General features: G+C 42.0%; 1 protein-coding gene across 9 annotated transcripts; it reads left to right on the top strand.

The window, feature by feature from the left end:
- Positions 1-17,731: 17,731 nt before the first annotated feature.
- On the top strand, positions 17,732-96,022 carry LOC133365993 (transmembrane protease serine 11A-like). 9 transcript variants are annotated; one of them, XM_061588577.1, is made up of 12 exons: positions 17,732-17,817; positions 37,048-37,280; positions 55,877-55,915; positions 65,002-65,123; positions 66,670-66,788; positions 67,861-67,928; positions 73,139-73,302; positions 76,575-76,613; positions 89,049-89,217; positions 89,618-89,883; positions 90,623-90,765; positions 93,693-96,022. In XM_061588577.1, the coding sequence occupies exons 4-12, from the start codon at positions 65,003-65,005 to the stop codon at positions 93,852-93,854; spliced, it is 1,251 nt and encodes a 416-aa protein (XP_061444561.1). In that variant the 5' UTR covers positions 17,732-17,817; positions 37,048-37,280; positions 55,877-55,915; position 65,002; the 3' UTR covers positions 93,855-96,022. The 9 variants fall into 9 exon arrangements, with proteins under 9 accessions (XP_061444561.1, XP_061444560.1, XP_061444563.1 ...); XM_061588576.1 differs by lacking the exon at positions 55,877-55,915; XM_061588579.1 differs by lacking the exons at positions 17,732-17,817; positions 55,877-55,915 and adding an exon at positions 29,886-29,951.
- Positions 96,023-118,454: the final 22,432 nt, after the last annotated feature.

Here is a 118,454-nt window from a genome sequence, read left to right on the forward strand (position 1 = left end):
TGGAGAAAAAAGTGATTCAGTTCACATTTAAAGTTGAATCTATGAAATTCCCACTTTCTGAAACAACGTGAGCACAGGGATGGGTGAGAAATTCAATTCAGTTCACATTTAAAGCTGAATTTTTCTAATTTGCACTTTCCACAAAAATATGAGAAATGAAACACAGCCATCTTTTGTAATTCGCACATTCAAATTTTGCAATGCAGGTCGCTGACCAAACAATGTTTACAAAAATGCATCTATTACGGGCAAGTGTATATAAAAATGAATATATGAGTGAAAATAATGTACAAAAATGCATTATATGACAAGAAATTGCTTGGAGAAATATGTACATTAGCAAAAACACCTACAAAATGTGTTTTATTAAGAAAAAATTGTACTAAAATGCTGGAGAATTTTCATGAGGATTTTTTTACAATAAAAATCTGCAAAATGCTGCAGAAATGTGGAAAAGTGAATTTGAGATTGGATAAATGAGAAACAGAGAGAACCAAAATTATTAGAACTTACCATCCCTACATGAGACCCAAAACACAGCCGTTCTTCAAAGATCACAAGTATCTGAATTTTGCAATGCAGTTCTCCCAATAAAGAATGTTTACAAAAATGCATATATCAAAGGGACGTATGCTTAAAACGAATATATTGGTGAAAATAACATACAAAAATGCATTATATCAGGGGAAACTGCTTGTTAAAACTACATTAAAAAGGTGTATGTTAAGAGAAGAAATTTGCACTAAAATGCTGAAGAATTTTCTTGAGGATTTTGTTTTTTAAAAAATCACAAAGCTGCAGAAATGTGGAGAACTGAATTTAAAATTGGAAAAATGAGAAACGGAGAGGATCAAAATGGACAGATCCTTCCATCTTTAGGCACATATACCTCTGATTTGTTTCAGTTGATGCTGGTGACAACTAACGTCTTCAAAGATGAGGTAGATTTTGAGCTTGAGTTTAAAGAACAAGAGAAAGAGGTGGTCCATGCCGGTGTTCTGGGGAGAATTCCTGCAAGTAGAACAAGTGAAATTTTTAAAAGAACAAGAAGTCTGTGGGCATTGAGTCCAAACACAAGCTGAATGTACACCAGGGTGGGCAACCTTTCAGTGGCAGTGGACAGGCAGTTGGGGACCACATGCCAGTGGTTACAGCCAGCCATGATGGTGGAAAGGGCCAGTGCCAGCAAGAATCCCCCTTGCCATACTCTCTCACGCTCACTCATTCACCCACTCACACACACACACTCACTCACACTCTCTCATTCTGCAAAAGTGAAGATGCCTTTGCTGGGCTGGATCCTTGCCTTGCCTTCTCTCCAGCTGGCCAGAAATTCTACACATTAAACAGAATGGAGCAGACATGCAGTGTTAGAGAACCTAACTCTTAAGATGGCAGAATGGACTGTACCACTTCAGAGCAGAAGAGAGGACCACAATTTTGGATGTTTCCCCCACATAAAAAACAAAAACAAGCAAAACTCCCTGCAAGTAAAACTGGGTTACAACTTTGCTCTTTAAAGTGCTACTTTTCTTCCTGCAATAACTTTTCAGATGGAGGAGTCTGAAATGGCACAGTCTGAAATGGTACAGTCTTCTGTGGCTGCTTTTACACTGCACTTTATTCCATTATTCTGACCATTTCTTACCTGGTAATCTGCACATTGTATTCAATCTTTCACATGACGTACAAACTATTTCTGGAATTCTAGTGGAATATAGTGCAAGTTTAGTGCTAATTTTTGTGACAAATGATTTATTTATTTATTATTTTATTTATATCCTGCCCTTCGCTTAGGGTTGCCAGGTCCATGGCCTGAGACTGATCCTGTATCTTTAGGAGAAGAGAAGGTCAGGCAAGTGCAGCTGTTCTTGCAACTCTGTAATGAGAAAAACCACAAGGTGGAATTCTCCCTCCCCCCCTGCACAACTTTTAAAGATACACAAGACCTCTTTGTTCCCAGGCCCGGCCTCCAAGAGGTCTTCTGTATCTTTAAAAGTTGGGGAGGGAGGAGGGAGAATTCCACCTCATGGTGTTTCCCATTGCAGAGTTGCAAGAACACCTGCACTTGGCTGACTTTCTCTTCTCCTAAAGATACAGGATCAGTCTCAGGCCATGGACCTGGCAACCCTACCTTCGTTCCAGTAGGAGCCCAGGGAGGCAAACAAAAGCACTAAAACACTTTAAAACATCATAAAAACAGATTTTAAAATATATTAAAACAAAACATCTTTAAAACATTTTTTTAAAGCTTTAAAGACATCTTTTTTTAAAAAAGAAAAAGTTTTAGAACCTATTAAAAAGCAATTCCAACACAGATGCAGACTGGGATAAGGTCTCAGCTTAAAATACTTGTTGAAAGAGGAAGGGCTTCAGTAGGTGCCGAAAGTTGGCGCCTGTCTAATATTTAAGGGGAGAGAATTCCAAAGGGTAGGTGCCATTATACTAAAGGTCCATTTCCTATGTTGTGCAGAGCAGAGCTGCTGATAAGATGGTATCTGCAGGAGGCCCTCACCTGCAGAGTGCAGTGATCGACTGGGTATATATAGGATAAGACGGTCTTTCAGGTATCCTGGTCCCAAGCTGTATAGGGCTTTGTACACCAAAACTAGAACCTCAAACTTATTCTTTCAGCAGTGGGGTGACTTGCGATACTTGGCCCAGTAAGCAGTCTTGCCACCGCAATTTGCATCAGCTACAAAATTTTGCACCAGCTGATACCAGAAATAATCAGTTTGCAAGCTTTGGAACCCAGAAAATTATGGGAGTTTTTGCTAGCTGCAGCCACTGACATGACAGGCATCCCAGCATTCAGTGCATTCCTGCCCTATAGGCATGCAGAGTTTTTTGCATGATGAAAACTGTACTGGTATTCTGGCACAGACGCAACACAGTGTGCATGTGTGTAATGGGTAAAGGCCAAAAACAGTACATTAATTGCAGCCATGTAAAACAGCTGCACAAAATGCTGGTGTATCGGCTGAAAAAGCTATTGTTTCTTAATGCAACTGGTACTGCAGAGTGAAGGGAATTTTAGAAATTGGGGCAGAAGTGCTACCATTTTAATCCATAAAATTAATGCAATAAGCCCCATGTCTGAAAGAAGCCTTTGTCACTTCAGAATTCTCCCATCTCATTTCACTGCATGTGTTGAGTGGGCTGCATTTAGGGATGAGGAGAAATTTTATTCAGATCACATTGAAAGGCAAACCTACCGAATTTGCACTTTCTGAAACAAATATACAAATGAAACCACAGCCATCCTTTGAAGTTTGCTTTTATCCGAATCTTGCAGTGCTCCAGCCTAGAAATGTGTACAAAAATGCACATACTAGATTAAAGTATACATAAAAATGCACATATTAGTAAAAATTACAAAATGGATTATATTAGGGGAAATTGTATATTAGGCAAAATTTGCATTAAAATACTGATGAATTTTCATGAGGACTTATTCTTTTTTTAAAAATCACCAACTGATGTGGAAATGTGGAGAACGGAATTTAAGATTAGTAAAGTGAGACCACATTCACACCAGACACTTATTCCACTTTTATTCCACTTTAAACAGTCATGGGTTCCCCCCAAAGAATCTTGGGAAGTATAGTTTATTAAAAGTGTTGAATGTTCTTAGGAAACCCTTATTCCCCTCCAGAGTTACAATTTCCAGTAGGGTTGCCAGGTTTCTAGTTTTTGTCCAGAGACTGGTTTTTTGGGGTCTTCTCTGGGTCTCTGGGTGAATTACCCCAATCTCTGGACTCTTAGCTTTCATTTAAGAAAAGGTCTCTAGGTGGTCTAGTTCAAGAGATATACTCCAAAATGTCAGTCCCCCTCACAACTTCTGTTAGTACTGGCTGCTCTAATCTCTGCCCTTTCAGGTTTTTAGCCAATAAGTGAAGTTAGGGTTGTGATTGACAAGGGATTTGTTGACATACAGGCAATAACTAAAATCCATTGCAAATGCTCTGGTAACTTCTAGATTGGACTACTGTAATGCGCTCTACGTAGGGCTGCCCTTGAAGACTGTTCGGAAACTCCAGCTAGTGCAAAATGCGGCAGCCAGGTTGTTGACGAGGACCTATCAGTCTGCGCATATAACACCTGTCCTGGCCCGCTTGCACTGGCTACCCATCTGTTTCCGAGCTAGATTCAAGGTGCTGGTTTTGACCTATAAAGCCTTATACGGTGTGGGACCACAATACCTTGTGGAACGCCTCTCCTGCTATGAACCTACCCGTTCACTTCGTTCAGTATCTAAGGCCCTCCTCCGGGTACCAACTCATCAGGAAGCCCGGAGGACTGTTGTTAGATCGAGGGCCTTTTCTGTGGTGGCCCCCGAACTCTGGAACAGCTTACCTGAGGAGATACGCCTGGCGCCTACGGTACTTTCTTTTAGGTGCCAGGTTAAGACCTGGCTATACTCCCAGGCATTTTAATGTTTTTACGTTTAATTTTGTTAGTTAACTTGCTGCTATGTGTTATTGATTTTATTATATTATTGTATTTTAATCCAGTTTTGTACACCGCCCAGAGAGCTACTAGCTATGGGCAGTCTAGAAATGAAACGAAATAAATAAATAATAAAATAAAACAGTTTCCTTTTCCTGCTTGTCTGCGCATCAGGAATTCAGTAAATGTATAGCTTTTAGCAACATCAAGAGTACTTTCTCTGTGCTGGAGATCTGAATACAGTGAGACTTGCTTCGGAGTAAACATGCATAGGATTGCACTAGAACAGATCACAGCAGAATCTTGGTAGGCATACACAGTAAACAATTTCAGTTATGATTATAATAAAAGTGTACATGCAGGTTTTTTTAATTATTGCAAAAATAGCATGTTATACATTTTATCTTTGAAATAATTTTTGAACAGAAATTTTAAAAAGTGTACACGCTGCAGCTTATAATGCAATTACAATGTGTTCTTTTCTAATTATAAGGAATCAAACAAGTTTAAATTTTTCTGGGCTATTGAACAGGACAGTTTATTTGTCTTACTCATAGCTTGTTTTGAAAACCTTGCCAATATGAAGCTTTAATCTTATACTCACTTTTCTGGGAGTAAAGCTGCAATGCTAATCCCGCATATCTGGGAATAAACTCCACTGAATTCAGTAGGATTTATTTTTCAGTAGACATGGTTAGGATTGTGCTGCAAATCTATGGGATTTTTGGGTGAACATAGCAAAGGATTGTGTTGTAAATCTTTATTTCCCCCTCCAATCCTTTTTTTAAAAGCAATTAGGCAGAGCTTACTTAGGTATCACTGCTTTTATTTGGTAGGAAACTAAGCCTCAGAAGGGGAGAGTGTTCTTGCACTTGGGTCCTGCTTGCGGGCTTCTCCCAGGCACCTGGTTGGCCACTGTGAGAACAGGATGCTGGACTAGATGGGCCACTGGCCTGATCCAGCAGGCTCTTCTTATGTTCTTACTGATTTTTTTAAAAAAATGTTCTGCAATGGCCAACTCGTTTTGAGAATAAACTATTATAAGGGGTGTATGTATTTTTATATCTCCTGTGTGTGTATATATGGAATCTTTCCAACAACCCTGTGAGGTAGGGTTGGAAACCAAAGGAGCTCACAAGAAATAAATCCATTTAAAATCCAATAACCATAACCATAAAACAAGTATAAACTGTTGCAAAACAGCTTAAAGTGACATGATTCTGAATTTTGGGTTGGTGAGTGAAGTTTCTTTTCACTTGAGGTTGCAGTCCTGTGCATGCTTCCCTGTTTGTGTGAGCCCCACTGAATACTGTAGGACCTGCTTCTAAATAAACATGCATAGGATTGCACTATAAATATCTTTATTATTTACACAACCTTTGACATTCATGCTTATATAAATATTTCTTCATACTAAGTCTCAATATGTATCTGATTTAACACTATGGTTGTACATAATTATTTCCTCTACATTTTAAATGTATCCTTTTCCCTTGGGGTGGTCATGGTTCTCCTCTGTTGTTTTCACCCAGAGGGGCAGATTAGACTGAGAGATGGTGAGTAGCCCATAGTTACCAAGTAAACTTTGTAGCTAATTTCCATTAAAAAATCAATTAAAATGATTTATATGCAGGCAACATTTATGAAGTAATGCAGATCCACATAATACATTTAAAGCACATCCAACTCACATTTAAAGTGCATGACTTCCCCCAATAAATTCTGGGAAGTATAGTTTCCCCCCTCACAGTTATAGTTGCCACCCTTAACAAACTACAGTTCCCAGGATTCTGTGGTGCTTGAAATGTATGTTGACTGTGATTTAAATGTATGGTTTGAATTTGTCCTAGGTATGCTGTGCATTCATTAGTGAATTGAAAAGAACAATGTTAAAACATACTTTTTTAAACAGGAGAAGGGCTGTCACTCAGTGCTTTGAATGCAAAGGTCCAAACTGCAATATCTGGAACAGACTATTGCCTGGAATCCTGGAGAGCCAATGCTAGTCCATACAATCAGTACTGAGTTAGATACAGTAGGGCCCCGCCTTACGGCACTTTGCTTTACAGCGATTTGCTAATACAGCGGTCTCAATTAGATGCAATTAGACTAAAGCCCCACTCATACAGTGCTTGTTCCACTTTTACGGTGGTTTTCGGGCATCGTGCACCATTCTATTCAATGGGTTCCGCTTTACAGTGGTTTTTGCTTTACAGCGGGGGTCCGGAGCATAACCTGCCATATGAGTAGGGCCCTACTGTAGTATCAAATGGCCTGAGTCAGTACAGAGCAGATTCCTTTGTTCCTAAAAGAGGAAAGAGGCCGAAGGGCTACAGTGACTCTGAAATTTATTTATATATTTTACTTACTACATTTATATACTGCTTTATTGTAAAAAACCTCATCGTGGTTTACAGAAGGAATTGAAACAATAACATTATTGGCAAAAACAGGAAAAGACAGGTATTGAATAACATTCAAAATAATAAAACCAACAATGAGTTTAAAAAAGATGAAAAACATGAAAGCTTCTACATGCCTGGGTAGGCTTGCCTAAACAAAAAAAATGTTTTTAGGAGGTGCCAAAAAGAGTACAATGAAGGCACCTACCTAATGTCAATAGGCACGGAGTTCAAAAGCGTAGGTGCTGCCACACTAAAGGACTGATTTCTTACAAGAGCAGAACAAGTACTATGTGGTACCCGTAACATGGAAAGCACACCTTGAACTTGTCCTGGTAGCAAATCAGCAACCAGTGCAGATTTCAGAGCAGAGGTATTATGTGCTGATAGGATCTCACTCATGTCAGCAATCGTGCCACAACATTCTGCGTTAACTGCGGTCCCCAGGTCAGGTTGTAGGCATGGAGATTTGTGTGACCTTGGCTGACTGGCTGTCAGGATTTTTTTAGGTTTGGTTTATGGTTAGGACCCTGACTGGTTGTTGGATGCTGAGTTTTCTGCCTTACTCACAGAAATCTTGTTGAGGTACTGTATGTATGGTACTGCATTTAGCAAATCATCACTGTCTTCTGTTTTTCTTTCTTTGCATTTGCATTTCATTTACCTCTGAACTTACTCCCTTACATCCACAGATGCAACAACAGTGGCTCCATGTGCTCAGCTCGCCCTGCTTAAACCCACTGATGATGCACCTTGTTGTTTGCATGATAGTTTGTTTCTTGCCCAACAATGGTAAAAGAGAATTCACAGGGAGGTGTGGTTTCAATTGCTGTTGTTCCTAAGCTGCTGTCTGTGAAGGTAGACCAAACCATGTGTGTTTTCTCTCTGTCAGTTATTACTCACTGGAATTGGGTTGACTGTCAAAGTGAGTTTAAAGCATCCCACATGGTAGGCAGGAAAGGGTAGAGAATATTTTTAACTGTTACTCATTTCTCAAACATCTCCCTATGGTGAAGGGTCAAATCTGTAAAGAAGTTTGGAGCAGCCATGTTAAGGTAGGGGCAGTGCTTTTCAGGCAGGGGGTTGCCAACCCTACTTTGATATGGATGGCTTTGCAGAGGATCCCTAGTCAAGCCTTACCCACAGCGCAATCCTAACATCTACTCAGAAGTAAGTCCTGTTGAGTTCTATGGGGCTTAGTCCCTTAGTAAGTGTGTTTAGAATCTCAGTCTTCAGGGGCATCCACCTTTACTCCTGAGTGCTCCCATCTAACATCTCCACAACACTAGGCTCCCTTCTTCCTACAGTGGCCTTCTGGTGACTAGTCTCACCTGAGGGCACTTAAATCTAGGCACTTAGACTAGATTATATGTTCCCTACCCAAGCTCTCTAAGCAGGTGCGAAAGAATGATTTTATCACTTCAACTGGAACTGGGAATGCCCTGATTTAGATTTCTATCTTAATTTCCAGTCAGAGACATTTTTATGTTTGAGTAGTATGCTCCAAGCAACTGCGGTTGATGCTTAACGTATAATGCTTAATGACATCACTAGGGCTCATCCAAGACATCACTAGAGCCTGTCCCTGAAATCTCAGGGTTTGGGATGTTTCTGACCTGGCAATCCTAATTTCCAGAGTTCTCTGGGTAGAGGAATTAAAGCACTCTGACAGAGAATAGGAGTCTCCTCTGACCCTTCATAAACTACACCTTCTAGGATCCTTTTGGGGAAGCCTTGACTGTTCAGAGTGGAATTACAGCGGAATAAATATCTGCTGTGAATGTGGTCTCAGAGAAGTTGAAACGGACAGATTCACTCATCCCTTGCTACATTTAGGCAACAATCTGCTTTGCATATATAGTTCATTCCACTCATTCTCCTGTAACTGAATTCAGTGGCAGCTCTCTGATTGATCTCACTACTGCTTTGTCCTCCAAGTAGGAGGAAAGAAAACCACTGGCCAAAACGTACTTCCATCATGAGCTCTATTACCTTTTTAAAAAACTTATGTTACCAGCATAGCAGGCATGAACTGAAATTACCTCAGTGTAACAAGTATCTACTTGTTTGACATCAGCCTATTTGCTCTGCTCCTTTCTGCCAACTTCAACAAAATCAGATAAAAAAATATAAGAAAGCTGATAAGTGATGCCAGCAAGACATAATAGCAGAGGGACCGTGTGGAAATAAAAGGCAGATGTGAGCATCCATTTTTTGGATACAGTTACAGTGCCTTTCAACAATTGTGAGACTGATAGAAATTAAATAAAGGAAACTTTCCCTACTACCTGATGAATTTCTGCTTGTTGTGCAGCTATTAAAAGCATCAAGGCTCTATCAAAAAATATGCAGTAACTCTAATTTCAGTGCCAAGTTCTTTCACTATTTGCACTGGAGCAATCTGAACTGAGCAGTAAAACTGGTCAGAATGTAAGTCCTTAATATACTTTGCACTCATTTAAATGATTTTGTAAAATTTAGAGACCAGGAACTTGAAATCTTGGTGTGGTCCATCAGTTAACACTTTATAAATATAAAGTACAGCAAAACAAATAATTTCCGCACTCATAGTGGCTGAAGAAGATGTAGCAAAAATAAAGTTGTATTGCAATCACTAACAGTGATTATCACATAATGATGTCACTAATAGTGTCTTTGAATTAGGGATAGGATCCATCAGCCAGTTCCAGTTCCAAAGCATTCTGTCCATCTAACAGGCCAGCACTGATTTGAGTTTGTTTTTTGTTCGCTAGCCACTCCTCCTACCAATCCAGTTTTGTTTCCCTCACAAAAAATATTGATATGGATATTAGTATTTTTAAACTAAATAGTGATAAATGAATGTAAATATTGCTACAAGTATCATTCTTCATATTTAGAGGGGATATTTTTCTTTTAAAAATCCATTTTAGAAATTGTGTGTGTTATGTGACTTCAAGTCGATTACGACATATGGTGACCCTATGAATGAACAAACTCCAATAGCATTTGTTATAAATCACCCTGTTCAGATCTTGTAAGCTCAGGTCTGTGGTTTCCTTTATGGAATCAATCCATCTCGTTTGGTCTTCCTTTTTCTACTCCATTCTGTTTTTTCCAGCATTATTGTCTTTTCTAGTGAATCATGTCTTCTCATTTTAGCTTCTAGTGATAGTTCTGGTTTAGTTTGTTCTAACACCCAATTATTTGTCTTTTTCACAGTCCATGGTATCCCCAGAGCTTGGAAGATTACTTTTAAAAAGTAATAAATTACAGTTACAGATGCATGGCCCCCCAAAAGTAGCAATTACTGTTACAATTACAATTGCTCTGAAAGTAACTGATTACTTTACTTTTTCTCAAAAGTAATCACTACAATTACATTTCAGTTACTTAAAAAAAATCCCTACAAGGTGCTGGCCTTGGCTGCTGCACATCTAAGTAGCCTAAAACAACATTAAAATTAAGCACACACACACAGAGGGTAGTAGAATAATGTGAAGTTTGCCCCCATCTCTTCCCTATCTTGCAAGATCCCCCAGTCAGAGTGGAAGTAAGCAGGTCGATAGCACAATTAAAAAAGATCCTATTTGCATAATTTTTGCTCACTGAATAATCCTGCCTTGGCCAGTCTAACGGACTAGCTCATAGAGTTGTTGTGAGAATAAAAGGAAGGGGGGGGCAAGTCATGTACAATGAATTGAGGTAGGATTTGAAGATGATCATGAATAATAGAATAGTAGAGTTGGAAGGGGCCTATAAGGCCATCAAGTCCAACCCCCTGCTCACTGCAGGAATCCAAATCAAAGCATTCCCGACAGATGGCTGTCCAGCTGCCTCTTGAATGCCTCCAGTGTTGGAGAGCCCACTACCTCTCTAGGTCATTGGTTCCATTGTCATATGGCTTTAACAGTCATGACGTTGATGATGATAATAAATATGCAGCATTTCAAATTCTGTATGAGAAGCATTCCATGCCAAGCTTGGAACCAAGGAGGAGGTATAAAATGTAGGCAAAAAAACTTTGGACAAAATGCCATCTATCTATCTATCATCTATCTATCTATCTATCTATCTGTCTGTCTGTCTGTCTGTCTGTCTGTCTGTCTGTCTGTCTGTCATTAGTAATAAAGCTGAATGATGTATGTAAAGTATTTTTTCTCTTTCCCTTTTTTATTAGTATTTTAGTACTACTGCTAAAGTTCTGATGAAAGAATAAAGCGTTCATTAGCCAAATTCAAATGATTAGAACACATCACATAAACTCCACTGAAGTTGGAGTTTTTGCCATAGAAAAGGCAAAAACACATACTCTATGATAGCCCAATAGACAATCAGAACTAATATAAAATCCTGTCACCTCATTTTCTTAACCATTTTTTAAAAATAAGGACTAAACAGTATGATAAACTGAGGTTATCATACTTTGGACACATAATGAGAAGGCATGGTTCACTAGAAAAGACAATAATGCTGGGAAAAACAGAAGGAAGTAGAAAAAGAGGAAGGCCAAACAAGAGATGGATTAATTCCATAAAGGAAGCCAAAGATCTGAACAGGGTGGTTCATGACAGATCCTATTGGAAGTCTTTGATTCATAGGGTCACCCTAAGTCGTAATCGACTTGAAGGCACATAACAACAACAACAAACCTATAGTGTAATAATTTACACAAGGACTTCTATGTGAATCTAACCTTACCAATGTATAACTGTATAGGACCATGACCACAGTACCAGAGATAGATCATTTGCATGTGTTAGCATAACTAAATATTTGAGCATATACAAATATTGAAATTTTTAAGAATATTTTGAGTTTAAAAAAAATACATTTCACATATGTATGATTTCACATGACAGCCAGTGTGATATAATGGTTAGAGTATTAGGCTAGGATTTGGGAGATCAGAGTTTAAATCCCTACTTAAGGCATGAGGCTTACTGGGTGATCTTGGGCTAGTCACCAACTCTCAGCTTAACCTAGCTCATAGGGCTGTTGTGATGATAAAATGGGGAGGGGAGAACCATGTGCACCACCTTGAAATCCTTTGAGGAAAGGTGGGATATAAATGTAATAACTAAATAACAGAGCTTGGAAAAGTTACTTTTTTGAACTACAACTCCCATCAGCCCAATCCAGTGGTCATGCTGGCTGGGGCTGATGCGAGTTGTAGTTCAAAAAAGTAACTTTTCCAAGCTGTGCTCAATAAATGTCAGGTGTAGTTAACCAACGTGAGTGGTTAAGTTTCCAGTAGGCGTATTGGATTGTTCAGTAGAGTACTGAATACCAAAGTTTTCTGAAGATTCTGTCTTTTATATGCCACTTTAAGAGCAAAACTCTCTCAAGGCGGCTTCCACAGAAACACTAAAAAACAATACAATGCAATTTAAAACAAAAAATATAAATAAGCCACCAAAAAATAAAACATCTAGCCCAGAATTAAAACATACAGTAAGTATGATCAACACCAATAACAGCAAGAAAGCTCAGCAATTAAAAATCACTTTCAAGACAAAGCCAATACAAACAGGTGGGTTTTGAGATCTTTCTTAAAAACCTCAAGTATTGTAGTGTGGCAGAGCCCCCTAGGCAAACAATTCCAGAGCTTTGTCAAATGCATGAAGTGGACACCCAAAGAGGTAGGTAGGTAGGTAGGTAGGTAAGTAGGTAGCTGAGCAAGCAGGCAGGGGGTGAGTGAATGGGAGTGGGGCAGTAGGGTGAGTGGGGGCAGGCAGGGGGAGAGAGGGGGGTGGCAGAGTGAGTGAGCAGGTGGGTGGGGGGGGCAGGCAGGGGCAGAGAGGGTATGGGGGGTGGCAGGATGAGTGAGCGAGTGGGGGCAAGTGGGGAAAGAGAGTGGGTGGGCAGCAGGGTGAGTGGGGGATGGGCAAGAGGTGGGGGTGGCAGGGCAAATGGGGGTGGGTGAGCAGGCAGGGGGTGGCAGGGCAAGCGGGGGGCATGCAGGCAGGGGGTGACAGGGCAAGCGGTGGGACAGCAGGGGGCAAAAGAGCAGGAGCAGTGGTGGGGGCAGTAGGGCAAGTGAGGGAGTGAGAGAGTGAGCAAGCAGGCAGGCAGGCAGGTGGGAGGCGAGCAGAGATCCACCATCTGGAGTGAGTCCAGAGTTCACCCCTGCAAGCAGAAAAGGGTAAGACACACACACACACACACCATTGTCACTCACCTCCACAGCTCCATCTCCATTCTGCTGCTGTCTTCTCCTCCTTCATCCTTGCCCTCTGGCTTTCTCCCTCCATTGTCCATTTTTGTAACAATTTTCTCTCTTTCTCTCCGCTTCCTCCCTTGTGCCTCCTAACACAGAGGACGAGGGAAGAGCGATGCTGTGCAGAAGCCCAGTTTGAGGCAAATGTCTTTCGTCCACCAATCAGAAGAGCAGAAGACTTCCCCTGCTCCCCCCCCAAGTAACACCCCCAAGTAACACTGGAAACGTTACCATTGCTGCTGAAAAGTAGGAAATTACTAGTTGTTCTATTACTAGCAAAATGTAATGAAGTTACCCACTCATTACTTAAAAAGTAATAAATTACAAGTAACTCATTATTTGCAACAAATGAATTCCAAGCTCTGGGTATTCCCAAAGCTCTCCTCCACATTTCAAATGAGTTGATTTTTCTCTTATCCAACCACGGAAAATCACTGCATAAAAATCTGATCAGAGAATAAGCAAATTAATGGAAAAATTTGGTACCAGATCTGATCTGGGCAGAATTCTAGTGCATCCCAACTTTCAATGTGAATGTTATTAATACAGGATGGAAAGTGGAAGAAAGTATTTTTAATTTAAAAAGCTAAATTCAAAATGTAGGTTTTATATTATGAGAAGCAGTAGTGCTTTGCACAGCTACCATTTATTTCAGCCAGAGAGCTTCCCAGTAGATTGTTCCCTAGGTAGATAACTTCTTGGCTCTCCACTTTGAGTTCCACATTTCCTGAACGACCTGCAAGATGACTGTTCTGTTGTACAAGAAGTGCATCATCACTACTCCATTTTTTTCAGAAGGATCTCAAAGCACTCTCCCTAGAGCTTGTAGGGAAAGAACATATTCTGAGCGTTGAAACTACATTTTGGCAATAATTGCTTGTTACATGTTGTATTTCTAAATTATGGGTGCCACTTCTTGGCTACAAGAAATTTGCAGGGGAGAAGCAGAAGGCAGTATGAAGGGTACTTTGTGCTTTTCCCATCTCTGCTTTTCCCCCCTTTCAAGGTCTTCTCCAGTCACCTCTCAAATCAGGGGGCACTTCCAGACAACCTGTTTATTCAGCATTCATCCAGATTTGTTTGCAGGGAGATATGACAATGTTGCCTATTTAATGAGCATTCATCCTGATTTGTTTGCAGAGAGGCTAGATGATGTTGTGTTAAAGCAAGTGTTATACCTTCCAGTGCATTTCCCCATCACTTTCCTTATTGCACGAAGTCTGATCTTTGGGGAAAGTGGGTTTGCTGGGCAAGACCTCCCAATCAATTATCATTGTGCAATCTGAGTTTGCCAGTATGTGATTGAATCCCACCCCAAAATAGTGACAGTCTGGAAATGCCCAGGGTTCCCAATCCCTATTGGTGACATGGCCTTTCCATATTTGCTCACTGCTTCTCTTCTACTGCTTTGCAGCAGGGAGGGAGGCCTGGTTTAGTAGTAAAAGTGTGTGTGCATTTCTTGCAGAAGGTCCCAGGTTCAGTTCCTGGCATCTCCAGTTATAGGACATAGGCTGCAGGTCCTGGGAAAGATCCCTTTCTGGAGATGATCTTGGGCTCATCAAATCTTGGGCTAGATGGACCAATGGTCTCCCTGAATCAGTATAAGGCAGCTTCAAATCTTCATCAGAAGAAACCACACCTGAGGTTTAGAAAGGTGACATACTATGTTTGGTATGTGACAGATACCGTGTATTTTGGCCTTTGTCACTAAAATTGCTGCTTCCTTCCTCCTCCAAGTTATCACATCCCTTCCAATTTGGAGTGCTGTGTATGCTGTGACACTGCAAGTATCATGGATACTGCTGGATTAGTTCTAGTGACATCACTAGAGATGAGCCACAAATTCCCCTCACCAAATCATGCCTTTTTGGAAACTGTTTGAATCTTTTAAGTTCCATTTTCGATGACTTGAGAGATTGATGGCAAAGCCCTTTTGAAGTGAATGGAATTTTCTTCTCAGTAAACAGGCTTAGGCTGCTCAGCTGCAATCATAGGGCCTGTTCAGATGCAAGTAAAATCTGAATATGAGGCTTTTTGCAGATCCTTTTAATTTGGTCCATTTGTATGAAGTTTTTGCCAACACGATTACATTCAGCTGCTTTTGCCTTTAACTCCGGATTAAATCAATGAGACAAAAACCTGAAATTGCTTTTAAAATCTGCACCTGCTTCGGTATAGTTTCTTCGCCACTGGATCCTCCCTTTTCTCCACCCCTTTAACTGTCCCTGGGCATCATTTTGTTTCCTGCCGTTGACAAAGCAACTTCCGGTAGCTCTTGCCTTCCTTTCTCCCGCTTTCTCCCGCTTCCCCCCAATACATTTCCTCCCCCGCTCCTTTAAACAAAATCACATTCCCCACCCCTTTATTCTGTCTCTTCTGCAGTGACACCAACAACTCCCTGAGGGTAGTAGGGAAGAGCTGGAGCTGGAGAAATTCCTTCCTGGCCGCCAGAGAGGGAGAGTCCCCTTCAGCCTTGGCCGGCTCTCTCACTTGAGCTGCGGGGGGGGGGGTGCAATCCGCTACGTGCCGCTTGCTGGAGCTACACGCAGGCTTGGAGTGCGCGCAGCCACAGTGAGAGGAGACTGGTGAAGGCGCCGCTGGGGTAATTTATAAGCGCCCAAAAGCGCAGGGGAAAGGGGAGGTGCCTTGGCGTCTCATCCCAGCATCCGCTCCTCTTATTAAACAGTCAATGCTTCCTGTAGTCCCTCTAAAGATAATTGTTTGGGGTTTTTTTATGCTTCCCAGAATGCATGCTGAGGCTTGTCCCGGGGTGCCAAAGGCACACCAATCTCATGCAGGGACAGCCTAACAGCCATGGGTGGGAGCAGGGGGGACAGGAGAAAGCCTGCACCCTTTCTTTCAAGCGCCTATTCCTCCTTTTGTTTAGGGAAACACCGCCCCTTTCCTGCCTCCGCAGTTAACATGCTAATGTGTGGGCGCGGCAACAAGGAAACACTGATAGCAATGCACACGTGTGTGAATGCTAAAGGGAAAAACAACCAATTTATTCGTAGCGAGGGCAGAAGTATGTGAACTGTCAATATCAGTCGCGATGGAAAAAGCAGCATTTTTAATGTGGCTCTTGACTCATATGTGAACCAGCCCATAAACACCGTTATCAGAAGTAATTTCCATTCAGCACATTGAGATTACTTCTGAGTAAACATATTTACGATCAAACTGCTAGGTTGCTATTTTAAGCATACTAAGACCCAATTAACTCAAAGTGATTTATTTCAGGTAAATGAGATTTCAACTGGGGTGCAAGTAAGATATATCTATGGTATAACAAACATATATATATATATTTAAAAAAACAATCTTTTCCCTACTTCTTTCTGCATTGTATCATGTGCTGATACTGTGTGTGTGTATATATGACTGTATGAATTATATTTGCCATATCCCAGTAATATTATAATTCCTTTTTGGGTACATGAGGCTCGATTCCCTTAACTGACACCATGCTTTTCCTTACTATTTTACCTGTAAAAGTAAAATAGGAAAAAGGAAGAAGAAGAAGAAGAAGAAGAAGAAAGCAAATCAATCCACCCCACCCCCAGCAGCTACAGGCCTCAAATAACTCCTCTTAGGAATCTCCTGGGCACACTAACCTGGGAATAAGCTCAGCTAAACACAAGTGGGATTTATGCATCTAAAACTCGTAGTACTCAAGCCAGATTATGATTAGTTGAAGCCTTGGAGCTGCACTAATTTGTAGGGGCAGAGTGGGGGAGAAACATGGTCCTTTACATACAAAGATTGCTCACCCTAGTTAAACCAAGGAACCAAAATCTGGGGCCTATACAAGGACTAAGTCCCCTTTTGCAGCCATTTTATACCTCCTTCTGTGTCTTCGCAACAGCCATGTGAGGGAGGTTAGGCTGAGAGCTGTTGACTGGCCTAAGGCAGGAAGTGGACAAAAACCATGGTGAGTTAAGCAAGTTGAAAATGTGACATTGCACATGCTCAGATTCTTTTCTTTTTATTCATTCAGGTTGGTAAAATGGTAAGCCCATAGGCTTGAAGCATTTTTTTGTAGTCCATAAAAGCTTATGCTATAATAAATTTCTTAGTCTTTAAGATATCACATGACTTTTTTTGCAGCACCTTTCCATGCATTCATTTTTTTGGGGTGGGGGCTCCAACCATCTTAATCTGGCCTTGCCATGGAGGTAAACAGAATTCCAGGGAAATCAGTGGCCCAGATTCCCAGTGGTTATAAATCTGACTGGTTCCTTTGACTTACAAGTGAAGCAAATACACTAATTTGCATAACTAGATGCCCATCATTTTCTAATTCCAGTCTCCTGGATTTCTTTGTAAAGTTCTTGTTTCAGTCTGTTCCACCAAAAGTTTGTTTGATCTTAACTGGACAGCAGAAGTAAGCTTTTCTTTCCTTGTAAAACTTTTCATGACTCCTCAGATTTGTATTTACCAACTTCTCCGGTTCTGTTGCAAGGTGCAATTAGTTATTACTTGTTAAAGTCACTGGGATTCTTGAATGAAAGGCATTATGTATTAAGCATAAAGCACTGTTATGATTATGAGTCCTCCCTTGAAATCATACAATGAGGTGAAACATTTGTCACCGAGACTGGTCCAACTCGTTTTATCTATCTTGTTGGTGACTTCTTTTTTTTATCCTGATTCAGCCCTTAAAGCATCAAATGCACACAGTGATCATGCCACACAACCTACTGTGAGTGCAGCCCAGTGGAAGGAAGGCTTCCTCGCTCAGCCACCACAACCAGTACCTGCAACCAGGTAAGAGCTCTTTTACTTTTTCAAAACTGTGGATGGTTTGTGACAAGAAGGCAGAGGCTGATACTGCAACAGTCGGATTCCCTGGCAGAGTTTTGGGAGGCAGTGCTCCTTCCAAAGCCAGCTGTGACTTTCTGGCTGTGTAATTTGTATGGAAAGGCTACTTCTTTGCCCGTAGCTTCTTTCTCTGTTGTTTGTTCCTGGAGTCAAGTGTTAGGATTTGGAAGAGTGAAAACAGCTGAGAAGAGGCAAGAAGAACCATTGACTCAGGTGGTTGATCAACCTCCCTTGGCACACATTCAGTGGGCATTTTCACTGGCCTCCCTCTGTCTGCTCGGTATGTTGACAAGGCATATGGAAGAGTGACAAACTCGTGAGAATGCAACGCCTCATCTCTCTCTGCTGTGGAGGCTGCTGTCTGCATGGAGTTTCAGGGGAGAGGAGGCTGCAGCCTTGTGCACACTCACTGGGGATTAAGTCCCAATTTAGTGGGACTTCTTGTGCAAACATGTTGAGGCTCTCGCTGCATTTTACTCATGGGCAGAATGATTCCTGTATGTCTCTGTAAGTCGTCCCCCCCCCCCCGTTTAGGACCTTTCTATCTAAAACAGTGGTGTCTAACAATTTTTTCATATTTGCCAAAGTTGTGGTGAATGTGTTAACATTTTGCCACATGACAAAAAGAATTTAACTGTGTTTTGAGGGTAGAAAAATACACAGTAATGTTTTGATTTATTTATTGATAGAATTAGTGAGAAATTGGATGTACCTTTTCATGAACTTGAGCAGGAAAATCAGGCATAAAATCAGTTAGAACACGATGCAAGTCTACCTCCAAATTTTCGCCCAGCATCTGTAACCTATATTTTGATTTCACCATTTTTACCACAGAAAAAATTAATTCACAGAGCCACGCTGAACCAAAAATTGAAAAGAGTTTTGGAATAATTGTATTTAGAATTGTGAACTCATTTTGATTTAAAATATGTGTCCACATTGTAACGACTGAATCATCTTTCAAATAAATGTTGAGTATTTTGAAGTAAAATCACATCTGTCTCAAAAAGGTGCCTCTCCAAAGAAAGAGGCCTTACAAGCTTTTGAGATAGCTGAGAATTGTAAATGTCAAAGCAAAATGGATCTTGCATGAATTCAAAGAAAATCCTATACTTTCCAAAGTCAGAAAAGTGTATAGGACCAAAGGACAAAGCTGTGATTGTTAAGGGCAGAGGGTGGACAAATTTTTGAACTGGTACATGTATAAAATAATTTTATTTTTGAAATTATTTAAAAAAATAGGTGGTAGAAGAAAACAGGCCTGGTGCCAGCAGCCGGCCAGGTTAGGCACTGGCCAAGAGCTGCTTGCACTGACAGGGGCCCCTGCTGATGGGCTGGGTGGGTGTGGCTTCAGCTACATGGTCCATGCTAACACTGGGTGGCAGAGCATGCACCCCATGACCTGATGCTGGTGAGGATTGTGGAGCAGCAGCCACCCTCCCAGACAACACTCCCCTGCCACCAGTGCGGGCTGTGCATGCAACTTTCTTCAGTGCCATGTCAGCATGCTGTGCATGCGTGATTGCCAACACCCAAGATGGCAGCGGAGGCATCAACATGCCCCCCGCTATTTTTCATGATGGCAGGTGTGCATGTACAGTGCGCTAATCTGCTGACGTGGCCAGGCCTATTTAAACCCCAGTAGTGGTGGTACTGCAGCTGCCACAATCTTCGAGGGCCCCTGCAGTTGGCACCGGCCCTGGAAGTAAAGCACCAATTTGCCACAGGCAAGTAGCAACTGTGTTGGACACCAACGGTCTAAATGAACAGTTTGTGACAACTCAGTGTGCAAAGCCTCAGTGTTTAGGCTGTTTATCAGCTGAATGTCAAATGCATGGGAGAGAGAGAAAAAGCACAGGATTTATGTGTTTCTTTAAAAAGATTGGCATACTGCCCTTTAGCAAAGCTTGTAAGGTGGTTATCAAAGAACAAAGAGACCCTGCTTGTGAGCTTTGAGAGACATCTATGCTGCCGGGTATTCTGGAATTGCTTTTCCTACTGCTGCTGTTTGCTCTGATGAAATTTTAACTATTGATGTATTGCATTTTTTAAGTTTTTTTTGCAAAATTTCCCTATGAGCTCCTGAAAGTGTATGGAAAGGAAGAGTGAGCCTTAAATGTTTTAAACAGATAAAATCTGGAGGGTTGCAGCTGGAAACAGAATGTCAAATTAGATAGACTGTTGCACTAATCGAGGCAAGCCATTCTTACTTTCTTAGGGTGGCTATGTAGATCCCAGAGGTCTTCCCTCAAGGAGAGGCTGCTTTTGCAGGGATATCACTCTTTTCTAGCATATAAAGAACAATATTTGGTCTCTAGGAAAAATACTATTCTGCTTGTTCATCCAGTGGTGTTTCTAGTGGCATATGAATTAGGATTGCATCCCTGTTGGTGATGTGCGGCATAACTCTTCCTCTTCTCATGCTAGCAACCTCTTGCAACCTAAAAATGCCTTGTGTTTGGCGATTATCATTCTCTTTATTACTAACATGGGCCCCCAACATGCAGATGTGTAGGAAGCCCAAACTGGGGAGGGGTGCTTGGGGAGCTTAGGTAAGAGACCCCCTAAACTTTGCATGATGATTTTGGAATATATAATTAGTCACTGGAGCCGGTCCTGTAGATGAGCCCGTTGTTAACAGAGAGTGCAGCACAAGCCCATAGTTGGTCAGGAGATCTGGGAGTTAAGCTGAAGGGAAGCAAGCAGCTTTCCAAACCTAACCCCCTGGCCCCTCTTGGGTCATTTAAATCACAAGGGAGGGGCAGCATTTTTGCAGTAAAAAGAGCCACACATTTGTAGAGAGGGAATTTCCCTGCTTCATTCATGATTTTTTAAAATAAAAAATGGGTCTCATTTACTATTTTTAGGACTATCTAGCTAAAACTAAGAACATCTTTAACCCCCTTCAATTAAATTGTTTGGATTTGTCAGAGAGCTTCATCAAGACAGTCCAATCCCACACAGTGCTGTGCTACCATACCTTTAAAGCATACTACTTCCCCCAACGAATTCTGGAGACTGTAGTTTGTTAAGGGTTTAGGGAATTGTAGTTCTGTGAGCTAAACTACAATTTCCAGGATTCTTTGGGGGGGAGAAATGTGCTTTAAATGTATGGTGTGGATGCAGATGCTCTTTCTTTCTTTCTTTCTTTCTTTCTTTCTTTCTTTCTTTCTTTCTTTCTTTCTTTCTTTCTTTCTTTCTTTCTTTCTTTCTTTCTTTCTTTCTTTCTTTCTTTCTTTCTTATAATAATAACAACAACAACAATCATAATCCCTCTTACAGCTCTTTCCATCCATCTTTCTTCTGTCTCTGGCCTTTTCTCCTCTTCTTTCTTCCTCAACATCTTTCAAATCTAGTCCTGAGGCTTAGTCTTAAGAAACTTGACAAACTTCTAAACCAGCTGCAGCTGTAGGGTTCAAAAGTTTTCATGACAGGATAATGTGTTAGTAGTGTTCAGGATTAGATCTAGCATGTGTGTAGCTCTGCTTAGAATTAGAGTTTTGCTTTAATTTTTTAACATTGTCTGGAAAAGTGGCAAGCCCTAATCACTGTGCCATATTGCCTGTTTAACACTACCTTTAGTTTTATTGCTGTCTGCACCTCTGCTGCTCAACAAGACAAAGATATACCAAGCAGCAGGGCACAGAAAATGCGATGGGCACTATGCAAGGCTAGCCTGAATGCTCCGAAGTCTTTACCCTTTTAACCCTGTGTGTTTCCATCATTGTAAGCAATATGAGGTTTTTAAAGCCCTGAATTTGAGTCTTGGTTATGCTGCAGCCATGCTATATGACACTGGGGGGGGGGGAGTCTTTTTTCCTCAGGTTCCCAATCTATGTAAAAGTAGCTTAACACTGCTTTCTTCGTGGGGGTGCCTTTTTAGGACCTTCTTTACTAACTGAAAGCCAGTGGGGCTGGATACGGCCCCTGAAACAATTTTATTTCCCTCCCAGTGCTCTTACCAAGTTTTAATCAAGGTGCAGTTAAGTGTTTGGCCACAGTTTCGGCCCATGAGGAAACGAACAGCGCTTTCAAGTTGTAAATAATAGAGATGTTCTACAATTTACTGTTCCTTTTTTCTTTTGAATTTTGTATGTGATGTTCAGAGTGAGTGTGTACAGTTAAATAAAAGGGTGACTATCTGGAGAACAAAGTGCCCCACCCTACCCTTACCAAATACAGAAGTCAATCTTTCCTATTTAAAAGAAGTTTCTTCACATGCACAAAGCTGTTTTGAAAAGGATCTGCATTGGCACACAATGTGGGATTAGAACATGAACTGTTAAAATAGTGTGAAGCAATCTGAAGACAGTGGCGTCACTAGCCGGGTGCGGGGAGTGCGGACCACACCAGGGTGACACCATGAGAGGGGGATGTCACCCAGAGCCGCCCCACCCCTAGGCACCCTAGGTCTGGTACGGGAGGAAGTCCATGGGGGTGATACCGGGTGACACCAACCCTAGTGACACCACTGTCTGAAGAACCAATAATCAACATTATTGTATCACAGCTAGGCTGTAAACACACTAGTCACCTGACCAAGGTGTTTTCATTAGCCACACCTGGAGGGGCAACAGGTTGACGTGCCGATCAGTTGCGCAATCTCTTTGAATTTTTTAAAAATACGTACTCAAGCTACTCCCACCAGGTTTTACAGTAAAAAGGGGCGGGGTTTGACTAGTGTAGTGTGCCCCTATTTTCAGAAGAGAGAAGTGACATGCACTGGAACCAACTGAACAATGAGTGTGTTTTTACCCCTAGAAAATACTATAATGAGTGACTGCCAATGTTTTACAGAAGGTTGACTGTGTGGGTCCCAACCGATGTGTTCTGGGTGGGTTGCACAATGAGAGATGTTTTGTTTACTTCCAGTTCCCCTGCCCTTACACGAGCATCACACCTTTACTATTGTGTAGCCCTTTTAAGAGTCAGAATTGCTCACTTGCTTGCCCCCATAATAAATTCTATCCAAATCCATAAGCCTATATATAACTATATTACTATTAAAATGAAAACAAAAAACTGCCATAAACTTGTTTATTGTTAAATATTGATGTGACATTCTTGCATTCTCTTTTGCATAGGGGGGAAAGTAGAATTTGAAAGCTGCAGTTAGTTTATGAGTGAGTCATACATCAAAATGTTACTTAAGAACTGATGTACAACCTGATGAGGGATCAGGGATGCCAGGGTGTTGGTGGTACAGGAGATACTGCTGTACCAGACCCAGAGTCAGCAGGGGCTCCAGACTCTCAGCTTTCATTTCTGAAAAAAGCAAACCTTTAGCCCTTGTAAAATGAAAGTTATGAAATAAAAAGTGCTGGAATCATTCCAAGAAATAGCTTTGTAAGATAGGAGCCTACTCCCACCTTTCAATGTTTTTAGCCAATTAATGAAATCAGGAGTGTGATTAACATGTGCTATAAAGAAATGCAGAGTCAGAAAAGCTCAAAAGAAAGGCTCAAGAATGGCTTCAAAATAAATTTGAAGCTGTTTTTGGATCTTGCTTGGTAGGTGTGCCACTCAAGATTTTTCTCTAGATTCAACAGTAGTGGTGCATGTGGTGCAGTGCAGCCAGTGATGGCTGGTGCCCACAGACACTGGTAGCGCAGAAAGCAGGGAGCCCAACAGGAGGTGGAGCCAGAGCCAATGACAGGCAAGTCCAACTAATTCTCATTTTCTGCCCCATTCTCCTCCCTGCTGAGTTGTACAAAGGGAACATTGAAACTAAGGAGGAGGATGCTGACAGACAGCGCCAGTCCCTGGACTGGTTGTTAGCAAGAAGGCAGGCAGATGGGGGCTGGCTGAGGGGAGACTGAGGTTCATGGGGCAGAGCCCCATTTGCCCTTATGGATGAGCCTCCACTGGATGCAGCCACGCTCCCAACACCAGTGTTGCTGTCCCTTACTTGGACAGGACAGTGGTAAGGCCAGAGCCACATGACTGTACCAACAGGAGTGTTCCTGTCAGTCCAACGGCACAGCCTACACTTGCCACTGCCCCATCCAGTAAGCTGCATCAACACCAGGAGGGGGGCTCTGCCCTACCACATGAGTCACTAGTGCGATTCGGACAATGGAGGAGGACTTCCTGGTTCATTTTGAAGGAACTTCCTGGTTCATACTGAAGCTGTCATTTCATCTTGTCTGGTAGAGGATTGATGACTGCCCAGAGAAAATAAGTAAAAATCCAAGATTTTAGTGTTGCTATGACTGGGTAGTAACATGTACACCTGAAAATAGAAGGTGGCATCAAAGACAGGAGTTTATCCTCTTTCTAAGGGTAGAGAGACACTCCCTGTTCTGCCAGTTCCAGTGCGTCTCTGCCTCTCTTTTCTGAAAGCAAGGGCACACAATGCTCATCAAACCCCATCCCTTTTTATTGTAAAACCTGGTGGGATCAGCTTGAGTGTTTTTTTTAAAAAAAATTCACTTCCAAGAGATTTTGCAACGGATCAGTGGATCAACTCATCTCCCCTCCAGGTGTGGTCAATGAAAACCCTTTGCTGTAGTTGACTAGTTGTGCTCAGAGCTTGTCAGGTTCAATTTCATACATTTTTTTCCTGAGTGTGTTAAAAAACAAATCCTGCAAATGCAAATAAAATTCATCATTAGTATATCCATATTGCAGGGGCAAGTATTCTGGTTGAGAAAGCATGTGTTATGTCACCCCTGCATGGTAGTCCAGTGTTGCTGTATTAATATTGCTGAGGGGAGGGCTGTGAGACTGTAGCCTATGCAGGCTCAGGGACAGCCTCTGCATGCAACATGGGGACAGTCCGTGCAAGTTTGGCAGGGCCTGTGTGGGGCAGGATTGTGAGGGTGGGGTGAAAATATGTGGCCCTGCTCTCCTTCCAGTCCTCACACAGATGTTTCAGGATAGTTAAATAGGGCTTGTACCATGTGTACGTTCAGGATGCAAAGAGAAGGGTTTACATATATTCTTGTGACATTCTGTCAGACTTGAGTATGGAGCCAAATCTTCTCTGGCTACATCTTTTTGGCACCAGTCACTTCCAGCAGCCTCAGATGAACCCTAGAAACTTTGAATATAATGTTTATAAGGTGGAGCCACATCTCATTCCACTCTCTGCTATGTCAGTCCATGCACCAAGCAAAGCCTGAGAGAGGTACTACTCATGATGTTTATGTGGATCAGAATCTCAGCCTCTGTACATCTCCTTTGTTGCACAATTGCTATGAAAATGTGCCAGCCTTGGCATCCAGCCTGTCTGCCTTGCTCTGCATTTTGTTGTGGTGAATGGTTACAGTAGAAACAATCTGGGTGTAATGGTTTAATCATGGCTGGCATGTCCAGGTTTCAATTAGCCATTTTATAAAAGGACAGAAAGCAGAGTCTTCAGGTCAGTCTTCCTTGGAGAAATTTTACTAGTGTCTGAATTGATGAGAGAATCAAACTGACAATGATTATTCAGTAAAGTATGCAACCTAATCAAGGAAGGTTAAAATTAGTGTATTTGCATATGTGCATAGACAGCATGGGAAATAATCTTATTTGACTGATTTACTATTGGCATCATGTCCTCAAATTTTATTTATTTAAAACATTTCTGAGGTGGATTTCAAACATAATGTACATACATCTTCACAGTATACGTTTAAAAAGTCCCTGCTCTAAGGGGTATACAATCTATAGCAGTGGTTCTCAACCTGGGGGGCGTGACCCTCATGGGGGCCATGAAGTAATCCTGAGGGGGCCGTGAACAGTAAAGAAATGAATTAGTTATTGATTTTTTTAAAAAAGTCTTCACTCCCTGGACAGTCTGCTCCCCACTTCTGCTGCAGATGACACCTCCTCCAGACAAGAGGGGAGGACTTTTGCTGAAGCACCAGAGCATCTTTCAGACATCTGCCTATAAAATACATGGCAGACGCCAAAGGAGGCTGAGGGTGGAGATACCGGAAGAGGGGATTACTATCACCGATTCCTCCTTGCACTGCTGCTGCTGCTGACACCCTTACTCAGAACAAGAGGAGAGGGCTTTCTGCGGAGGAAAAAGAAGCAAGGCTGCAGGGAAAGGCTGCTTTCCTCCTTCCTTCCTGGAAGGCAGCCTGCCTCTCTAGAGGGAGGGGGTCATGAAATTTGTTGAGCTTATAAAGGGTGTCCCGTACTCATAAAGGTTGGGAACCACTGTTCAACCTTCAAGAGAGGTGGTAAGGGAAGGTTGCCATATGGCAACCTAGAGAATGCGTATAGATCTTTAAACTCCCTAATGAAGAAGGAGATGAAGTGGCTGCAGATTTATGTACCTGTTCCTCCTCCTGGCGCCCCCCCCCATTTTGTCAGCCATTGTTCCTTACATATACTAGCATGGGTGCCCTCATCCTTTCAGGGGAGGGTAGATGGAAGGATCACATCTATGAATTTAAGGCAGTTATTGGAAATTGGTGATCTGTCTTTCCATGCCAGCTTAGAGCCATTTCAGTGTCTATTCTGATGGAGAGTTATACAAATGTCCTATTTTCAATTTTTTAAAATATCTTGAATTATATGTGTTCCAAATTTCACCTTTCCAAGTTATGCAAAACTACCTCAACAATTTTGATCCTCCTTTGAGAGAATCAGTGAGTGGTAGCATAATCTGATGGGCCTGCATGTAAGATAGGGTTGTGATGTGGAAATACAGTTGTATTATGTATAGAAATCTGCCTGATTCATAATGCATAAGCCAAATTGTGGTCATCTTTGATGTACGTTTTTATGTTGCCTGTTCAAAGACAAGCAGTCTGAGAAGTAGATTCAAACCACTTGGCATCTGTTGTAGAACTTGTCTTTGAATAAGGTGTCCCATCTTGTCTGACAGCTATGCAAATATTTCCTCAAGACCAGGACTGATTGCCCTAACCACATATCCTGACTCTTCCTGTATCATCCATATAAGGCATGAGTCCAATACTCAAATTTGAATCAAAGGCAGTTACTGTTCCTAGCTCATATGGTCTGCCATGCCATTATGCTCTAAACAGAGCCCTCTCCCACCCACTTTTGATACAAATGTGACCAGGGATTAATTGTACATTTTGTACTTCCATCTTCATGACTGCTGTAGCTAAAGGGCTTAGCTTTGGTGAAGAAAAGATGCTCTCTAGGAGCCATATATTAAAGTTCCAAAGAATCTATTTTACCTAAGGGCTAAAGTAGGCAACATATTAAATGCACAAATGCATTTACTGTGTCATGTCTTTTTTTTTTAAAAAAAAATAGCAGCTGTGAAAAGAACCCAATCAGAATTAGGACCACGGTGTGTGGGGCTGTGTAATTTAACACCTCTGTGCCATGGTCCTCACAAACATCAGACAACCCTCTCTAGCGTCTATTCATCCTGGGAGGGAAGCAGCTCTGGGCAGAAAACCAGGAACAGACTATGTGGAAAGGTCTGCAGATTCAGGTCTTATAATGAAAATCCTTCCTAAGCATCTCCATAGAGGTAACCTGTTCCTAAATTCTAAATCTGGGGAGAAACCACAGTGAGGAAAACACAGTATTCGGCACATGCTCAAATGTACTTTTCTTCCATATTACAGGAGTAAGTCCTGATGTTGAAAATAGATTTCCATGGCTGAATCCTGGTGAGGTCTTGGTACAAATTGGGATGGGGGAGGAAGGAAGAATAGGCAAGGAGTGCTTGCCAGCCACAAAAAAACTGGCAAGGAAGGAGGAAGAGTTGCAAACAACAAAGATGCGAGTTTTGTGAAATGTTCCTGGAGGACGGAAAAGTAAGAGTGGAAGGGAGCAGAACATATGTGTTCCCTGGTTGTCTGTTGGCAATGGAAGTGGAGTGACTGCTTTATAGGGGGAAGGTGCTGGGGTCATAAAATGTTGTGGGAGATATGCCATCACTTTGTAGGCTTTGCTTTAGTGGGGGTGGGAGCCACAACTGCTCAGCATTGAAGGCAAATGATATGCTCAGCAGCAGCGGAAGAGCAATGAATGGAAGGCATGTGGAGGTGCCCAACTAGGTTCTTCCCTTGGCCTATCTCCTCATTTATTTAAATCATTTATACACTTCCTCCATCATATTAGAGCTCAAGATGGTATACAACATAACAAATCAATAGAGTAAATGCAGTAAAACTCAAAGACAAGAGCAGCAGATAAAACTCATGTACAGAATTTACCCTATTCTAAGCAGTGAAGTGTCAGAGGGTATTGCTTTACAGCCATTGCAGGCTCCTTGAGTTTTACAGTCAATCAAGAATACAACACTTGGAAACGTTTGTCCGCTTCTTTCCATTTTAACTCAGATGGCTTTCCAGCTCAGTGCTTGTGTAGCCTCTCCATTATCTACCAATAACAACAACTCTGGAGCTATCACAAGGCTTTGTCATGATCAGTGTTCAGCATTGGATAGCCACTGGGTGAGAGCCATGTGCTAGAAAATACTACTGTCACTCAGGCAGTGCTCCAGCCTGACCCAGAATTCTGTATAGTCTTTCCAATGGAACATTAGAAAGCATTTTACCTAACTGTAATTCATCACGTGATGTGGTGCTTGTATTTATTTTAATGTGGCATGTGTAGGAGGCTGTCCTGATGGATTGTTCCATATTCTAGGATCCTAGCTTGGATTCAGCTGGAGGTCAGCATATCTCTGTTACAAGATCAGGAACTATCAGCTGACCCATTCTTGCCTATTGGTATAAAAATGTCTCCTTGGCTGCTGTGGCTGTTCTCCCTGTAATTCCTTCTTTTAGCCAGACTTGGGTGGTGCTGAACAGGCTAAATCCCTTCCTTTCTCAGATTACTTCTCTGAGACACACTGCAGGTTTAGGTCCTGATATACTCTGAAGGAAAGTGTGGCTGGTTGGGTTTGACTTTTAGTAGAGAGAAGGGTGACTTTTAAAATTGCACCGAGAATCTTTCTGGAGTCAGGGGTGGAATCTGGTGAGGTCAACGTTCTCCTGCCTCCTCATTTACTTTGTACTTTTATATTTTACCATTTTGTGGACAAAGCACAGAATGCTTTTGCAGAGAGGATTTACTTGCCACTAAGGACAAAGCTTCACGTCAATGTGTGTCAGATTATTTTGAGTCTTTATTTTGGCAGCAATAAAAACTGTTATGCAAGAATGACACCGAGTCAAGTCGTGATACTAAGCAACCTAGTTCCTGCATTGTTATGAAAAAATGTGAAATGGCTTGGCCAAAGAGGAAGAAAAGGGGAGACCTTTGAATATTATTTATTTTACTAGGGGCTTCTACCACTGCTTGCTTCACTCGCTAACCCCGCTTACACCCCACCTACAGCACTCCCAAGGCCTCCCCCAACCCCCTCTGCCAGGCACTCCCATGCCATCTCTCCATCCCCTCTGCTATGCCGCCCCTTACCACTCCACCATCACCTCTGCCAGGTGCCTCTAGACATCCCCCTCAACAACCCCACACACATGGGTCACCAGAGCCCCCCTGCACACACACTGGTTGCTGAAGCTCTCTCCCTCTCCCTCCAAGGATCTCTAAACCTACCCTTGTCTATGGGTTTCCAAGCCTCCCCTGCTCCCCACAGGTCTCCAAAACCTCCCCCTCCCCCTCTGAGTGTCTCCAAACCTCCTCCCTCTCCCTCCTAGGGTCTCCAAACCTCTCCCTCCCTCTCCACAAGTCTCCCAACACTCTCTCCCCCTCTAAATATCTCCAAGCCTACCCCACTCTATGGGTCTCCAAGCCTCGCCCCTCCTCCTCCAAGGGTCTCCAAGCCTTCCCCGCCTGCACAAGTCCCCAAACCTCCTCCTCTCTCTCCACAGGTCTCTAATTCTCTCCCGCCCTCTCCACGGGTCTCCAAACCTCCCCCTCCCTCTGCATGGGTCTGCAAACCTCCACCCCGCCCACTCTACAAATCTCCAAACCTCCCACCTCTCCCCACTCACCTTAAGGGCTTGCTGTTGCTGCTGCTCCTCATTCACTTGCTCGCTCGCCCACTAAGGCCTGACTAGGGCCCAGCTGGGCCCAGTTAGGCCCCATCCACTAGGCCCCCCATGCTGCCACTCTCGTCATTGTTGCTACCTCTTTCTCTTCATTGCACCATTGCAGCCAAGGTTTGCCTCTCCTTGCCGCCCTCGCCTGTAAGCTTCATCCTACCTTGAACACTTCAGCGCAGGCACTTTAGGAAATGTTGTTTATTGTACTTTGTTTTCTGGTTTATAATTGACTTTTAGTTGTTTTTGTATTTTATGGAGTTGTAAATAGCTTTGAAACATCTTCTTGTATAAAGTGACAAAATTATTACTATTATTGTTGTTATTAAAATGTAGTAACACAGATTTAAAATGTGCTTTAAAAAAACCTGAGACACTGTAGTGATACAATGGTGCTTATCAGGGATTGGGGTGGAGAGTTACAGTTCTGGGGTAACAAGCAGGAGGAAATGAGGCAAGTATCATATGATGCCCACTGAGAACTCATTGAAAAGCAGCACGTTTTCAGACAGTTCATGACTTCACTGGCCAGGGAATATTAACTCTTTGGCACCTTCTGACAGACAGATAGACAGATAGATAGATAGACAGATAGACAGATAGATACTCCTTGGCTTCTTTTTTTTTGTTTTCTTTGAGCTCTGCTGAAGAGTGGGTGCCTCCTTTGGCAAACAAATGAAAACTCTGAAGTGCAGCAGCTACCCTCTCCACCACATCTGTCCCCCTTCTCTAAGGGGAGCCTTTCCTTAATCCTTAGGGGAGGGAGAGAAGATAGCAGGCAAAGAAGGACTGGCATTGCTTCCTTCAGGACCCCTTGAGGATTTCAAGCTTGAGGAGTGCAACGGTTTTTGTGGTGAGCACAAGGCTGCTTGCCCATTCCTAGGCTGAGGCAGAATCTCTAGCAATTCAGTATCTTTGGCGTCTTCCGTTCTATCCTTGCATGGATCTGCCTTTGCAGTTTTTTGCATTTCAAAGCGTACATGAAAAGCAGGAAATAGTGTTGTGACACCTGAGACTTGGGGTAGCAAAGTTGTTGTAGGCAAGAGCTTATTTTGTGCTGCGTATGGGTAAGAGAACAATGGAAGTTAATTGCAACACTCTTAAGAGTGAACATTTGGCTGGTCACAAAGGATCTGGTCATTTGAGCAGTCAATTATTGGCAAAGTATTAATGCTATGAGTACAACAAATAAGATAATAATCAACAGGTTTGATATGCATGCTAATTACAAGCACAAGAAACAAATTAGCTGTCATTATGAAACAATGAACGTAGGTTTAAAAAATTGTAATGCATTATTTAACTTATTATACAATAATACCTCAGTTAACAAATCCTCCAGGAACAAAGTTGCTTTTAATGAAGGCTTTTTTTAGGTGAAACTGACCAGATTTGCCTTGCTATGGATAAACTTTCAAGCCTGAACCTTTGCTTTAAGATGAAACTGACAAGCCTGTGTCGTTGCTTTGCATTAAAGAGATCTCTTGCTTTCTTCCCGGGGTGGGGAGGGAAGGATCCAATACCATTCAGATGAGAAGGAGGAGAGGGGGAGAGAGGGGGAGTGGGAGTGGTGGGTGCCAGGTAGGTACCCTTTAAAGCCCCTATTGAAGCTGCCTCCACCATCTATGAGCAAGTGTAGGAATCTATGCCTATTCTTTCCATATTATTCCTATCTTTGGTTCCAAAGTTTCTGTTAAAGAAGTAATATCCAGGAATGTATCTACTTTGTTAATTGGTGTATTACTTTAGTTCCATTTTGCCCTGAGAAGATGAGGGTAGCAGACATGGTTTCCTGTCCCCATGTAATTCTCACACATCTGTGAAGTACATAAACCTCAAAGGGTGTCACTGACCCAGTGTGAGCTTCATGGTTGAGAGAGGTTTTGGACTTGGGTCTTCCTGGTCTAGGGACTGGGGAGAAATTCAGTTCAGTTCTCATTTAAAGCCGAATTTATCAAATCTGCATTTTTTGAAACAATATGAGAATTGGAACACAGCCATCCTTTCAAATGAGCACTTATCCAAATTTTACGATGCGGTTTTCCAACCAAATAATGATTACAAAAATGTATATATTAAGGGAAACATGTGTGCTTAAAAATGAATATATTGGTGAAAACAACATACAAAAATGTTATTAGGAGAAATTGCTTGCAAAAATGTGTACATTAGTCAAAACAGCATACAAAAATGTGTTTATTAGGAGAAATTTGCACTAAAATGCTGAAGAATTTTCATGAGAATTTAAAACAATATATATATATATATATATATATATATATATATATATATATATATATATATATATTGTATTTATTGCAAATTTCTGCAGAAATGTGGAGAACCGAAATTAAGTCTGGAAAAATGAGGAACAGAAAGAACTGAAATAGACAGATCCTTCCATCTCGGTCCTGGCTCTACTGTCCGTACCTGCTAGCCAGTAGCCTTTGCCACCAAAAACTGCCTATAGTAGTTACAGCAGATAGCCAGGAGAAGAAGCTTTGCTATGCTGCTAGATTTGCCCCCCCTCCCAACTGCTGCTGGACTAGAGCACAAGCAGCTGTCACTCCTGCTCTTGCTAAGAATGCACAGTGGCATTCTTAGCTTTAAAGAATACTAGACAAAGTTTGACTGGTCAATTGACTGATGTGCCAGGCCTAAGCGCTCTCTGTTGCGAGGCAAGAATTCAAATAGAGCAGGTCTTTTGAAAATGTAATTTAAAGTGCCCAGCCTTTCAAAATTTCAGTATTATGCCTTTCAGCCATCTTGTCTTAAAAAGCCAATGCCAATAAAAACCATTCTGTGACCTATATGAATTGTGCAAACCAATCAAGTTTGCAGAATTTATTCTTTACCTTTTTATTTTACATAATTTATTTTGCTTCTGGCTGTCAAGGGGGAGGAACATATAGTTATGCAGTACACCAAAACTCCACCCCCTAGACCAGCCTTTCCCAACCAGTGTACCTCCAGATGTTGTGGGACCACAACTCCCATCTTTCCTGACCATTGGCAATGCTGGCTGAGGCTGATGGGAGTTGTGGTCCAACAACATCTGGAGGCACACTGGTTGAAAAAGGCTGCCCTAGACCATGGAAAATCTTATTCAGGTTAACTGTTTTTAATGATGTATTTTAAAACTGTTGTGATCCGCCCTAGGACCTTTGGGTGAAGGGTGGGCAATAAATCTAAATAAAATAATAATAACAACCCGAAACAGGAAAGGTTATGGACTTTAAAAAGCTTAATATCCCTTTTATTAGGAAAGAAGATGGGAACGTGCTCATACTAGCACAAATTATGTAAACTTTGAATGGAACAGAATCCCAGGGTTAGATAGCTTCCCTGTTTAATTTTTTTTATTAATACATTTATAGGCATATTAAATGTATGCTTAACATCTTTTGGACTGCATGATACTTGGAATGATGCCAGAATCTCCTCAATTTATAAAAGCAAAAATATTCCAGCGTTGATGATGGGCAGGTTAAACAGGTCCATCATGAGCTCATCTAGAATCTGCTAATGGCTGCAAAAAAATCTGATCTCAAAGAAATGGCATGAACCTGCTTTTCCTATTTTTAAATAATGGTTGGTTAAGATTTTGAGAGAAAGGAGTGGTGGGATAGAAGTTTAATAAAATAATAACAACATACTGAAATATTGATATTAACTAAGGCTATGGACACACTTGCAGTTATATTAGTTTCAGTGTGTCTTCATTTGTGTGTTGTGAAATTGGGAACACACGTCAGTCAAACCCCACCCCTTTCTATTCAAAATCTGTGGGGTTTTTTTGACATCGGATGTGTTTTCCCTTCAAGCCACACCGACTTCAAAACTGTTTGGTTGATTGATCCCTTGCAACTCCAAGGTGTGTCCAATGAAAATGCTTTGCTGTGGGTAGTCCTAAAAGGTCTGGCATCGGCAGTGGGGCTTGGTGTATTCCAATCAAATAATAAAGATGTATACAGCTAGGTGCAAATTTGTTTCAAAACAGACAAAATGATCTCACTGCTTTTTAAGGAACTAGTGTGCATATAGTCCATGTTAGTTTAAGCCACGGATGGGGGACCTGTGGCCCTCCAGATGTTGCTGGACTCTACCTCCTATCATCGACAATTGGTCATACTGGCTGGGGCTGATGGGAATTGTAGTCCAAAGCATCTTGAGGGCACCAGGTTGCTAAACCACGTTCTAAGGTTGCAATAGGAAACTGAACCCAAACCTTTTTTAGAGCTCTTGGTTCTGCATGCAGGGCTTGATGGCCCAGGGAAAGGTGAACCTTTGTCATAATAGGTCAGCAGGTACATGAGATATGGTCCTCGGGTAACTGAATGCCTTCTGTAGAACTAGAGATTGCTAAGGGGATCATTTTTGGTTTACAACAAAGAATTATATGAAGGGCGCTGGAAACACTATTTGTAATCTACTTGTCTGGGATGAATCTCTTCTGGTCTTTGTGAATATAATCTGCCTTCCAAATTAGACATAAAGATTCTTTTTGGTAAAGTTTTAAAACTGGCATTGAACAGAAAGGTTGGGCAATATATTTATCTTTTTGGTTTATCCTTACTTGGGTTGGGAATAATAATGGAATTAATAATTTGATCCTTATCTAGCAACTTCTTAAATAATCTAATAATCTAATAGTCTTATAGACTAGTCTAATAGTGAAATTGTCTAAGTTCTCAGAAAAACCTTTATAAAATGTGGTTGGAAAATGATCAGGCTGAATTGTTTCCCTGATTTAAGAACTGGGGGGTTATATCACCTTTCACTATGAGTACTAACCTATTTAAACATTTTGTGTTAGTCATTTCTTTTATTTTCAAAACTTTGGAGCTAGAGAGATATGCCATTTTTTGAGAGTCTGTTTTAGGTATTGTATAAAGTTCTTTATGAAAATGGAAATGTACTGCCTTCAAGTCAATTCCAACTTGTGGGAACCCTGTGAATAGGGTTTTCATGGTAAGTGGTGTTCAGAGGTGGTTTACCATTGCCTTCCTGTGAGGCTGAGAGGCAGTGACTGGCCCAAGGTCACCCAGTGAGCTTCATGGCTGTGTGGGGATTTGAACCTTGGTCTCCCAGGTCATAGTCCAACACTCTAACCACTATGCCACACTGGCTCTCACTACTATAAATTTGGGGTCAGTAAGAGGGAGATAATTTTCTGCTTTGAGGTCACATAAACTGATTTATGAGAAAGAGCATTGCCCAATTTATTATGTGAAAGGCAATCTCATCACATAATTTCCACCAAAGATGTCTGCAAGTTAAATTAATCTTCCATGTTTTTAGCCATTTAGAAAAAGAAGTTAAAACTCCTTACACTCTATCCACATCTCACTAAAGTCCTTTATTCTGTCAGACACAACTGCAACATCACCTCAGGGAAATACCAGCCTAGTTGCCAAAATTAAATGAACAAAATTGTAAAAGTAAGTAAATTTAGGAGGACTGGAGCATACACAGCATACAATGATCAAAAGTGGGAAGAATCATATCAAAGGTAAATGGTAAAAGAAGGTAAATGGACTCAGAGGGAAGGCAAAGGGGGAATTGTGGAGTAGAGTGGAGCCGTTTGGTTGCGCTGAAGAAATAAAACAAAAACTGGAAGTGAAAAAGGTTAAAAGGGCTGGGACAGAAAGTGGGTGTAGGTCAGTGAACCCCACCAGCAGAGAATGGAAGAAAGGTGAAAATAGACAACATGACGGAAAAAGGGAGTAAAGGAGAGGGAATGAGTGTGGGAAGGTGAGGAGGAAAGAGAATAATTGGGGTTGCCCCTTTCATTGCAACATCCTACAGAGCCAAGTAGGAATTGTAAATGAGTGTGTGATGTGATCTGTTGGTCCTGGCTTCACTAGGATCAGCAGACGGCAAGGCAACCCTCGAAAAGAGCTAACCAGGAACTGATGATGATTTTAAATCTGAACACTGATGCCCTCATTTGCAATCTAGAACTGCACGGTCACGTGAACGTGCTGCAGTGCAATTGCACCCTTCAATTTCTTCATGTCACTGCTGTTTAAGGCATAGAGGCAAGGGCAGATTTTCAATATTAGTTTTGAGAGTCATTGATGTTCTTGATGAACTTTCCCACAGAATCTAGTAATTTTTGTAGCAGGCTCTCGAGTTGCAAAGCCTACTGAGTTCACACATGTGGTCTGACCACAACAGGAACCTCATTCCTAATCCTAATGCATAGATATTACTCTGATTTATATCTTCAAGCATAATCCCTTCCCAAAGGGCTTGGTAGTATTAATCATAATTACCCTTAGGGTATTTTTCAAGTGTTCAAATTCCAGTCCCTCTCCGCATCTTGCTTAATCTTTGTCTTCAAATATCATGTTGTAATGAGTTCCACAGACTAATTACACGCTAGATTTCTTTTGAGCACTCATTCCATAATGAGGCTCCATTGCCGAAAACAGCAGTTGCTCTCTTCTGCGAGTATGTCTTTGCAGGTTGACAGGAAGGGGTCATTCTTGCTGGTTTATAGTCTCTGAAGAATCCTTGGTAACACATAGGATTGTCAACATTTTTACTGACCCTTTCCTGTGTCTCCTACAGAATTCTGACTTGCAGAAATCAAGTAGGTGAAGCTTTCCCCTTCACTTTATCTCCATTTTAAGAAAAAACTGTCTTGCTAAATTTCTGAATAGAAGGCAGCTAGAGACAGGAAGACACAAATAGGTTGTTCTCATAAGCTAGTAATGGCCAGTGCCACCCACATCTTGTTGCAATGTGTCATGATGGCATGCCATTTTCCTGTCCTATCATGCTGTGATGTGTGCATCTACAGCACCAGAGAATCAGTAGGGACACTCTTAAAGTATTTCTGCATTTATTTCCGCATTGCGTATTATTCTATTGCTTTTAGAACAGGACTTTCAGGTTTTTGAATATAATTATACTGCTCTCTGACTGCTTAGAAATATTGTGTAAATAGATTAATTATAAATACAATATGTTCCATTAGTTGATGCTCCAGAAGGTATGTGACCCACTCAAGACATTAAACTGTACCAGATATGGCAACTTGGTTGCAGTTTTCAGTTTGGTAAGCTTTGAACAACTGCTTCGTGGTTTTAGGCTTTTGTGCTCAATGCTGTCTAGTAGGTGATTTCTATCCAGAATTATTGTTTACAAATGGGGGTGTGTGGTTTGTGTTGTTAGAATACTTGCCATGTTTTGATGCTGATTCCTCAAATGCTCCTTCTCCATCACGTTCCTCCAGATCTGGCACCTCCTTGAACCGGTCTTGTCACCGCAGACAGAGATCTTCACCGCAGACAGAGATCTTCAGCTGCAGGCTGACTTGTCTTGGATGAAGGGAGGAGCAAGACACAGAGTGATAACTCAGCATATTGGGTCACGTCCTCTGTATCAGATAGTGATCATCAAGTGATGTCAGGTCTAGAGGCAACTTCTTACTGAGGACTTGCATGCTGCAGTGGTCAATGCTATCCGGTAGGTGGTTTCTATACAGGGTGTGTGTTTTAAAACAATTGGGGAGTGGTTATATGGGAAATGGGATAATAGGATCTGGAGTTTGCATAGCCTTTTTGGAAACATATATGTTCCTCTAAATTGTTAGAGTGCTCTTGTAGGAGTCCTCTATCAATCAGAGGGACCAGATATGATGGGAAGACAGCAAGGGCCTTTTCTTTAAATAGTTAGATGGGGAAAGATGAAAGCTGCACCTGCTGAAATCCTTCCTTCTATGGCACTGTCAAAGGAACAGGAGTCCAGCTATCCTTCATATTTAGTTACTTTGCTAAGGTCTGAGATGGACATTGTCCTGTGGCCATATCACAGCTCAACATCAACTGATTACATTTAGCGGGAGATCCACCCCAGGCTTGGTTTGTGTACTACTACTACTACTACTACTACTACTACTACTACTACTGGCTTCTAGCCCTTGTTGCAAGGAAGTTCTCCTGTGCATATTCCTTTGAAATAAGCAGGTGCTCTTGTGCAGCTCGTTTCAATACAGGTTGCACAGGAGAACTTCCCAGTGGATTGTGACCAGGTAGATTAAAGTGCAGAGGCATTCACAGGCTTAAGAACAAAACAATTGCCTTATTGGTTCAGACTAAAAGTCCATTTAGTTCATCATTCCAACACCAATAGTGGCCAGCCAGATGTACCTGATAATAGGCTGCGCATGAAGGTGGTGGCCTTTCCCTGTTAGTTTGTCCTCAACATCTGGGACCTTATTCTGCATCCCTTAATTTCCCATGCATTCAGATGCAGATTGGTTTGTTTACAGCTAGTTGCCAGACCATCACAAAACAAGAATTTAACAAAAAGGAACTACATATCTATATCAGCTATCAAATTAACAAAAGTTACTTTTTAAAAAAAGTGTGCAAACCTAAATTAAATTCTCTAGAAGCATAAACAAACTTAACATTCAGAATTATCCCTTAATTTTCTCCTCTAGAATCAATTACGGCAGATAGAAAACATGCAGCCTCCACAGCGAATGTATCTATCTTGTCAACACAGCAGACAGATTACAGTCTCGTGGATAGATTTATTATTTATTTATTAGATATATATCCTGCCCTTCCAGTAGGGCAGAGAACAAAAGCACTAAAAACACTCTAAAACATCATAAAAACAGATTTTAAAATATATTAAAACAAAACATCCTTAAAAACATATTAAAACAACACATCTTTAAAAAAAAACAGCTTTAAAAACATTTTTAAAAGCTTTAAAAACATATAATAATAATAATAATAATAATTTAATTTATGTGTCGCCTATCTGGCCAATGGCCACTCTAGGCGACGTACAAATCAGTTGCAGTAAATGCAGCGCAATAAAATACACATAAAATACAATATAACAAGGAAACTATAAAGAGGAATGATAACAGTTCAGAGTAATAGGCAGTTAGTCCTGAAAATTAACCCTCCCCGGAAGTCCCAAAGGCCTGTCTGAAAAGCCAGGTCTTCAAGGCTTTGCGGAATACATTCAGGGAAGGGGCATGCCGAAGATCGTACGGGAGGGAGTTCCAGAGAGTGGGGGCCGCCACTGAGAATGCCCTCTCTCTAGTCCCCACCAACCTAGCTGTTTTAGTTGGTGGGACTGAGAGAAGGCCCTGAGTGGCTGATCTTGTCGGGCGGCATAATTGGTGACGCTGGAGGCGCTCCATCAGGTAAACTGGTCTGAAACCGTGTAGGGATTTAAAGGTTAGTACCAACACCTTGAATTGAGCCCGGAAAATAACTGGAAGCCAGTGTAGATCGAATAACACTGGAGTGATGTGTTCCCGGCGGCGACAATTTGTAAGTAGTCGAGCCGCAGCATTTTGTATAAGTTGTAATTTCCGGACCGTTTTCAAGGGTAACCCCACGTAGAGCGCATTGCAGTAGTCTAAAAAAAAAAAAAGCAGTTCCAACACAGATGCAGACTGGGATAAGGTCTTCACTTAAAAGGCTTGTTGAAAGAGGAAAGGCTTCGGTAGGTGCTGAAAAGATAACAGAGATGGTACCTGTCTAATATTTAAGGGGAGGGAATTCCAAAGGGTAGGTGCCACTATACTAAAGGTCTGCTTCCTGTGTTGTGTAGAACAGACCTCCTGATAAGATAGTATCTGCAGGAGGCCCTCACCTGCAGAGCGTAGTGATCGACTGGGTATCTAAGGGGTAAGACAGTTTTTCAGGTATCCTGTCCCAAGCTGTATAGGGCTTTGTACACAAAAACTAGAACTTTGAACTTAGCCTGGTAGCTAATAGGTAGCCAGTGCAATTCATTCAACAGTGGGGTGACATGTTGGTGATATCCTGCCCCAGTGAGCAGTCATGCTACCTCATTTTGCACCAGCTGCAGCTTCCGGATAAACCTCAAGGGCAGTCCCACATAAAGCGCATTACAGTAATCCAGCCTGGAGGTTACCAGTGCATGGACAACAGTGCTCAGGCTATCATGGTTTAGAAACAGCCACAACTATTCTTACCAGCTGAAGCTGGTAAAAGGCACCCCTAGCCACTGAGGTCACCTGGGCCTCTAGTGGCAAAGATGGATCCAGAAGCACCCCCAGACGATGGACTTGCTCTTTCAGAGGGAGTACGACCCCATCCAAAGCAGGCAACTGACCAATTATCCAAACTTGGGAACCACCAACCCACAGTGCCTCTGTCTTGCTAGGATTCAGACTCAGTTTATTGGCCCTCATCCAGCCCACCACTGAGACCAGGCAGCAGTTCAGGGTTTGCACAGCCTCTCCTCATTCAGATATTACAGAGAAATAGAGCTGGGTATTGTCAGCGTACTGCTGACACCTCGTCCCGAATCTTCTGATGACCTCTCCCCAGGCTTCATATACTGTAGATGTTAAACAGCATGGAGGACAAGATGGTATCCTGTGGCACCACACAGCACAACTGCCAGAGGGCCAAAAGACAATATTATTATTATTATTTATTAAATTTATACAGAGCTTGGAAAAGTTACTTTTTTGAACTACAACTCCCATCAGCCTCAGCCAGCATGGCCACTGGATTGGGCTGATGGGAGTTGTAGTTCAAAAAAGTAACTTTTCCAAGCTCTGAATTTATACCCCGTCTTTCTTTTCATCATAGAAACCCAAGGCGGCTTACATATGGTTCCCAGGCAGTCTCCCATCCAGGCACTGACCAGACCTGAACCTCCTTAGCTTCAGCAGGGTGCTGGTCTCATGTGCCTTCAGACCATTGCCTTGGACCATGGATACCATGGTAAATCATATAAAAAGCCACCGAGAGATAAAGAATAATGGCCACACTCCCCCTGTCCTTTTCCCAATAGAGGTCATCCATCAAGGCAACCAAGGCCGATTCAGTCCCATAACTAGGCCTGAACCCAGACTGGAATGGGTCAAGATAATTTGTTTCATCCAAGAGAATTTGCAATTGCTGCCCCACAAACCTCTTGATCACCTTCCCTATAAAGGGGGTATTTGCGACCAGGTGGTAGTTGTCACAAATCAATGGGTCCAGGGTGGGCTTTTTCAGGAACAGTTGGATCACCACCTCTTTCAGGGCAGCTGGAACCACTCCTTTCCACAACGATGCATTGACCACACCCTGGATCCACTCTGTCAACTCCCCCCAGCAAGCTTTAATAAGCCAAGAAGGCCAAGGGTCAGGAGGACACGTTGTTGGCCACATTGTCACAAGCACCTTGTCCATGTTATCAGGCCACATCAGCTAACACTGATCCCAAGAAGTTGCAGCAGACTTTGAATTGGACATCTCAGTGAGGACTACAGTAGATGTGGATGGGGCATCAATATTGTTATGGAGGCAAGCAACTTTATCCTTAAAGTGCCTTGCAAACAATTCACAGTGGGCCTCTGAAGGGTCTAAAACTCCATTTCCTGGAGCTGATGGTCAACAGACCCCTGACAATACAGAAAAGCTCCACTGGATGGCTACTTGAGGATGCAATAGTGGCAAAGAAGTGGGCCTTCTTCGCTGCCCTCACTGCAATACAGTAGTCAGGGTTATGATTTATTTATTATTAAATTGATTAGTCGCCTATCTGGCTGGTTGTCCAGCCACTCTGGGTGACGTACAAGATAAAAAACAATACATTAAAACGTTAAAATTTAAAACCATAACGGTAAAAACCTAACCCACCCCAAAAGCCTGCCTGAAGAGCCAGGTCTTCAAGGCCCGGCGGAAGCTCATCATAGAAGGGGCATGGCGGAGATCATTTGGGAGAGAGTTCCACAGGGTGGGGGCCACTATTGAAAAAGCCCTCTCTCTAGTTCTCACCAGTCTAGCTGTTTTAACCGGTGGGATCGAGAGAAGGTCTTCTGAGGCTGATCTTGTTGAGCGGCATCCCTGACGATGCTGGAGGCGCTCCTTCAGATAGACTGGGCTAAAACCGTGTAGGGTTTTAAAGGTCAAAACCAACACCTTGAATTGGGCCCGGTAAACAACCGGTAGCCAGTGCAACTCCTTCAGCACTGGAGTAATGTAATCTTGCCGGCGGCTGCCTTTAATCAGACGACCCGACGCATTCTGTACCAGTTGCAGCTTCCGGACCATTTTCAAGGGTAACCCCATGTACAGCGCATTACAGTAGTCTAGGCGAGAGGTGACCAGGGCATGTACTACCGGTGGGAGCAGATGGTTGGGAAGGTAGGGGGGCAGCCTCCGTATCAGATGGAGTTGATACAGCGCCGCCCGGCTCACAGGCGAGACTTGAGGCTCCATGGACAGCTGGGAGTCAAGAATGACCCCCAGGCTGCGGACCTGGTCTTTCAGGGGCAATTGTACCCCATTGAGCACCGGGTCCACATCTCCCAGCCTCCCCTTGTCTCCCACAAACACTACCTCAGTTTTGTCAGGGTTCAGCTTCAGCTTATTCCTTCCCATCCAGCCACTCACCGACTCCAGGCACTTGGACAGGGTTTCTACAGCCAACCTTGGTGAAGATTTAAATGAGAGATAGAGCTGCGTGTCATCCGCATACTGATGACATTGCAGCCCAAATCTCCTGATGATTGCCCCCAGCGGCTTTATATAGATGTTGAACAGCATCGGGGAGAGGATGGGACCCTGTGGCACCCCACAAGTGAGAGGCCAAGGATCCGAGACCTCATCCTCCAATGCCACTCTTTGGTACCTACCAGAGAGGAAGGAATGGAACCACTGCAATACAGTGCCCCCCATGCCTAACCTCTTCAGGGAGTCCAGGAGGATAACGTGGTCAACAGTATCAAAAGCCGCTGAGAGATCAAGGAGGACAAGGAAGGTGCATTCGCCCCTATCCCACGCCCTCCTCATATCATCTACCAAGGTGACCAAGGCTGTTTCAGTCCCATGTCCAGGCCTGAAGCCCGATTGAAATGGATTTTACTCGTGCCTGATCAGCCTCACAGCACATCTTTTTCCACTTGCGCTCTTGCCATCATTCAGCCTGTCTCATTGCCCTTAGCTCACTGGTGTACCAGGGTGCAAAGCGGGCTCCGCAATGCTGGAGAGGGTGCTCGGGGGCAACCGTTTCAAGAGCCTGACACACCTTGCTGTTCCACAGCTTGATAAGGGCTTCAACAGGGTCACCTGCTGTATCTACTGGGAATTCCCCCAGGGCATTCAGGAATCCTGTGGATTCTATTAGTCTCTGGGGGTAGACCATCTTAATCTGTCCACCACCCCTGCAAGGGAGGATCGGAGCCGTAAGTCTAAACTTCACCAGGAAGTGGTCTGACCATGACAATGGGGTGACATCCATCTGGAGCAAAAACCAAGTTGAAGGTGTGCCCTGCCCTATGCGTCAGGCCAGTGACAACTTGAGACAGCCCCATGGTTGTCATGGAGCCCATGAAATCCTGAGCTGGAACACTAGAGGCAGCCTCAGCATGAACACTGAAATCACCCAGGCCTATAGTTCTGGGCTTCTCCAATACCACAGCTGAGATGGCCTCCACCAGCTCACCCAGAGAAGCTGCCAGGCAGCATAGCGGACAGTACACCAGCAGCAACCCTAGTTTCCTGTCTCCTTGTCCTGACACCAGGTGCATGCCCTCACAGCCAGCTCCAAGACAGAGTGGTTTCCTGGTGACAGAGATGGACATTCTGTAGACCACAGCAACTCCTCCCCCCCATTCCTGTAGCCTGTGCTGGTGTTGCACCGAGTATCCAGGTGGGCAAAACTGGGGCAGATCAACTCCACCCAGCTCACCCACCCACGTCTCAGTAATGCACACCAAATTGGCACCTTCACCCATGATCAGATCATGGATGAGTATGCTCTTATTGTGTACTGACCTGGTGTTAAACAACAGCACACACAGGGCAGTGGGTGCATCAGATGAGCAATGAGGAACCCATCTATGGGAGGAGGCGGAGTGAGGAACAAGGCATAAATAGCCTTGTCCTCATCTTCTGTGGTAGCTCACCACCTCCTCATGGCCACCCATGATCACTGAAACTGAGGTGGCATCCCCCATGTCTCTCCTTACTAAGGTTCCTCTTAAACACCTAATGTGGACACAACAAGAGCTCACCAACAAAACTTACCTGAACTAGTTATCCCAGCAGGCCTCTGAGAGAATTGGGAATAGTCAGACCCATGGCTTATTACTTTGCATAAACAATGCTAGGAAGAGTTTATTGATGATAGTAAGACTTAAACACCACACGTGTTGGTTATTCTTGTGGGTGACAAAACATTGCATCATTGGTTGAGGAGAAGAAAAGTGGAAAAGAAATTCTGAATCAGCTGGTGCTGAAAGTGCAATTTATTGTCAAGGCAACTTGTTTGGAAGATAAAGCTTGGCTGTGGAGACGGATACAGTTTGTTTAAGAAAAACCATGGTGGCATATTTGAGAAGTGACTATTTCAAATCCCTTAGCCAATGATTGATTGATTGATTTCTTTATTACGGTCAAGGACCAGCAGAGACCAAAGTACAAGATAAACAGAAAGCATCATAAAAGAAGTTAGCGATACAATAAACAATGTACTGATGTGCATGTTACGCTTACTCTATTTAAAAGCCAATCTGCGTTCTATAACTGTAGTTGGGTTGGCAATGTTTTCCGATATTTAATGGCTGCATCACAGAAGCTTGCAACCTTAGATGAGATTAGAGGATTTTTATCGGCTAAAAGTTATTGTGCTTAAAAAACGGCATCTCTGCCCGGAATCTTCCGTAAAATGGGGGTAATAACATCGAAGGTCATCATAAAAAGAACAGTCTAATAAAACATGGGTCACAGTCTCTACTGCACCAGCATCGCAAGGGCAGTGTCATTCTGCAAAAGGAATTTGTTGATATCTGCCTTCTAAGAGTGCCAATGGTAAAGCATTATACTTGGCCAACGTGAAAGCTTTCCTGAGTCTGGGGGTGTGAAGGAAGGCCAGATAATGTGCCGTGGTAAAAGCCTTAGTGTAGGGATTAAAACAAGGTTTGGGCCAGCAAGGGGCAAGTGGTTTTGCAGTTGCACATCAAGTATTCTCTGGGTGATAGCCGACTTTGCTTGGATGAAGCCTACCGAGAGGGTAGTAGAGGGAGAAAAGCCTAAACTCGAGAGTTTAATGACTAGGGATTTCTTCCATTTGGACTGGAACACATCAGATAACACAAGAGGGGCCAGACCGACTGGTGAAAACATCAGTTTTAACCAGTATTTGAACTTAAGCACCCATATCTGAGCGTCAATCGAAGGCAGCCCAGCTTTGAGGCATAAGTTGGCATTCGGGACACACGGGGGGGGGTACCCAATATGTTCCTTAGGAACTTAGTTTGAATAGTTTTGAAGGAAGTGTGTCTGCCATACACACTTATCTGAGCACCATATAATAATTGGGAGATGACATTGGCGGTAAATACCTGTAACGCAGATGGGACGTATTGCCCACCTTTCGTATAAAAGAAGGAGAGGAGCGCCTTTGTACTCCTCATAGCGTTTGCCCTAACACTTTTTGCCTGTAGGTGCCATGCTCCAGAAGAGTGAAGGGCAGAGCTTGGAAAAGTTACTTTTTTGAACTACAACTCCCATCAGCCCCGGCCAGCAAGGCCACTGGATTGGGCTGATGGGAGTTGTAGTTCAAAAAAGTAACCTTTCCAAGCTCTGGGGGTTATCCCAAGGTACCTGTATGATGATACTTGTTCTATGGGGGACATTGTCCTAAGACTGCAGAGATTGATTGCACACCTAAACAGCTTGTCGATTCTGAGGACCCGGAAAGAGCTCCCGGAAAGAATATCAACTGTTAGGGGACCCTATCAGCATGTCAGAAGTCATTCCCTAAGACGAATACGGCATCAAGCCAAAGATCACCAGTAAGTAACACATATGCCCTCTGGCCAACTAGAGCAGAAATCAACTTAACAGCATCAAATTTAGTCCAAGCTCCCATAACAAAGAACCAGATAACCATACCATCTAGGATGACAGCTGCATCAAGTGCAACCTCCACCTGGACAGAAATGAGATGGTTGGACAAAAATGAAGAAGGCTCCCCTCAAAAGGCATCTGCCTACAGGTGCACCCCTTCCAACTCCAAGCAGGTACTAATATCTAATGTCAGCCGGATGGACCCAACTCTAGAGTCAATTGATCTCCTGTCGACTGAACTGCCTCCAGCGGCCAGTGTACCTCACTCGCAGAAAACATCACTGTCCCAACAAAGTATGGGAGGTCAACTTGCCACGCCCCGACTAAAAACGATTCACCTCTTCCCGGCTGCTACTTCTTTCCTGGAACATTGCAGGCTGGAAGTCCAAAGCTGCGTATCCCTCCTTTCTGGATTATGTAAACAAGTATGACATCATTTTCTTTCAGGAGACCTGGGCTACGGAGGCATTAGAATGGAATGGTTTCTCTGTTTATTCGCTGGTGGCAACGCCAAGCGATAAAGGTGGGTGCCCTAAAGGTGGCCTGAGTCTGCTGGTCGCTACTAAACTTAGAACCAGCATCTCCAGTCCCGGGCTAGCCATGTCGCTAGTCCTTAAGTTCAATTGGGCTTGCCTACTACTAATAAATGTTTACCTCCCTCCGAATTGTCAAAAAAAGCAAGTGAATAATACTTGCCAAGAACTAAAGGCCTATATAGCCGAGTTGACAGCGCTATACCCAGAAGCAGCGGTGATGATCGCAGGTGACTTCAACGCTAGGATAGGCCCTAATGATGAGGCTCTATATGCCCACTTCCGCGAAATTCCCCCTGCCTCACATGAGGCCTCTATCTTACCAGTTTGTCGTTCTAAAGATCTTGGGTTCAACTATGCCGGCTTTTGCCTCATCCAATTGCTATACAGACTGAACCTTGTTTTAGCAAACGGGTCCGTGGATGGTGACAGAAATGGAGAATACCCCTATCTCTCCGGCACAGGAGCATCATCAATTGATTTCTTTATCGTGTCCACCGATTTAATAAATGTCGTATCTTCCTACATAGTCGATAACCGCCCTGATAGTGACCATCTCCCCTCGATCCTTTCGTTGTGCTGTGGTACCCACATTATTTACTCTGAACAGCCTCCAACCTTGAAAGCAGTTCCTGAAGTAAGAGCCTCACGCGTCAGATGGTCGACCAAGCTGGAGAAAGATCTAAAAGAAATACTTCACTCACCCAGTTGTCTTCGTCACCACGAAAACCTGCTAGCAGCGGCCCCTGGAGAAGCAATACTTGCCGCCTACCATGAATTGATTATGGACGTACAGCATTGCTTGATTCCCAAGCCACCAACAAAGCCCTCTATTCGCCTCAACAATTCCAAACCGTGGTTTGATCAGGAATGCGTTGGCTTGAAAAAAATGCTAATCAAGAAATACAGGGAGTACAGACTTCCGGGAAGGGTGACTTAGCCTGTGCCTGCTTTTGAGACGGGCTCCTGCCTCAAAAGAAGCTTATTCAGATATATCAGTCAGATTTTTTTTTTTTTGACTGATTAAACTTCTCCCGGGTAGGGAGAAACGAAGAGATTAACCTCAAAGCCTATTTTTGTTGGGACGACCAGATCTCATTAATTTATGGGACGAGGTCCAGCCGACGAAGGTGGGACGGATTTTCAACAACAAGCTCTATCTGATAAAGCGAACGTTCATCTTATCTTCTAAGAGAGAACGCACTAACAGGCAAGCACCCTTCTTTCTATATTTTTCTTTTACTTGACTTAAATTGTTGCTGTTTAAAAGAGATTTGCCAGATTGATCGGTTTTTGACATCTCACTGGGGAGCCATAACTTCTCTCTGCTACTCACTAATTAATAGCTTATCTCTGTTTTTGTTGCAAAAAGCTGTCCTGGATTTGCATTCTAAAGATATACACAGAAGAGGGATTTCTATTCCAGATTTTTATTTTGAAGAATATTATATTGTCTGAGACTACTCTCTTTTTGGTCTATTTTATTTTGACGAATCTGTTTCCTGACGACCGCCATTAATTGTTTCGATCCTGGGAACTGCATTTTGTTTACTTAAGCATGGAGAGATAAGGCTGTCTGCTCTGTTTATACTGTGATGTCACCAAGTTTGGAGTATTAACCCAATTGTTGCTGAAATAAGAAGTGGTTTTCCTATATTTTTCTTTTAAAATGGCAATTAAGAAAGTGGCTGAGAATCTGGAAATAACTATGTTTCAGAAAATAATGGATGAGATTGAGATAACGAAACAAAACCTGCGACAGGGTTGTAAGGAGCTGAAAATTGAATTGAGTAAAATGACGCAGGAGATTAAAGATATAGGGGTCCCTGTGAGAGAGGTGACCCTGGAAGGGGTCCCTGTGAGAGAGGAGACCCCGGAGATTGGAACAAACGTGGAACAGGAAAAAGATTTGGAGTCTATGGACTTTAGAAATAAAATCTATTGTTTGGAGACACAGGAGATTAAAGACATAGGGGTCCTTGTGAGAGAGGAGACCCCGGAGACTGGAACAGGGGTCCCTGTGAGAGAGGAGACCCTGGAGACTGGAACAGGGGTCCCTGTGAGAGAGGAGATCCCGGAGATTGGAACAAACGTGGAACAGGAACAAGATTTGGAGTCTATGGACTTTAGAAATAAAATCTATTGTTTGGAACTCAATGTTATCTCTGAAGAAATTAATGAAGATTTTAGAGATAAAGTTATCAATGGCATGGATAATCTTCTGGACTGGAATGATGTGATGGAGCCCAATATAGAGAAAATCTATGGAATTAACTGCAGCCATGTGACAATGGAAAAACTTTCAAGAGATGACCCAGTGTATTTTGAAAAAAAGAACAGAGATATGATTTTACAGCAGTATTTCAGCAACCTATTCAGAATGGATGGCAAGAAAATATTTGGGATAGAGGTAATTCCCATCAGACTCTTACTATATGACTATGGCTTTGACAGCAAGATTATTATGGAATACTGATAATGGAAGATTGGATACTGAAATTACTGGACTTAACAAGACTACTGAAGATGGAAGATGGAAAATGGAACTAATAGGGATAATAGAACAATGGCTACTGAAATTACTGAACCTAACAGATTCTGATGTGATGGATTAATTGAAATGTTTATTTTGACTATGGTTATGACAATAAGATTATCATAATTAGTAATGAGATGGATTAATCGATATGCTTATCTGGAAAAAAAAAATTGATAGATATATTTCTTAAAGAATTGAAACCTCTCTTTGACTTTTTGTGGAAAGAATAAAGTAATGTTTATGAGATTTGATGATTAAGTAAGATAACTACTGGAGGAAAGTGATTTTATAATATGACTTAAGAGACAGGATTGTTATATATTATAGACTTATAACTGATTTGATCTTTGACAAATGGGAAGTCAATATTTTACTCTTTATTTTTTATTTTTGTTTTTTTTTTCTTTTTTTTTTTGTTTAACTATTTTTGATTTTGTTTTTTGTCTTTGAATGTTTTATGATTTCGTCTTGTATGTTTTATGAAAATCTGAATAAAAATTATTGAAAAAAAAAAAAATAAAGTCAAGCAAGAAATACAGGGAGTACAGAATTAAAGACCTTTCGGCATTGCCCGCTGAGTGCCTTGAACTGAAGAAAAGATACAAACTTCTAATCAAGGGGAAAAAAAAAAAGATCAGCGCAGGCTTACCTCTGGCAGTCCCTGATCACAGCCTCAAGGACTGAGGATTCGTCCGCCTTCTGGAAGCTAGAGGCCAGGGGCTGGCCCAATACCTCTATTGAATTGGACTATTGTATACCTGTAAATTCTTAGGAGCTGCGCTTTTATAACATCTATTCAAGAGGTCTAACCAGAGCCCAATGGGTTGATCACCTTATTAACGATCTCCCTAATTGGTCCCCAGTCTCCGCTAAGGAGGTCATCTCCTTAATTGCTAACCTTAAGCTGGGTAAAGCGCCAGGGCCTGATAATATCCCCCCTGAAGCAATTAAATCTAACCCAGAGTGGTGGGCTCCAGTTCTGGCAGCTCTATTCACGGGTATCGATCAAACTGCCTGCATCCCTGAGGACTGGGGTCTTGCCACTATTATTCCAATTTTTAAAAAAGGTAGCTGTGCGGACCCCGCCAACTATAGACCTATCAGCTTGCTGGACACTATCAGCAAGCTATATGCAAGACATCTATTTATAAAATTACACACCTGGTTAGATCAGGAAAATATTTTGGAAGAGGAGCAAGCTGGTTTCAGGGCAAGTTGCTCCCCCATGGATCTCGGTTTTGTCCTCCAACACCTCGTGGAAAAATACACTTCCAAACCTGGGGGCACCCTCTATGCAGCTTAGCCAATAATGGTTGTTAGAAAAGTTATGGAAATACACTGTTGTAGTGAAATAATATCTGAGATCTGGGATACTGGCAAGAGTTGTGATAGTTTTGTTTTTGAAACCACAAGGATATATAGAACCACCACAACTATTAAACCAAAGAACAGGGGAGTCATACATAGCCAGTCCTGCTGCAGTCATGGGTCTCCTCTCCCCGCCTCCCCGGCAAGCCCTGTGAATGACACTGCTGGGTAGCATAGCATCTAATGGTGGAAAGTGCTGGTAACAGCATGGCCTACTGGGATATGCAATGATGCTAGCATAACATGATATGTGTGGCAGCTGGAACAGTTATCATGTCTTGTCATGTCTGTTCCCATAGAACTGTAACAATGAACGGAGGTACTGGTGCTAATTGCTACCCTGGGCTCCTACTGGGAGAAAGGGCGGGATATATATCTAATAAATAAATAAAATAATTTGTAGCTTGTTTCTGTTTAAAACGTTGAGCGCTAGTACGACACGATAACGTTCCAGTTTGATAGGTACCACCCTTAAAAAGGCTGTCAGATCCATACTTGACGCAAATCTCAGCTTTCTAATTTGCATATTAAATTTAATTATTTGTTTACTTGGACAAACACATCATGTGTCTCAAGAACTCTGACTCCAACTCTTGACTAAAATCAAAACATACATCTTTATCACTGTGGCACATGCCAAGCAAGGTAAACAACTGAGGTTATTGAAACTGTTCGGGCATAACGAGGAATTGGCGTTTCAAATTCATGAGTTGCACATTACAAAGTCATGACTAATAGATGCAAATTTATACACAACAAAACTTTCAGTGAATTTGAATGTGACATTCACAATTGTGATTCAGAACATGAATTTTGGTTCTGTTCTGTTTTTGCTTTGTTCTTATTCCACAAAATATTTCTTTAGCTCCAGCTGGATAGCAGATAGGTCCCATTGTGCTATTTCACCCATAGATGGAGTGTAGGGATTTTGTTATTGAACCCACTAAGTTGTGAGACAGTGTGGGCAAGTTCACAAGAAGAAATGACTTGCAATTGCTCAACACAGGTAGCTAGTGTCTCCAGGTAGCTTTGTAATCCATTGGGTACGAAGAAATCATTTGATGAGTCAGAGTGGGAAGTCTGTTGTTCTCATTAAAGTTCAATCAAAACTATGTATTCAGGTGCTATATTTCAACCGCAAAGTGTCATACTTTCTGGCAACATAGACATCAGCAATTTTCTTTATGCAGTATTCCATATTCATTGTGATGTGCTATGCTGAAAGTTTCTTCCCTCTTTTTTTCAACCATTCTCCATCAATGAATGAGAAAAGGAACTGCATTCAAAAATGATCAAACTGGAGATAAAAATTTAGTGGAATTCTCATGGGTGGCATGCAGGGGGTTTTGTTGCACTTACTTTTGAGGTGGTCAAAGAGTTTTTGCGAGTGTCCTTTCTTTCATTCTGCAAGTCACCTCTCCAGTGGTCTCTATTCTGCAGTCTCTCCAACTGCCCATGCTTCCTGAAAACCCCAAGATAATGTTTGGTTTTCCTGTAAGTGTGGGAAGGTGGGAAGCTACCTACTGTATGCCTGACAGTTGTCTGATTTGGTTTTTTTTTTTAAAGTGAAGCCTCCACTTTTAAAAGTTTTTTTTTAAAAAAACCTATTATTTATTTATTTATTTATTTATGGTAAAAGAAAGGACTTCCTTTAAATAAAATCAGTGAGCTCACTGATCTCAGGTGCTTGGTAGCCAGCCACCCTGGCTTTCTACACATCACTTAAAGCCAAGATGAAAACACCCTGAAGAGACTCCTCTGATGGGCCTTTTTCCGATCAGAAAACCCAGGCAGTTAGGAACGCTGCATAGTGCTGGTGAAAACTTTAATGGAAAGAAAACACACACACACATACACAACATCCCCAGCCATCTCAAAATATCTAAATAGGGAAAAGGTTAAAGGGAATGGGGAAGAAAGTGGGTTGGGTCCATGAACTCCAGCTCCTTTGGCAATGGTGGCATACATCTTCCCCCCTTTTTAATTCCTTTGCCACCAGCTCTTGACCTGTTGGCAGCTGCATGGCATCCCAGATGCAGTGTCGTTCATCAGAAAGCCCCGGGTGCAAAGGAGCAGTGAATCTTGGGACTTGTTGTTTTTTCAAGGCCTGCTACCACCTTCAGCTCCTTTGCGTTTCACCTTTCCATGCTCCCAAGGACAAAAGCATACCCATCTGGACTTAAATACCAGCCTATTACAGGATTAAAATAGAGATTACTGAGATAGCTAATAGGGCAGCAGTAACAATGAATTAATGAAAAGCCATCGGATCAATTTAAAATGTGCCTTGAATAACTAGGAACCAGGTTCGATATTTTTGAGTGCTAACACAAGCTGTGAGTGAGAGGAGGCACCATCATTCCCCCCCTAAGATGATCTCTACTGCAACACATGCATGTATCATTTAAAAACAAAGTATGCTACCTCCTCCCGGCTCCCCCAAATACATTTTTAATACTGCTGAGCTGAAAGAACTTTCAGCTTAAATTGGGGTGGGTGGATAATGAGCCTAAAAATCTGTGGGTAGCTTTTCAGGGGATTTTATTCCCACAAATAACTGAAAATGCCCCTCCCCAATTCTCCGGTTTAATCAGTTTAAGCCACAATATTAGCTAAGATTTCTTTAATCAGATGGCAGCCTTAATTTGAAGCAGTTTGAACACTTGAAAATGTGGAGGAGGAGGTTCCCAAGAGGAGAGGTGAACTATTCTAAATATTGTGATTGCCACTTCAAGAAGCAAGAGAGGGGAGAATCGCCTACTCCCCCCCCCCCTCAGTGAAACAATCCCCTGCCTTATCCTTCTCACCCACAGGTTGGGGGAAGCTCTGAATTATATCATCAAAGATCATGTTTCTACAGCGTTTTATCAATGCCTAAATAACACAGCAGGAAGAAAGATACAAATGAAGTGAAGGCACAGAAAGCTAAAGAGCAGGAGCAGGTGCCCTGAATTGAACTAGATTCTTTAAAAATGGGACAACAGAGGATTTTTAATGCATGGGGTTCCACTTCAGAAACAAGGGTAGGTAATCTGGAACCCCACAATCCCGGCAGAAATTCAGATGGGGAGAATGTAGAGTGCATTCCTAACCCAAAGCTTTTGCTCCCTGGAGCCTTGCTGATTTACAGTGCAATTGTAGATGTATCTACTCCAAAGTAAGTCCATTAAGTACAATGGAGCTTACAGGTAAGTGAGTATAGATTTGTAGCAGCCTTATTCTCTATATTCTCCGGAGAAAAGCCATTTCCTGATGTCTTCCATTCTCTCCTTCTGACCTGCATTCTTTTCCCCATTCATTATGGGACAAGTTCAGTTTCCCTTATAAACCAGTGGGGTGCCTTGGAGTCAGGTTTCCTAGCAGTCTTTGATCTGTTTGAAAAACTAACTACTTTCCTCAATTAAGAGCGTATTACTAATGATGTCTCAAAAAGACTACAGCTCTCAGAGTAATTATTTGGGAGGTGGCAGTTATTTTTTTGGGTGACAGCTTAAAGCTGCAATCTGATGCACACTTTCATGGGAGGAAGCCCACACTGGAACATGCTTCTGAATAAACATGCCTAGGGATGTGCTGCATATCTGAGGAGAAACAGGTTTTTTGTATGGGTCAGAGTAGTGCTTACAGCAGCTAAGGACAGAACAGGAAAAGGCAACACTGGGTGCTTATAATTTATGGCAGTATTTCCAATACTGTAAGTAGCGGAGGCATGCTTCTTTTTTAAATTAAAATTTGTTGTTATGTGTCTCCAAGTCGATTACGACTTATGGTGACCCTATGAATCAGTGACTTCCAAGAGCATCTGTCATGAACCACCCTGTTCAGAACTTGTAAGTTCAGGTCTGTGGCTTCCTTGATGGAATCAATCCATCTCTTGTTTGGTCTTCCTCTATTTCTACTCCCTTCTGTTTTTCCCAGCATTATTGTCTTTTCTAGTGAATTGTGTCTTCTCATTATGTATCCAAAGTATGATAACCTCAGTTTCATCATTTTGGCTTCTAGTAACAGTTCTGTTTTAATTTGTTCTGACACCCAATTATTTGTCTTTTTCGCAGTCCATGGTATGCGCAAAGCTTTCCTCCAACATCACATTTCAAATGAGTTGATTTTTCTCTTATCCGCTTTTTTCATTGTCCAACTTTCACATCCATACATAGAGATTGGGAATACCATGGTCTGAATGATCCTGACTTTAGTGTTCAGTGACACATCATTGCATTTGAAAATTAAAATTAGAGATGCATTTTGCTTTGTCCAGAAGTGAAGCACAGAACAGAGTACCAAAGCTTTTGGGGTATGTAAAAATTATCCCTTGTTTTCTTGCTTGAGTTACTGATCTGGGACTGTCTCCTGACTGAAAGAAGGAAAGCCTAGAGCAATGATTCAGACCATGAACTATGGGCAAGCCTCTTCTGAGGGCAGGTAATTCTGCTGCATTTTGATTAAGAGAGACTGAATTATCCAACCACACCTGGTGCAAAAATGTGGCATCTACTACCCCTACTGGGAGGTTGATTGAAAGGAGGTGAAGACAGGGCAGTGAATTATGCAGCCAAAGCAGGCATTCTCTCTGTGGATGGGGACTTGTTGTTGTTGTTGTCGTTGTTGTTGTTATGTGCCTTCAAGTCGATTACAACTTATGGCAACCCTATGAATCAGCTACCTCCAAGAGCATCTGTCATGAACCACCCTGTTCAGATCTTGTAAGTTCAGGTCTGTGGCTTCCTTTAGGGAATCAATCCATCTCTTGTTTGGCCTTCTCTTTTTCTACTCCCTTCTGTTTTTCCCAGCATTATGGTCTTTTCTAGTGAATCATGTCTTCTCATGATGTTTCCAAAGTATGATAACCTCAGTTTCATCATTTTAGCTTCTAGTGATAGTTCTGGTTTAATTTGTTCTAACACCCAATTATTAGTCTTTTTTTGCAGTCCATGGTATGCACAAAGCTCTTCTCCAACACCACATTTCAAAGGAGCTGATTTTTCTCTTATCCACTTTTTCACTGTCCAACTTGCACATCCATCCATAGAGATTGAGAATACGGTGGTCTGAATGATCCTGACTTTAGTGATACATCTTTGCATTTGAGGACCTTTTCTAGTTCTCTCATAGGTGCCCTCCCCAGTCCTAGCCTACTTCTGATTTCTTGAGTATTGTCTCCATTTTGGTTAATGACTGTGTCAAGGTACTGATAATCCTTGACAACTTCAATGTCCTCATTGTCAACTTTAAAGTTACATACATTTTCTGTTGTCATTACTTTAGTCTTCTTGACATTCAGCTGTAGTCCTGCTTTTGTGCTTTCTTCTTTAACTTTTATCAGCATTCAGTTCAAATCATTACTGGTTTCTGCTAGTAGTATGGTATCGTCTGCATATCTTAAATTATTGATATTTCTCCCTTCAGTTTTTACACTTCCTTCATCTTGGTCCAATCCCGCTTTCCGTATGATATGTTCTGCGTATAGATTAAACAAATAGGGTGATAAAATACACCCCTGTCTCACACCCTTTCCGATGGGGAACCAATCGGTTTCTCCATATTCTGTCCTTACAGCAGCCTCTTGTCCAGAGTATAGGTTGTGCATCAGAACAATCAGATGCTGTGGCACCCCCATTTCTTTTAAGGCATTCCATAGTTTTTCATGATATACACAATCAAAGGTTTTGCTGTAATCTATAAAGCACAGGGTGATTTCCTTCTGAAATTCCTACGTCTGTTCCATTATCCAACGTATGTTTGCAATATGACCTCTGGTGCCTCTTCCCTTTCTAGATCCAGCTAGGACGTCTGGCATTTCTTGCTCCATATATGGTAAGAGCCTTTGTTGTAGAACCTTGAGCATTACTTTACTTGCATGGGACATTAAGGCAATAGTTTCTATACAATAACCATTGTAACAGTTCTCTGTCCCTATGTACTAGTCGCTGTATTGTTGCATTTAGAGTTCTGACTGTGTTTCTATCTCCTTTTGTTTTTGCTTTCCTTCTCTCCTTAACCAGTTTCTTCAGTCATCCATTGACGTCTTTCTCTCTTTTTAATTAGAGGCATTGTCTTTTTGCATTCTTCCCTGATAATGTCTCTGACTTCACTCCATAGTTTTTCTGGTTCTCTGCCAACTAAATTTAAAGCCTCAAATCTGTTCCTTATTTGATCTTTATATTCTCCTGGGATGTTATTTAAATTGTATTTTGGCATTATGATTGCTTTGTTCTTCATTAGCTTTACTCTGATTTTCGATATGACCAGTTCATGATCTGTACCACAGTTTGCTCCTGCTCTTGTTTGGAACTTCTTCATCTTCTGCTACTAATTATATAATCAATTTGATTCCTGTATATTGACCATTTGGTGATGTTTATGTGTACAGTTGTCTTTTCAGTTGCTCAAAAAATGTGTTTGCGAGAAACAAATTATTGGCTTCACAGAATTCAATAAGTCTTTCTCCTGCTCCATTTCTGTCTCCTAAGCCCCATTGTCCCACAATTCCTAGTTCTTCTCTGTTCCCTACTTTTGCATTCCAGTCCCCCATGATTATCAGTACATCTTGTTTTGGTGTGTGATCAATACTTGACAACTACTGCCACAAATACCACTTTTGGGGGTAATACCACTTTTGGGGAGCATGGCACAAATACCACTTTTGGGGGGCATGGCACTTGAGACGGTGGTGGCAGTCCAGCTTCAGGCACTCTTGGAAGAAACTAATTATTTTGACCTATTTCAGTCTGGTTTCAGGTCCTGTTTTGGGATGAAAGCAGCCTTGGTTGTCCTGATGAATGAATTTCTCCTGGAGAGGGCCAAGGGGAGTGCAGTCTTGTTGCTCTTGCTTGATCTCTCGGTGCCTTTTGATATGATTGGCCATGGTAGCCTCCTGAAAAGTCTGCATGAGTTGGGAGTTGGTGGCACTGTGTTGCAGTGCTTCTTATCCTACCTATGGGGCTGGTTCAGAGAATAGCATTGGGAGATCATGTATCTGCAGTTGTGCTGTGGGGTACCGCAGAGCACTAATCTATTCCCAGTGCTATTTAAATCTATGTGAAGCCACTGGGAGCAGTCATTAGGAGATCTGAGGTATGGTGTCATCAGTATGCTCGTGGCACCCAGCTCTATTTCTCAGTTATATCTGAATCAGGGGAGACTGTGACTGTTTTAAACCAGTGCCTACATGCAGTAGTGGGCTGGATGAGGACCAACAAATTATGACTGAATCCTGGTACGATGGAGACTCTGTAGATAAGAGGTTCCCAGGTCTGGGAATTGGGGAATTCACCAGTTTTGAATGGGGTTACATTTGCTCTGAAGGAACAGGTGTGTAGTTTGGGGGTGTGCCTAGAACTATCTTTGTCACTGGATGCTCAGGTGATGTCTGTGGTGAGGAGTGCCAATTATCAGATTAGGTTGGTGTGCCAGAAAATCTATGCACTTTCCTAGACAGGGATAGCTTAGCCATTGTGATTCATGCATTGGTAATCTCACAACTGGACTATTATAATGTGCTCTAGGTGGGGCTTCCCTTGGGATTGGCCTGGAATGGGGGTCACCAACCCAGTTGGCAGGGCCCCCGGTGTCTGAGCTTTCATTTAAACACATATTGTTTTAAATTTTTAAATTGTGTTTTAAATTGTTTTTTAAAAGATGTATTTTAAATTGTATTTGTTTTTAGTTACGGTAAACCGCCCAGAGAGCTTCGGCAAGGGGTGGTATACAAGTATACAGTAGGACCCCGCTTATACGGCAGGTTCCGTTCCGGACCCCCGCCGTAAAGCAGAAAATGCTGTAAAGTGGAACCCCATTGACTTTAATGGGCCGCGTTGCGCAAAAATGACGCAAAACGGCGCAAAAGGGGAAAAAACCCTTTAAAATGGAAAATGAAAGATGCCGCATCAGTGGAACACCTTAAAGCGGAACGCCGTAAAGCAGGGCCCTACTGTAATAAATAATAAATAAATAAAAAGTAAGTCTCTAGCCCTTCTAGAGAGAAAGTTACAAAGCAAAATATGCTTCTATGTGATCTCTGTGAAATGAGTGAGCCTAGCTGCTCCCTCCTGCCAATGTTTTTAGCCAATGTGTGAAATTTGATTGATAAGTGAGTTGTTTGGACATCAGGCAATAGGGGTCCTAAAGAGCTTCTGTTTTCCCCTCCCCATTAGTGCACTTTTCTTTTGCTTCTGTCTTATTTTCTAGCAGTCCTTTTTATCTAGCAAGCACGATGCATCTTTCCTGTGGTGAGTTTGTCTGAGATCAGGTACTCCCTAGAAGTTGTTTTCTGCAAATACTACTTCACAATAAGTTTGGGTGGATGCTAAAGAATCCCCTCCCAAAAAGGCAAATGCAAAATGTGAAAACTTTGCAAAGATGCTTAGGCATGTCTCCTGCTGATGTCCAGGCATTCACTAAAAATTCATGGCATACTATAATTAACTTACAGTACAATGGCATATATGTCTTCTTCAGGTGTAAGTCTTTTTGTGTTTAATATGGCTTATTTTCAGTTTAAGTGTATACAGGAAGGGAGCCTAGGCTTTGGTTCAGGATTGTCATTGGGGAAAAGAAAGCTATTGTGCCTTAAACAGCTGTATCTCCACAATCGTGAAAAGCAGGACACAGCTGACTTCCCATGCCATGCCCCAGATGGTCGCCTCATCTCAAAAAGGATATTATAGAGTTGGAAAAGGTTCAGAAGAGGGCAACCAGAATGACCAAGGGGGTGGAGCGACTCCCTTATGAGGAAAGGTTGCAGCATTTGGGGCTTTTTAGTTTAGAGAAAAGGCGGGTCAGAGGAGACATGATAGAAGTGTATAAAATTATGCATGGCATTGAGAAAGTGGATAGAGAAAAGTTCTTCTCCCTCTCTCATAATACTAGAACTCGTGGACATTCAAAGAAGCTGAATGTTGGAAGATTCAGGACAGACAAAAGGAAGTACTTCTTTACTCAGTGCATAGTTATTTACTCCCACAAGATGCAGTAATGGCCACCAGCTTGGACGGCTTTAAAAGAAGATTAGACCAATTTATGGAGGACAGGGCTATCAATGGTTACTAGCCGTGATGGCTGTGCTCTGCCACCCTAGTCAGAGGCAGCATGCTTCTGAAAACCAGTTGCCGGAAGCCTCAGGAGGGGAGAGTGTTCTTGCACTCGGGTCCTGCTTGCGGGCTTCCCCCAGGCACCTGGTTGGCCACTGTGAGAACAGGATGCTGGACTAGATGGGCCACTGGCCTGATCCAGCAGGCTCTTCTTATGTTCTTATGGCAACCATTTTGTGACTGGTGCCCTCAGCTCTCTCTCAAAATTTGAAATGTGCCCCTGGTCCAAAAAGGTTGGTGATCCCTGATTTGGAAGCTCCAGCTGGCACAGAATGCTGCAGCTAGGTTGTTGAGTGGAGCACCTGGACACACACACATATTGCACCTGTGCTGAGGGAACTGTACTAGTTGCTGATCAGCTACTGGGCCATGTTCAAGGTCTTGTTAACATGTAAAGCCCTGTACAGACCTGTAAAATCACTTAGATCATCTGGGGAAATTCTACTTGTGACATCACATCTTACAGAATATCACAGAGTGGTGTTCCCAAAATGGGCATTTTCCCCCTGTTGCCCCTGTTCTGTGGCCTACCCTTGCCTTTGTCATATGTGAACCCGAAGCAGCAATCACTAGTTGCTTCAGACATCTTATCAAGATGATTCTTTTTGCCCGGGCTTTCCCTGACCCATAAGATTGGACCCCTGATTTGTTGTATCAATCCCCTGAATTGCTTTTACTTGCTTTTATATGTGTTTATATTGATTTATTGGTTGGAGGGTGTATTTTTGTTTTAATCGATATTGCTTTCACGTTGCTCACTGCTTCAGTCGTGCCTGGTGGCTCCATGTCAGTGGGGCAGTGGAATCTGCTCTGGATTTTAGTCTGAACTTTCAACAAGCTGTCCAAGGTACATAGAACCAGAGCTTGGAAAAGTTACTTTTTTGAAATACAACTCCCATCAGCCCAATCCAGTGGCCATGCTGGCTGGGGCTGATGGGAGTTGTAGTTCAAAAAAGTAACTTTTCCAAGCTCTGCATAGAACCTTGGACAGATCCTTGAACATTTGGACTAAAACCCAGAGCAGATTCCACTGCCCCACTGGCATGGAGCCACCAGGCACCACTACACTGCTCAGATGTTTTTAAGATATTAAGCAGTATAGAAATGCTTTTAAATAAAACACAGAAAAAAGAACTGAAAGGCGATCTCTAGTTTATGCTTGTGCTTAGGTCAAACAAACCTATCTTGTTTAGCGTGTCTCTGTGATTTCCTAAACTAATCTCTAAACCAGCACTGCATGTGTTGGCCCATTGTGAAGTGCTGTGGATCTGGTGATGCTTGGAGGGAAGCAACATTCCATCTTAGGAGCTGAACTGGAAAAATCAATTAATGTGCTGCCGTGTGGATTGCTATGCAAGATCCTGGTCAGAATTCAGTCCTTGCCTCCTTTAGATCCCCAGAACATGGTTACATGATGAGTAGATTGTGCGCAAGTTCAGGCTTTGCTACATTTGCAGTTGGCACATAAACAAATGACAATGTTTTAGGAGATGAGTGCAGTCTGTTCGCCTTTATGCAGGCCCAAAGCTTGCATGGATGGTTTCTTTCCCTGCAAATAAATGAATTAAGATAGTTTCATTAGGGAAGAAGAAAGACACTTTGGTTTCACAGAAGGGAAAATGACCTGATGAGAGGTGCTCTGGAGAGAGGCTACCCAGCTGTTTTCCTAGTCTAAGCTGAGGGCCCAGATTCCTTGATGTTCTCCACCTAACTACAGCTTCATATACCAATTATGATGAAATGTCCTAAATGTGGAAACTGTTGATAGCGTATTCTTGGAGTGAGTGCCTCTGTCTCACCTGGGTACTCTTCTGCCAATCCAGTATTACTGGGGCAGCTGCTGATGCATTGCACACACAAAAAAGGAAAATGAATCACACAAAGTAAAAAAAGAGAGGGCAAAAGCAGATATAGATTTACATAAAATGTGCTTATGCAAATTTATACATGCATATTTAGAAATAATTACTATAATTTAACTAGAACTATAGTACATCTCGTGGTGGTGGGGAAGACTGACCAAGTGACCTGTATGCCTTCTCAGTTTGTTGTGCAGATGTCAACTGTTGATGGGCAATGTCAAGGCTCCTGCTACTCTCCCTCCTTATCATTCGTTGTTTTTAAACCAGACTTAGGCTGAACAGCCTGTCAAACAGAGGATGCCTTTAAATAAAGGACTGCCCCCTGATAGCCCTTCTAGAGTAGATGGTAAAGTAATATGTTCCATATGCCTAGTTTTAGTCAATACTCTGGTGCATGCATTCTGGACAAAGAGAAGTTTCTGAGCACTTTTCAAAGACAGTCCCACTCAGGGCACATTATAGTCATCCAGTCTGGATGTTACTACTGGATAAAGGCAGAGCTTGGAAAAGTTACTTTTTTTGAACTACAACTCCCATCAGCCCAATCCAGTGGCCATGCTGGCTGGGGCTGATGGGAGTTGTAGTTCAAAAAAGTAACTTTTCCAAGCTCTGGATAAAGGTCATGGTCAAACCAGGACATCAGCTGAACTGCACACCATACCAGCAGAAACATCCTCCCAAGCCATCAGAAAACCCATTGGATCTATCAGTCTCTGAGGGTGGACCATTGGAATTGGCCCCTCATCCCCTGCAGAATTTTGAGGGCGCTATGAGGCTACGCTTTACTAAATGGTGATCTGTCCGTGACAAAGGAAACATATCTGTTTCCCTTAAACACAAATGAGCTTCCTCCTGTCCAGTATAAAGCACCAACACAAGAGTATGACCTGCTGAATGTGTAGGGCCAGAAATAGGCCCATGGGTGTCATGGAGGCCATGAAATCCTAAAAGAGAGGGCCTTGACATAGATGTCGAGGTTTTCCCCATTTCAACCAGTCCAGGACCCTCTAACAGTACCCCAAGACCATGTCCATCAGCTCAGGAGATTATTAGCAGCAGAATAGATGGTACCTAACAAAATGTCTATCCTGTCTCAAGAGCTCAGCAGCAGGTACAGCAGGGACAAATCTCTCCCTCATCCACTGCCCAAGTCTTGCTAATATATGCCAGGTCACTATGTTCATCCAAAAATTAAGCTCTTGGTGTCCAATGGTTTACCACTGACTGATTTGGCATTAATTCACCAGTACTTCAAGATTTGATGGGTTAGAGAACGAGCTGAAGGGTAGACTGCTCACAATTGTCTGATCTCTCACCTGTTCCATTCATCTCCAATCACCTCAGCTCTGCCATCCACACGCACTATTTATTTTATTTATTTGATTTGCATCCCACCCTTCCTCCTAGTAGGAGCCCAAGGCAGCAAACAAGAGCACTGAAACACTTTAAAACATCATAAAAATGGATTTTAAAATATATTAGAACAAAACATCTTTAAAAAGCTTTAAAAATATCTTTTTTAAAAAAGGGTTTAAAAACATAGAAGAAGCAATTCCAACACAGACGCAGACTGGGATAAAGTCATTACTGCAATGGCTTGTTGGAAGAGAAAGGTCTTCAGTAGGCACCGAACAGAAAACAGAGATGGTGCCTGTCTAATATTTAAAGGGAGGGAATTCCACAGGGTAGGTGCCGCCACACGAAAGGTCCGTTTCCTATATTGTGCAGAACGAACCTCCTGATAAGATGGTATCTGCAGGAGGCCCTCACCTGCAGAGCACAGTGACCGACTGAGAATAAAAGGGGTAAGATGGTCTTTCAGGTATCCTGGTCCTGAGCTGTATAGGGCTTTGTACACCAAAACCAGAACCTTGAACATGGCCTGGTAGCAAATGGGCAGCCAGTGCAATTCTTTAAGTAGTGGAATGACATGTTGGTGATACCCTGTGCCAGTGAGCGCATTTTGAACCAGCTGCAGCTTCCGGACCACCCTCAAGTGTAGCCCCACATAGAGTACATTACAGTAATCCAGCCTGGAGGTTACCAGTGCATGGACAACAGTGCTCAGGCTAGTCCGGTCCAGAAACAGCCGCAGTTGTCTTACCAGCTGAAGGTGGTAAAAGATACTCTGTCTTCCTAGGATTCAGACTCAGTATATTGGCCCTCATCCAGCCCACTACCAAATCCAGACAGCAGTCCAGGGCTTGCACAGCCTCTCTCGATTTAGATGTTATGGAGAAATAGAGCTGGGTATCGTCAGCATACTGCTGACACCTTGCCCCAAATCTCCTGATGACCAATCCCAAGGGCTTCATATAGATGTTAAACAGTACAGGGGACAAGATGGTACCCTGTGGCACCCCACAGCACAACTGCCAGGGGCTGAAAGACAACCACCTAGTGCTATTCTCTGAAAACAACTCTTTTACCACTGTAAAACAGTGCCTCTAATACACATCTCACTAAGTTGGCCCAGAAGGATACCATGGTCAATGGTATCAAAAGCTGCTGAGAGATCAAATAAAAATAAAAGGGTCGCACTCCCCCTGTCCTTTTCTCAATAAAGGTCATCCATCAGGGCGACCAAGGCCGATTCAGTCCCATAACTAGGCCTGAATCCAGACTGGGATGGGTCAAGATAATCTGTTTCATCCAAGAGTACCTGCAATTGCTGCCCCCCAAACCGTCTTGATCACCTTCCCTAAGATCATACAGAATATAGGCCTGACCTTCTCACTCCCTTGATTTCCTAGATTTCCCCCCCAGCCCCTACCCTGCTTCCAAGTACATAGCATTGCCTTCCAGAGAGGCAGGTGTATGAATTAAATAAACACACTTAAAAATTGTTTATCAAAGGCTTGGATCTTTTTTTAAAAAAAATTAGACTATTTAACATCTGACCTCACACTAAAGGCTGTACTAATTATATGATCTGGAGAGATCGTTATGGAGAGGGTGGAGTACAAGAAAGCTGCCTCACAGACATGTGTGCATTTTTTTTTAAGCATCCCCAAAAACTCAGACAAAGGCAAAATAGGGAGAAAACAGAAGCAGTGTTCCAGGTAAATAGAGAAAGCTGACTCCTACTTGGATGTTATCCCTCACACAATTACCTATCACATCAGGAGGAGGGGAGGCTGACCCTGTACAGTAGGGCCCCGCTCATATGGCAGGTTCCGTTCCGGATCGCCGCTGTAAAGTGAAATCCACTGTAAAGTGGAATACATTGACTAACATTGTCTAAAATGGCGCCCAACGCCCAAAAACGCCGTAAAAGTGGAACAAGCACCGTAGGAGTGGGGCCTTTCTGCAATTGACAACTGCTGTATCGGTGGAACGCCGCAAAGCAGAGCGCCGCAAAGCGGGGCCCTACTGTACCTGCCAGCCACACATTTGAGGATGGCCTGTCTGTGGAGGGGAGCCTGCTCTTCATACATAAGGCTTCCTCACTGGTTTTAGACCCTGATTACAGAGGGTCTAAATCACAAGGGGAAGTGGCGCATGTAGAGCAGGCTCCCCGGCATATATGTGAAACGCACACAGAGTTTCTGGATACCAAGGGGTGGAGATGCAGGTGACGGGCCAGGAGGTGTGGCCCTCCCCTCCCCTCATGTGATTGTTACTTGCACAAGGGATAATGCTCAAATAGGGTTTTGAAACATGTAAGATCTAAGTAAGAGCAATAGTGATTTCACTTACAAATCCTGGATAAATAATTCTTTAAAAGGGAAGACCCTCTTAAACACGCTACCTGAATGAGGTTACAGTTTACAAGAAGCCCTTGGTCCATTTACAAAGAGAGCATGCTTTCACAGTGGACATTTAAAATGTGACTGAAATTTCATGTTATTAGTTTCTGATTATTTCATCAATGGGATACTAATTTCCCCACTTCACAGCATTTTCTAGGATTCCCTACAAAAGTTTTATTTTTGTCCACTTTTCTCAGAATGGCTAGATCAACAACAAGAACGAAAAATCTGGAGCCATGGATGATTGCGTTGATTGTCCTAGCAGTGTTGGTGGTCCTAGCCCTTGTCATTGGGTTGCTTGTGTATTTCTTGATATATGGTGAGTGCATCAATTATTACCACTCTGACCTGACCTGACCTGGCCTCTGTTTTCAGACCTTTCAGCAATGAGACGTGTTTCATCCAGGTTTTGTGATAAAGACAGTATTTACCCCTGGTAAATATTGTATATTAAGATTAGACAGGGCTCCCAAGTTGGGGTGATACTCTTTCCTTAAGGGTCCTTTGCTGCTGCTTTTCACCAAGTCTACGTTTGGGAACAATCGCCTACTCCCACTCTAACTGGGCTATGTCCAGCAGGGACAACCATGAAGCAACACAAAGCAATCATTTCAGCTAGTGGCTTTCCAGAGTGGGGTTCATTTTCTGCCCTCCAATCTTCATGATGCACAACAGCTAAGGAAGGGGCATGTTATCTTGTTATGCCCTGCTGTGTGGAGCATTGTTATTGGTTGCCAGGTCTCCTGAGTGTCAGGCCCCAAGAATCAGCCTTGAGAGATAAAGCCTAAAAGGAAAAGAATGGTGCCTGTCAGATTGGGGAGGGGGCAGAAGATGGCACCTGACCAGCCACGAGAGCCTGGCTGTGTTTCATTCCTCAGAGCAGAAGCTGTCTGTGAGAAATGTCAAAACTCCCAAGCCTAGCAGAAAACACTCTCCACTTTTTATTCTAGGCTTTCACCCTGTAATGTTAATTTTCCTTTTGGAGACTCTGATAAGGAAGCTAAAACTCTGGAACTTCATGTCCAGCCCTGGGACCTAAGCACTGCATGGGAAAGCATTTTTGATGGCTCACTATGGATGTCCATTTGCCCAATCACAAAGGTTTTGCACTGTCCCTTGAAGCTCTAAGGGAACTGTTACTTCAGCAGTGAGTCAGTTCGGACCTGGATGCTCCACCCCATCCTGGCTCTCAGTCAGGCCCTGATCTGGGCAGGTGCTTCTGTGCACTTCCCCTTACTCTTGAGTAGGCTCATGTGCACCTCGCCAGGCACTTTGGCAGCAGCCCTGAAGGTCATGCTTTGCTCACTGCATCCTCTGCTGCTGTGGCCCTGTGTGTGATGGGAAAGGACCTGGGCAACTGATGTGGACACCTCCAGTCCTGAGATGTGGATGTCTAGATCTTATAGTTCAGAGTTGCTGGCAGGAAGAGAATTGCCGGTGGGGGGGCTTTCTCTCCCTGTTCCTCCTCTGAGGATGCCCCAAGTTCCAGTTCTGGGTAGGGCTGAACCCTGACACTAGAAGGGGAAGTGTTTCAATCAGTCTGGTTGAACCAACCAACCATCAACCCAGCAACTGGTGACTATAGAGCCCAGGAAGTCATCCTCTCTGGGCTTTGCAGCCTCAGTTTGTGTCATAGTGCATGTTCCTGGGCAACTGGACAATATGGGGCAATCACACCTCTTGCTACTTTACCTCCCCTCCCTCCCTCCTGAGAGATGCCCAAAGGTCTTCTTCATGCTGAGCACATATGTCAGTTACTGCTCAGCTCTGTGCCACATTCTTGTTGATTAACTGATTACACAAGACATATCCAAAAGGAGAACACTGTTCTAACTTCTTCCCTTTTTTCCCCTCTTCCTGCGCAGACCAGAAGTTGTTCTTTTACAATGTTTCCCTTAGAATCAATAATGTCCAATACCAGCCAAGCATGGAGAAACAAACCTCGGCAGAATTTAGAGACCTGAGCTCCAGCACTGAAAATTTGGTGAGCGAGAATGGTTTTTTGCTTTGTTGTTCCCTCACTCTAAATGCCACTTTTAGTGATGAAGTAAATACAATCAATCAATCAATCATACAACTGACAGAAGGTGGGGAGAAGGAAGAGTCATGATGAATAAAGAACTAGATTAGGGTCCAGCAATCTAGAATGTGATGCTGACTCATCAAGTGCAGGAACATTGCTGTGGATGTGCCTGGGCCTATGCTGCCTGTCCGTCCTGTGCAGCTTGCCTCTCCCTCCCGCTTCCCTCCTCTGCTTCCCTTCTCTTCTGCAGAAGAAGGTTGGGAGGGGGTGGGGGAACATGCCTTGACGACCTGAGGAAGGGGGAGAGGGGATGCCTTAGTAACATGGGGCAGGGGCCTTGGTGACCTGGGGGAGGAGGAAGAGGGAGGAGAGGGGGTGAAGGTAAACATGGGGTGTGTATGCAAAGGAGAATGCAGAAGAGGAGGGAGAATGAGGAAGGGGGATGGGGTGAAGGTAAAAATAGGGAGTGTGTGCAAAGGGGTATGAATAGGAGGGAGGAAGAGGGGGGAATGGGGAGGTTTGCGTACAAGGAGGAGCTGAGAATAGGAGGAAGGGGTAAAGGGGGTAAAGGTAAAAGTTGTGTTTCTGTGGAAAGTGCTATTCTGAGCAAGTGCAGAACAGGAGGGAGGCGGAGGCATGGAAATGGTGGTGGTCAAGTAGTTGATTCCTACCCATCTTTTGCACCTCTGACATGGAAGAGAGGAAGAGATCACAAAGTGTTTGTGGTCTTGGGGGTTTGATGAGGTGTATGGGCTGGGAGTAGGTGGGGTTGGCAAGCAGCACAAGCAGAGGTACAGCCCCTAGTATCACCAGTATGTTTCCTTTCTTTTTGTTTTAAATCCTTATTCATAAGTCGCATAGTACAGCATACAAAACACCATATCATAATAATTAAAAAAATAAACAAGTTTACAGAGTTTGCAAGTTACTTTGATTGGTTCTTTGGCACAGAGGTGTTCAAATGTGCATGAAAGTTATCTGAATCCCACTGGGGCGCTTGCCTAACATACTTTCCCATCCTTCCTTCCCACAGATTAATCAGGCATTTGAAGGTACTAATTTAAAGAAAAGAAAGATCAAGGCACATGTTGTAAGGCTACGGTATGTAAAACAAAAATTCCTCTGAGGAACCCATGCTGAACTGATTGTCAAAAGTGAAGTTAGAAAGAAATTTCTCAATAAATCCAATTGACTAAGATGACTTTAGATATTGATTTGGCCTTACCTTATAGTAGGGAAGGCTAACCTTTTTTTGGCCCAAGGGCTGCATTCACCCTTGGCCAAATCTCTGGGAGTTGCATGACGGTAGTGGATGTAACCAAAAGTAAGTGTGACAGGCCAGCCCACACTTGCTGCCATGCGTCGTGCATGGTCTGTCCTCAGCTGATCCACGCAGGCTAGCTGAGAAAGGGAGTTATTTGACCTGATGACCAGAGAGGGAGCAGTTTCCATTCCAATCAGGGAGGTGGGCTGGGTGGAGAGATTTAAACCTCTCTGCCCACTCTGGCGCTGTATCTACTTTACATTTTTTGTGTTGTTGCTGCAGACAAAATTGACATAAGTCGGGGGAGGGGGAGGGTTTCTTTAGGGAGCTAGAGGTTAGCCACCACTGCCTTGCAGCACATCTCCTCACCACCAGTAGCTTGCTGAAGCCATAGATACCTTGAGATGAGCTATTTATCAGACCCTCTGGATGCTGCTGCTTCCTACTTTTTGAACATTGTGTAAGCATTAGCTATTGCAGGCCTTTTAGTTTAGCTTTCCAGATTTATTTACCCAAGGGGGACCTGCACAATATGTTGCAATATGAAGTGCTCCTTTTCATTGTCTAAGTCAGTCTTGCCTTCTTTCAGGATGTTCCATTCAATTCCCCTGGTTTTTCTCCCCCAGATACCCACACCAGATATTTGGAAAGCTAGTGTGCCACAGTCATTAGAATGTTCCAACTGTGGAGACTCAGATTCATATCCCCACTCAGCCCTGAAGCTCACTGGGGCCAGTTACTATCTTTCAACCTAACCTACTGCACACGATGGGGTTGGGTGAGGCAGAGAGCTATGTAGGCTGCTTTGAGGTCACAGGAGAAAAAGGGAGGATGTAAATGTAATAAATAACAAATACATTCTGGAAAGACAGGAAGCTGTTGTATACTGAGTCTGATCAATGCTCCTTCCAGCTTAGTGTGGTCTATACTGACTTGCAGGAACTTCCCAGGGTTTCCCTCCCCTCCTTTTCTCAACTTCCCCTTGCACACAGAGCACCCCATTTCCATGCTTCCTCCCTATTCTGAAGCCCCTCTTTGCACACACACACTGTTTCCATATTACTGCTCCCCCTACTTTTTTCAACTCCCCCTTGCACACAGACCACCCCCATTTCCATGCCTGTTCCCCCTCCTATTCTGCAGTCTCCTTTTCACACACACATCATTTTAAACAACAGAGTAAATCAGAGGTGGAGGAAAAAAGTGTTGGTTTTTAACAACAGGAGAGGTTTGAGTAGAGGAGGGATGGAGGAACACTGAGGGGAAAAGTGTTTTAAACAATGGGAGAGGCTTGACTAAAGCAGGGATGGAGAAACATGAGAGGAAGAAGTATTGATTTTAAATAACATGAGAGGTTTGAATCTGGCAAGAAGGCAGTTGGGAAAGGCTCTGTTATACCTCTGTTAGGTTTTTGTTGTTACCTTTTCTGTTATACCCATTTCCACTATTTCTCCTTCTTAAGACTTAAAAAAAACCCCAACCCTCAGTGTTCCTTCCTTCCCAATCTGTTCAGACTTCTCCTGATGTTTTAAACCATTGCTTTTCCGGTCTCACCATCCCACTGTGTCCTCACTGCTTCACCAGGGCAGGGAAGGATCTCAGTATTAAGAGTATGCACAGACATAGTTTGGAGGCTACATCCCTACTCTGCTCCTCCCGTTCCAAGTTTCCATGGAGATGATGCCTGCCCCTTCAGCACAATGACATTCTTAGGCAAATATAGGAGATATATAATATGTTGATAAGATGTGATGTTCCACATATATATTACTCTTCCTCCAAAGAATTCAGAGGAGCCTACAGATGGTTCCTAAGTAGTATACCATGTCAGCTGCTGACAAGGCCAGACCTGCTTTTATGTCTTTTATGCTACCAGAGCTCATTATGATCTGTGCAATGGGCCATTTGGGTCTTGTTCATTTCCGTGTAGCATCTGGGACTAGTAGCAGGCTAATTAACTTGATTGCTTTCCACTGTAATTAGATGTCTGATGGTTTTTATGTCCTTACCTTGGGCTTTGCCAGCAGAGTATTTAAATACAAATACCACTCAATGATAGATCGAGTTTTAAAAGTAGGTGGGATAATTTTAAAATCATTAATCATCCAGTACCTGTATAACCTTTAGATGTTAATAAAAGATAATTGTGCCTGGCTTGCTGTGTTAGGAAGTGATGACTTGGGAGAATCAGGAATAAATTCCCATCTACTCTGAATATATGGACTTGGAGAAATGAACATGGCAATATCAGAGGTTGGGAAATGGGGATAAGAAGCCCATTCCACAGTCCATTTTGTCAGGGCTCACTATGAGCTCCTTGGAAAAATGCATGGGATGAAAATATAATATACATAACTGCTGTAGGTAAGCAGGTTTACCCGTAATATCTGCCTGGATGAGAGACAGCCTAGAACCCATACATAAACCACTTAGATCTCTTTGAATGAAGCCGTGGTAGAAGTACAATAAAAACAGATAATTTCTAGATGACCCCAGGGCTTCAAAGACCTTCCTGCAAGAGTCTTTTCCCCCTTCTGTGTAACATTCAGACTCCAGACCGAGCAATTGGAAACATATTCTTGTAGGCATGGCAGCTGACTGAAGTGAATAATGTCCTTTAAAAAGCCTCATTCTAATCCTGGAAGGATGTGTAGAGCTAGGGTTTCACATCTGCATCATGATACCTAGCTGGATCCCAGTGTCTTTTGATGCAGATGAGAATATCCACATCAAAGCCGAATCCAGCCATTTCAGTGGGGCCCAAGAAAACCAGTTGGAGATTTTGTTGAAATGAAATTTTCTAAAAGAATAAAAATTGATCTCATGACATGATCAATTAATTGTTAATCTAATGTGAAGTTCTTCACAGTGCAAATTCTAATTCCTGTTTCCACAAGAAGAAATAAAAGCTGATTTTTAAAAAAAGTATTAGTTGAACAGTTCCTATTAACTCCAGTTCTACTCCTTTTTGCCAAAGAGATCTTTCTCAGAAAATTAGGTCACTGTTATGACTGCCTACTTTTTTACACTGTTCTGTGTGTTTTACATAGTGCTATAGAAAGTTAATAATATGTTAAAAGGTTCTGATATAATTATCAGTGTCCATGAATGAACACAAAGTTTTTTAAAAAGATCCACACTCTTGTAACCTCTAGTTTGGACTATTGCAATGTGTTATATACAGGGCTGCCCCTGAGAACTTCAGTTAGTTCAGAATATAGCTATGATTGCTAACTGGGACCAGGTGTCACAAACATATTACTGGGGTGCTTTGCCAGCTGGACTGGCTCTCACTAGCTTGAGACTAGATTACCTTTTTGAGGATTGCCTGCCTCCACATGTACCGGCTAGCTGGACTCTGAGATCTTCTATGCATGCCTCTGTGAAATGAGATGCAGTGAGTGGTTGCAGGAGAGAGGGCTTTTTAAGTGGTGGCATCCTGACTCTGGAATGTCCATCCCCGAAATGCTTATCTGGTGCCAGGCAAATACCTTTTCATTGTCTCTGGTCTTTAGATCTGTTTATTGCTCACTTTTAACTGGTTATATCTTTGTCATAGGGTTTCAGGCTGCTGTCACATTTTTATGGATGTGTATTTGTATTTTATGTTTTAGGTACTTTGTATTGTATGTGTTTTAATTTGTGCTCAATTATATTTGATTGATTAAATAAATAAATAAATAAAGCAGAACAGATTAGATAAGAAATGTTTATATATTTGTAGACTCCCTTTTGGGGATCAAGAATGGCCTCAAATGTGTATGAAGATTAAAGTAGTTTGTGTTGAATTATCAAGGCTTGCCTTAAAGAACAACAGGAGTTGTAGTCTTGTATGAGAACTGAGAATTCTCATTCATTCACCAGAACTACAGTTCTCAGGGTTCCTTGAGTGGCATCCATGACTCATAGAGATGGGTGAGCCAACTGCCTCAGATTCAAGGCTTAAGCAAGTGGGAGAGAGACGGATACAATCTGAAGGACACGATATACACTGGGGAGTTCTCCTGCACAAGTCCCATTGATATACATGGGAATTTGCAAGCACCTGGTGGTAGTAGGCTGATGGAAAATAATCCTTCTTGCACCAATTTACTGTCTCATTCACATCAGAGGGCTATTTGGGGATTTTTCAGGGAGCTCAAATTGTTCAAAGTTTGGTGGGCTTACAGCTGATGGTCCAATAGCCCTTTTCCCTTTCTCCTAAACTTTTTAAAAGCTCTTCTCAGAATGCAGCTTATGTCTGGCAGCTAATGAGAGAAGCTCTGCTCCAAGAGGAGCTTAAAAACAACAACAGTGCACCCCTAGTGGTAGGACCCCTGGACTTTTCAAATAAACCTCCTCCCAATTCACCCTCAAATTGGGAGGGAGATCCCAATTATGGACCAAAAGTTCTTGTTTGAGAAGTTTTGCTCAGCGCTAGTTCTTACACACTTCCCGTTCATTTCAAAGAGGAATGAGTTATGTAAGAGCGGAGATCTTGGCTGTGGGCAAATGGGGCATTGTCCCACCAAGCTCAGGCTGCCATCAGCCAGCCCTTATCTGCTTGCCTTTTTGCTTGCAGCCATGCTTTGCGTGTGTATAACTGGCCATCAGCCTCCTCCTCCTTACTCTCAGTGTTGTCTTTGTAAAACTCAGCGGGGAAGGGGACAAAATCAGAATGAGCTGGCTCTGCCTCTCATTGGCTCTGATTCCACTTACTCTTGGCCTCCCTGCCTTCTGCCCTACCAGTCACCCTGGACACTACCTGCCACTACATACCGATGAATTGTTTTCCATGTTAATTAGTGGGAGGAGGAGATGCTGTTTGATTTTTTCAGAGCTTGGAAAAGTTACTTTTTTGAACTACAACCCCCATCAGCCCAATCCAGTGGCCATGCTAGGTGGGGCTGATGGGAGTTGTAGTTTAAAAAAGTAACTTTTCCAAGCTCTGGATTTTTTCCCCCACCTCAGCTGCTCAAATGTCTTGGACCAGTCTAGCCTATGCAGAAAGTTGTAGATACTCTGGTTTGTGTGATCAGCTGTCTGAGGTGATATATTTTTTTTGCAGTGAAGACTACAATGGAGTACTGGCAGACGTGGTGCTGGTGTTTAGATTCATTGCCTCAGATAGCAAAACAGCCCGCTGGATGAGCATTAACAGTGTTTTGCTGAGGAGGCTGAAATTACCAACATGGCCCTTGAGTATTGATCTTTCATCTTACAGACTCACAGGCAAGTGTCAGAACTTATCTTTTTAACTTTTAAAGATTTTTCAAAAACATGCTTTCTTTCTCTGCATTGTACCCTGAAGTGTATGATGTTGTCACAATTTATTACTTGCTCCCCTTGGTAGCTTCTTAGGATGCCTGTGAACCATCTTTCCCCACTTATTTTGCTACTGATCCCATCTCCTGCATCTGCCAGGCTTGCCCAACTCTCAGTTTCTATTGTGCCAAGTCCATACCTCTCTTCCGTATTCTGGACCATTTCTGTTGTTGTGCTTACCCTTTGGAATTCCCTTCCCTTAAATATCAGACAGGCGCCATCTCTGTTGTCTTTTTGGTGCTTACTGAAGACCTTCCTCTTTCAACAAGCCTTTTAAGTATAGACCTTATCCTAGTCTGCATCTGTGTTGGAATTGTTTCTAGATTTTTTAACAGATGTTTTAAATATTTTTAAGATGTTTTTAATGTTTTTGTTTGCCGCCCTGGGCTCCTTCTGGAAGAAGGGGCAGTATATACATTTAATAAATAGTAATCCCTGGTCTTCCATCAGCTCTTTCCCCTGGCACTGCCCAGTACTTATATAATCAAAAGATGGCCACCTTAGAGACTATTGGGTTACATACCCAGAAGATGTTGGGTATATATCTACTCTTGAGGGCCAGTGCCAATAGAATGCATTACGAGGGTACTTTCAATGACCTCTGTACTCTTGTATCACTCTGATCAACAAGTGGGTGTGTAGGTTGCTTGATTAATTCATGCCCAGAGCAAGTAATATGGAATAAAAAGGAGCTTCTGACAAAACTACAGTAGGTTTGTGATAGAGTAAATCCATTGTACTGATGTCTAGAATGCTTCAGAGCCATAATATCATCTTGTCCCTTCTCTGGTGAAGAGCAGTACTGAAGAGTTTCACAGATTCCCCAAATGGATAAATTATGTCCTTTTAATGGCCTGCTTGGAAAGGCAATCCTGAAAAGAGGCAGCTAGTAGTTAATCTTTAAAATCAAATATGCTGATGGCCCTTCTAGGCTTTTCTGAAATATAGTTAAGAAAGTTTAATTGGACATATACTCATCTATTGCTTCCTGAAACTGGGCAACGGAGGGCAGGGGACAGATGTATCTAAACCATGGGGCACAAGATCCACTAAGAAGTTCTCTGGACCTGTGCAAGTACATGACTATGTTGTTCCACAGAAGCTTCCATTCATTTCAGTGGGACTTATGCAGGAGAATCACTCACAGGACTGTGCCCCATGGATCAGATATGTTTCCTATTGGGTCTAGCACTTATGTAGTTCCCCCCAAGCAAGATAAAGTAGTGGTGTGATCACAGTGAGGTGATATGTGCTTATTTGGTTATATTGTGGAGGAACAAATGATTATGCTGCTTTCATCCATGCTTCAACTTCACATGAGAAGGCTGTATGAAATCCAAAACTTTTGATTGCCCTGGAGGACTGATGTCATGTGCAGCTCTCCTGAGGCTGATGTTATTATCGAGAATAGTGGTCTTTGCCATGGTGTTCATGAAAATGACCTAATGGAAGGAACACCAGATTGAGACATATAGAAATAAAGTATCTTGAATTTATCAATCTGTTACCGGAGAAATAAATAAAAAATTCTTCTTATTTGTCATGCATCACAAATTCACATCATATGTCATACCATAGATATTTATATTTGTTATTGTTGTTGATTATATTGTAAAAGTAAAATAAAAGGTTTTTAACAATCAGGAACATTTGGCTGGGACTTACCGTTGAGTAAACCTGTGCGGTATATACTCAGGCCTCAATCTTCAGATACAAAAGAAGTGTGCAAAAATGGACCCTATGATTGGCATGCAATAGAAAGTCTCAGGGTCAGCTAGGTCTGGTACTTGTCCTTTTGCTCTTGCCTGGTTAATAATTTCTGCCTGCTCTTGCCCATATCCTGGCTCAAATTCAAATTTAAGCGCAAGCCCTGGCTTCATCTCCAGCTCATACCACCATTTCTAGGAGGTGACTTCAGGAACCTTGGATTGGAGAATACCCACTCAAGATCTCTTTGTGGGCATTGCCCTGATTCCCATATCATTTATAGGAAGATCACACTATCTGGTAAAATTTGGCAACATGTATATGTAATACTTTTTACAAAGGTTCATGGATACAAATAAAAAGATACTGTATACATATTACCACATTTTAAAAGGAATACTTAGTGTACAGAGTTGCACTGAAACCAGTCATCCTGTAAGAAAGAATTAGCTAATTCATTTGATAATTAGCTCTGGTACTTATTACTCTCTCTAATGTAGTCTCACTAGAAGAGTCTTTGCTTAATCAATAATTTGGATCAAAATCTGCATAATTACAAATGTCTCAAATTTTTAGAACTTATGAGTTGCACTGTGCAAACTGCTAAACTGGAAATGTTTGTGAATAATATTATAATGGATTATAACCTCCTTTCAAATGGAAATGCAAACACAATTGGCAAATGACAATTACATAGCACTACCGGCACAAGTTACTTGTGGATATTGAATTGAACACATTATGATGAGGAATATGTGAAACTATTACACCCTGCTCCAAAAAGTTAAACGAGTCTTCTGAATTTTTTTGTCTTCCATTGAAATTCCTCAGATGTTTTGCTTGAGGAAGACTCCCAAAGTTTGCTGTGACTTTCACTTTACAATAGGTCTGTGCAATTAGTTGTGATTTACAAGGCTGAATGCATCCCAGAAGCCGAATATGACAGCCTACTAGTGGAAAAAGTGAATTATTCCAGAACCTAGAGTCATCTGATGAAGATGAATGGTGGAATTCAGAACAGACAAAAGGAAATACTTCTTTACACAATGGATAATTAAATCATGGAATTTGCTACCACAAGATGGTAGCCACTAACTTGGACTTATTTAAAAGGAAATTAGACCAATTCATGGAGGTATTAGTAGCTATTAGTCTTGATGGCTATATTACCTCCAGAATCAGAGGCAGTATGCCTATGAATACCGCTTGCTGGGGAGCACAAGAGAGAGAAGACTACTTAGCTCATGCCATGCTTGTGGACTTCCCAGAGGGTATCTAGTTAGTCGCTGTGAGAAAAGCGTGCTGGACTAAATAACCTTTTCTATGATCAAGTAGGGCCCTTCTTATGTTCTTAACTAAAAGCTCAATGACTGTCCTGTTGTTTAAAAGCAAAGTCTTGAAAGTCCATTCATGTAAGTGAAAATAGCTCCAAGTGACAGTGCTAATGTGACTGCCTCTTCTGTCTTTTTCAGAGATTAATGCAGTAAATGGTGAAAATCTTCTCAACAGTTGTAAGTACTAAAATTTGGTGTTCCAAATAAGGTGGGGGAGAAATTACATTAAGTTTGCATTTAAAGCCAAATATATCAAATTCACACTTTCCAAGACAATATGAGAACCAAAATACAGCCATCCTTTGAAATTTGCACTGATTCAAATCTTGCAATGCAGTTCTCCAACCAACCACTGTTTATATTAGTGGAAAATGTGCATAAAAATGAAGATATTAGTGAAAAAACATATAAAATGCATTATATGATGAGAAATTGCTTGCAAAAATGTGTACATTAGTCATAATTTCATACAAAAGTGTGTTTATTAGGAGAAATTCACACTAAAATGTTGAAGAATTTTCATGAGCATTTTAAAATAATTGCAAAAATTCACACAATGTGGAGAATTTAAGATTGGAAAAATGAGAAGCTTAGAGAACCGAAACTGACAGATCCTTCTATCCCTAGGTCCAAAAGAGGGACATGGGAAGCCATTTTAAAGGCTTTCTCATTAAAGATTCATTGCTTCTACACTTTGAAGCTGTACTGAATGTGTGGGTTAGGAAAGGGGGAACACTTCAAGCTTACTGAATGCCATGCAGCATCGCTAAGATATTAGTCAAGATACTACAAAGAGCCAAGTTGTAATTGGGTATTCATGGTTTTTTTTGTTCTGAAAAAAGCCTTCAGTGTTCCCTTTATTATTTTCATCATGGTCTCAAGGGCTACCAGAAGAGGTATCCCTAGAGGTCCACCAACTACAGTATAACAGGTATAGAACAGAGAAAGGAATCAATACAGGTCTTACAATGCCATTTAACATATAAACAAAGACAGCAAAAAAGCAAAAACAAAAAGCACAGTTCAGAAACTGTTATATCAGAGAATCTCTCCAGAATGAAGATTGAAATCCTGGTGACTTCCCCTTAGACCTCCCACAGTAACATTAATACTGTTCCAAATTTTACCTTTACTCTTCCTGGCACTATAGCATCCTAATACTGGATTTGGGCACAGATCATAGTTCCTGTTTCATTATTTAGTATCTGTGTTTAACAATGATGTATTATTTATTTAAAATATTTATATCCTGCTTTTAAAGAGGTAAAGACAGTAGGCTCTCCCACACTGGAGTCATTCAAGAGGCAGCTGCACAGCTATCTGTCGGGAATGCTTTGATTTGGATTCCTGCATTGAGCAGGGGGTTGGACTTGATGGCCTTATAGGCCCCTTCCAACTCTACTATTCTATGATTCTAAGAGTCAAAGCTCTTTTAAGATGCTTCAAATGTGTGTTTGTGTGTATTGCAACAGAATCACAAATACAAAAATTAATAACCGGCAATGATAAAAGAGAGATATCCAGCCCAGAACTAAAATATAAATGCACAACAACATAGTATAAATATATAAATATAACGGCAAATAAAGTCCTTTCAAAGGAAAGATAGTGAGAGCACATGGGGTGTCCGATCTCTCCTAAAAGCCTGAAATGTTCTGATGGAGCCCAACTGGTAGCGAGTTCCAGAGAAAGGGTCTGCTCCAAAGAATGCCAGCTAAAGTGCTCTTGGTGACAAAGGTCCTCCATTGCTAATCTCAAAGTTCTGGCAGGCTAGTATGGGTTCAGGTCATCCTTTAAATTACTCAGACCCCAAACTGTTTAGGGATTTAAAGGTCATAACTAGCAGTTTAAAGTGGGCTTAGAAATGCACTGGCAACCAGTACAGCTGGAGCAGTAATGGTGTCACATGATCTGACCATCTGGCTCCCAAAATAACTTGGTAGGCCATCTTGTGAACCTGCAGAGGTTTCTGAACCATCTTTAAAGGCAGCCCATATAGAATGCATTGCAGTAGTCCAGTCTGGACTTAGCCACAGATACACATGCTCTAGTTAAGTCCAACCTCTAAGTTGATTAAACAGAATCCTAAATTGATAAAACACAACCCTGCCACCTCTGCCACCTGGCCCTTCAATGAAAATGCTGAACCTTTGTACTTGGGCCTTCATGGGAGTGCAACCCCATCAAAAACCAGTCATAAACAACCTTCCAGAGCAGGTGGTATCCTTACTCAAAGTACCTCTGTGTTGGCTGGATTCAACCTCAGATTGTATGCCCTAATCCACCCCAGAACCACCTCTAGACACTGGTTTAGGATTTAGAATAAGAATGACAACAGGGCATATTTTTTACCTTTAGTCATAATTGTAGTGAAATAAGATTATGATCTTTCTGGCAGCGGGTGTAGCCAGTATTCTATCTTCCTGGTGACTCAAGGAAAATATGGATTTGCATGATTCTACGTATAAGAGAGTTGTCATTCAGCAATTGATGATCCATGCTAGGAAAGTCAGAGAACATCCAAAGTTCTCCAAAAGAACTTGGGTACTTTCTTTTATCATCCACTGGCTTTTTGGAACAGGCATGTAAGATTTAATGCCAACCTTATTGATCTTGAAGCCCAGCTTCTGGACATCAGTAATCTCTCTTGCTTCTGAGTTCACTTGATAATTGACCAAATATTTTCAAGCATATCTTCACAATCATAAGAGCCAGAGACTTGGCTTTTTAAAAAATGCAATTTTCAGATAGAGAAATTCTGCACCCAGTAACCGTTTCTGTGTTTGCTGCTTGCACAGAATCACTGTATACCTGCAAACCTGATGAATGGTTGCTCACAACTATTTTGTTTATGACTGTAAGCTGTAATGTATGGAATTTTGTAAATACCTGTTTGCCTGCTAGAATTTAAATACCGATAATACACATACAAAAGTCCCACCTGTCTGTGTTTAAAAGGACTGCTGTCAACTCTTTTCTGTAATTTGTTCTGTTGTTTGAAGAGAGAAAAAGGGGGAAAGCCTCTGCAAGTTATGGACAAGGACTGACTTGCCATTCAGGTTCTCGGGAATCAGTCATTTATTTCTTGTGTGTTGCAAGTGGCAGATTGCAGAAATGAAAATGTAGCACACAGTACTGAGCCATGTCACTTGCAAATGCTTATGTCACGGGCTTAGCAGCCAAGTATCTGGAAACTCCCATATTCTGAAAAATTTTGTCACCTTGACATTTCACAGTACAAATGGGGAGAGCTATCTTTTCTCACCGAGAATACTCCTGGGAACAATGTTATATAGCATTGAAATCATGTAGCGTTGCCTCCAGGCAGGGCCTTGTGGCAAGGAAAATGGGTGCTTGAAGCAGCTGCAAGGATTTTGGGTTAAAGAAAGGACATGAGGAAGAAAAGGAGGAAAAAAATGACCACCTTATAGGGTACAACAACAACAATTTTAGAATTAATCTGCCCCTGAAATCACTGAATATCCCTCCCTTCACTACTCAGCCATAGCAGCAGACAGAAATAACATACATTTTGGTGCATTCATCTGTCCACACCAAACTCAGTTATAGACTCCAGAAACACAGGGACTTAGGAAGAACCTTAGCCTGGTGGAACAGCTTACATTTTACATGGTGGGGATTGTGGGTTTTGAATCTAGAGTACACTCCAATGCTAGGAAAGGTGAGGAGGGGTCCCTGTACTCAGGCATACCTAAGACAATCAGGAAGAGCCCTGCATGAGCCAACCTACTTCCCCTGGCAACTCACATGACCAATCCCCACCTGCTATTTTGCCTGAGAATTAGGCCCTGCCAGTAAAACACCCTTTGTCTCTCCCTCTCTCTCTCATTATCTCTATCCTTTCCTCTTCTCCCCCTTAAAAAAACCTGACTCATACAGTCTGTGACAGCACTCACCCTACTAGTGTGTCTGAGAGGCCTACCTCTTCCCAGTCCCAGGGAACCTGCATAAATAGAGTGGAAGAGCCACAACTCATGAAGCGCTCTCTCCTCAGAGTCTCATCACAGACATTTAAAAAGAGCTCTATTGAATCAGGCCACAGGCCCACCTAGTGCATCATCCCGTTCTCATGATTGCCAGCCAGATACCCTAAAGGAAGTCCACAGGCAGGAGAGGAGCACAACAGCACTCTCCCTCTCATGATCCCAAGGATGGGTATTATTCAGAGGCATAGTGCCTCTCGTACTAGAGGCAGTATATAGCCATAAAAAAAAATTTATTATTTAATTTATATGCCACCTTTCCTCCAAGGAGTTCACAGTGGGGTACATGTTCTTTCCTTCTGCATTTGATCTTCACAACAACCCTGTAAGGCCAGATCATACTAGGTTGGGGAAAAGGGATCCCTCTCTTCTACACCCTAGCAACAATGAAATAACACATGTGGCATAGTCAAAGCTTATAGTGAACAGCATCAGGATGGAGAACATCCTGAAAGGGAAAGACCTGTTGGTGGTTGCCAACTGGTCACCCCAGCAGAACTCCTGTGCCTTGGGCAGGTCTCATAGCTCTGCTAGTCTTATCATGATGCCAAGGTCTCAACTGGTAGCACTTATAGCAGCAAACTGTGCCCAAATTAACACTAGGCACAGTTGGCAAGTATTTAAGTGCTGTGCTGCTTCTCCATAGTTTGCTATCACCAGCACTCCCCCTGTAAGTGTGCATGATATGTATGCTGTGCTCAGAAGTAAGTCCCACTGACTTATATGCATCTTACTCCTATAGAGATGGGTGAGAAATTCAATTCAGTTTGCATTTCAAGCGGAATGTATCAAATTTGCATTTTCTGAAACAATATGAGAACTGAAGCATAGCCATCCTTCCAAATTCACACTGATTTGAATTTTGCAGTGCAGTTCGTCAATCAAACATGGTTTACAAAAATGCGTATGTTAGGGGAAAGTGTGCAGAAAAATGAATATATGAGTGAAAATAGCAAACAAAAATGCATTATATGATGAGAAATTGAGTGCAAAAATGTGTCCCTTTGTCAAAACTGCTTACAAAAATATGTTTATTAGGAGAAATTCGCACTAAAATGCAGGAGAATTTTCATGAGGATTTAAAAAAAAATTGCTGCAGAAATGTGGAGAATTGAATTTAAGATTGGAAAAATGGGAAACTGAGAAAACTGAAATGGACAGATCTTTCCATCCCTATACTCCCCTGGAAGTGTGTACCAGATTGCAGCCAAACTTATTCATGTGCATCTTTAAGCTTTCTTCATCTCTTTATTTCCAATAGCCGCAGTAATATTTCCACACAAGGCAGGCAGCTAATTTATCACTATTCAATATAGCAATATAAGCTCATATAAGCCGCAGCTTATCTGCAGTGTCTCCATTAAAACTACTTGGGAATAGGTGTAGGAATATCTCCAGCCTTGGCTGATACTTGTCAGACTGTGCCACTTTGAAGTGGAATAAAGTTTCTTACTACAACTTAGCAGAACGTGCATGCCAAAGTTTTTTTTTTTTATGTTAGAACTGTGTGCAAATGGCTTTTGGAAATTCTCCACCCTGTAGCAGGCAGAGACATTGGAAGAACCAATCCACCAAATTTCTTCAGGGGGAGGAGAATTTTGGCAACATTTTTATGGGGGGGGGGTAAGGGTTAACATTACCAATGAGTAAGTTTCCTTCTTTTGTTTTTCCTAAGCTTTCTTTTTTCCTAAGCAGCAGCAACAGTGTTGTGTGACCACCTGGCTGCCATTTTGCACCTTCCACAATGCCCCGGAGCTAGTATTGTTCTGAGGCATTTTGTGGGTGCTGGGGGTGGGGAAATGGGGGCCACCACAAAATAATGGTGGAGAATATTCAGGGAATATTCTGCAAAGTGACCTTTTCCCTGCGAGGTATGGGGGTGGGGAATCTCAGAAATGTCCTCAGAAACATGTCTTCTGACAAGTTTTTTTCTCCTCAGCTCTAAAACTTTTCTGTAGGGTCCCCACGCTGTGTTGGTTTTGGTCACATTCTAATTGTTTGAATTTAATGTGATTAAGCAAAATTTCAGAACAGGTAAGCACCATGATACTGTGTCAGGATTCTAGAAATGTGCATTGCTTTGAGAATCTTCTTGACACAAATTAATGAATCCCAGGGGACAGATACCACTGGAAATAAAGGAGACTATTCTCTGTCTCTCTCTCTGTCTGTCTCTGTCTCTGAGACAAGTGCCCTCTGGTGGAAACATGGCAAAATGCACAGAAGTCATTCAGTTGTACAACCAGGGGAGTGCTTGAATCTGCTGCTCTTTGTATTTGTACTATACATTCTTTATTGTGACTTTTAGCCATAGGCCTTATGCACATATACATAAATATATTGTTAAAAGATCACAGGATTATAAAAGAAAAAATGACAGGTAGCTATATCAAACCAGGGATTCTGTGACAAAGGACTCTCTCAGTTTTTGTGCGGCCAGAGCAAAATTAGCGACTGCCTGGGACATTAAGTTAAAATTATCCGATAAAAGCACGTTTACCTTCTCCCTATCGGAGCAGGGTGCTAAATAATCTAAAAAATACAGTAAAAACTTTCATCTGGGGCCCTCGTAGAGAGGGCAGTAAAGTAGATAGTGAGCTATCTCCTCTACTGCCTTACAGCCATATATACAGTGGCATTGAGCCACTGGGATGCCACTGTATCGGCCTTCTAGGTAGGCTGTAGGCATGACCTGAAAACGAAGAGCAGTAAATGCTCTTCTGATATTGGCTCTGTTGAGTGTGTCCAAATAGTTGGACAAAGAATGATTGAGTTTAAAACAAGGGTACCGAGATGAAAAAGGGGCCGTCGCTATAGACATCCGGTCCTGGCTGGCGTCACTATCAAAAATCCAATTTCGAAGTGCGACTCTGCTTAGTTCTGTCAATTTGGTTTGGGGAAGATCATATTTGGAGAGTATCCTCTGACATTCTGTGGCCCATCCACCGGTCTTCATTTGTTCGTGCCAACACTGTTTGGCCAAGGTTGAATTTTCCATATTAGAGATTCTGAGCCAGTACCGTAGATATGCTAAGTCAATGCGAGCTGCAATAGAAGGTAAGCCAAGCTCAGCTCTAAGATGGGCAGATGGGGTCCCCATTGGAAGACCTAACACTTGTCTCATGAACATATTTTGTGTAGGTTCTAAATTGGTGCTGGCGGTAGTTCCCCACAGCTCTGCTCCATATAAAATCTTTGGGAGTATTTTAGTTTTTAATATTTTTATCATGGGGAGGATAAGTTGTCCTCCTTGGATGAAAAAAAACCTTTTGGCAAGACCCAAGGCTTGGGAACCGGCTATTGTCGACACCTTTATTTGCGGGACCCAAGAAAGTCTGTTAGATAGGTGGATTCCAAGATATTTGAAAGTGGAAACCTGCTCAATGGGGGCCCTGTTTAATGACCAGTTGTTCTTGGCGTTCATAAATTTGCCACATACCATAATTTTGGACCTGGATTGATTTATCCTTAGATTCTGGGAGTGGCAATATTCCTCTAATTTTAGGATAATTCGTTTGAGGCCAATTTTTGTTAGAGAGCATAGGGCCGCGTCATCGGCGTATAAAAGGATGGAGATCTTTTTGGCCCCTATAGAGGGGGGAAAGAAGGTGGGCGATGATAGTGCCTCTACCATATCATTTATGAAAAAATTAAATAAAAAGGGGGCCAATAAGCAGCCCTGTTTCACCCCTCTATACACTGGGATTTTAGATGACGGTGCTATTGTTATCTATACGCACCTGGATCGCATTGGCTTGGTAGAGGGCTCTAATCAGCCGGAGTAACCTTTGGTCGATGTTTGTTTTGGCCAGTTTCTGCCATAAAAGCCCTCTGTCTACTGTGCTCTTTGTATTTATTCTAATTTGTCTAATTTGTGCCTAGTTAATGCAAATACTTTCTGTATAAATACATAGTTTCTTTTCCATACCAGGAAAATTGGGGGGGTTGTTTTGTTTAAATAGAGTTTAAATCTGTGCACAGGTTTTTCATGCTTACAAATAGTGTTTTGTTTCTGTTTTTAAAATGGGAGTAATTGTTCCATACCTATTTGCATGTAAGTTTCCATTTAAATCAGATGAAGCACCTAACTGCTTGAAATATTATCCAAGGCGACTTAAATTTAGTTGCTGTTAGGTGCTGTTTGAAAGAAGGGGGACACTGCAGTCTCCTGGGACAAAATCCAGACATGGAACTGTGATCAGAGCTATAATGTGATCAAATTCACAATGCTAGATATCATGCATGGCCTGTCAAAAAAGAAGTGCGGCACAGGCATATCCTTCATTAAAAAGAATATACTTGCTAGATTTTGCACAATTAGAGGTTAGCCTTCGTTGATGATGGCAACAGTGTTGAACCATATTGAACTTCCAGTGTTGAGCTGTATATTCCTTGAAGCCTTAACTCCCCCTGAGTTATATTTTGGCTCCTCCTGAGTCATATGTATTCAGGTACTGTTTTGGACTTTGTTTTGCTATATGCAGCCACATAATTAAATCTGATTCATGGGGTACAATCACTGGGATTTTACCTTACACAAGCCCTACTGAAATGAATGGGAACCTAGTCTGATGTAATGGGGAAGAATGTCAGATTTAACTCAAAGGATTTAAATGCCCAATTGGCTATGAAGCACATTGAGTGACCTTGGATGAGTCAGTTTCTCAACATTTGGGAAAGATCCTGAATGCTATTTTGGAGACAGGGCAGTATGTAAACATAATAAATGTGCTTTTGGATCAGATCTTTTTGGTAGATTGTACTTTCTGGTGGATTATACATGCATGAAGATGCCAGTTTTGTGGGGACAGCCAAAATACCATGGGTTGATCTTGGTTTATCCACTGATTCTCAGAGTTTTATCAGACTCCATTTGAGAAGTCACTCTCAACCACTATTGGGGCGGAGGAGAACTCTCCACATACTGTAGAGGAGTTTAACAGCATGTCTTCACTACAAATTCAAACCAATTTCATGCCTGTTTACCAGTCCTAACTCTCAAACGCAGAATTGTTTATATAATCTGGATCTGGAATCCCAACTGGGGGAAAAGTGATGGGGGGGCAGTTGTGGGGGAGCAGCAGGTACAGGAAGGATTAACCACATCTCGTCCTACCTCTTGCTTTTCCCTTGCAAATTGCCCCTTCTGACATATGAGTCAGCCAGTAACATACAGTTCAGGAACAATTACAGACTTTTGTTTAACAATGGTTTGTGTCCTTCTGCTAGGTAAATGCCAAGCAGTAGTCAGCACCTACAGCTGGCTACCCTGTATCAATTAGTATTATTATAGATTATCACAAATTAGCTGGAAGCAGTATTAATTAATCAGTGCAATTAACTAAGTGCAAAGGGAAAACTTAACTGGATTTTAATATGTGTCTCTCCTGAAAAGGTATTTCATGGCAATTGTATTAAAGAGTCTCTATGGTTTCTTAAGTTGGAAACTGTATTTGTGATATCCCCAATCAGCTGAATAGTAAGCCAGATATCTGAAAAGCATGGGTTTGGGGGACATTTTCCCATCCCCAGTTAAATTCCAATGTATCTCTGGGTAGTAAAATGGCCCCAAACAAGTGATGTGCTGTGGCAGAGCATTTAAATCTACTTTCCTGGACATTTTGTGTGTGAAAAATGCCATTTTAATTCTGATTCATTCACACTGACTGGGTAAAAAAAATAAACCCAAAAAGTCCAATGGCAAAATTCAACAGATTTTTTTTCGGGCGGGGGGGTTGTGTTTTTTTCCCCCAGGCTGTTTTTTGTTTTCAAAGAAAAAATCTGTCTGGGTACTTAAACCTGCATCACACTGAATCAGTTTTTGCTGGAAAAAATCTTACCCAACATATTATGTTGGCTGGGACAACAATGCACCTCAGATGTAAGAATTTACTACTCTCTAGGTGACAGCATCCTATAGAGGACTATGTGTTTGTTCTATTCTGGGGGTGTAATTTTACCTCCAAAGGTCTGGCACAGAGGGAAATATATGTGTGTGTAGAGATACTGTAGCATTTATTTAATTGTGTTTGCTAAGGGGCAACAAAAAGGCATATCTCCACAAAACAAAAACATATATTGATTTTATATCAGGTTAAGTGTCACAGTTTCCCCCCAAAGAATCCTGGGAATTTCTGAGGATGCTAAGAATTTTGTTAGTGATTTGTAGACTCACACAGAAGTACTGTTTCCTGGGATCCACAGGAAGAAGAAGTAACGATTAAACCAGATATGTCTTGAGGCTGTTGAAGCCAGCAACCTGATCCCAAACAGCTTTACTTAGAGTTTTAAATCCCATTTAGTTCATATAGGGACATAAGTCTGAGGGGTTTGTAGGACAGCAGTCTAAACTTCATGATGGTGGTTAGCTTAATTAATTATTCCCTCTTCCCTTGACTGCTTTATTTGTGATAAATAAATAAATCTTAATGTAGATTGTACACATACAGATTGGAGACAAGATAAAAGCTTTTTCAAAGAGGAGTTGTTATTAATTGCCCACCCTTCACCAATAGGTCCCAGGGTGGATTACAAAATGTTAAAAAGAATTGCAACACATTTCAGTCACAAGAATAGGGTGAGTTCTGCAAACATACATCTCAGGAGCCAAAGGCCAGGGTAAAGGTGGTATGAAAGAGGGAGGGTTTCTAATGGAAAACAGGGCTTTGTATTGTTTTGAAGCCATAGGCAAAAGAACAGTATATATGTTTATGTGGACTCAAACCACTTTCAACTCTCCTCCAGCCTCAAACATAGGGCTAACACAATTCTAGCTTTATTAGAGCCAAGTGTTGTTCACAAAGCAACAAGTAAGGGCCCAACTACGTTATATTATTTGTTTTATTTTTATTTATTTTTTAAGCATGCTCAAACTGACCACTTTTATTTTGAAGAAAAAGCAGCCTCGGGACCCCAGTCTGGGCTATGCTCTCAATTCAGACTGGGGTCCCACATCTCTTTCCTGGTGAATATTGTTCCAACTTCCCCCTCCCAAAGGTGTTTCTGATTGGGGAGCAAATTGCAGGGCACGACTGAATTTTCAACAGGATCAGAACCTCATGGCTGCTTTTTCTTAGGAATTAGAGTTCTGCAAAACTCACTTCAGAAACAAAAAAAATGACTTTCCCATGTCAATCTGATGGGCTCAGAAAAAAATATCCAGCACCCCACCCTTCCCCAGGAGCCCTGAGGACCCCAAGCATTGGAAGGAAGGGGGGAGGGGCCCTGCTTGTGCCACAACACATCTCAGATTTTTCAGAAGGTATGGAGAAGGTGCAATGAAGTTTGGGGGGCTGCCAGGGAAGGCTTTTGGGGATAGGAGGAGTGGGGGGAGCTAGGAGGGAATTCTCTTCTGGTTCAGATTTTGATTCAAGATGGAAAAGATTGGGGGGAATTTAAAGTTCACAGTTCCCGAAGTTCATTACTGATTACTGAGCATGGTTCAAGCAAATGTCACCACTACCGATGGAATGATCTATCAGTTGCAGTTCTCTCAGTTTCTCATTTTTCCAATCTTAAATTCAGTTCTCCACATCTCTGCAGCAATTTCCAATTTTTTAAAAAGAATCACCATGAAAATACTGCAGAATTTTAGTGTGAATTTCTCCTAATGAATACATTTTTGTATGCAGTTTTGACAAATTTACACATTTTTGCAAGAAATTTATCCTAATATAATGCATTTTTCTATGTTATTTTCACCAATATATTCATTTTTGTGCCCACTTTCTCCGAACATATGCATTTTTATAAACATTGCTTGGTTGGAGAACTGCATTGCAAAATTTGGATATGTGCGAATTTCGAAGGATTGGCTGTGTTTTGGTTCTTATGTTTCAGAAAGTGTGATTTTGATAAATTCAGCTTTTAATGCTAACTGAATTGAATTTCTTGCCCATCCCTACTTACCATGACCCCTGCATTTCCTTCAGAATGAAGGTCACCAGTATGTTTTATGTTACCATGTGATTAACATCAGATCTACGTTTCTTAAGTTCCAGAGAACACTTCTTTTAGGATGGATGTTTAAAATGCCATGTTGAGAATTTCATCCTGTGCACATTCAGTAGAGCGTAGCTCACGTTAAGTTTAGTTGGGATTTCTTCCAGGTGAACATTTATTTATTTTTATTTATTTATTTAACCACATTTGTATACCAGTTGATTCTTGTAAACCACTTACAGGTTTTCACAAGCATTAAAATTATTAATAAAACCAGTGAAAAACAAGTATTAAAAACATTTTAAAAAACAATTAAAAACAGGAGTAGACTAGTGAAGGTGCCTGTATGATGTCAATAGGCAGGAAGTTCCAAAGGTGCTGCCACACTGAAAGAATGATTTCTCATAAGTGCAGATCGAGTATTATGTGGCACCTGTAACAGTGCCAGTTCTCCATAACACATGCATAGAAACAGTCTAAGTTACACAATGCAGGCTTTAGTTGTGTGTGGTGTTGGTGTTGGTGCTGCGTTATTCTATATTATTCTTTAGAGTACATTTCTAATTTTAAAAACCCTAATCTACCATTTAGAATATGTAATGTTCAGATAATGACACAAGTCTTATTATCTGAAAAGGAATTTGGCTAAGAAAGTCTTCTTTGGCAGGTTGTGGAACACGAACGGACAGATCTGTGGAGAGAATCTTTGGAGGAAATGTTGCAGGGGAAGGCGAATGGCCGTGGCAAGCTAGTCTTCAGCTGAATGGCATCCATCGCTGTGGGGCTACACTGATCAGTAATTCATGGCTTGTCACCGCAGCCCATTGCTTTAGAGGGTGAGAAGACCTCCTGCCAACCTTACTAAGACTGTACCTGGGTTCTGCAAACACTCTTCAGTTATCACAATCTTAAAAAGCTATCTCATCCAAGGTGTATATGTAGAGATATGAAATTGTGGGCAGGAGATTGGTGCTTAAACCTTCTCCCACACCTGCTGAGTCTCCTCTCTCTTTTTCCAAGTTGGGCTTATTTCAGGTCTTGGAATTGGCTGGGGTGGGGAGGTCCAGGGAGAAGGCCTGTGGCACCAAATCGGTAGGCAAGGGAAGCATTCTCCCCTGCAAATATCCCCTTTTGCCTTATTATTAACTTACTAAGAAAGGCTGGGCTAAAATAAAACTCTCTTATACACACTAAATAGAATTAATTATTATTGCATTAATCTCAAATGTGTTTTAGAGTCAGGGATGTCAATAGTTGGACGGCTAGTTTTGGGGCCCGTTTAAGGCCTGCGACAATGAGAAGGAACCTTCGCCAGATCATCATCCATGAGCATTATTCTCAGAACGTCATGAGACATGAATATGACATTGCTGTCGTGCAGATCGCACGCCCAGTGGAATATACAACTGCTGTGCATCGTGTTTGTCTCCCGGAGGCTACATATTACTTCCCGGAAAACACTACCTGCTTCGTCACAGGATATGGTGCTCTGAAAGATGATGGTCAGTAACTCCACCCCTCCTTCTCACCCATTACCATAGCTGTCACTTTCATCCAGGGATCATGGAAGCTTGCAAGTGCTCACAATTCTGGGATGTACAAGGCAGGCAGCAAAAGAAGGTCCAATGCGGTAAAGAAGCCCCATGCAGCTCAGGAGAGTAAAGAGGCCACATCCCCAAAAACAGCCAATGTGAGAGGATGTACCCCCCTCCTCTGCAGGGTGCTGGCTATTTCTCTGTCTGAGTATTTTCAAGGGTGTGGCCTCTTTATCACCCCATTGTGTAATTTAGTGGACCAAGGTGCAACACATTATTGACCAGACAGAGGAAGAAGACCATGTACTCTATATTTTTTAATTCTGGCCAATCCAGAGAGAGGCTTCCTATTATGTACCAATCACAGAAGGTGATATTACAAATTCCCTGTTTTGTTGAGTGATGAGTCTGGGCATCTGCTGCCTGAGGAACTCACTAGACTAGGTCTTAGCATCGTGCCCTCAGATTCTTGGTTCAAATCTGGCATCTCTTACAATAGCAACACCCCACCTGTAATGGAGGTGAGGTGCTGAATGAGCATTAGTGACAGAACGGATTGCTGGGCTTTTGTAACTGAATGATTGCTGTGTGGCAGTGTGGTACATTGGGGGGAGTGTTATGATTTTATGTGTGCTACACTGCAATCTTCCTATGAAATTTCACAGGTCTCATAACTCTGTTATTACTGTTATTATTTTGAAACCAGGTCCTAGTGTCGGTGAACTTCGTCAAACAGAAGTGAAGATTATAGGTAATGAGATTTGCAATAGAAGAGAAGTGTACAATGGAGTCATTTCATCGGGGATGCTGTGTGCTGGATACCTGGAAGGAGGGAGTGATGCCTGCCAAGTACGTGTAACAACTTAGAATTAGAAATGGGGGAGAAATTCATTCAAGTTCTCTTTTTAATGCAAACCTACCTAATTTGCACTTACCAAACCAATATGTGAAATGAAATACAGCTATCAAAATTTGCACTGTTCTGAATTTTGTGATGCAGTTCTCCAGCCACAAAAATGTGCATAAAAAGTGTATGTTAGGAGAAAGTTTGTATTAAAATGGTTATATTAGTGAAAACAAGGTACAAAAATCCATTATATTAAACAACATTGTGTACAAAAGTGCATAGATTTAATGATATGCATATAAAAATGCTATGAGTTGTAATGCAGATTTTTAAAAACTAGGGGCTGCCACCCTTGCTCGCTTTGCTTTGCTTGCCCACCCCACTATCTGTCCCTCTCACCCAAACCAACACCCCTTCCCTTAGAGCTTGCAAAAAACCTTTTATGATCCTCCCCCTGCTTCTTATCCCTCCATGACAGAGGTGCAAAGGAACCCCTCCCCCCTCCCCAAAACCCCTATTGACCCAGGCCTTCCCAAACTTCCTTTCCCCTTAAACCTGGTCAAACCTCCGCCCCCTCTCCCCTGCACGATATCAAGCTTCCTCCTTCCCTCGACAGCACCCTTTCCCAACCTTTGGGTCCTCAGATGTTGCTGGACTACAACTCCCATCAGCCCCAGCTAGCATGGCCAATGGTCAGGAATTATGGGAACTGTAGTCCAACAACATCTGGGGACCCAGAGGTTGGGAAAGGCTGCTGTACAGGATACCAAGTTGCCTCCACACACACCCTTTAGACCTTCTGCAAGGAGGAGGAAAACAGAGGAGGGAGGTGGCTGGTTGAGGTGAACCAAACAGGAACATTTATGACAAGCCGGGACAGCTCCTCAGCAACCATCCTACTGCCCCACTTCTTCCTTCTTATCCTCTGTCACTGAGGATGAAACAGCATCATTGGTGAGATGGGGGGCACTGGCAGCAGAGCAGGACAGATGCTGAGGAGCTGCCCTGCCCTGCCCTGCCATGACTGTTCCTCCATGATTTGCCACCTCTGCCTCGGTCACCTGCCACCATTAGAAGGCTGTTGTCACGCTCCAAACTACAACATGATGTTAGTCTTAGAAAAATATTGTCTAGTAAAAAAACATTTGCCAATTTTTGTTTAAATTGGGAGAACTGAAGTGAATACTGGAAAAATGAGATACAGAAAATGCCAGATTTGTCCATCCCTTTAAGAAGTGAGTAGAATAAGCACTAAATGTGAGGAGATTAAATAACCCCACAGATGGCTTCTGTACACATTATGATTTGCAGAATTTATTATGAGGCAATTGACACCTACCTACCTTTGCCTTTCTATGACTATCTTCCTCAAGGTGCATGCCTTCCTGATGCTTTGAATAAAGAGCAGGAGTATTTGCTATAACAATTAATATTTGAATAGTAAAAATTCAATAATAAAATAACATTTTATAAAAGTAAAATAACAACAGTGATTCTGAGCATTCTATGGCACTTTAAGAGTATTCACTATCGCAGAAATTCTCACAAGAATCTTGCCAGTTAGGTCAGGATTGTTATTCCATTGTGTGGATGGAGGGCTGCAGCTGAGACAACTGAAGCTTGTTTAAAATCACAACAGTATAAATGTAGACACATCTACTCCAGATAAGTCCCATTGAGTTGATTGGTGCTAATTCCTAAATAAATGTGTATAGAATTGCAGCCCTGGTTTGTAGGATTGGTCAAGTGATTAGGCTTAGTATGCTTGCTTTCCCCCCCCATTTTATGAAATAGTAGCTATGATGGGTCCCAATCTCAATCAGAACCGTGCTGTGAAGGGTGCTGAGAGTTGCTAGGAGACGCCCTGTTCCCCTCACAGAGCTTCAATCAGAGTGGCTGACTTAAACCACTCTGGCCACTGGAGCTCTGTCAGGAATAGGAGTCTCCTCTCAGCACCCTTCACAAACTACGCTTCCCAAGATTCTTTGGGGGAAGCCATGACTGTCTCAAGTGAAATAAAGGTCTGGTGTGGGTGTGGCCCCCTGATTAGGCAACCCCAGCAGCTGTGAATTTGGCTTTTAGAACACTGACAGTTGGTTCTTACTGAGCATGCCCTGGCTTATCATTGACTTCAATGCTAAATTTCTTAAATTAATTAAAAACCCGCCAGGCATTTTTTAAACTTTTAAAATGCAGAAGATGAAGGTCAGAGTATGGGACAAGATCAGTAATAGGATTACAGGTACTCTGTGAACATGGCTGATTTTTAATGAATTTCAACAAATTATGAGACCTCTTACAGAAAAAAGTTCAAAAGGGGTCTGGTTTTTTCCTGTCTCTTTTTACACTTTGAACTCTCGATTCTCTCTGACTGTTTTTTGTAACGCCATGAAAACTTAGAAGGTTGTTAAGCAAGAGTTTCTGAGCTCAGGACTAGGGTTTTGTTTTGAAATGAGCTTATGGGAAGCATCAGAATGGCATGCGGGTATTTTCAATTTAACATTGTGGAATGTGAAAAATCCATACTGGCTATGGTATACAGCCACTATCTTAGTTGTATAAATACAGAATCATTTTTTCTAAAGTATCAAACACATTCAAATAGGAGAAAGTCAACAGGTCACATTCAGTATTATGAAACAATACAATCAAATACAAAAACAAGGTCAAGATGTATGGTTTTTTTTGTGGGTCTTTTAAAAAAGCTAACCCAGTCCTGACTGCAAGTGCTGGTCTTGCTGCACACCAAGGAGCCACGGCAGCATTGTTTAAATAATATTTTTGGATCTTTGTGAGGGAAGCAGGATCTCTCTCTCTCTTCCAAGGAAGACAGTGCAAAATTTGATCTACACAGCCTTGCTTATTGTATTGGTTTTGCAGAGAGCTTTTCCCTTGCTGCATATTTAAAATGGTCTTATTTCTCTCCTAGGGTGACTCAGGTGGTCCATTGGTTACTCCTGATTCTAGAGGAATATGGTACCTTGTTGGCATAGTGAGCTGGGGAGATGAATGTGCTAAGCCAAACAAACCCGGAGTCTACACACGAGTGACTTATTATCGAGACTGGATTGCTGCCCACACTGGGGCCTGAAACTTCACAGAAGTTTCACAGGCAATGTATGAGCCTGGAACCCAAGACATTTGGACTATAAATAGATATTTTTAATACAGATAATTCCATAGCTTTGGTCATTTCTGATTTCAGAGCAGGCACTATTGTCTTTACTAGAGGCGTCAACATAATTCCTTGCCAAATTATGCTAAGTCCACTAGCCTCATTTTAATATCAGTTCTAGTTGGGTTTTTTTTACAAGGAGAGGAATAGATTGGGGAATATAGTTGCACTCAGCAAAAATATTTTATTTGTGTTTCTTTAAGGCTCCAGTCCTTAAAACAGTTCTACTGTCAGGACCCTGTTTTGTTACAGTGGATTGCTTGCTATCATATATTTTGATAACTGACAGTATTTTAAAACGTTTTCATTCTATTTCATTCAAGTAGTGCACAGTCAGGGACTAGGAGGTACCTTAATTTATAAACTCCTCTTTACATAAGAGTGTAAGAAGAGCCTGCTGGATCAGGCCAGTGGCCCATCTAGTCCAGCATCCTGTTCTCACAGTGGCCAACCAGATGCCCACGGGAAACCCGCAAACAGGACCTGAGTGCAAAGAGCACTCTCCCCTCCTGTGGTTTCCAGGAGCTGGTATTCAGAAGCATACTACCTCTGACTGGGGAGGCAGAGCATAGCCATCATGGCTAGTAGCCATTGATTTAAAGACTAAATATCCCAGTCACTAATATCCCATTTAGTATCTTGGGGGGGGGGCTTGGGCCAGGGGCCACCAGTGGTCTCCTTAACTCATTAACAGTCGAGAGGAGCAAGACATGCAGACTGAGAATACCACTGGTATTCTGTTACTTTGCATATATTCTGATGTCATATTTCTCTTCTTCTTTTTCTTTGTTTTCCCCCTTTATTTTAACATTAATAAAATACACAAGAAGAACAAAAATAACCAAAAATAGCAAAAACAGGCTCGTCCATTGTCAAAAAATAAGGCACAAGAGGGTAATTAAGAAGAAAGGGAATAAGCAAACACTGAGAGATCAAATAGTTTTAAAATATCATATAAGGGAGGTGTTGTTCTTGGACCCACAAGTGTCACAGAAAGTTCTAGGAGAACACCACCTTTCACATTGTGTGGTGCACCTACAATCATCAAAACAGCATGGTGCTTTTGCTCATCTTCCTACACAGTGCGTCAGCGAGAGTTCCTTAGGCTTGGTGAGCTCTTACTGTCTTGACAAGTGCCCCACATGTGGATGCCAGACCAGAAAGGGGGCTTCAGAGCACAGGCTGTGCCTAGCCATTCAGTGAAGCGGACAAGATGTAAACGGGGCAAGTTATTTCCCTTCATGGGACAACAATATTGATTTCTCCAACAAAGAAAGTGCCAGAGCAACTGCGGCCATTACTCAAATGGCTGATGTGACAATTGTGCAGTGACCAACAGGCATGCTAGACTTTGAACACCTGCAGGAAGACAGGGTTTGGGGATCATAACCATGCTCTCCTTTTTAAAAACACAACTGGTGAAGAAATGTTCCTCTTCTGCTCCCCAGAGGGTATAAAAACCACTTGCCTATCTCTGCTTGGGAACAAAGCAACTCTACACAGGAGTTTTAAAGTATGTGAAAGGGAGAACTAACAGTCTGTTCTCGATTTTGATTAATAATTTGTTTTTGGCATGTATATACACTAAATCATTTTCCATTTTTGCAATTGAGGTTCCCCTAGTCCCTCCCAGTGTTGTCCTTTCCTTTGTCTGTGCATCTCCTTTTGCCTGGAACCAAGGAGAGGAAGGGTATGAGAGCTGGAAGAAATAGTTCCATATGCCTCCCTCCTTTCTTTATTCTTGTGTGACTCATGTTGGAAATGTGAATCTTAAAACCAGTGTGAGGGAAAAGCACAATCCAGCAAAAATTGGTCACAAGTGAGGCAGCAATCACTGTTGCATTTACACTGAACTCAGTGGGCCTTACTGTACTTCTGAGTAAGAATACTCTGAATTGCACTGAATTGCACATTTAACTCAGTGGACCTATAGTCACAGTGAACACTGTTTTCAGACATAAGACCTAAAGCAGTTCTTGCTGTAATAAGGTTTGTTGAGTAAGTGTTAAAGGTTACATTAGCCAGAACCCACAGTTAGACAATATCTTTATTAGGCCTGATCAAAATGTCACAAAATTGTGGCAAGCTTTTGAGTTCTCCAGAGCTTTTTATTAGGCAAGGTTTTGCACCATGCTTTATGTAACATCTTGCTGGATGAAGCTCAAAAGCTTGCCACAATTTTGTGACATTTTGGCTGGTCCTGGTAAAGGTATTGCCCAACTGTGGATTTTAAAGTTGTTTCTTATGGACTAACACAGCTCCCTTTGTTTTTTATTAGCCAGAATATTTATTTGCATTACAATTCATTGTTTCTGCAACGGCAGTGACCGCATGTTCATATAAACAGAGAGAGGCTGACTGAAAGGCAGATTTAAGCCTTATGTGCCATTCCCACTGCTTTCAATGGGCATTCACTTGCTGGAGTACATGTGAGATGTGGGCTTTGTTTTTTGCTTGCTTGCCTCCTCTTCTACAAATCTGACATACGATTGAAGTTGCATGCTGAGAGCCTCATCTGATGCAATAGAATTAAGGTTTAACTCAACTGTTGTGTGTGCCTCTCCGCCTGCTTCAAACTGTGCCATCTATTTGGAGAATTCAATAAATATTATTGGCCAGGATGTTTGAATATAGTAGCCTGCCATTAAAGAGTAAGGAGAAATCAAGAAAGCTGCCCTGCTGGATAACTGAAATTGTGTCCATTTAAATGCAAACACATGGCTCCAAACCAGCCAAACTCCAGGATTACAAATTACTTCATCTCCCTAACCTCTCCCATCACCTGACAACTCATCATCCTTTATGGTCTGAATGTCCTGCTTGATCAATTGTTTTGCTTGTTAGAGGTGCAATGACTTCTGCAATGACATAGCCTAGTACAACTAAATGGACTGCTGCAGGGATTCTCCTTTTGCTGAAATGAAGGAAAAAGAGACCTAATGAAGAACTTGACCTGGGAGACCAAAACCAGCCTAGGATGCCTTTGGATCTTTGTGTGTGCATTTACTAGCTTGCTTCTCTGAAATCATAGCTTTCCTGTCCATTTACAATTCTCTGCCAACTGCAGACCTAAATGAAGAATCAGGACCTGTTCCTGCACTGCATTTTTTTACTTTCTACTCTAGGAATAAGAGAATGGCACTTTAATGCTTTTCTTGCTTGATTTCCTTGTACAACAGAATGTTCACTTGGTGCTCAGCTATAATGTATGATGAACAGCATATTATTTTAATGAGTGTTGCTCTGATCAGTGACTACAGCAAGTTGACACTGCTATGACTGCTTAGGGGTACACCTGCACCCTTATAAACCATCATTTCAGTGGTAAAGGAATAGAGATGAAATGTTGAAATATGCACACATCCTTTAAAATTAGGGAGCCCCTAGTCTGGGTACTAAAACATGAAATCTTCAGGAGGAGCAGGCAACTACAACATACTTACATAGAACTTCACATGGATAGTTGCTTCAGTTTAATAACCCTATGGCAGTTGATGACATGACAAAGATAAATGAAAAGGCACTGCAGTGGTGATTTTTAATTTGGGGATGCTTTTCTACTGCTCTTCTGCCCATAATTTACCCTCTAGTAGTGGGTTATCCTGCAAACAAATCCCCTAAGTAACCCAATGAAAAGCATAATTTTGGAGAGAATTTGGATCCAGAACACGTTTTGAAACCTCAGGCTGAATCCTGGCACATGTAGACTAGTAATAAGAGAGTGCCCTTCTATTTAAGGCTTAGAACATACAGATAGTACCTTTCTGCCACACACTTAGAGGCCACAGCTAGCTCTCATAGAGTTGGGATTATAGTTAGGTGACTCCCAATAATCACACATACTCTAGGTAGGCTTCAGCCTTGGCCCTTTTCTTGTTTTATTTCTTGAATTATTTCAAGAGTTGCCAAACATTGAGTACTATTGATCATTATTTTAATCCTAAGAAAAAAGAGCTTTCTAGAAAATTAAATTCCTAGGAACTGGCTTCTCTGTAAGCCTTAGTCAAGCTGCCATAATAAAAATTAGTAGGCTCTCAGCTATTCTGACTAAACACAAATAAGTTTTTCTCTCACTTCACACCCAATACAGAGGAAAGATATATAGTACTCAGTCCACCAAAAATTTCCAATGATGTGTATTTTCATGTTTTGTACAAGTTGTCATTTTTTGTTGTCTGAGATGTTCCTAATATGTCACACCCCTGCATCAGGCCCTATTTTAAGTTTAAGTTTATCCCACAGTGCATGGTAATGATTAAAAGACATAACAGGAGCAAAACCAACACACACACACACGGCACTCCTTATTTGGCTCTAGACTTTCTAAGTGGTTTATGATAAGCTACCACTTGTAAATCACCCTCTATCTACCCATATAGAGACTTTTGGAAGTATGGTCCAAATTAGATGTTACATGCAAATATGCCTTTTGAACCCCTTTGGAGGGATGACTTGGGGAAATGGTGGACAGTTTCCACTGCTTCTCCAACTACTCCAGCAGTGGCTCTTCTAGTTTAAAAGATCCCATTGAAGCAATGCTATTCATATCTGGAAGTAACATCTGATTGTCCCTAAGAATTCAGGCTAATCAAGTTTGAGATTCTTTATCAATAGCTATTCCAGAAATATGGGATTTGTGTTAACCTTCTAAGAGGATTGTTCTCTTTCTGCATGACAGCTTTCACAGTATAGATTGTAGAGGCCTCATAGTTTATCAAAACATGTTCTTTTTTTGTAATGTCTTTCTCAGATTCTCAGGGATTCTTGGACATTAGAATTGTGATAGTTTGTTATGCCAAAAAATGTACTGTCACACACATGCATACCCTAATGTTTAGTAAAACTAGCTTTGTTGTGAATGGCTCTCTCTCCCTGCATCCTCTGTCTGACTACTCTAATCCAACCCACTGGTGTTGTGCATTCATTCAGACACTTCATTTACTGAGTGATTATTTTCAGTATGGCATATACAAACCCTCAACGCTTTTCAGATGACTGAGGCAGGCATTCCATCTCACATAGCACCGGCACTAGTAGCACAGCATAAATGAAAATAACCTTCGCCCATAAGGATTTACTTCTCATCTCCCTCCAAATACTAGTATGGTCAATGTGAAAAGCTGATGTACAACATACCATTCAGTTCTTCAGATAACATGTGCATCACCTGATTTCTCTACAGCTGATTACTGTCCTGTTGATAAACTGGCAGCTTGAGTGCATCTGTGCTGGCTTTACTGAAAAACATTTTAATGAAGTCATGTGACGATATCTGTAGTGATCTGTGATTGCCCATTCAGACTTGCTAGTCATCATTCAATGCTGTAGCTATTTTATATATTTATTTATTTCATTCCTTTTCTATACCGCCCCTAGCCAATGGCTCTCTGGGCGGTTCACAGCAAGGAATAAAATATAATACAGTAAAAAAAATCAGATAAAATCCCTAAAACAAACAGCTAAAGCATTTAACAACTTGATAAAAAAATTAACTTAACATTAAGCAATTAAAAACGCCTGGGAGAATAAAAAGGTTTTAACCTGGCGCCGAAAAGATAGAAGAGTAGGCGCCAGGCGCACCTCATCGGGAAGACTGTTCCACAATTCGGGAGCCAATACTGAAAAGGCCCTAGCTATCAAGTGATGGACACATATATCTAAAGACCTTCTGTAAAACATGGATGCAACTTGTAGGTGTGTTTACACTAAAACGAAAGGTACCGGTTTGCTTATGACCTTTCTATGCGTTGTGATACACCATCCCACTTTTTTGGCAAAAAAAGAAATTTTCCTGGCAGGTAAGTATGACAATTATGTTCAGACATCATAATGGCGTCTTTTCATCACATGCAGAGCATTCGTTCCTACCACTAAATCTACATTCATCACTTGAAAGAAGAGAAATTCATATGCATAATGCCCCATGACAAAACCATTTGTCATATGCTTATGGGAATGACATTTTTAAAAAAGTCTCACTGAGCAGCAACCTAAGCACACTTGATACTGCGTATTACAATAGAGTTAATCACAAACCTGAATGGTAGGTTCTTTCTGGAAATGGTATGTAAATATAAAGAATACACACACACGAGAAAAATATTTCTTCTACTACAGAAGACATATTGCAGCACCCATATATCCAGTTTCAAACATTCATCATCTGTTTGAATTTGTTTTATATTTTTAACTGGCCATTGCATTGTTTGTCTTCACATTGTTAAGTTCATATGATGCCTTTTCACCAAATGGTACTCCAGATAGCCAATAGCAATGATACAAAACAATCAAAAACAAAGTCAGGTTTAAACATATCAATAAAATCATTAGACACAACAGCCGGTTCAACCAGCTTCAGCAAACTTACAATGACCACATAAGCTTATTAGGCCAAAAGTCTGTTTGAATAAAAATGTCTTTGCTTCCAGAGCATGGAAAAAGCTGCTGAGAAGGGCCTTTCTTGACTTCCTGCCAAATGCATTTCAGATGTTGGGAACATGAAAAAAGGGACCTCCCTTAAAGGCATGACAACCTGAGCAGGTTTATTTGGCAGAACACTATCTTTAGATTGCCTTGTCCTAAGGCATGTAGGTCTTTGTAGGTTATAACTAGTACTTTGAATTGTGTGCTGAGTCCAGACACAGAGTGATAGCCAATGGAAACCTAGGAATCACATGCTTCAGATAACCAGCCCAGGTCAATATTCTGGCGGAACCAGCTGAAGCTTCTCTACACTCTTCAAAGGCAACCCAGGGTCAACAGAGTGTCCAGAAATACACCAGAACTGTAAAGCTGAGTTTTCAAGGGGAATGTGACCCTGTTCAAGACAGACTGAACCGCTAGTCCCTGATTTGTCTTTCTATTTGCAAGGAACATCCTATCTTTTCTGGATTAAGCTTCAGTTTACTCGTCCTCATCTAGTCCACCATTGACCATCAGACACCAAGTCAAAGACTGAACAGCTTCCTTGGATTTAGATGGGAAAGTGAGAAAGAGTTGGGTGTTATCAGCATATTGCTGACACCAAACCCCAATAATCTCATCCAGTGGTCTCATGTAGGTATTTAATAGCACTGATGGCAAGATGGAACCAACAGCTAAGGCTTTGAAAAGGAGCCCACCAACACCACCATTTGGAATTACTCTTCCTAGGATTGCAACTACCATATAACAGTGTTTCCTTGCCCCATCTTAGCCAGATGGTCCAGAAATCCCAGGAAGCCTAAACCCTACCAGGTACTTGTCATGAGTTGTCATGAACATGGAATGTTCCTGGAGTGATGAAGAAGAAGAAGATGAAGATACAGGGGAGGGTCCTAGTAACTTGCAACAAGAAAGCATTGAAGCAGAAGGTTTCAGCACTTTGACAGTGACAGCTCCTCCCTTTAGCTGCAGTTATGACAGAGGAAATGTTGGTCAATTGTGAACCAGTCCCTTCTCCTCCCCTCCATCCCCTTCTTTGCTCCAGCTGCAGCCACCACTCAACCTCCTCTAGAGGAGGAGGGTTGTGATGAGGATGCACAGACAATAGCGCTGGCAGGCTCAGCTGGTCCCCACTTTTCCAACTAGGAGTGCTCATGTGCCTCACATTCCCATTCTGTGACACCTTCCTCACACAAGTAGAGTCACCAGAACCTACTTAAAGGTTGTAAGGGTATGTGTCTAATTGCTGCGACAACATCTTAGCTTTGAGTAGTTATGCGTAGTTATGCTGTTTAGAGATGCAGAATCTTGTGTGATCTGTAAGCTGATCCATGAAGTGCTCTAGACTGAAGTTTTTTCATTAAACATACTGGAGAAAAATACTCCAGTGGATCACAATCTGATTCCAATGGGCTTGGCCAGGACATTGATAAAAGAACATAGACGCCCCTCGCCTGAATTATCATCATCTTCCACATCCAGCACAGGAAATAAGATCAAGGGTGTTGCCTGTTGAATGAATGAGGCCAGAAGAAACTGAAACAGACCCATGGCTGCCATGGAGTCCTGAGTGCCTCTCCCAATTAGCCCCAAAGAAGCCCTGTTTATCATAGGTGAAAGTAGATAGCCTGCACCACTCATCCCTTTATCCTTGGTCAAAAAAATGTAGCTACTTCCTTTCCACAAATCCTTCTGAGGCATAGAAGCTGTTAGGAGGAGTCTGGAGGCTTGCAGCCTTTCATCAGACCCATCCATACTCACCTGTAGCCCATCCAGACTGATTACTGGTCAGGCAACACATAGGTAAGCAGCCAAGCTAGCAGCTTCTTCTCTACAGATGCCAAGACCTGCTACAGGTGCAATCTACAGGAGGGCAGTGCCCTGCCTAGAATAGGTCTTCCAGAACTACACAGTGAAGGCAAGTACCTAGTTCGCACCTCTGGCATTGATATCTGATTCTTTGTTGGTTCCAGGAGGGGAGTGAACAGTGGAGAAGTAACCCACTCATGCTAGTGCTGTGCCAGAATTGCAATACAATAAAATACAATATAATAAAAGGAGCAATAACAATACACTTAAAAACTATACAGCAACTAGCAGACTGTACTACAATTGAAACAACAGGCACAAACTCATTACGTGGCCTGTCGAGACCCTCAGCAATGTTCAAGAGGTCCATCAAGAAAAACATTGGGGAACTACGGCTCTAGAGTGACTGGGAAAACAATTTTTCTCTCGCTATGTTTTGAATTGTATGGGCTGTGACCCTTCTCCCAATATTGTTTTCTGTTGCAGGTGTCAGTATCTCCCCCTCAGTTATCTCCACCTTTGTTATTTCCTTTCAACTTAATCAAATGCTGCCTTGGCATTCTTGCATATAGTGGGGGATAGGAATTTATTTCAGTTGCGGTGCAAATTAGGTTAGAGACTTGCATTAATCCAGTTTGACTTCCATTCATTGTTTTAGTGGGATGTTTTCTTAATCTTAATTCAAAGGTAGACACATCCTCTTTGTTATCAGTGCTAATTATGGAAATGTGCTTAATGAGAAACTACATCTACATTTTTTTTCAGGAGTAGGAATCTTATAAAAGGAACTTTTATAAATATCAAGATAATTAGTTACATAAAAAATGCATAAATATTAGCAATGCCAGTTGCCTGAAGGCTTGGGAAATGGAAATGGACTGCCTTCAAGTCGATTCTGACATATGGCAACCCTATGAACAGGGTTTTCATGGTAAGCGGCATTCAGAGGGGGTTTACCATTGCCTCCCTCTGAGACTGAGAGGCAGTGACTGGCCCAAGGTTACCCAGTGAGCTTCATGGCTGTGTGGAGATTCGAACCCTGGTCTCCCAGGTCGTAGTCCAACACCTTAACCACTACACCACACTGGCTCTCTACATCCTTTGAAATGTCTCCTTGATGTCAAGTTCAGATGACCAATACTCCTTCACATGAAATAGCCCCATGGAGGAAATGACAGTCATGCTGGCTCATGTGGTAAATGGAGCTGCTTCCTGGAAGAGATTTGCATTAGGTAGATGACTTAAGAAGCATGCCCTGCTACATGTTACAGAACGGATTACACCTTTGTATTTGAACAAATATTAATGGCCATAGGGGAGTAAAATTAACTGTTTAGAAGTATTTTGAAATTAATGTATTTTAAAAATGCTGCTATCTAGTATAAGTACGTTGGGACAGGCCCTCTTAAAAACCTTGCACGCAAGTATGAAAAAAAAAAGGAAATGGACTGCCTTCAAGTTGATCCCAACTTATGTTGACCCTATGAATAGGGTTTTCATGGTAAGCGGTATTCAGAGGGGGTTTACCATTGCCTTCCTCTGAGGCTCAGAGGCAGTGACTGGCCCAAGGTCACCCAGTGAGCTTCATGGCTGTGCGGGAAAGAAGGAGTTAAAGATAAGGAATGGGTCACTATGAGTCATGTACCACCCCACATTAAATGTTCCAAGAATAATGCAGTTGCTGGGGAGGATTAATCAATATATATATATAATATTAAAGGAATTGTTTTAGGGTTTTTATAGGGATGGAACTTTCTGATGTCAAGTTTATCTACACAGATTAGTTATAATTCCCATCTCACTTCTTAATCTTGATTAGAGGAGAGAGATTTTTTTTACCACATCTACTAAAAAAAGTAAAACATTCTCGCATAATATACACATTGTGTGTGTGTGTGTGTGTGTGTGTGAGAGTGAATGAGTGATAATACTTACACAATTATGCTGTAGAAATATAGTACTTCATGGGACTTCACCCTTTCATACATATTATATATGGGGGTTTTGCATATAGTTTTTAAAAACAACAACAAATGTCTCAGGCATAAGTAGGTGCTCAGTGCCAGACGTGGTCTGATGTGGGCAAGCATGATTAGGGTGAGCTGCCAAATTATGTGTATAAATCAGTTTAAAACTAATTCACCCTTTGTCTCTAGTGGTTTTTGTTTTGTATTTGCTTGAAGAAAAAGCTCTTGATGCTGTGTCAATCAAGAATGCCATCCAGAGGCTGCTTCTGGGTAACCAGCATGCTGTTGCCTTCTAGAAGACTTGACTGGCTGTAATTGACGTTGCAATCATTCCATAAAGAAGTGTCACATCTCATCAGTGTGAACTGTGCTTGTGCATTTCCACTGGGAACTTACCCTGCACCTTAAAATCTAGTTAACAGATAGTCAAGCTATATGTTCAGAAGAATCTTACAATACAGCTCTCTGATATAATGGGAAGTGTTGCACAATTAGCCCCTGATATTATGTTATGATATTTACTAACAGGTTCAAATAAAGCAACTACAATGAGGGTCGCAAATTTTATATACGCTGCGCAATTGTTACATTGTGAAGTTTTACAAAGTTGAATGTTTTAATATATGAATGTAACAATTGAAGTGGAACCAAAAGGCATGGTTCTGAGATTTATATTTTATTATTTATGTTTTCATTCTAATTGTATTGTACTATACACAAGACGGGTCTTTGACCGTAAAATAAACTACATACATACATACATAAATACAATACAGCTCCCATAAACCAGAATGCGCATCTAGCCAGACCACTAATATTTTTTTAAAAAAAAGAACATCTGCATTGTTATTCCTTCTTACTCACACTTAAGATTTTTATTCACTCCTCATCTGTTACATTTGAATGGGAGATCATGTTATTGGCATCAAAAAAGGACCTATTAAATGGCTAAGAAGTGTTTTGACAGTCTTACATTGATCATAGAAAAAGTCTCAGAGAATGATGGCTATGTCAGGGATGTTGTACTTGCATCCTTCTCCATTGCAGACCCTGCTTTTAGCAGTTGGACTGGATCATCTCCAGGGTTCCTTTCAACACTATAATTCTAATTAGGACATCGCCTAATTCAGCTAAGCACTTCAAAAAAACTGCCATGGAACTTTACTGCCATCAAGTGGCACATGTTATTCAGCATCTCATTCAGAAATAGCTTGTCTATTCATTCTAGGCATGATAGTGCACTAGCACAGAAAAAAAAACATAGTTGAAAGAATGCCAATTACTGGAGCATCATTTGTCTGAGACGTCCCACTTTAGCAACATGTGGAGTAGCTGCTGATTTCACAGTGAGATCCATGAAATTCCTTACTAGAGGTGAAATGGAAGTAGGCCAAGTAGTCTTTGACATAAACTAGTAGTTTGGCATAGATACCCAATGTATCATTTAACATTCTCCACTCAAGAAGCCTCACAGATTCAGTATAGTGCTTATCAAGATTAGTTTTGCCAAATCTGCAAAGTGTGTCTCTTGGGCAACAACTAAGATGCGTAAGGAGGATGGGGTTCCTTTACCTCTACTAGCTGTGTAAATGTAGTGGGGGAACCACGTGTGTCACTTTGAGCTTCTTAAAGAGCCATGGAATAAACACATAATTAATAATGAGCTCCACAACTGTGATGCCCCAACTGCTAGGTACCTGTCTGTGAAAAGGCCGACCTCAAGAGCATGGTCTGGAGAAAGGTGGTGCAGTGGCAGATTCAGAAGTGCAGGGTCACTTCATGATAGTCATGCCATAACCCCTCACAACCATGCCCCTTCTCCCACAACAACAGACATGCCTAGGAGCCAATCAGCATGATAAGTCGGACTTTCCTAATGAAATCTTGAAAGTGGCTTTTGTCGTCAGTTTTCTAGAGGGGGAGGCAGTTCAGTGGGTGACTCCCTGCTGCTTCAAAATGACACCATGCCAAACCAGTTTAACAATTTTGCAAGGGAGATGGTGGAGATCTTTACAGAACCTCAGAGGAAAGCCGCCATGTCACGGTGACTGGGAAAGCTGTGGCAGGGCAAGGACTCTGTGGCCACTTATACCATTGCCTTTGAATACTGTCTCAGGAGATGAACTGGAATGAATCAGCTTTGATGTACCACTACCAAGAAGGTCTTGGTGGAGAGATTCTGGATGAGTTGGCATGCACCACACCGTCTGGATCCTTATCAGCTCTCATCTAGCTATGCTTGCAGATAGACAACTGGCTTGAAAGCCACCACCAGGAGCACCAAGCCAAATTGGCCAGAGCCACGCCTGCAACCTACCTCCCTCGCATCTGCTTCACTCCCAGGGTGGGAATCTCACCACAGTCGAAGGTTTGGCCATGCCTGACAGAGGCTGAGAAAGAGAAGTGTTGAAAGGAGGGTGTGTGTTTATACTGAGGGAAGGCGGGGAATAAATCAGAGAAGGTGCAGGTGCAGGAAAACAACAAATCCCAGCTGTCGTAGAGGTCTGAAAGGTGGGAACGATTTTGAGTCAGAGATCTCAGGAACACACTCTCCTGCCAAAGTTTGCCTTGCATTTACCCATTCACTTGGGCTTGCCAAAGGGTCCAGACATCCAAGTATTCACTATGGTGGATTCAGGTACTTCCACCAACTTCATGGATCTGAACTTTGCAAAAAAAAACCCACCACATGCCAATCATAGAGCTTGAGTCACTGCTGTCCATGGAGACCATAAATGGCCAACCACTGAAGTCAGGAGCTGTTACCAGAGCCACCAATCCCCTGAGAATGGAGCTACTGGGACATGTGGAAAGGATGTCATTCAATCTGGCAGCGCTGCCCTGCTTCCCTGTGGTGTTGGGCATGACCTGGCTGGCCCAGCATGATCCTGTCATCTCTTGGAAAGAGGCTACTATGACATTTCAGTCAGAATACTGCGAGCAGGATTGCCAACCCCCCCCCCAAGAAACCCAACTCTGTAACATTGGCAGCTACCTCCCAGCCAGAGGAAGCACGGCTGCCTGAAAAGTACTGAGACTTTAAAGATGTGTTTGATGAAAAGGAAGCTGACCAGTTGCCCCCTCACAGCCCCTACAACTGTACAATAGACTTGGTGCTGAGGGCCTCAGCGTGCATCTGCTCCCTGTCAGAGTCAGAGTTGGTGGCACTGAGGGAGTTCCTGAACACCAATTTACAGTGAGGTTTCATATGACCATCCAAGTCTCCCGCCGGTGCCCCATTGCTGTTCGTCAAGAAGAAAAATGGTGAGCTACATCCTTGTCAGGATTATACGTCCCTATTTGAGTAAAGAGGACCTTACATCAGTGGTACATGCTCTGGTAACCTCACGTTTGGATTACTGTAATGCGCTTTACGTAGGGCTACCTTTGAAGACAGTTCGGAAGCTACAACTAGTGCAAAATGCGGCGGCCAGATTGCTGACAAGGACCAAGCGGTCCGAGCATATAACACCTGTTCTGGCCAGCTTGCACTGGTTGCCAATATGTTTCCGGGCTAGATTCAAAGTGTTGGTATTAACCTATAAAGCCTTATACGGTGCGGGACCACGATACCTTGTGGAACGCCTCTTCCGATATGAACTGGCCCGTGCACTACGTTCTGCTACGAAGGCCCTCCTCCGGGTTCCAACTCACAGGGAGGCCCGGAGGGTGATGACAAGATCTAGGGCCTTCTCAGTGGTGGCCCCCGAACTATGGAACAGTCTCCCTGAGGAAGTACGCCTGGCGCCGACTCTGCTTTCCTTCCGGCGCCAGGTCAAAACCTTCCTATTCTCTGAAGCATTTTAAGTTACATTGATCTAATTTTAAAAATGTTTATTGTATTGTTGATTGTATTTTAATATTATTTTGTTATTCATTGTATTTTTATACTATTTTATGTTCACCGCCCAGAGAGCTATCGCTAGTCGGGCGGTATATAAATTTAATAAATAAATAAATAAAAAAATAAAATAAAATAATAGGGAGTTGAACAGAATTACTGTCCCCAATAGATACCCTCTGCCTCTTATCAGTGAGATGCTAGAGCACCTACGGTCGGCTAAAATCTACACCCAGCTGGATTTACATGGAGCTTACAACTTGGTCAGGATCAGGGAGGGGAATGAGTGGAAAACTGCCTTCAAGATCTGTTATGGAGACTTTGAATACCTGGTCATGCCATTTGGCTTGTCTAATGCCTCAGCTGTCTTCCAAGATTTCATGAATGACATCTTCTGGGACTACTTGGACTGCTTCATGACAGTCTATTTAGATGGCATTCTTATCTATTCTGACTCCCTTGAGCTGCACGAGGCACATGTGAAGGCAGTATTACAGAGACCTAGAGAGTATCACATGTATGCCAAGCTACAGAAGTGCGGGATTGACCTGACCACTTTGGAGTTCCTGGGCTGCTGCATCTCTCCCACAAGAGTTGAGATGGATCCAGAGAAGGTGTGCTGCATGCTCTTTTGGCACCCACGCAGAACCAAGCAGGGCATTCTTGGGGTTTGCTAACTACTACTGGCTCTTCATCGCAGCTTTCTTGAACCTCACAGCCCCACCTACTGACTGTTTGAAAGGTTCTGGATCCTTTCATTGGTCTGAAGTGGCTCAACAAACTCTGAGGAGCTGAAGCCTCTGTTTTCTTCAGTGGCCATACTCCAGCATGCTGACCCCCAGCAACCCTTTGTGGTGGAAAGTGATGCGTTGAACATTGCCATTGGAGTGGTGTTATTACAGTCAGCCAAAAAGGAGGGAGGTTTATGACCCTGTGCTTACTTCTCCAGGAAGCTAACAAGCACCAAGAGGAACTATACAGTCTGGGAGAAATAAAATAATTTGTATTCCAGGTGCGCACCACAAAATAACTTTATTTAGTGATCTGAAATTCTTTTTTCAAACACAAACACACACATGGGTTACCAGATGTCCGGGTTTTGGCCGGATACTCCTGCTTTTGGGAGTGCTCTCCGGGTGAGTCAACTTAATTTCCAGACTCTCAGCTTTAATTTTTAAAAAAGTTAAGTTTCTAGGTGGTCTGGTTCACGAAATAAACACCAAAACATCAGCCACACCCCTGCGACTGTTAAATCTGTTTAAGAGATGATATAGCAGCTTGTAGCTCTACCCAGCCCTTTCAGGATTGTAGCCAATAAGTAAAGCCAGGTTTGTGATTTGTTGACTTCCAGGCAGTGCCTAGACCTCATTGCAATGCCAGAAAATGGTGAGTTTTTTTCTTGTTTATCTGAAAATCTCATAAATTGAGTAAGTATATAGTTTTCAGGGGTTTTTTTCTCTTGTGTGCAAGAGTTAAACCCTGGGCTGTTGAAGAAGGCAGTATTTTGAAAACCTTCCCAGTACGAAAGCTATAATCCAATACTTGATTTTCTGGGAGTGAAGCTGCAATGCTAATCCCACATACCTGGAGTAAACCCCATTGAATTCAATAGGACTAACTTTTGAGTAGACATGGTTAGGATTGTGCTGTAAATTAAAGGGATGTTTGAGTGAACATATCAAAGAATTGTATTTCTGTTGTAAATCTTTCTCTCCCCCTCCAATCCTATTTTTAAAGGAATTAGACAGGGCTTACTTAGGCATCACAGTTTTTGTTATGTAGGGAATGATTTTTTTCATGTTCTGCAATGACCAACTGGTTTGACAATAAGCTATGATATGGGATGTATGTATTTTTACATCTCCAGTGTGTGTATGGAGTCTTTCCAACAACCTTGTGAGGTAGGGTTGGTGATTGGAAACCAAGGCAGCTCACAATAAGAAATAAATCCCTTTAAACTCCAATAACCATAAAACAAGTATAAACAGTTGCAAAACAGCTTAAAGTGGCATGATTCTGAATTATGCCTTGGGTGAATGAAGTTTATTATTTATTTATTTATTTATCATTTGATTTATATCCCACCATTCCTCCCAGTAGGAGCCCAGGTCAGCAAAAAAAAAGCACTAAAAACACTTTAAAACATCATAAAAACAGACTTTAAAATATATTAAAACAAAACACCTTTTAAAACATTTTTAAAAGCTTTAAAAACCTATTTTTTAAAAAAGAAAAGAAAAGGTTTAAAAACATATTAAAAAGAAATTCCAACGCAGATGCAGAGTGGGATAAGGTTTCAACTTAAAAGGCTTGTTGAAAGAACAAGTTACTTATCACTTGAGGTTGCAGTTCTGTGCACGCTTCCCTGTTTGAATAAGCCCCACTGAATACATTGGGACTTGCTTCTGAGTAAACAAACATAGGATTGCACTATAAATGTATTTACAGATTGTGTAAATAATAAACATATTTTACAGTCATGCTTATATAAATATTTCTTCATACTGTACTGTGTCCCAATAAGTATTTGATTTCATACTATGGTTGTAGATTATTTTTTCCTCTACATTTTAAGTGTGCCCTTCTTTAAGAGATCCAGTGTGGTGTAGTGGTTAGAATGTTGGACTATGACCAGGGAGACCAGACTTCGAATTCCTATACAGCCATGAAGCTCACTGGGTGATCTTGGGCCAGTCACTGCCTCTCAGCCTTCGGGGAAGGCAATGGTAAACCAACTCTGAATACAGCTTACCATGAAAACCCTATTCACAGGGTTGCCATAAGTCGGGATTGACTTGAAGGCAGTCCATTTCCTTCTTCCTTGGGGGTGATCATGGTTCTCAGTTGTTTTCATCCTGAGGGGCAGATTAGGCTGAGAGATGGTGACTAGCCCATGGTCACCCAGTATACTTTACAGCTCATTTCCATTTTGAAAAATTAATTAAAGCAATTTACATACAGGCAAAATTTATTAAGTAGAGCCACACAATACATTTAAAGCACATCCAACTCTCATTTAAAGCTCATGACTCCCCCTAAAGAACCCTGGGAAGTCTGGTTTCCCCCTCACAGTTATAGTTCTCACCACCCTTAACAAGCTACAGTTCCCATGATTCAAAGGTGGGATTCATGTGCTTCAAATGTGTGTTGAATGGTGTGGATCTGCCCTAAGTGTGATATGCATTCAAGAGTGAATTGAAAAGAACAATTTTAAAATACACTTTTTTAAACAGGGAAGGGTTGTAGCTCATTGGTAGGGCATATGCTTTGCATGGAAAGGTCCAGAATTCTATTTCTGGAAAAGACTATTGCTTGGAATCCTGGAGAGCCAATGCTAGTCCATGTCATCAGTACTGAGCTAGATGGTACCAAATGGCCTGAGTCAGTATAAGGCAGATTCCTTTATTCCTAGAAGTGGGAAGAGACTCAAGGGCCATGATGACTCCAAAATGTATTTATGTATTTTATTTACAACATTTATATACTGCTTTATTGTAAAAAAAACCCTCAAATCGATTTACAGAAAGAATTAAAACAAAAAAAATTATTGGCAAAAACAGTTAAAGAAAGGTATTTAAAAACATTCAAATAAATAAAACCAGCAATGAGTTAAAACAGATTTAAAAACACAATACCTTCTACATGCATGTATACCATACATGCTTGCCTAAACAAAAATGATTTTAGCAGGTGCTGAAAAGAGGTCCTGATGTCAATAGGCAAGGAGTTCCAAAGTGTAGGTGCTGCCATACTAAAGGACTGATTTCTTATAAGAGTACAACAAGTACTATGTGGCACCCATAACATGGAAAGCACACCTTGAACTTGGCCTCACAGCAAATCAGCAACCAATACAGATTTCAGAGCAGAGGTATTATGTGCTGATAGGATCTCATGGATGTCAGTAATCGTGCTGCAGCATTCTTCATTAACAGCAGCCCCCGGTTCAGCTTGTGCTGTATTGGGATTTCTGTGGCCTTGGCTGACTGGCTGCCAGGTTTTTTTTTAGTTTTGGTTTTTGGTTATGAATCCTGACTGATTGCGGGATGCTAAGTTATCTGCCTTGCTCATAGGAATCTTGTTGTGTTTGGTATGGTATTGCATTCAGGAAAGCATCACTCTCTTTTGTTTTTGTTTTTCTGTTTGCATTTCATTTGCCTTTAACCTCACTCCTTTTCATCCATAGAAGCAACAGCAGTGGTTCCATGCGCTCAGCTCAACCCCTTTAAACCCACTGATGATGCACCATGTTGGTTGCATGACAATTTGTTTCTTGCCTAATAGTGGTAAAAGAGAATTCACATATTTGGAAGTGTGGCTGCAATTGTTGTTCCCAAGCTGCTGCCTGTGAAGGTAGATCAAACCATGTGTGTTTTCTCTCTGTCAATTATTACTCACTGGAGTTGGATTGGCTGTCAAAGTGAGTTTATAGCAGCTCACAGGGTAGACAGAGAGAATCATCATACTCTTACTAATTTCTCAAACCTCTTTCTGAAGTGAAGAGTCAAATCTGTAAAGAAGTTTGGACCAGCCATATTAAAGGATAGGGGCAGGGCATTCCAGGCAGGGGGTTGCCAACCCTGCTTGGATATGGATGTTGTTGCAAAGGATCCCTAGTCAACCTTTACCAACAGCACAATCTAAACCATATCTACTGAGAAGTCCTGTTGAGTTTGGGGCTTAGTCCCTTAGTAAGTATGTTTAGAATTGCAGCCTTTACTCCCGAGTGCTCCCATCGAACATCTCCATAACACTAGGCTCTTTGCTTCCTACAATGACCTTCTGGTGACTGGCCTGGCCTGAGGGCACTTAAACCCTTTTTGCCAAAAGCAAGTAGGCTACATTAAATGTTCCCTACCCATCTTTTAGCTGTAATTTCCAATCAGAGAAATGTTTTTTTAATTGTATGCTCCAAGTAACTGTGATTGATACTTAACGTATCATGGTTAATGACATCATTAGGGCCCGCCCTGTGACTTTACTAGGGCCTGCCCCTGAAATCTCAGGTTTTGGGATGCTTCTGACCTGGCAACCCTAACACACACAAATATATGCATTTCCTTTTCTGTAAGGACACCTGGTCCTTCAGATCAATCTTCTGGCTCTCAGGAACAAAATTGCTACTATTTCTAAGATACTAATAAAATCAAGTGACTTCTGTAACAATTACTGTAAGCAGTGGAGATTGTTTCACTATGGATACTAGTGTACAGTCCTCTCAGAGAGAATGTCAAACAACTTAAAAAAGAAAATCTCCCCCCAATCTCAAGGATTCTTTTCTGTCCTAGAAACATTTATATGTCTCTCTGAACTCAGAAAAGCTCTGCAATCATTTATATCAATTTACTTGTCTCTGGCCAATCAGCTCTTTGCACCACTCAGCGAATCCTAATCCAAAGGTATAGCTATGGCAAAGAGGTCTCTCCCAAGACAGCCTGCTTTTCAGCCCTACTAGGAAAGCTCCCACTCCATCTGTTCTTATGAGGCCTATCCAGGACAGCTAATATAGAAGATTAGGGATAAGTCAGGACCACTTCAAGAACAGCCCTATAAGTGGTAATCTTAGCCTGTATCAGAATCATGCATTGCTTCTGAGCATGCTCAGAGCTGTTTCTCTGAAGGCCTGATCTCATCATAAGTAACCAGAGAAACACCAGGTAGTGTTTCCTACTTTAAGGAGCTTTATTGTTGCTTAGTATTTTTGTAACCCTGTGTGTGTGTGTGTGCATGTGCGTGTGTGTGTGCGTGTGCGTGTGTGTGTGTGTGTGTGTGAGAGAGAGAGAGAGAGAGAGAGAGAGAGAGAGAGAGAGAGAGAAATCAATCAATCAACAGTGTATCTAATTTTATTTTATTTTTTTTACTTAATCATTTTGCATTAATTTTGTAAATTGTAAATTGGGAACTGGGAGGAATAATAGTGGATGACTTGTATATGTGTTGCAAGAAACTCTGTATTAACCATTTCCCTGCATCAACTGATTGAAAGCTGCAGCAGTTGCTGGGTGGGACAGAGCAAATTGATCTGAGCCACATGCAATTCCAGAGTAGTTCCAGAAAAGCTGTGTGGATTTGCTTCCAACAAACTCCTCCCCTAGCTTAAACTCAGACTACCTTGAATGCAGAGGAATGGAGGAAAATGCCGGTGCTTATTTCTAGCTTTCTTGTTTCTAAGTTTTGTTATTGATTTCTAAAACGAAAACTTTGGGTTCCATGCCTGTCTGGCTATGGCTCCACATCCTTCTCCATACCTGAAAGATATTCTCTCTAATCTCAGACATAACAGAGGCTCATTATGATGAGTCTGGTGTGATGTACTCTGCACAACAGCAGAGATTACTTCATATTTTCAGACTGAGCCATGCATTGCAAATATATTCTGTGCTCTGATGTGTCCTGCCACAAATGAAAAACAAATCATTTTTGTCTGTTGGTTGGAATATTCTGCTTTTTTAATTTAGAGAAAAAAAATGTTTTGGATAATGAAACGTTAAATTGATTTTTAGAGGAATGAAACTGCATGCAACTGGAAGCAAATGTACCTCACATTTTAAAAGTTTTTTGTGTGTCTTTCGTTCTTTGGCAATGGGTATGCAGGTGAATACATGAATTCAAAAACGCATGTCATGTGGTATGGCTTAATTTCTTAATAAGATTCTTCCTGACTCCTAACTGAGCAGAGCAGAGGGAGCTTTCTCAGCTGGTCCACAGGAGAGGAGATACAAGCAAGCCAGCTTTCAGAGAGCGAGCGAACAGAGTGAGTGAGCAGGGAGAGCAAACAGGAGTTTGACAAAGGAGTTTGACAGGGGAGGTCAAGGGGAGATAAAAAAAATAAAAAAGTACTAATTCTTCTTCTACAGCGCACCACATACCAGTGGGACTCTCAGGTTTACCCTGAAGTAGGGCAGGACAAAGCACAGGCCACTCCAAAACAAGTGGTTAGAAAGAAACAAAAGGTAGAAGAAAGTATGAACAGGAAGGATACTCCAGTGGTTGTGATCTGCTAGGTATGTGCCATGTTTGTTTTCTTGCCTGAGAACAACATGGCGTACACATGCAACAAGTGCAGGCTCATGATACTGTTGGAAGAAAAATTGAGAGGCCTGGAACAACGGGTGGCCACACTGAGGACTATAAGAGAAGATGGAAAGTTCTTAGACAGAACACTGGAACAACAGCAGCAAAGAGATGTGGAGGTGGAGGAGCAACAGCATGTGGTAGCAGAAGAGGAGACTGCTTTGGAGAGGAATAACTAAGTGGAGGAAACACTGTGGGAAAGGGTGACAGGAGCAGAAGAGCTAGAAGACACCCATCACCAGTGGAACCATAGAACCGCTTTCAGCCACTCGAGGATGAGACTGGAGGACACCCTGTGGTGGAAGAATTACAGGAGACCCCGTGCGACAATGAGCAAGAGGCTGAAGCTAAATCAAGCAGGGCCAATGAAACCATGCCCAACAACAAGAAGAGAAGAGTACTAGTAGTGGGAGACTCCCTCCTGTGTGGGATCGAAACCCAAGTATGCAGAGAAGATCCGTGGACTCGCCAAGTATGCTGTCTACCAGGAGGATGGATTAGAGATGTGATGGAAGGGTTGCCATCACTTATCAAGCCCACCAACAGGTATCCCTTTCTCCTTATCCATGTGGGAAGAAATTATACTGCCAAACGGAGCTATGAAGAAATCATATCAGACTTTGAAGCTCTGGGAAGGAAACTCAAGGACTTTGGGGCCGAGATAGTTTTTTCATCCATCCTTCCAGTACTCAGAAGAGGGATAGAAAGGGGAAAAAATACTCCATGTGAATGAATGGCTACAAAGGTGGTGCTGACATGAGAGATTTGGATTATGGGACCATGGGCTATGCTTCCTGGAAGTGTCTGTATACTAATGCACAGAGCATGGGAAACAAGCAGGATGAACTTGAACTCTTAATACAGGAGAGTAATTACAACTTGATAGGCATAACTGAAACTTGATGGGATGACTCCCATGACTGGAATACAGCAACTGAAGGATATAACTTCTTCAAAAAGAACAGAAGGAATAAAAAGGGAGGTGGAGTCATACTATATGTTAAAAATATATATCCCTGCACAGAAATACAGTAGGGCCCCACTCATATGGCGGGTTACATTCCTGACCCCCACTGTAAAACGAAAACCGCTGTAAACCAGAACTCATTGAATAGAATGGCTCGCGATGCCCGAAAACTGCCGTAAAAGCAGAACAAGCGTAGTATGAGTGGGGCTTTAGTCTAATTGCATCTAATTGAGACAGCTGTATTAGCGAATCACTGTAAAGCAAAGCGCTGTACAGCGGGGCCTTACTGTACAGGAAGATGAGCTTTGTAGCTCCACCGAGAGTATCTGGATCAAAATTAATGGGGCAAGTAATAAAAGGAATGTGGTGCTTGGAGTCTACTACCGACTACCCAGTCAAGGAGAAGACGAGGATGTAACTTTTGAAAAGCAAATTGCCAATGTTTTGAGGAGGCATGAGGTAGTAGTAATAGGGGACTTCACTTATCCCGATATCTGTTGGGAGACAAATTCTGTCAAACATGGCCCCTCGAAGAAATTTCTGACTTGTGAAGTGCTGGATGACTGGAGGAGAGCTAACATTGTCCTTACTTCAAAAAGGGCAAAAAGGAGGAACTAGGGAACTAAAGACCAGTCAGCCTAACATCAATCCCTGAAAAAACTCATGAGCAGATTAGAAAACAGTCAGTCTGTAAACACCTTGAAAATAATGCAGTGATTACTAGAAGCCAACTTGGATTTATGAAGAACAAATCCTGCCAAACTAATCTTATCTCATTTTTTGATCGGGTACCCTCCCTTGTAGACTGTGGGAATGCTGTGGACATAATATATCTTGACTTCAGCAAAGCTTTGAAAACGTGCCCCACAATATTCTTATTAACAAGCTAGCTAAATGTGGGCTGGATGGAACAACTGTCAGGTGGATCCACAGTTGGCTCCAGAATCGTACTCAAATAGTGCTTATCAATGGTTCCTTCTCAAACTGGGCAGAAGCAATGAGTGGGGTACCACAGGGCTCAGTCCTGGGCCCAGTGGTCTTCAATATTTTTATTAATGACTTGGATGAGGAGGTACAGAGGATGCTTATCAAATATGCAGATGATACAAAATTGGGGGGCACAGCTAATACTGTGGAAGACAGAAACAAAATTCAAAGGGACCTTGATAGGCTGGAGCATTGGGCTGAAAACAACAGAATGAAATTCAACAGGGATAAATGCAAAGTTCTACACCTAGGAAAAAGAAACCAAATGCACAGTTATAAGATGGGGGATACTTGGCTCAGCAATATGACATATGAGAAGGATCTTGGAATTGTCGTTGATCGCAAGCTGAATATGAGCCAACAGTGTGATGTGGCTGCAAAAAAGGCAAATGCTATCTTAGGCTGCATTAATAGAAGTATAATTTCCAAACCGTGTGAAGCATTAGTTCCCCTCTATTCAGCACTGGTTAAGCCTCATCTTGAGTACTGCGTCCAGTTCTGGTCTCTGCACTTCAAAAATAATGCAGTCAAACTGAAACAGGTTCAGAGGAGGGCAAAAAGATGATCAGGGGACTGGAAACAAAGTCCTATGAGGAGAGACTGAAAGAACTGGGCATGTTTAGCCTGGAGAAGAGAAGACTGAGGGAAGATATGATAGCACTCTTCAAGTACATGAAAGGTTGCCACACAGAGGAGGGCCGGGATCTCTTCTCGATCGTCCCAGAGTGCAGGACACGGAATAATGGGCTCAAGTTGCAGAAAGCCAGATGTTGACTGAATATCAGGAAAAACTTCGCAACTCTTAGAGCCATACAACAATGGAATCAATTACCTAGAGAAGTAGTGGACTCTCCGACACTGGAGGCATTCAAGAGGCAGCTGGACAGCCATCTGTCGGGAATGCTTTGATTTGGATTCCTGCATTGCACAGGGGGTTGGACTTGATGGCCTTATAGGCCCCTTCTAGCTCTATGATTCTAAGAAGTATGAAGTCGGTCTTGTTGGAAAAATCATACTTGGGCCCTCTTACATGGAAGCTCTTCCCCTGTCCCTTGATGTGCAGAGAATAACTGATTTTCTTTTCATTTTTAGTGAGGAGACAGTTGCACTTTCCTAAATAAGTGCTGTACAAGTCCTATTGTGATGAAAACAGCAATGTATGAAATTGCAGCCCTTCCAAGTCAAAATACAAATTGGCTTGAGCATGAATGATCCAGCCAAAGTTAAGCTCTTTTGAGTCCCACTGAATTCAGTGGGCAACTTCAGGATGTGCTTCAAGAGTTTGGCACAATGTGTGTGCCCACCCCATTTTATCCTGACATCGAGAAATGGTGACTAGCCCAGGCATGCTGTCTTTGCTTCATAACCGTGGAAAGATTTGACTGCAAGTCTCCCTTGTCCAAGTCTGGCACTCTATTCATCACACCATGCTGTTTCTCAGTATATCT

Source organism: Rhineura floridana, chromosome 11 (assembly GCF_030035675.1).
Source record: "Rhineura floridana isolate rRhiFlo1 chromosome 11, rRhiFlo1.hap2, whole genome shotgun sequence".
Taxonomy (NCBI): domain Eukaryota; kingdom Metazoa; phylum Chordata; class Lepidosauria; order Squamata; family Rhineuridae; genus Rhineura; species Rhineura floridana.

What these genes read in the sequence shown, in the direction of transcription:
- LOC133365993 (XM_061588574.1), top strand. Translation starts at nt 53,243, where the DNA reads ATGTATCTACTCCAAAGTAAGTCCATTAAGTACAATGGAGCTTACAG. An exon ending in GCAGCCCATTGCTTTAGAGG is followed by an intron (nt 89,218 to 89,617) that starts GTGAGAAGACCT and finishes AATGTGTTTTAG; the next exon opens with AGTCAGGGATGTCAATAGTT. An exon ending in GAGGGAGTGATGCCTGCCAA is followed by an intron (nt 90,766 to 93,692) that starts GTACGTGTAACA and finishes TTTCTCTCCTAG; the next exon opens with GGTGACTCAGGTGGTCCATT.